Source organism: Notolepis coatsorum (assembly GCF_963971535.1).
Source record: "Notolepis coatsorum genome assembly, contig: SUPER_14_unloc_1, whole genome shotgun sequence".
Taxonomy (NCBI): Eukaryota; Metazoa; Chordata; class Actinopteri; order Aulopiformes; family Paralepididae; genus Notolepis; species Notolepis coatsorum.
Window position 1 is genome coordinate 155,645 of NW_028174868.1, and position 144,179 is coordinate 299,823.

Genomic DNA, 144,179 nt, shown 5'->3' on the forward strand with positions numbered 1-144,179 from the left:
CCTGCTCCTGGACCCGCTGGTCTCCCTTGGCGTCAGCGAGGCCCTCCAGAGTGTGGAGGCCATGAGGAAGGCCTGCTCCTGGACCCGCTGGTCTCCCTTGGCGTCAGCGAGGCCCTCCAGAGTGTGGAGGCCATGAGGAAGGCCTGCTCCTGGACCCGCTGGTCTCCCTTGGCGTCAGCGAGGCCCTCCAGAGTGTGGAGGCCATGAGGAAGGCCTGCTCCTGGACCCGCTGGTCTCCCTTGGCGTCAGCGAGGCCCTCCAGAGTGTGGAGGCCATGAGGAAGGCCTGCTCCTGGACCCGCTGGTCTCCCTTGGCGTCAGCGAGGCCCTCCAGAGTGTGGAGGCCATGAGGAAGGCCTGCTCCTGGACCCGCTGGTCTCCCTTGGCGTCAGCGAGGCCCTCCAGAGTGTGGAGGCCATGAGGAAGGCCTGCTCCTGGACCCGCTGGTCTCCCTTGGCGTCAGCGAGGCCCTCCAGAGTGTGGAGGCCATGAGGAAGGCCTGCTCCTGGACCCGCTGGTCTCCCTTGGCGTCAGCGAGGAGGCCCTCCAGAGTGTGGAGGCCATGAGGAAGGCCTGCTCCTGGACCCGCTGGTCTCCCTTGGCGTCAGCGAGGTCCTCCAGAGTGTGGAGGCCATGAGGAAGGCCTGCTCCTGGACCCGCTGGTCTCCCTTGGTGTCAGCGAGGCCCTCCAGAGTGTGGAGGCCATGAGGAAGGCCTGCTCCTGGACCCGCTGGTCTCCCTTGGCGTCAGCGAGGCCCTCCAGAGTGTGGAGGCCATGAGGAAGGCCTGCTCCTGGACCCGCTGGTCTCCCTTGGCGTCAGCGAGGCCCTCCAGAGTGTGGAGGCCATGAGGAAGGCCTGCTCCTGGACCCGCTGGTCTCCCTTGGCGTCAGCGAGGCCCTCCAGAGTGTGGAGGCCATGAGGAAGGCCTGCTCCTGGACCCGCTGGTCTCCCTTGGCGTCAGCGAGGCCCTCCAGAGTGTGGAGGCCATGAGGAAGGCCTGCTCCTGGACCCGCTGGTCTCCCTTGGCGTCAGCGAGGCCCTCCAGAGTGTGGAGGCCATGAGGAAGGCCTGCTCCTGGACCCGCTGGTCTCCCTTGGCGTCAGCGAGGCCCTCCAGAGTGTGGAGGCCATGAGGAAGGCCTGCTCCTGGACCCGCTGGTCTCCCTTGGCGTCAGCGAGGCCCTCCAGAGTGTGGAGGCCATGAGGAAGGCCTGCTCCTGGACCCGCTGGTCTCCCTTGGCGTCAGCAAGGCCCTCCAGAGTGTGGAGGCCATGAGGAAGGCCTGCTCCTGGACCCGCTGGTCTCCCTTGGCGTCAGCGAGGCCCTCCAGAGTGTGGAGGCCATGAGGAAGGCCTGCTCCTGGACCCGCTGGTCTCCCTTGGCGTCAGCGAGGAGGCCCTCCAGAGTGTGGAGGCCATGAGGAAGGCCTGCTCCTGGACCCGCTGGTCTCCCTTGGCGTCAGCGAGGAGGCCCTCCAGAGTGTGGAGGCCATGAGGAAGGCCTGCTCCTGGACCCGCTGGTCTCCCTTGGCGTCAGCGAGGCCCTCCAGAGTGTGGAGGCCATGAGGAAGGCCTGCTCCTGGACCCGCTGGTCTCCCTTGGCGTCAGCGAGGCCCTCCAGAGTGTGGAGGCCATGAGGAAGGCCTGCTCCTGGACCCGCTGGTCTCCCTTGGCGTCAGCGAGGCCCTCCAGAGTGTGGAGGCCATGAGGAAGGCCTGCTCCTGGACCCGCTGGTCTCCCTTGGCGTCAGCAAGGCCCTCCAGAGTGTGGAGGCCATGAGGAAGGCCTGCTCCTGGACCCGCTGGTCTCCCTTGGCGTCAGCGAGGCCCTCCAGAGTGTGGAGGCCATGAGGAAGGCCTGCTCCTGGACCCGCTGGTCTCCCTTGGCGTCAGCGAGGCCCTCCAGAGTGTGGAGGCCATGAGGAAGGCCTGCTCCTGGACCCGCTGGTCTCCCTTGGCGTCAGCGAGGCCCTCCAGAGTGTGGAGGCCATGAGGAAGGCCTGCTCCTGGACCCGCTGGTCTCCCTTGGCGTCAGCGAGGCCCTCCAGAGTGTGGAGGCCATGAGGAAGGCCTGCTCCTGGACCCGCTGGTCTCCCTTGGCGTCAGCGAGGCCCTCCAGAGTGTGGAGGCCATGAGGAAGGCCTGCTCCTGGACCCGCTGGTCTCCCTTGGCGTCAGCGAGGCCCTCCAGAGTGTGGAGGCCATGAGGAAGGCCTGCTCCTGGACCCGCTGGTCTCCCTTGGCGTCAGCGAGGCCCTCCAGAGTGTGGAGGCCATGAGGAAGGCCTGCTCCTGGACCCGCTGGTCTCCCTTGGCGTCAGCGAGGCCCTCCAGAGTGTGGAGGCCATGAGGAAGGCCTGCTCCTGGACCCGCTGGTCTCCCTTGGCGTCAGCGAGGAGGCCCTCCAGAGTGTGGAGGCCATGAGGAAGGCCTGCTCCTGGACCCGCTGGTCTCCCTTGGCGTCAGCAAGGCCCTCCAGAGTGTGGAGGCCATGAGGAAGGCCTGCTCCTGGACCCGCTGGTCTCCCTTGGCGTCAGCGAGGCCCTCCAGAGTGTGGAGGCCATGAGGAAGGCCTGCTCCTGGACCCGCTGGTCTCCCTTGGCGTCAGCGAGGCCCTCCAGAGTGTGGAGGCCATGAGGAAGGCCTGCTCCTGGACCCGCTGGTCTCCCTTGGCGTCAGCGAGGCCCTCCAGAGTGTGGAGGCCATAAGGAAGGCCTGCTCCTGGACCCGCTGGTCTCCCTTGGCGTCAGCGAGGCCCTCCAGAGTGTGGAGGCCATGAGGAAGGCCTGCTCCTGGACCCGCTGGTCTCCCTTGGCGTCAGCGAGGCCCTCCAGAGTGTGGAGGCCATGCTGGATGGAGTTGAGGGAGTCCCGGAGCTGGCAGAGCTGGTCCTCCAGACCTCCCACGGCCTTGGCTTCCTCCTGGGTCACACACTGTAGAGTCCTCTGCTCCTCCTGCTCCAGGGCCTCCCGCACTCCTGCCTGCGCCTCCCCCAGCTTGTGGGCCTCCCTTCCTCCCCTCTCCTGTGTGCCGCGCAGCAGGTGGCCTCTCTTACCTGGATAGCCTGTTTCCTTTGGGTGAGGTCTGCCACTCTGTGAATCAGTGCTTGTTCAGTTCCTTGCAGCTGTTGTATCTCTTTTTTCAGGCTCGCCTGGAGACAACGTGCAGAGAACTGAATTAAAAACAAACCCAATCACACGTTTGCTTTATCTTTCTTCTCTGCTCCACTTATAGGGCTATATTCACACCTATGTCAACTTTGACCCACAGTAGGGATACACAATTAAAAATGTGCAAATCGCAGGAGGCTATATTTGATAAAGGTGAAATGTGTCAAAAATACCATTCTAAATGACGACTGCACTGCAGTATGTCTAGTATTGTGGTGCTGCAAACATGATCTGGCCACAGAACAAATCATGATCTACAGATGTAAAGATTTTTTTTGTTTGGTACAGAAAAATCACATAATTAAAAAAAAAAAATTTAACTAAAAAAGGAAAGGATTAATTTCACAATGTTAATTGTGAAAATTAACATTCCCACTAATATCTTGAATCATATTGCAGTTTCATTATCTGTAAAAAAAATACATATCATGCAGCCCTGCTTCTGAAGTTAGTTTACTAACGACAGACGAGAACTGTGTAATTACAACTCCGCTAAAGGCAGGTGCGGTCAGTGGTATTCTTTGTTTAAAAGAAATGTTAAATAGCTCTACATTCCAACAGCCATCACTGAAATATTAAAGGTGCTGTAAGTGGTATTTTCGTATTTAAAATAAGTGCTCTACATGTTTAAATAATAGCACTACCGGTACATTCTGACAGCCATCACTGATATAGAGTGTCTGGTCAGTAACATGGGTCTCTCAGTCCCTCCACTCTGCAGTACACAGACATCACTGATATAGAGTGTCTGGTCAGTAACATGGGTCTCTCAGTCCCTCCTGCTCTGCAGTAAACAGCCATCACTGATATATAGTGTCTGGTCAGTAACATGGGTCTCCCAGTCCCTCCTGCTCTGCAGTAAACAGTCATCACTGATACAGAGTGTCTGGTCAGTAACATGGGTCTCCCAGTCCCTCCACTCTGCAGTAAACAGCCATCACTGATATAGAGTGTCTGGTCAGTAACATGGGTCTCCCAGTCCCTCCACTCTGCAGTAAACAGCCATCACTGATATAGAGTGTCTGGTCAGTAACATGGGTCTCCCAGTCCCTCCACTCTGCAGTAAACAGCCATCACTGATACAGAGTGTCTGGTCAGTAACATGGGTCTCCCAGTCCCTCCACTCTGCAGTAAACAGTCATCACTGATACAGAGTGTCTGGTCAGTAACATGGGTCTCCCAGTCCCTCTGCTCTGCAGTAAACAGTCATCACTGATATAGAGTGTCTGGTCAGTAACATGGGTCTCCCAGTCCCTCCTGCTCTGCAGTAAACAGCCATCACTGATATATAGTGTCTGGTCAGTAACATGGGTCTCCCAGTCCCTCCTGCTCTGCAGTAAACAGTCATCACTGATATAGAGTGACTGGTCAGTAACATGGGTCTCCCAGTCCCTCCACTCTGCAGTAAACAGACATCACTGATATAGAGTGTCTGGTCAGTAACATGGGTCTCCCAGTCCCTCCACTCTGCAGTAAACAGACATCACTGATACAGAGTGTCTGGTCAGTAACATGGGTCTCCCAGTCCCTCCACTCTGCAGTAAACAGACATCACTGATATAGAGTGTCTGGTCAGTAACATGGGTCTCCCAGTCCCTCCACTCTGCAGTAAACAGCCATCACTGATATATAGTGTCTGGTCAGTAACATGGGTCTCCCAGTCCCTCCACTCTGCAGTAAACAGACATCACTGATATAGAGTGTCTGGTCAGTAACATGGGTCTCCCAGTCCCTCCACTCTGCAGTAAACAGCCATCACTGATATATAGTGTCTGGTCAGTAACATGGGTCTCCCAGTCCCTCCACTCTGCAGTAAACAGTCATCACTGATACAGAGTGTCTGGTCAGTAACATGGGTCTCCCAGTCCCTCCACTCTGCAGTAAACAGTCATCACTGATATAGAGTGTCTGGTCAGTAACATGGGTCTCCCAGTCCCTCCACTCTGCAGTAAACAGTCATCACTGGTATAGAGTGTCTGGTCAGTAACATGGGTCTCCCAGTCCCTCCACTCTGCAGTAAACAGTCATCACTGATATAGAGTGTCTGGTCAGTAACATGGGTCTCCCAGTCCCTCCACTCTGCAGTAAACAGCCATCACTGATATAGAGTGTCTGGTCAGTAACATGGGTCTCCCAGTCCCTCCACTCTGCAGTAAACAGCCATCACTGATATAGAGTGTCTGGTCAGTAACATGGGTCTCCCAGTCCCTCCACTCTGCAGTAAACAGTCATCACTGATACAGAGTGTCTGGTCAGTAACATGGGTCTCCCAGTCCCTCCACTCTGCAGTAAACAGTCATCACTGATATAGAGTGTCTGGTCAGTAACATGGGTCTCCCAGTCCCTCCACTCTGCAGTAAACAGCCATCACTGATATAGAGTGTCTGGTCAGTAACATGGGTCTCCCAGTCCCTTCACTCTGCAGTAAACAGCCATCACTGATATAGAGTGTCTGGTCAGTAACATGGGTCTCCCAGTCCCTCCACTCTGCAGTAAACAGTCATCACTGATATAGAGTGTCTGGTCAGTAACATGGGTCTCTCAGTCCCTCCACTCTGCAGTAAACAGTCATCACTGATATAGAGTGTCTGGTCAGTAACATGGGTCTCTCAGTCCCTCCACTCTGCAGTAAACAGTCATCACTGATATAGAGTGTCTGGTCAGTAACATGGGTCTCCCAGTCCCTCCACTCTGCAGTAAACAGCCATCACTGATATAGAGTGTCTGGTCAGTAACATGGGTCTCCCAGTCCCTCCACTCTGCAGTAAACAGCCATCACTGATACAGAGTGTCTGGTCAGTAACATGGGTCTCCCAGTCCCTCCGCTCTGCAGTAAACAGTCATCACTGATATAGAGTGTCTGGTCAGTAACATGGGTCTCCCAGTCCCTCCACTCTGCAGTAAACAGTCATCACTGATACAGAGTGTCTGGTCAGTAACATGGGTCTCCCAGTCCCTCCACTCTGCAGTAAACAGCCATCACTGATATAGAGTGTCTGGTCAGTAACATGGGTCTCCCAGTCCCTCCACTCTGCAGTAAACAGCCATCACTGATATAGAGTGTCTGGTCAGTAACATGGGTCTCCCAGTCCCTCCACTCTGCAGTAAACAGCCATCACTGATATAGAGTGTCTGGTCAGTAACATGGGTCTCCCAGTCCCTCCACTCTGCAGTAAACAGTCATCACTGATATAGAGTGTCTGGTCAGTAACATGGGTCTCCCAGTCACTCCACTCTGCAGTAAACAGCCATCACTGATATAGAGTGTCTGGTCAGTAACATGGGTCTCCCAGTCCCTCCACTCTGCAGTAAACAGTCATCACTGATATAGAGTGTCTGGTCAGTAACATGGGTCTCCCAGTCCCTCCACTCTGCAGTAAACAGCCATCACTGATACAGAGTGTCTGGTCAGTAACATGGGTCTCCCAGTCCCTCCACTCTGCAGTAAACAGTCATCACTGGTATAGAGTGTCTGGTCAGTAACATGGGTCTCTCAGTCCCTCCACTTTGCAGTAAACAGAACATACATTTTCTAGTATCCCGTTCCCACTTTATCGAGTCAGGAGAGAACCGTAGATATTTCTACTTAATTCAAGAAAGCTTTCCAAGCCAAATTTGCTGGCAGATTATTTTACTTGTTTCAAGCACACATTTGTTTTTATTTCTTATTTTTGTCAGCCCATTTTTGCAGTGTGGAGTAAAGTTCTCTCTCCTGATTGGATGAAGTGGGAACGGGAAAATACCACTTACAGCACCTTTAATATTGCTGTAATTTTCCACTATCAAACTCTCCCCCCCTCAGTTCTCTCTCCGCCTGCCTGATGCTGATGCAGGTGTGGCCCCAGTGGAGCCAACCACAGTGCACACGGTGCTCACACACAGCCAGGGGGGAGCCAACCACAGTGCACACGGTGCTCACAGCCAGGGGGGAGCCAACCACAGTGCACACGGTGCTCACACACAGCCAGGGGGGAGCCAACCACAGTGCACACGGTGCTCACAGCCAGGGGGGAGCCAACCACGGTGCTCACACACAGCCAGGGGGGAGCCAACCACGGTGCTCACACACAGCCAGGGGGGAGCCAACCACAGTGCACACGGTGCTCACAGCCAGGGGGGAGCCAACCACAGTGCACACAGCCAGGGGGGAGCCAACCACAGTGCACACAGCCAGGGGGGAGCCAACCACAGTGCACACGGTGCTCACAGCCAGGGGGGAGCCAACCACAGTGCACACAGCCAGGGGGGAGCCAACCACAGTGCACACGGTGCTCACAGCCAGGGGGGAGCCAACCACAGTGCACACAGCCAGGGGGGAGCCAACCACAGTGCACACAGCCAGGGGGGAGCCAACCACAGTGCACACGGTGCTCACAGCCAGGGGGGAGCCAACCACAGTGCACACAGCCAGGGGGGAGCCAACCACAGTGCACACAGCCAGGGGGGAGCCAACCACAGTGCACACAGCCAGGGGGGAGCCAACCACAGTGCACACGGTGCTCACAGCCAGGGGGGAGCCAACCACAGTGCACACAGCCAGGGGGGAGCCAACCACAGTGCACACAGCCAGGGGGGAGCCAACCACAGTGCACACGGTGCTCACAGCCAGGGGGGAGCCAACCACAGTGCACACGGTGCTCACAGCCAGGGGGGAGCCAACCACAGTGCACACGGTGCTCACAGCCAGGGGGGAGCCAACCACAGTGCACACGGTGCTCACACACAGCCAGGGGGGAGCCAACCACAGTGCACATGGTGCTCACAGCCAGGGGGGAGCCAACCACAGTGCACACGGTGCTCACACACAGCCAGGGGGGAGCCAACCACAGTGCACACGGTGCTCACAGCCAGGGGGGAGCCAACCACAGTGCACACGGTGCTCACAGCCAGGGGGGAGCCAACCACAGTGCACACGGTGCTCACACACAGCCAGGGGGGAGCCAACCACAGTGCACACGGTGCTCACAGCCAGGGGGGAGCCAACCACAGTGCACACGGTGCTCACAGCCAGGGGGGAGCCAACCACAGTGCACACGGTGCTCACACACAGCCAGGGGGGAGCCAACCACACGGTGCTCACACACAGCCAGGGCGCACTGGCGGCAGTAGATGCGGTTCTTCTCCTGGTGCTCCTGGCACCGCCACAGGGACATGTCCTCCACAGGAGGCACCAGGGCGTGGTTCTGGAACACCGGGGAGTCCAGGTGGGGACGCAGGTGCTGCGGGCACATGGAGGCTCCACACACCAGGCAGGTCTTTACGGCGGCAAGCTGCCGCCCGGCGCTCGGGCAGTAATGGCAGGGCACGGGGCTGTGCTGGCCACGCTCTCGGGCCTGGGTGAACTGGGTGCAAGTATGATTCGTTTAGGAGGGATGGTGGGGGCGGCGGTGGCTACAGGACTTGCGTGGGAGACTTCTTCTGATGGAGATTCTGGTCTCTCCTCCCCCTCCGTCTCTGTTGGCTCCGCAGCAGATGAGCCACTAGGTTGGATGATGGACAAGGAAGCGGTGGGGATCTCACTGGAGAGCTCCTGGGAGCCAGAGGGGGCTGCTCTCTTGCTGTCAGGCTGCAGTTCTGGTGCAGTGTACTGGACTTCCTCTTCCCGAGGAGGCGACTGGTGAAGGAACTCATCAACTCACCCTCACTGGATTGGCCTTCAAGCGACAACGGAATGTGAAAATCATGTCTTTAAAATCACAATTGATTGATTGATTGATTGACATTTTTTGTAACATATTGGGACTAAACAAGGGACTAAACACGTTTCGCAATTATGCCACATCAATGTGGAACGCCCTACCCACAGCCGTAAAGGAATGTGAATCACTACCCACTTTCAAAACCACTCTCAAAGAACACCTACGGGAGACTGCAATTAGAAACTGGCCCCCAAATGTCCTAACCCAGTTGTACAGTAAATGACCAAGTATGGCTTTGTCAGTATTCCAATGTACAGTGTCCCCCCCCCCCCCCCCGCCTCCTCCAATGTACAGTTTCTACGTCAAATGTATATACAGTCTTTTTCTGGACACTTTTTGTAGCACAAACAGTACTGTATTTGCAAATCTGGTATGTCATAAATGTATAGATGTAGCAGTACTGTCTATCTGTATGTCATGTTATGATGAATTGAAAATGGGGGACCCTGATGTAAACAAGACGAAAGTCTTTCTTTGGTTTTGAATTGATTGATTGAAAAGTTTATTAACAGATTGCAGAATGGGTACAATACAGTACAGCTCAATACACACAATTGTTAAGGGGATGCAGACCAGAGAAAGACTTTCGTCTTGTTTCCATCAGGGTCCCCCATTTTCAATTCATCATAACATATATGACATACATGACATACAGACATACAAGAGTGTATATACATTTGACATAGAAACTGTGCATTGGAGGAGGTTGGGTAGGTGGGGTGGGGCTGTACATTGGAGGTGGGGGGGGGGGGGGTTGGGTAGGGGGGGGACACTGTACATTGGAATACTGACATACATTTGACATAGAAACTGTACATGGGAGGAGGTTGGGTAGGTGGGGTGGGGTTGGGTGGGGCTGTACATTGGAGGTGGTGGGGGGGGGGTTGGGTAGGGGGGCACTGTACATTGGAATACTGACAAAGCCATGCTTGGTCTTTATTGTACAACTGGGTTAGGACATTTGTAGGGGCCTGCATCCCCTTAACAATTGTATGTATTGTTGAGCTGTACTGTACTGTACTGTGGAATAATATAATGATTCCCCAACTCTCTCATGTAAAGACATTCCCCTCCCCCTTCTCCCAAATCCTGTGACCCCTCCCCCTCTCCCCAATCCTGTACCCCCCCCCCCCCCCCCCCCCTGTGAACTGGAATGTTGTTGGGAGGAGTATTATATAGTTCACAGGGGGGGGGGGGGGGGTACAGGATTGGGGAGAGGGGGGGGGGGGCACAGGATTGGGGAGAAGGGGGAGGGGAATGTCTTTACATGAGATAGTTGGGGAATCATTATATTATTCCACTGTACCCATTCTGCAATCTGTTAATAAACTTTTCAATCAATCAATCAATCAATGGGTACAGTACAGTACAGCTCAATACACAATTGTTAAGGGGATGCAGACCAGAGAAAGACTTTCGTCTTGTTTACATCAGGGTCCCCCATTTTCAATTCATCATATGACACACATGACATACAGATAGACAGTACTGCTACATCTATACATTTATGACATACCAGATCTACAAATACAGTACTGTTTGTGATACAAAAAGGGTCTAAAAAAGAGAGTATACATTTGAGGGGGAAGAAACTGTACATTGGAGGATGTTGGGGGGGGCATGTGGTAAACATGTTTATCTTTTAATTTAGTTTTGAATGACCAATTGAAGCTCTGACATACCTGCGGTGCAGCGAGGGGCGAGGGCGAGGGATCCAGATGCGGACGGCCGTGTTACTATTGGCTCAAAGGGAAGCGTCTTGTACTCTGTGTTGCACCGCCACTCGGGACAATAATACGGCCCGGTCGTGGAGTCACTCCACAAGTCTCCAATACAGCGCTTGCAGAACCGATGGTCGCACTTCAATGTGATCGGGTCCCGATATGTAGACTTACACAAAGGACACGCCGCCGCAGGGGTGTTCAAAGATGCGCCCATTTTGTTTACAAACTTTACATCTGTTAGTGTTCTTCTTCACTTTCACGTTAGTGTTTTGGTTGCACAAATCACGTGACCCAAATCAGCCAATGGAAGCGAGCGGCCGGAGGACCTCAGCCATTGGGTCCCCAAATCACGTGACCCAAATCAGCCAATGGAAGCGAGGGGTCTCTAAGCGCGGGGGACCTCAGCCATTGGGTGGGACCCAAATCACGTGACCCAAATCAGCCAATGGAAGCGAGGGGTCTCTAAGCGCGGGGCCTCTAAGCGCGGGGCCTCTAAGCGCTGCTACTGTGGTGGTTCTGGGGTTCTGCAGCTGCATGCATCTCAAACAAAGAGGCCTATTAACACTTTGAGCGCCACGTCACGGCTTTTCTCGGGTTTACGATAGTGACGTTGAAAGCCACGTCACGGCTTTTCTCTGAATTTTTAATTTTTAATTTTTTTAGCGATCTGAAATCATATTGAATCACCCGAGCCTACCGTTGGAAATTCAGGGGCCGCCGGCGATCAGATGTGAAAAAAAGGCCCGCTATCGTCTCCCAGATGGTAAATCACCCTTTTGGAATGGACTCAATGAAAATGGATGGGGAAAAAAAATATTCCAGTCCACATTTTCCAGTCCACTGATGCAGCCGGAGTTACCAGAGTTCATTCTGGAGCATCTGAGCCGCGGCGAGCATGGGTTATACTGTACACACGTTGGATCAATATACTTATCGATTTTTTCTAATGGTGATCAGGAATTGGAATATACCATTTGGATACCATCTGATGTCAGGTAAGGAATCTATGTTATCAGTGTTAGGATAATCAGACTAGTTTTCGAGGAGATATAAGCTTTTTTGTGATATGTGCTCTAGCTGTTTCACTGTAAAATCCATGAGGAAATGAAAGCAGCTATTATCAGCGCGCGGCTCGAACGTGCGTGCGTGCACATATACTATTGATCATCTAGCGTTTATTTGAAAACGATAAATAGGCCGACAAATATCAATGTTCTGGAATATTCCAGTAAAAGGCGATTATCATAGAATAGGTTGTTTTTCACCTGAAAACGGGTCCTTTTCAAAATGCTCTCAAACGGAAATGAAGCGATAAAAAACCAATCTGCCTTGACAACACTGACTGGAAAATGATTCTTTGATAAGCAACGGGCAGATTAGACACATAGCCATAATTTAAAACATAGATTAGGCGATATTAACGTTAACATTGGGAGTGGACCGTGGCATTCAAGGGGGTAAAAAGGAAAACACGGCGTGGCACTCAAAGTGTTAAGATGTTAGATCCTAATATGAAAAACAATGTGATTCAATGCTTTAATATATATATATATATACATTCATTATTCCCATATATGTCTACATCTGTCTGTACAAACCTGCATATAATCCTTTTTACATAATGTAGATACTATATTTATATATACTGTATATATCACTTACCTACTCTTGCTAGTTACACTGCTGGCCAGTATGACTTACTGATTAGCACCATTACTCAGTAGTACTAATTAATTTATATATTTTATATCCAGTTTAATCACCTGTACATTGTATATTACTACTGCACTTTACTGTTACATTTGCACTCTGGTTGGATACCAAACCTCTTTATATCGTACTGTACTTGTGCTGTATGATGACAATACATTAGAATCTAATCTAATCTAATGTAATGTTGTGTTGTTTGTCTCCTGCAGGAAGGAGCTTCTTAAGAACGTGTCGTTCACAGCAGCAGGACAAACCGTTGTTCTGGTAAATCCCTGCAACAGCAGATCTGTGCATTAAAACTGTAAAGCAGCCGTTACCTGGTTTGTTTTTCCAGCCCGACACATAGGTTTGTGAGTGGGTGAGTGAGTGTACTGCCCTCTGCTGGATAAAAAAAAGTATATAATGTAAATTCAGGTTATACATGGTGACATTCTGCCCTCTAGCGGTAAATGTGCAGAACACATCTGGAGGGCCAGGGTGTCAACATTAAACAGAAGAGCTGTGTTCAGCCATATAGTTATGATGAGGACGGATAGAGAGTGGGACCTTTCAGCTCGCTATAGGTTCTCATTTGGATTTAAGAATTCCCACCACGGCCTAAAGGTCTACTCACATGGAGCAACATTAAACGTTATGCTTTAATCTCTCTTGCAGCAGGGAGCACCCCTAAGAGTAGAACGATAGGTTATGTATATAACCTAGTTATATGAGTACTGGCTGAGCGTCCCGCTCTTAAGCCTATCGAGATATACCTCATCTCATGTACCTATTGTATTCCATCACGAATAAAAAGAAGTACACCCACACCTGCCGGGCCCCGCCTCTATGGAGGCGTAGCCTATAAGACAGTAGGCATGGTCACCAATACACTCTTCCTCGCCAAAATCCCGTTTCCAGTAAAAGATCCCTCAAGGGGACTCAGGGCCGCTTAAGAGCGGGACGCTCTGCCAGTACACATATAACTAGGTTATATACATAACCTATCGTTATATATCGTACTTGGCTTATCGCGTCCCGCTCTTAAGCCTATCGAGATATGGGTTAGAGCGGACGCGAGGCCAGAGAAATGTACCCCCTTAGGACCAGTAAGCCCACATCAAGGGGTTTGGGGAGTCCCGTCACCCCATCCTTCCTAATGAAGGGGGGGCGCAGTCAACTCCACCGGAGTGCGAGCAAGGAGGAACTAGAACCCCTTGAACACACAGCACAGGCGGAACCACGTGTGACCTAACACACTGTGGCCCATACCCACACACTCCTGCTACCCTACCAAAGGATGGGAAGAAGGAAAGGCCACAGACCCCAGAACCACCTGGGAGACAGAACCCCCGGTCATGTCCATGAGGTAAAACCTTACAAAGGAGCCCGGGGAGGATCATGAAGCTGCAGCACAGATGTCCTCCACCGAGGCCCCACCCAGCAGAGCGGCAGAGGCAGCCACCCCACGAGTGGGGTGCGCCCTGACGCCCCCAGGGGGATCCAGCCCGGCCAACGTGTAGCAGAGGGCAATGCCCTCACACAACCAATGGGACAGGCGTTGTTCGATAGTGCCTTACCGGCCTGAGAACCACCGTGACAGACAAAAAGCTGATCGGTGACCCCGAGGTCCTGAGTACGGCTGAGGTAATTCCCAAAGCACGGACCGGACATGACAGGTGAAGGCCCGCATCTAACTCACTAGCGTGAGGAGGCGGATGAAACGCCTGAACCACAATATCCCTGGAGCGGAGAACTCCGGATATTTACAGGCACGAAGGCAGGATTAGGCCGCAGAGTGGCACCGCAATCGGAACGAAAGACAGGCACTCTGGTCGTACCGAGAGAGCACAAAGCACACCCACGCGTTCAGCGGAGGTGACGGCCAGCAAGAACGCGGTCTTGAACGACAGCAGTTCCAACGGCACTTGCTCAAGAGGCTCAAACGGGGCCAAGGACAACCGACCGAGGACCAATTGAAGATCCCAACTCGGAGCCAAAGAGTGTTGCACCGGCTTAACGCGTCGAGCGCCAAGCAGGAAACGCTTCACTGTGGCTGAACAAGACATCCCCTCAGATCCCTCATGATAGGAGGATATAGCTGCTGCATATACCCTCACCGTCGAAGCCGACAGTCTATCAAGGAGAGACTGGAGGTAACTAAGGACAGCATCCAGGGGGCAGGAGACTGGGTCCCGGCCCCCCGCCTTACACCACACTTGGAACATACGCCATCTGCCCGTGTAAGCGCGACAGTGGAGGGAGCATGCGCATTCCGGATGGTATCACCATCAGGATAAAGAACCTGCGCCCCTCAACGTACCCGTCCCAACAACTGACCTAACAGATGTATGGGGAAGAATCCCAGGCGGCACGGCATCGGTCCCAGACCTGCCTGGCTATGTCCGGACGTAATCCCCACCCGTCAGGATGAGGACCGCCCCGCGACAGTACACCTGTACCCACATTCACCCTGCCGGGGATGTGGGGAGCCCTCAGGCCGCGCAGATGGAGGACGCCCATAGCCAGCCGCCCGCCGCCTGGTGCAGACGGGGGGAGCGTACTCCTCCCCGTCTGTCGATATACGACACTGACGTCGTATTGTCCGTCCTGATCAACACCGTTTGAGGACCAGAAGGAACCGCTTTCAATACCAACACATTGAACATAGCGCAGACCGGGCAGCATGGTTTGCCAGCTGCCCCCTACTGCGTTGGCCCGACGCGTCACCAGCGAGGGAGGCGTCGGTGAAAAACGTGACGTGAGACAGCGCCGTAACCGTCCTAGGACGGAACCTCCCGAGCGTGTCGACAACACGCTCTGAGAGGGATGCCCATAGCACTCCAACCGTTGACTGGGAAGAGGAGTACTCTACTTCCAGTCTACAGCAAACCCCAGGCTGGTAGGGACCTGCCTGGTACGAGACCCGACGATCCACCTTGACCGCGAAGGACCAGAACGTCGTCAGGGGAGAATACACTTCGTAACCCCTGACGACACAGAGGCCCCAGTGCGGCCTCCACGCACTTGGTGAAGATGCGGGGAGCCAGAGAAAACCGAACGGCAGCCTCTGGTACTCATACGCCAACCCTGCAAAGGAAGCGTAGGTAAGCCCTAGGATGGAATATCGGAGATGCGAAAACGCATCCTACAGGTCTATGGAGGAGAACCAGACCACCTGACAGTGTTCAACAGGTAGGAGACGATCCAAAAAATGCTGAACCTTCCCATGGGACAGGTCCAGCATGGGTCTGACACCCCCCCCCCTCCCGATTTCTCAGATACCAGAGAACACCGGGAGGAGAACGCCACAACAATGCCTTGCTTCGTCCACAGAGATTGGATCTTGTTGACCAGAGCTGTCACTGCTGGTGACCCTGACAATAGGGTCTGTACCAAACCCGAAAACGGGTGGGGTTGTGTAAACACAAGTCCCCGCCTCAGCGTTCTCTCCATCCACCTCGACATATGGTACTGCCGTAGTCATATGTGATGACACTCCCAACGCACCCGCCGCCATGATATTACTACCACCCAAATCACACGTGCCTGCGAGACCACTGCCAATCTTTCAGGAGTGGGAGGCACCAACATGATACCTGGCCTGGCGAAGGCGAGGCCGGGGAAGCCCGCACTGTGTGCCTCAAAAGGTTTTGAGCCCCCCTGCTGACAACACTTATAGTTGACAGACGTAACACCAGGCTCAACCAACACAGCTATGGTGTGGGAGCCGCTTGACAGCACAACATTCTCACGGACAGACCCAGGCTCAGCCATCAACTGGGTGTCAGCCCCTGTCCCCATGAGAAGCAAAAAGTGGGGCCGCCCGCGCTTCAACGAAGGCATGCGGCCCGCAGCCAAAGGAAACAATCAGAGCCCCCTTTTTCCGCTGGTGTTGGGGGAGGGAGTGATCGGAGAGCGGGCTGCTCGCGGCAGGACGGCGACGGTTTGTTTGTTCAAGCCGAGACCATCCAACATGGCTGTCGGCCTTGTGGACACCTGTCGGTTCAACGCCCAGGATACCTCTGGCGGGGGAAACATGGCCGCCTGTCGAGGGCCTCGTCATCGCCGCTGACGAGGCTGTGCTCTCTCTTCTTCTGGCTGCGCGGTGTGAGGCGGTGTGGGGCCTAGGACAATACCGCCCGCGCTCCAGCAGAAGACCAAAATCCCCTGCGGAGAGGGGAACCCTGAGCGGTTATAGCTTGCGGCTAGGTCAAAGCTAATAACATCAACAACCTCGCGTGATGTGTCGACGTCGGCTGGCCCTCAAGGCCCCGCCACCAGACACCATTTCTTTGATAGAAAAAACAGCTATTCGAACACAGTTCTAATCGCTGCCAATTCCATACCGTGGCGGTACAGGCTTTAGCAGCCCACCAGCCACTCGCCAGGCCGACCCACCCATGGCGTCGGCCGGGCGGGGCACTGTTTCAATATGTCAAAAACAAAGGACTGATGTTAACACGGAGCACCATTGGTGGTTGCAAACAGCAACCTCCACTGAGGTGTGCACCATGAAGGGGTTAAATGTATAAAAGAACTAACACCACAAAATACTGTAGAATGAGCAAGCCCATATACACAACGTTAAGGGAAAGTGGACCAGAGAGAACTAGTCCCGCATTCATTCAAAATATTCACAACAGCACACCAGCCCCAGCTTAGCCCATTTACCAAAAAAGGTAAACAAAGCCCCCCCCCGCACTACTCCCCCAATAGACACCGATTGACCGTCAGCATGAATGGTTGAGAGGAGAGAAAGCTGCAGCATAGACAGACCGTCTCATAGCAGGGAGACAGAACAAAACAGTAGCCCACTACACTACTATAGCATAGCGTTCAACGCTACTATGGACAGAAAACAGTCAGCTGAGCCACAACACGGGCCGCCGCTAAGCGTCCTGCAGTAGTATAGATCTACTGCCACCCGCCGAGCCTCAAGCATCGGCTTCCGGGTGGAAAACCCGTTCAAAGCCCCGCCGGGGCACAGGTTTAACGCTACCTGGCTAGGCCTACCTAGTCATGGCACACCCTGTTGACAACCCATTTACCCGTAAAAAGGGTAAAATAGGACTCAGCAAAACCCCCACATCAGCTACCGACTGACCTTCATTGATGAACCGGGCAAGAGGGGGGAAAAGCGACAACATCCCACAGCGGAGACATTAGAACAGCGTAGCAGTAGTGTTAGCATGTAGCATTAGCATGTAGCGTTAGCATTAGTTGTTTAACAGCACGCTTCCAGGACAGCTTGGCACCCGTTCACTGCAGTGAAACGTCCACCAAACCATCCCGCCCCTGGCGGCGACACACAACATGGTCGTGTAACAAAACAACCCAGCATTACTAACACTAATACCCATGCCTGATGACACAGGGCCTACCTGTGTACAAGCTGGCCCGATAGCCAACCTTGCACAGCTGATCCTTGGTCTGCTGCCATCAGACGAGGAACATCAACACAGGCCCGACGTGTCGCTGAAAACATGCCTCGAAGATGCCAGGGGTAAGCAAACCTCCGGTAACTTTCAACATTACGCAATTCCTCATAATCTTTTCATAACAACTAGTTAACATAAGGTGCACTGCATCCGTTATGATGGAAACGAAAATAGAGGAAGAGTGTATTGGTGACCATGCCTACTGTCTTATAAGCTACGCCTCCATAGAGGCGGGACCCGGCAGGTGTGGGTGTACTTCTTTTTATTCGTGATGGAGTACAATAGGTACATGAGATGAGGTATATCTCGATAGGCTTAAGAGCGGGACGCGATAAGCCAAGTACGATATATAACCACCTCACCAAGAATAACTATTACCATTGACATTTATTCTGCATTATAATAAATGAATAAACTAATGACGTGTGTGATTCGGTCTGGCACTACTTTGGTACGGTCTGGTTCCCACCTCCCTAAAACAAGCCAGAGTCACACCGCTCATAAAAACAACCCTGAACCCCACCGTCATAGACAACTATCATCCTGTCTCTCTTCTCTCCTTCCTTTCTAAATCACTTGAACGTGCTGTATCCAACCAACCTTCTGATTATCTCTTACAGAATGACCTCCTAGACCCTAATCAGTCAGGCTTCAGGACTGGTCACTCCACAGAGTTTCTGTCTCACCATGCTATTTTATTAGCTCTTATCTAATTCATTACTTCATTACCACTATTGTTATTTATTGTTTTATTCTTATTTCAATTACTGTGTTGCATTTATTTTATATGACTTCTTCATTAAGCACTTATATCTTACTTGTATTTTAATCTTGCACAAAAGGCGCTATATAAATAAAGTTTGATAAAATTTTTAAAACAACCTGCAGGCATTTTATTAACACAATCCCGCCCAAGCACGGATATCTCCGTGATTCGATTCCACCCGTTGTGGACAGAAGCACGGACATGTCCGTGGGAAGGTTGTTTTGGCTTTATTCCATTTTAATAACCTATTCAAGGTCGCCGAGCGGCACTGCAAATTTACCCTACTCTTTGAATTCGCCAACGTGCATTACCGGCCAGATCCTCTTAGGGGCGCTGTCGCGATAATGGAGTGTGCCCTGTGGCTGAACGGTGGACTATTTTTTTTTACTTTCAATGGAGTTTTCAGTTAGCTCGATTCTGGATGTGCAGCCTGTAGCTTGGATTACGTTTTGGAATGCAGATTTCACTATGCAATAAGGGGATTTATCATCAGCCAATGGACATATCGATCTACGAGATGGCGATCGATAACGAAATATCCCAGCCGAAATCCTGTTTAACGCTTGTATTCACCTATTGAGGAGTTTGATGTTAAACTATTGATTATCGTTACTCAAGTCTCAGACCTGATGACCTGGCTGAAATCCTTCCAGAATGGCTTTTACTTCACTTCCTAATGACACATTCAGTAAAGACCTATCCATGTTTATCGAGTAGTGAATAATATTTGTTCTATCTACTTTGTTAACATTTAGTTCCTCATTAGGTCCAAGGTACTTTATTATTTATAAAAGTAAGGCGTTACATGCTCTGCTCAATAGGAGTTCACGCCACGTGGAATATGACCTCTCCTGTACGCATGCACGCTGGTGCCGCGCGCTGAAAATCGATTCTCTTAGTTCCTGACCGCTCGCACAGTCAAACAGCCTGGGGGACACATAGGGAAAAAGCTTATATCTCCGTGAAAACGGGTCTGATCATCCCAAGACTGGTAAAATAGATTCCTTACCTGAGATCAGATGGTATCCAAATGGATTATTCCAATTCCTGATCGCCATTCCAAAAATCTATCCTTTTATTGATCCCACGCGTTTACTGTAAAACACATACACACACGCTGTGCTGAGGGTCCAGAATGAAGCTGATCGGCTCCGGTTACATGCGTGAGAAGTAAAATGTGGATTCCGGGTTTTTTTTTCTCATGCATTTTCATTGAGTCCAATCCAAAAGGGTGAATTACCATCTGGGAGACGATAGGGGGCGCTTTTTTCACATCTGAGCGCCTGGGGTGGCTGATTTACCAACGGTAGACTCGGTTGATGAAATATGAATTCAGATCGCTAATAAAAAAAAGAAAAGAGAAAAAACAAATATTCTCGTGATGGGCATTCAACCCCGCGGGCTGATAACCCGAAATATCTCGTGATGGGCATTCAAAGTGTTACCAGAATGTGAAAAATTAAGAGATATATCTTGAATGCATGAACATGTTACTTCAGAGTTACTTTGAGAGGATTATGTGCTCCAATATATTCCACTCAGCACTATTAATCTATATATGCAGACATCATTGTAGAAAACATCACATATAAACATAACACTGCCTTCATGGCACAATCTTGATGTAACTAAGAGATTCTCTGAAAATAAAAGATCATTTTCATGCATGGATTACTAGATTTCAACCACAATACAATACGTTCTCTTTCCTGTTTGTTAACCAAGGTGAAGATAGTGGAGCTAAAGCCTGGTCTGGTTCAACAAAGGAAATAAATGATGAAATATCAACAGACTGGCTGCTGGTGGTGCAGGGTTGAGGCTAGGGATGCACCCAATGGGAAATTCTTGGCCGAAACCGATACCGAAAATAGGAAACAGTTGGCCGAAAATGATTAATATAAATATATATATATAATGTATTTATTTTCTTTTTTCAGCTACCTCATTATGGCAAAAGACATGATTATGGCTAAACTTAACTTAAATAATATTAATAATCACTATTATGGGCCCATAAAACATTTATTCAGCACTGTTGAATGCATACATTAATTCCAGACTGACTGCTGAAATATTGTACAATTTAAACATTTCCTCTTTGCATACAACAAAATGTGCATTAAAGTCAAGTGCATTTTCTTTTCTCTGTAGGATAACTACAACAAAGTGCATTCAGAACAAAGCCAAGGTGCTTTAAAACTGCATAAAGATCTGCATAAAGACACACACACGAGAGGGATAATGGCTTATAGCGACTTAATGATGTTACTGTAGTGGCTGGAATTATGGAAGGACTGTTGTATTTACTACATCTCCCGTGACTCTTAGCGGGGGATGACGTAGCTTACGAGAGATGAGTGAAAGAGGACCGGAAGCGTTGTTAGCTAGCTTAATGCTAACGTTAGTTTAAAAGGTTTTAACCAGGGGCGGTCAGGTGGTGTAGCGGAGATTGCGCTCGTCACCAACGCAGGAGATGCTGGGTTCGAGCCCAGCTCTCGGCGTCATACTAATACAATTGGCAGTATTAGGGGGTGGGAATCTGGCGTTGTGGACAGCGACGCCTACAGGTCAGGTCTCGGCGCTTGCTCAGCGGGGGCAGGACTTGGTGGAGATAGCGTGCCCTCCCACGCGTTACACTTCACCAATGAGAGTCTTCGCTGCCAAGTGAAAAGACGTCACTGGCAGTCGCCACACGCATCGGAGGAAGCGTGCGGTCGGCTTCGGGACGCCCTTGTACCGATTCGATATAAAAATGTTAAAGACGCATTTATTGGATGCGTTGCTCGCAGAGTTTACATAGAAACAGCGCGACTCCCAAGAGGAGTTAGTTATCACCAGTGTTGGGACTAACGCGTTACAGTAACGAAGTTACTTTTGGCGATAACTAGTACTCTAACGCATTACTTTTGAAATTCAGTAACGCTACTTACGTTACTGAATGGTTTGTTAGTTCGTTACTGCGGTCTTTTTATGTAGATTCATAGCGAGCGTCCTTATTTCGCCTGCTTTTGTTTTGTTTACTGTAGAGAGCGTCTATTTCTTTCCGTAGCCTCATTTCTGGTTTTCGCATTTCTGATTGGCCACTGACTGACGTTCTCTGACGTTCTCTGACCAGAGAGCGTCAGTCAGTGGCCACTGGCCAATCAGAAATGCGAAAACCAGAAATGCGGCTACGGAAAGAAATAGACGCTCTCTATAGTAAACAAAAGTCAGGAGGACGCTCGCTATGAATCTACATAAAAATAACGCAATAACGAACCATTTAGCAACTACTTGGAGAGATAATTAATATACAACATGGAAACGAGATAAAGAACATGTTTGAGGCGGGGCTGCTGGAGTCAGCTGGACTAACGTAACGTTACATCTCGACCGGACCACCGCAGACTTTGGTGAGTGCATGCCAATGTGTTTGTTCACTGAAACTCAAGTTGATCAACGGATTTTGACTGTACGAAATCTGCCAGGGAATCTCATAATACTAATCAAACAATATAAATATAGTCCTTTCATGCACAATTGATATCCTAACTATTCTAACGTTGCAATGCTTTGATTGATATCTTAAACACCGTTGCAAGATGGTTATAATGAAACGCTCCGGCGACATCAAGGCTGTTCCTTCAACCGGCGCACTTCTTATTATATCGACTCGGGACAACATTTGTTTGTGTCAGATTTGTGAGTACAGTATGTCTGTGATGCAGCTTGGTGAGAGCAGTATGTAGTGAGTACAGTATGTCTGTGATGCAGCTTGGTGAGAGCAGTATGTAGTGAGTACAGTATGTCTGTGATGCAGCTTGGTGAGAGCAGTATGTAGTGAGTACAGTATGTCTGTGATGCAGCTTGGTGAGAGCAGTATGTAGTGAGTACAGTATGTCTGTGATGCAGCTTGGTGAGAGCAGTATGTAGTGAGTACAGTATGTCTGTGATGCAGCTTGGTGAGAGCAGTATGTAGTGAGTACAGTATGTCTGTGATGCAGCTTGGTGAGAGCAGTATGTAGTGAGTACAGTATGTCTGTGATGCAGCTTGGTGAGAGCAGTATGTAGTGAGTACAGTATGTCTGTGATGCAGCTTGGTGAGAGCAGTATGTAGTGAGTACAGTATGTCTGTGATGCAGCTTGGTGAGAGCAGTATGTAGTGAGTACAGTATGTCTGTGATGCAGCTTGGTGAGAGCAGTATGTAGTGAGTACAGTATGTCTGTGATGCAGCTTGGTGAGAGCAGTATGTAGTGAGTACAGTATGTCTGTGATGCAGCTTGGTGAGAGCAGTATGTAGTGAGTACAGTATGTCTGTGATGCAGCTTGGTGAGAGCAGTATGTAGTGAGTACAGTATGTCTGTGATGCAGCTTGGTGAGAGCAGTATGTAGCGAGTACAGTATGTCTCTTATGCAGCTTGGTGAGAGCAGTATGTAGTGAGTACAGTATGTCTGTGATGCAGCTTGGTGAGAGCAGTATGTAGTGAGTACAGTATGTCTGTGATGCAGCTTGGTGAGAGCAGTATGTAGTGAGTACAGTATGTCTGTGATGCAGCTTGGTGAGAGCAGTATGTAGTGAGTACAGTATGTCTGTGATGCAGCTTGGTGAGAGCAGTATGTAGTGAGTACAGTATGTCTGTGATGCAGCTTGGTGAGAGCAGTATGTAGTGAGTACAGTATGTCTGTGATGCAGCTTGGTGAGAGCAGTATGTAGCGAGTACAGTATGTCTGTGATGCAGCTTGGTGAGAGCAGTATGTAGTGAGTACAGTATGTCTCTTATGCAGCTTGGTGAGAGCAGTATGTAGTGAGTACAGTATGTCTGTGATGCAGCTTGGTGAGAGCAGTATGTAGTGAGTACAGTATGTCTGTGATGCAGCTTGGTGAGAGCAGTATGTAGTGAGTACAGTATGTCTGTGATGCAGCTTGGTGAGAGCAGTATGTAGTGAGTACAGTATGTCTGTGATGCAGCTTGGTGAGAGCAGTATGTAGTGAGTACAGTATGTCTGTGATGCAGCTTGGTGAGAGCAGTATGTAGTGAGTACAGTATTTGTGTTTGTATAGACCACATTGCTTAGCAGAGTTCAGTGATGTGAATGGAAACTGTCAAGTTGATCAACCGATTTTGAGTATCTGGGGCATGGGAGCAATCTTCTTTTTTATTTTTTTTTATAAATAACTAAATAGTTACTTTTCACAGTAACTCATTACTTTTGGGTGTAAGTAACTAGTAAAGTAACGAAGTTACTTTGAAATGAAGTAACTAGTAAAGTAACTGAGTTACTATTTTTCAGTAACTAGCACAACACTGGTTATCACAGGCTGTAGAACGCAGGAAAAGCTGCTCACGTTACACGTTGTGCAAAGTATGTAGCCGCGTTTTGATGATTGATTACATCATCACAACAACACTTTAGGTTACGAACGTTACGTAATCCTGTTCTTTGACATTCTGTGATATATTTTCGGTGCTAAAACCCTTTCGGCCGAAAATGCCTTTTTAACCATTTTCGGCCGATAATCTTCGGTGGCCGAATATTCGGTGCATCCCTAGTTGAGGCCTTCTGATAGCAGGTGGTCATAAGACGATTTGAAAATGTGTTTAAATAGAGGCCTTGTACTGAATGTTTGTGTAGTTATTTGTCTTCCAACATGGCTGCCTGTAACATAGTGGCCATTGCTTAAAACAATCAATAACGCACAACACCAACACTTCACAAACACTGGTCTTATAATGTATGAGGGTGCAAGCTATGACAAAATACAGTATGCAATGTAAACACACTAAAGACCCTTTCACACATGCTGCATGGACATTTTTGTTTTTTGCTTATTTCACACTGTATTGAATACCATTGATTAACCCTAATTCATTTAATTTCAAACCTTTATTTTAACTAGAAAAAGGTTCAGATTGCCCTCATTCGCAGCGATGTCGGGTATAACAAGAAATATTTTAAATAGATATTTAAATGATAATCTTCATACACAGGAGGAGATATTGTCTCTTTCTGCGTCCTGCCCTGCTCTACCTAGGAGCCACCCCTCCTAAACCACAGGCAGTATTTCCTACTGAGTCCTGTTGCAAAGCTTACAGATGTCAAAGAATAGTTGGGAGGGACGCAATCTTTCAAAACTTTAAAATGCATTGTTGCATCTATATTTAGCATACTTGATAGAATTTCAATATAAAATAAACAAAAAATAAACAACCATTACCACCAGACAGAAAAGGGCATTGTTTGACTTTGAGGGAAAAAGGGCAGATGCTCAAGCACCCCTTGGGCCCTGTGTGTCTGGTTACAGGCAGCCATGTTGGAAGAGAGGACTAGAGAGAGAGGCTCTATTTAAACCATGAAACTGGTGTTTGAAGAGGAGTGTCAGAAGTCCTTCTGATGCAGATCACATTAGTTGGATTGCTGTCCAGGATGAATGTGTTGTTAAGTATGTTGAGTTTTTAAGCAGATTTCTAAAAAGAATTTAGGGTTATAATAATAATGCAGGACCTCTTTAGGGGGTCTTTATTCGGCATGCAACGAACTGGACATGGAATTGGAACGGCACACACACACACGGGATACACACACACGCGCATTGTCTTTTTCTCAGTCGCCGATGCGGGCATTAAATTGAATGATCGAATTAAATGTTTCCTCCACCGTCTTTAACACTTTGCCGCCCAACCACGAGTTAACTCGGGTTTCAGTGCCATGCGCTGAGGACCAGAGCCACGAGTTAACTTGTGGCAAGTTGTTATTGTTTTATTCCATATTAACCCATTCTTCGCCAGGCATTGTACCCTTCTTATACCATTATCTGCCAGCTCTATTTGTCTATGGAGATGTTCACCTACTTTGCAGGGCTATAACTTTTTAAATTGTATTGCTAAATTGACATTACTATGGCCCATTCAACATCAATTATCTATCGTTCAGGATGTGGGAACGTTATACTTTTTTATTCACACATTCATACAAAAATACGGTCTAGAGTATGAATATGTTTTTATCGTTTTCTGCAGTATTTCATAGAACGTGAGTTATAGCCATATATTAGATCATCAAATGCAGTTTGATAGCGATTGACGTCAGATTAAAAATTTCAATTGTACAAGGTCCTAAACGTCATGACTCATCATCTGCTGGTGACTGGAGGGGGGGGGGGGGTGGTCGTTTATAATGCAATGACCGACATTAAATGATTCATGATTCATGTCGTATGGGTGATATATAGATCATAGCAGTTTGTATGGATAATAATAATCAAAAACGCTGAAACTCACCGCAGCTTCCTCGTAGCGATGGGGGATGATACTGGAGCAAAAAGATCGCTATTATGGGATGTTGATCTAGGCGCTCCATTTCCAGGTTGTATAATACTATATACGTCCAAATAATGTTGTTTATCGAGTTATGGCAACGGATCGATTATCCAGTGTGTCCAGATGGAGTCCCGCGAGCGATAGCGAGTGGCGGACGGAATAGGGGTGACACCAAGCACTTCCGGCCCACTTCCGGTTTGGCAACTGGCCGATCGGCCACCAGGTGGCGGTATTGAAGCGCTGGAGAGTTGAGTGGAGATCTACAGCACCAGTCATGACTCCGTGGGTGAAATGTGAATACCACGATGAAAATTTTAAATATTGATCTCGATGACGGCGTAATCCGTCATTGGCAGATTAAGCATGGCGAGGAATGACGTCTTAATCCGTCAATGGCGGAGAATGGGTTAATAAACGGATCAAGATCCCCGATCGACTCTGCAGATTTACCCGCCTCCTTGAAATCGGCGACATGCAATACCGGCCAGATCCTCTTAGGGGCGCCATCGCTCCACTGCAGTATCATTGAGGGCGAATGGGAAAAACATTTATTTTACTATGGGCGTTTCATATGAGCCTGGATCCCAAGCGAACATCCTCCATCTTTGATCACGGTTCGAAGCGCAGATTTCAGCCTGGAATAATGGGATTTATGATCAGCCAATGGACATATCGATCTACCAGATGCCGATGAATAATGGGGAAATGCTGCCGGCGATCACATGGGCTGACGGTAGGACACACTTCCCCCAAATTACAGCCGGATTGGACATTGTTGTAAAACGCAAGCGATCGATCTGTGAATGTGGCTACTTGAACGCACACTGTATTGCTAATCAATAATACTAATCAGCGTCCTCCGCCGCCCTCATTTCATCCATAGATGCTGTGTAATAGTCCGGATGCTAAGCAGTTTGTTTTATTTCATTCGTATATATACAACAGAAATGCTGTTCGATATAACGTGACTAGCCTTTAGCCCTATAAATAGCTTTCCAGAAAAAATACGAGACGAAAACTGCGATAAAGCTTATATTCACAACGCTATAAAATGACAACCAACAGATGGATTTTTATTTTCTTTAAGCCATTATGAAGGCACGGTTTATGCACTCAAGTGACAATGAGAATGGACAGATAGCAATACTATAAAGTATATATATAGCTGTCCAAAAGTACATCGGTTTGTTTACAAAGCGTGGTCCTCCAGCCACATATGAGATGGCTAGGGCCGGTCGTCAATGTGTTAAGGCTTCTCTCCTGTATGAATGCGCTGGTGTTTCTTTAAGTTTCCAGAGTTACTGAAGCGCCTCTCACACTGGTCACAGTTATAGGGCTTCTCTCCTGTATGAATGCGCTGGTGTCTCTCTAAGTTTACAAATTGACTGAAGCTCTTCTCACACTGGTCACAGTTATAGGGCTTCTCTCCTGTATGAATGCGCTGGTGTATCTTTAAGTTGGTAGAGATACTGAAGCTCTTCTCACACTGGTCACAGTTATAGGGCTTCTCTCCTGTATGAATGCGCTGGTGTTTCTTTAAGTCTCCATATGTACTGAAGCTCTTCTCACACTGGTCACAGTTATAAGGCTTCTCTCCTGTATGAATGCGCTGGTGTTTCTTTAATTCTCCAGAGTGACTGAAGCTCTTCTCACACTGGTCACAGTTATAAGGCTTCTCTCCTGTATGAATACGCTGGTGTTCCTTTAAGGGTCCAGAGGTACTGAACCTCTTCTCACACTGGTCACAGTTATAGGGCTTCTCTCCTGTATGAATACGCTGGTGTTCCTTTAAGCCTCCAGAGGTACTGAAGCTCTTCTCACACTGGTCACAGCGGTAGGGCTTCTCTCCTGTATGAATGCGCTGGTGTGTCTTTAATTCTGCAGGGGTCTTGAAGCTCTTCTCACACTGGTCACAATGGTAGGGCTTCTCTCCTGTATGAATGCGGAGGTGTATCTTTAAGTTGGTAGAGGTACTGAAGCTCTTCTCACACTGGTCACAGTAGTAGGGCTTCTCTCCTGTATGAATGCGGAGGTGTATCTTTAAGTTGGTAGAGGTACTGAAGCTCTTCTCACACTGGTCACAATGGTAGGGCTTCTCTCCTGTATGAATGCGGAGGTGTGTCTGTAAGTTGGTAGAGGTACTGAAGCTCTTCTCACACTGGTCACAGTTATAAGGCTTCTCTCCTGTATGAATAAGCTGGTGTTTTAGAAAAGTGGACTTATAGATGAAGCTCTTTCCACACTGGTCACAGCAGTGAGGCCTTGACTTGTTCATATCTCTGCTTATTGTTGGGGAGCAAGGCAGCAATTGTACCTGGAGAAGAGAGAAGTACACCAATGAAGAGTTCAGATTGTGTGTGTTTTGCATTCGTTCAGTTTGTATTTCTCAAGTTCTAAAAAAATATGTATCCTCCAAATTTTGTTGTTGATGTGATTTAAACGTGAATCTGCTCCAAGGGCAGTTATTGAAAACTGGCCAACATTAATAAAATACTCAGATAAAACCCAACAGGCTGGCTGGTTGGGCCTGCAATATGACATTGTGGTTTTATCTGTCGTTGTAACAATATCCTTGTTGTTCCTAGTTTGTGTTGTTCTGGGGAGCAATTAAGAGTACACAGACCACTAGTACAGATAATTCAGTCTGAAATTATATTTTCAATGGAATGATTATATTAGCAATATCAATTACATGTCAATTAATCCATGTATTGTTTAGCCAAAGAGTAGCCGATTGATCATTTGTTTGTAATATATTTATCATATCAGATCAAGATCATGAATTAAGATATCTTTTTGCCTGTCTTATGTCTTATAGTATCCAGCATATTGCCACCCTATAACCTTTCAGTCTCCCCAGCACCAAGACAACTGTTGCAGCCTTGATGCTGCTTGTTAATCCTGTTGTGGCCTATGGCTGAAAGGCAAAGGAGGAAAGACTTGTTACCTTTATCTGTTTATTTGGTCATATATGTCTGTCATAGTAGTTATATCTGTGCCCATAGATGTGAAATAAGGTGTGAACTAACTAAGTTCTTTAGATCTATTATGCTTATGTTGATCTGATCAACATATTAAAAACAAATCATCAATAGGCTACTCTTGGGCTAAACAATACATCCGTATTGTAAATGGTCATTCACTTATCAAAAAAGGACAAGAAAAAGAAAACACTATCAAACAGCAGATTTCTTTCACTGATGGTTTACTACGTATGTGTATCCCAGCAGCTCTCTTTTATTTTTGACCAATCCTTTGACAATGAATGTCTTTACAGCTACATATAGAGCTATCAGAGGTAGAAGAGAATTACATAGTTGCAGATGCTAGCAGTTAGTCGACTATGGAGATGGTAAAATACTACAAATGTAAAACATTTTAGCTGAGAGAGAATATGTTTTGCAATTTGGTTAAAAGTTTAGCAAAAGTTAGGTATGGTGTTAGGTATGGGCATACGGTTTAAAAAAATCACCGCATATTTGGGGTAACCGCCTGGTGGCCTGTATGCATAAAATCCAATATGGCCGACCGTCGGAAAGACGTATATCTCAGCTCCTATTAGAACTAGATCATTGTATAATATCACTTTTTCTATGTTTGTTGGTGCAAGGGTTCTGAAGTAATTATTATGTCTCAAGGTCAAATGTAATTTTCAAGGTAATGTTTAGCAAACACTGACCATAACTATGGAACTAAGCCACATAGGAAGATTAACTACTAAGGCATGGTGAATAATTATTGAATTCATTAATAAGTACATTTTGTGTTTCAAGAACATGTTCCTGGTCAAGGCACATGGTCAAGGTAATTTCCTAAATCTACATGCAAAACCCCAGACATTTTAAACTTGGACAACTTGCCCAAACAAATACCAAATTGCAAAAGCCATCACCGTCTTAACTTAGGGAGACTGGGCCAGTGGGTACGTTGACCCGCCCCCTGTAGGCAACTGTACACATTTTTGTCATGCATCCATAAATTCAGGAAGCACCCATTATTTCTATCTGGATGAGAAAAGTTGTAAGTATGTTTTACACTAAAAAGTGTTTTTGCTTGTCAAAGGAAATGGTCTACCTGTCAGAAGAAGCTGTTTTGTCTTTTTATTTCATTTTTTAAACGTTAGCTAACTAACATTTATAGATTTCACATCTGCTTTTAACACCATGCAGATACACACTCTCATACAGAGACTTGTTGACACAGGGGTAAATGGAGATATCATCCATCTGATCAGACTTCCTCTCTGACCGCCCTCAACAGGTCCGTGTTAACCTCTTCCACCCGACGGGACCGGTACCTGTCCCGAAATGACATCTGGGCATAAATCAATATTTTTTAGACTGTTCTATAAAAGTTGCGATTTTAATTTCAAACGTATTCAAGTATTAACATCATAAACATGTTAATACCCATGACACATACAGGGACCATGAGAGGGTACATACAGGGACCATGAGAGGGTACATACAGGGACCATGAGAGGGTCCATACAGGGACCATGAGAGGGTACATACAGGGACCATGAGAGGGTACATACAGGGACCATGAGAGGATACATACAGGGACCATGAGAGGATACATACAGGGACCATGAGAGGGTACATACAGGGACCATGAGAGGATACATACAGGGACCATGAGAGGGTACATACAGGGACCATGAGAGGGTACATACAGGGACCATGAGAGGGTACATACAGGGACCATGAGAGGGTACATACAGGGACCATGAGAGGGTCCATACAGGGACCATGAGAGGGTCCATACAGGGACCATGAGAGGGTACATACAGGGACCATGAGAGGGTCCATACAGGGACCATGAGAGGGACATACAGGGACCATGAGAGGGTACATACAGGGACCATGAGAGGGTACATACAGGGACCATGAGAGGATACATACAGGGACCATGAGAGGGTACATACAGGGACCATGAGAGGGTACATACAGGGACCATGAGAGGGTCCATACAGGGACCATGAGAGGGTCCATACAGGGACCATGAGAGGGTACATACAGGGACCATGAGAGGGTACATACAGGGACCATGAGAGGGTACATACAGGGACCATGAGAGGGTCCATACAGGGACCATGAGAGGGTACATACAGGGACCATGTGTCATCTCTCCTGAACTGGTGAATAGAAAGTTCCTTAGAGATGAACGTAAGTATCCTGTATTATTTGCGTTAGCGATCGAGCCCCTAGCTATCACCTTTCACACTGACCACTCAGCAGCTCCGTAAAGGTGAATGCAATGTCTCTCTCATCTACACCTGGGAGAAAATGCACCCGGTGTGGAAGGACCAACCATATGGAGAGTGACTACTTCTACAAGGACCAGACCTGTCACCGCTGCGGTGGTCACATTGCACGTACATGCAGAGAGAGCAAGCAGGAAAATAAAGCAGCAAGTAACACAAGGTGGGAACAAAAAGACAGAGGGGGAAGTATCACAAGGTGGGAGCAAAGAGACAGAGGGGGAGAAAGGTCAAAAAGGCGGATAAATAAGATGAACACCAGGGAGAAGCAGAGCGATACGGAGTCTGATTCAGATGTGGAATTAACCCTGCACAGGGTGGATGCAGCAGATGATATGTCTCAGCAGGGCAGTTCAGCCTCATCAGTGATTTGGGTCAGGCCAAAAGTGGAGGGGCAAATGATTGACATGGAGCTAGACACGGGGGCGCGTGTAGTCTTTTACCAACACACTTGCAGTTCCGCGTTCGGGTTCTGCGATCTGATTGGCCACTGACGTTTCTCTCTGCACCAATCCGCTTCCATTAATTTGTACTAAGCCACCAGGCTATCTTGCAGTGGATAAGCGTTCTACTGAACGCAGAAGAGATGACATTTGTATCTATCTTATTGTCTGACTCTGGAGAAGACTGTTCCCTTTAAATGCTGTACTCACTTTTATTACATCGGCCTTGGATAATCTCGTTTCCTGAACAAATGGGTTTATTTAATGAGAAACATTGCTTTATACTGAAACCTAGGGTAAGCCATTTTAAGTTTATTAGTGAATCTTAAAAGTGAGGAACCAGCTGACTTGATTAAAGGGGCGTGTTTAAAACGGCAATTTCTTTTTAGTTAAGTGCCCCCATTAAGGGACTGTTTCCTGTTTACTAGCAGCAACTGATTTGCTAAGTGAGCCATTAAGAGCCTGTCCTGTTTAACAGCAGAAGTCCAGTCTGTGTTGAAATCACTCTGTACTGAGCTCTGTTAAGGAAGGACAGGACACACTCACTGAGAAACATTGCTTTATACTGAAACCTAGGGTAAGCCATTTTAAGTTTATTAGTGAATCTTAAAAGTGAGGAACCAGCTGACTTGATTAAAGGGGCGTGTTTAAAACGGCCATTTTGTTTTGTTAAGTGCCCCCATTAAGGGCCAGGTGTTAAGACAGCACTAATTAGTGATAGAGATTTAAAGGCTTGCTGGCTTAGCGTCAGCGAAGCGTCGAGAAACGGAGAGGGACAAAGAGGAGGAGTTTTCCTGGAGTTTTCTGCCGAGGGATCCACCGATCCACCTAGTGCTAAGTACACCCTAGTCCTATCTTACACTCCACTCTGAAAAATCTCCCTTTCCCTCCCACTCTGCTATTTCTCTACTTCCTCCCTGCCACTCTTGACACCACAATGTGTCTCATACCTATATGCTCCTCCAGAACAGATTCAACCCACCCACGGCAGTTTGCTAGCAACCCGGCTAATCTCTCCTACCCTCCTACAGCCACTAATACACCTGTCACAGTACGGGGAGGCTTATGGAATTGTCAATCAGCAGTCAAGAAAGCTGACTTCATTACTGCCTACGCCCATAGTCTAAATCTGCAGCTCCTGGCTCTAACTGAGACCTGGATAACCCCCAATAACTCATCAACACCTGCAGCATTATCTACAAACTATAACTTCACTCACACACCTCGACCTTCCAGACGGGGTGGAGGCACTGGCCTCATGACATCTCCTTCATGGGCTACAAACTTAACACCACTCCCAGCACTGTCACTCTCCTCTTTCAAATATCATGCAGTATCTGTCTCTAATCCTTTCAATCTCACCATTGTTACACTCTACCGCCCTCCAGGTCCGCTCGATCACTTCACAGATGAGCTGGACATGCTTCTAAGCTCCTTACCGGAAGATGGTACCCCTCTCCTTCTATTGGGCGACTTCAACCTGCCTGACTCATCTCAGTCAGTCATAGTAGTCTCCCTCTTACAATCGTTTGACCTGACTCCCACTGCCATGCCTCCCACCCACAAAGCAGGCAACTCCTTGGATCTCATATTTTCCCATAACTCCAGCATCATTAACACCACGGTAACTCCCCTACATGTATCTGACCATTCCTTCATATCCTTCTCACTAACTCTCATGCTTAACCGAAAGGTCTTCACCCCAACTCAAACCGTCTCACTCAGACGTAACCTGCCCTCCATATCCCCCTCCACCCTCTCCTCTGACATACTATCCGCTCTACCTTTGAGTGACACCTTCTCTGCTCTCTCCACAGAGATGGCAACCTCCACCCTCCTCTCAGCCCTTGCAACCTCCTTCGACAAGCTCTGTCCCCTCGTTGAGAAACCTGCCCGCCGTTCCCCACCCAGTCCATGGCTGACAGATCCAGTGAGAGAACAAAGACAGGTCCTGAGAGCAGCTGAAAGGAAGTATAAGATCGAGGCCTCTGCCAAGAATCTTCGCAAACTGCATGCTACCATGTCCTCCCTCCTCACTCCCCCCCCCCTCCCTCATCTTTCTCTGCCGAAGACTTTGCGATCTTCTTTGAGGAAAAAGTGGAGAAATTCCGCAGCTCCTTCTCCCCCACCCATTCCAAATGCTGAATCGAGAACCTCATCCTTCACTCTGTCATCTTTCTCTCCCATTACAGAAGCCGAGACCCTGACACTGGCAACGTCGAACCGTCCGACTACATGCCAGCTGGACCGGCTACCCTCCCCACTCCTCCAGACCATAGCACCAGACATCCTCCCATTCCTAACTGCAACCATCAACTCCTCACTCAACTCGGGGGTGGTCCCCACCTCCCTAAAACAAGCCAGAGTCACGCCCCTCATAAAAAAAAAAAACCCTGAACCCTACCGTCATAGGCAACTACCGTCCTGTCTCTCTTCTCTCCTTCCTTTCTAAAACACTTGAACGTGCTGTATCCAACCAATTTACTGCTTATCTCTTACAGTACAGTATGTCTGTGATGCAGCTTGGTGAGAGCAGTATGTAGTGAGTACAGTATGTCTGTGATGCAGCTTGGTGAGAGCAGTATGTAGTGAGTACAGTATGTCTGTGATGCAGCTTGGTGAGAGCAGTATGTAGTGAGTACAGTATGTCTGTGATGCAGCTTGGTGAGAGCAGTATGTAGTGAGTACAGTATGTCTGTGATGCAGCTTGGTGAGAGCAGTATGTAGCGAGTACAGTATGTCTGTGATGCAGCTTGGTGAGAGCAGTATGTAGCGAGTACAGTATGTCTGTGATGCAGCTTGGTGAGAGCAGTATGTAGTGAGTACAGTATGTCTGTGATGCAGCTTGGTGAGAGCAGTATGTAGTGAGTACAGTATGTCTGTGATGCAGCTTGGTGAGAGCAGTATGTAGTGAGTACAGTATGTCTGTGATGCAGCTTGGTGAGAGCAGTATGTAGTGAGTACAGTATGTCTGTGATGCAGCTTGGTGAGAGCAGTATGTAGTGAGTACAGTATGTCTGTGATGCAGCTTGGTGAGAGCAGTATGTAGTGAGTACAGTATGTCTGTGATGCAGCTTGGTGAGAGCAGTATGTAGTGAGTACAGTATGTCTCTTATGCAGCTTGGTGAGAGCAGTATGTAGTGAGTACAGTATGTCTGTGATGCAGCTTGGTGAGAGCAGTATGTAGTGAGTACAGTATGTCTCTTATGCAGCTTGGTGAGAGCAGTATGTAGTGAGTACAGTATGTCTGTGATGCAGCTTGGTGAGAGCAGTATGTAGTGAGTACAGTATGTCTGTGATGCAGCTTGGTGAGAGCAGTATGTAGTGAGTACAGTATGTCTGTGATGCAGCTTGGTGAGAGCAGTATGTAGTGAGTACAGTATGTCTGTGATGCAGCTTGGTGAGAGCAGTATGTAGTGAGTACAGTATGTCTGTGATGCAGCTTGGTGAGAGCAGTATGTAGTGAGTACAGTATGTCTGTGATGCAGCTTGGTGAGAGCAGTATGCAGTGAGTACAGTATGTCTGTGATGCAGCTTGGTGAGAGCAGTATGTAGTGAGTACAGTATGTCTCTTATGCAGCTTGGTGAGAGCAGTATGTAGTGAGTACAGTATGTCTCTTATGCAGCTTGGTGAGAGCAGTATGTAGTGAGTACAGTATGTCTCTTATGCAGCTTGGTGAGAGCAGTATGTAGTGAGTACAGTATGTCTGTGATGCAGCTTGGTGAGAGCAGTATGTAGTGAGTACAGTATGTCTGTGATGCAGCTTGGTGAGAGCAGTATGTAGTGAGTACAGTATGTCTCTTATGCAGCTTGGTGAGAGCAGTATGTAGTGAGTACAGTATGTCTCTTATGTAGCTTGGTGAGAGCAGTATGTAGTGAGTACAGTATGTCTCTTATGCAGCTTGGTGAGAGCAGTATGTAGTGAGTACAGTATGTCTGTGATGCAGCTTGGTGAGAGCAGTATGTAGCGAGTACAGTATGTCTCTTATGCAGCTTGGTGAGAGCAGTATGTAGTGAGTACAGTATGTCTCTTATGCAGCTTGGTGAGAGCAGTATGTAGTGAGTACAGTATGTCTCTTATGCAGCTTGGTGAGAGCAGTATGTAGTGAGTACAGTATGTCTCTTATGTAGCTTGGTGAGAGCAGTATGTAGTGAGTACAGTATGTCTGTGATGCAGCTTGGTGAGAGCAGTATGTAGTGAGTACAGTATGTCTCTTATGCAGCTTGGTGAGAGCAGTATGTAGTGAGTACAGTATGTCTGTGATGCAGCTTGGTGAGAGCAGTATGTAGTGAGTACAGTATGTCTGTGATGCAGCTTGGTGAGAGCAGTATGTAGCGAGTACAGTATGTCTCTTATGCAGCTTGGTGAGAGCAGTATGTAGTGAGTACAGTATGTCTGTGATGCAGCTTGGTGAGAGCAGTATGTAGTGAGTACAGTATGTCTGTGATGCAGCTTGGTGAGAGCAGTATGTAGTGAGTACAGTATGTCTGTGATGCAGCTTGGTGAGAGCAGTATGTAGTGAGTACAGTATGTCTGTGATGCAGCTTGGTGAGAGCAGTATGTAGTGAGTACAGTATGTCTGTGATGCAGCTTGGTGAGAGCAGTATGTAGTGAGTACAGTATGTCTGTGATGCAGCTTGGTGAGAGCAGTATGTAGTGAGTACAGTATGTCTGTGATGCAGCTTGGTGAGAGCAGTATGTAGCGAGTACAGTATGTCTGTGATGCAGCTTGGTGAGAGCAGTATGTAGTGAGTACAGTATGTCTGTGATGCAGCTTGGTGAGAGCAGTATGTAGTGAGTACAGTATGTCTGTGATGCAGCTTGGTGAGAGCAGTATGTAGTGAGTACAGTATGTCTGTGATGCAGCTTGGTGAGAGCAGTATGTAGTGAGTACAGTATGTCTGTGATGCAGCTTGGTGAGAGCAGTATGTAGTGAGTACAGTATGTCTGTGATGCAGCTTGGTGAGAGCAGTATGTAGTGAGTACAGTATGTCTGTGATGCAGCTTGGTGAGAGCAGTATGTAGTGAGTACAGTATGTCTCTTATGCAGCTTGGTGAGAGCAGTATGTAGTGAGTACAGTATGTCTCTTATGCAGCTTGGTGAGAGCAGTATGTAGTGAGTACAGTATGTCTGTGATGCAGCTTGGTGAGAGCAGTATGTAGTGAGTACAGTATGTCTGTGATGCAGCTTGGTGAGAGCAGTATGTAGTGAGTACAGTATGTCTGTGATGCAGCTTGGTGAGAGCAGTATGTAGTGAGTACAGTATGTCTGTGATGCAGCTTGGTGAGAGCAGTATGTAGTGAGTACAGTATGTCTGTGATGCAGCTTGGTGAGAGCAGTATGTAGTGAGTACAGTATGTCTGTGATGCAGCTTGGTGAGAGCAGTATGTAGTGAGTACAGTATGTCTGTGATGCAGCTTGGTGAGAGCAGTATGTAGTGAGTACAGTATGTCTGTGATGCAGCTTGGTGAGAGCAGTATGTAGTGAGTACAGTATGTCTGTGATGCAGCTTGGTGAGAGCAGTATGTAGTGAGTACAGTATGTCTGTGATGCAGCTTGGTGAGAGCAGTATGTAGTGAGTACAGTATGTCTCTTATGCAGCTTGGTGAGAGCAGTATGTAGTGAGTACAGTATGTCTCTTATGCAGCTTGGTGAGAGCAGTATGTAGTGAGTACAGTATTTGTGTTTGTATAGACCACATTGCTTAGCAGAGTTCAGTGATGTGAATGGAAACTGTCAAGTTGATCAACCGATTTTGAGTATCTGGGGCATGGGAGCAATCTTCTTTTTTATTTTTTTTATAAATAACTAAATAGTTACTTTTCACAGTAACTCATTACTTTTGGGTGTAAGTAACTAGTAAAGTAACGAAGTTACTTTGAAATGAAGTAACTAGTAAAGTAACTGAGTTACTATTTTTCAGTAACTAGCACAACACTGGTTATCACAGGCTGTAGAACGCAGGAAAAGCTGCTCACGTTACACGTTGTGCAAAGTATGTAGCCGCGTTTTGATGATTGATTACATCATCACAACAACACTTTAGGTTACGAACGTTACGTAATCCTGTTCTTTGACATTCTGTGATATATTTTCGGTGCTAAAACCCTTTCGGCCGAAAATGCCTTTTTAACCATTTTCGGCCGATAATCTTCGGTGGCCGAATATTCGGTGCATCCCTAGTTGAGGCCTTCTGATAGCAGGTGGTCATAAGACGATTTGAAAATGTGTTTAAATAGAGGCCTTGTACTGAATGTTTGTGTAGTTATTTGTCTTCCAACATGGCTGCCTGTAACATAGTGGCCATTGCTTAAAACAATCAATAACGCACAACACCAACACTTCACAAACACTGGTCTTATAATGTATGAGGGTGCAAGCTATGACAAAATACAGTATGCAATGTAAACACACTAAAGACCCTTTCACACATGCTGCATGGACATTTTTGTTTTTTGCTTATTTCACACTGTATTGAATACCATTGATTAACCCTAATTCATTTAATTTCAAACCTTTATTTTAACTAGAAAAAGGTTCAGATTGCCCTCATTCGCAGCGATGTCGGGTATAACAAGAAATATTTTAAATAGATATTTAAATGATAATCTTCATACACAGGAGGAGATATTGTCTCTTTCTGCGTCCTGCCCTGCTCTACCTAGGAGCCACCCCTCCTAAACCACAGGCAGTATTTCCTACTGAGTCCTGTTGCAAAGCTTACAGATGTCAAAGAATAGTTGGGAGGGACGCAATCTTTCAAAACTTTAAAATGCATTGTTGCATCTATATTTAGCATACTTGATAGAATTTCAATATAAAATAAACAAAAAATAAACAACCATTACCACCAGACAGAAAAGGGCATTGTTTGACTTTGAGGGAAAAAGGGCAGATGCTCAAGCACCCCTTGGGCCCTGTGTGTCTGGTTACAGGCAGCCATGTTGGAAGAGAGGACTAGAGAGAGAGGCTCTATTTAAACCATGAAACTGGTGTTTGAAGAGGAGTGTCAGAAGTCCTTCTGATGCAGATCACATTAGTTGGATTGCTGTCCAGGATGAATGTGTTGTTAAGTATGTTGAGTTTTTAAGCAGATTTCTAAAAAAAAATTAGGGTTATAATAATAATGCAGGACCTCTTTAGGGGGTCTTTATTCGGCATGCAACGAACTGGACATGGAATTGGAACGGCACACACACACACGGGATACACACACACGCGCATTGTCTTTTTCTCAGTCGCCGATGCGGGCATTAAATTGAATGATCGAATTAAATGTTTCCTCCACCGTCTTTAACACTTTGCCGCCCAACCACGAGTTAACTCGGGTTTCAGTGCCATGCGCTGAGGACCAGAGCCACGAGTTAACTTGTGGCAAGTTGTTATTGTTTTATTCCATATTAACCCATTCTTCGCCAGGCATTGTACCCTTCTTATACCATTATCTGCCAGCTCTATTTGTCTATGGAGATGTTCACCTACTTTGCAGGGCTATAACTTTTTAAATTGTATTGCTAAATTGACATTACTATGGCCCATTCAACATCAATTATCTATCGTTCAGGATGTGGGAACGTTATACTTTTTTATTCACACATTCATACAAAAATACGGTCTAGAGTATGAATATGTTTTTATCGTTTTCTGCAGTATTTCATAGAACGTGAGTTATAGCCATATATTAGATCATCAAATGCAGTTTGATAGCGATTGACGTCAGATTAAAAATTTCAATTGTACAAGGTCCTAAACGTCATGACTCATCATCTGCTGGTGACTGGAGGGGGGGGGGGGGTGGTCGTTTATAATGCAATGACCGACATTAAATGATTCATGATTCATGTCGTATGGGTGATATATAGATCATAGCAGTTTGTATGGATAATAATAATCAAAAACGCTGAAACTCACCGCAGCTTCCTCGTAGCGATGGGGGATGATACTGGAGCAAAAAGATCGCTATTATGGGATGTTGATCTAGGCGCTCCATTTCCAGGTTGTATAATACTATATACGTCCAAATAATGTTGTTTATCGAGTTATGGCAACGGATCGATTATCCAGTGTGTCCAGATGGAGTCCCGCGAGCGATAGCGAGTGGCGGACGGAATAGGGGTGACACCAAGCACTTCCGGCCCACTTCCGGTTTGGCAACTGGCCGATCAGCCACCAGGTGGCGGTATTGAAGCGCTGGAGAGTTGAGTGGAGATCTACAGCACCAGTCATGACTCCGTGGGTGAAATGTGAATACCACGATGAAAATTTTAAATATTGATCTCGATGACGGCGTAATCCGTCATTGGCAGATTAAGCATGGCGAGGAATGACGTCTTAATCCGTCAATGGCGGAGAATGGGTTAATAAACGGATCAAGATCCCCGATCGACTCTGCAGATTTACCCGCCTCCTTGAAATCGGCGACATGCAATACCAGCCAGATCCTCTTAGGGGCGCCATCGCTCCACTGCAGTATCATTGAGGGCGAATGGGAAAAACATTTATTTTACTATGGGCGTTTCATATGAGCCTGGATCCCAAGCGAACATCCTCCATCTTTGATCACGGTTCGAAGCGCAGATTTCAGCCTGGAATAATGGGATTTATGATCAGCCAATGGACATATCGATCTACCAGATGCCGATGAATAATGGGGAAATGCTGCCGGCGATCACATGGGCTGACGGTAGGACACACTTCCCCCAAATTACAGCCGGATTGGACATTGTTGTAAAACGCAAGCGATCGATCTGTGAATGTGGCTACTTGAACGCACACTGTATTGCTAATCAATAATACTAATCAGCGTCCTCCGCCGCCCTCATTTCATCCATAGATGCTGTGTAATAGTCCGGATGCTAAGCAGTTTGTTTTATTTCATTCGTATATATACAACAGAAATGCTGTTCGATATAACGTGACTAGCCTTTAGCCCTATAAATAGCTTTCCAGAAAAAATACGAGACGAAAACTGCGATAAAGCTTATATTCACAACGCTATAAAATGACAACCAACAGATGGATTTTTATTTTCTTTAAGCCATTATGAAGGCACGGTTTATGCACTCAAGTGACAATGAGAATGGACAGATAGCAATACTATAAAGTATATATATAGCTGTCCAAAAGTACATCGGTTTGTTTACAAAGCGTGGTCCTCCAGCCACATATGAGATGGCTAGGGCCGGTCGTCAATGTGTTAAGGCTTCTCTCCTGTATGAATGCGCTGGTGTTTCTTTAAGTTTCCAGAGTTACTGAAGCGCCTCTCACACTGGTCACAGTTATAGGGCTTCTCTCCTGTATGAATGCGCTGGTGTCTCTCTAAGTTTACAAATTGACTGAAGCTCTTCTCACACTGGTCACAGTTATAGGGCTTCTCTCCTGTATGAATGCGCTGGTGTATCTTTAAGTTGGTAGAGATACTGAAGCTCTTCTCACACTGGTCACAGTTATAGGGCTTCTCTCCTGTATGAATGCGCTGGTGTTTCTTTAAGTCTCCATATGTACTGAAGCTCTTCTCACACTGGTCACAGTTATAAGGCTTCTCTCCTGTATGAATGCGCTGGTGTTTCTTTAATTCTCCAGAGTGACTGAAGCTCTTCTCACACTGGTCACAGTTATAAGGCTTCTCTCCTGTATGAATACGCTGGTGTTCCTTTAAGGGTCCAGAGGTACTGAACCTCTTCTCACACTGGTCACAGTTATAGGGCTTCTCTCCTGTATGAATACGCTGGTGTTCCTTTAAGCCTCCAGAGGTACTGAAGCTCTTCTCACACTGGTCACAGCGGTAGGGCTTCTCTCCTGTATGAATGCGCTGGTGTGTCTTTAATTCTGCAGGGGTCTTGAAGCTCTTCTCACACTGGTCACAATGGTAGGGCTTCTCTCCTGTATGAATGCGGAGGTGTATCTTTAAGTTGGTAGAGGTACTGAAGCTCTTCTCACACTGGTCACAGTAGTAGGGCTTCTCTCCTGTATGAATGCGGAGGTGTATCTTTAAGTTGGTAGAGGTACTGAAGCTCTTCTCACACTGGTCACAATGGTAGGGCTTCTCTCCTGTATGAATGCGGAGGTGTGTCTGTAAGTTGGTAGAGGTACTGAAGCTCTTCTCACACTGGTCACAGTTATAAGGCTTCTCTCCTGTATGAATAAGCTGGTGTTTTAGAAAAGTGGACTTATAGATGAAGCTCTTTCCACACTGGTCACAGCAGTGAGGCCTTGACTTGTTCATATCTCTGCTTATTGTTGGGGAGCAAGGCAGCAATTGTACCTGGAGAAGAGAGAAGTACACCAATGAAGAGTTCAGATTGTGTGTGTTTTGCATTCGTTCAGTTTGTATTTCTCAAGTTCTAAAAAAATATGTATCCTCCAAATTTTGTTGTTGATGTGATTTAAACGTGAATCTGCTCCAAGGGCAGTTATTGAAAACTGGCCAACATTAATAAAATACTCAGATAAAACCCAACAGGCTGGCTGGTTGGGCCTGCAATATGACATTGTGGTTTTATCTGTCGTTGTAACAATATCCTTGTTGTTCCTAGTTTGTGTTGTTCTGGGGAGCAATTAAGAGTACACAGACCACTAGTACAGATAATTCAGTCTGAAATTATATTTTCAATGGAATGATTATATTAGCAATATCAATTACATGTCAATTAATCCATGTATTGTTTAGCCAAAGAGTAGCCGATTGATCATTTGTTTGTAATATATTTATCATATCAGATCAAGATCATGAATTAAGATATCTTTTTGCCTGTCTTATGTCTTATAGTATCCAGCATATTGCCACCCTATAACCTTTCAGTCTCCCCAGCACCAAGACAACTGTTGCAGCCTTGATGCTGCTTGTTAATCCTGTTGTGGCCTATGGCTGAAAGGCAAAGGAGGAAAGACTTGTTACCTTTATCTGTTTATTTGGTCATATATGTCTGTCATAGTAGTTATATCTGTGCCCATAGATGTGAAATAAGGTGTGAACTAACTAAGTTCTTTAGATCTATTATGCTTATGTTGATCTGATCAACATATTAAAAACAAATCATCAATAGGCTACTCTTGGGCTAAACAATACATCCGTATTGTAAATGGTCATTCACTTATCAAAAAAGGACAAGAAAAAGAAAACACTATCAAACAGCAGATTTCTTTCACTGATGGTTTACTACGTATGTGTATCCCAGCAGCTCTCTTTTATTTTTGACCAATCCTTTGACAATGAATGTCTTTACAGCTACATATAGAGCTATCAGAGGTAGAAGAGAATTACATAGTTGCAGATGCTAGCAGTTAGTCGACTATGGAGATGGTAAAATACTACAAATGTAAAACATTTTAGCTGAGAGAGAATATGTTTTGCAATTTGGTTAAAAGTTTAGCAAAAGTTAGGTATGGTGTTAGGTATGGGCATACGGTTTAAAAAAATCACCGCATATTTGGGGTAACCGCCTGGTGGCCTGTATGCATAAAATCCAATATGGCCGACCGTCGGAAAGACGTATATCTCAGCTCCTATTAGAACTAGATCATTGTATAATATCACTTTTTCTATGTTTGTTGGTGCAAGGGTTCTGAAGTAATTATTATGTCTCAAGGTCAAATGTAATTTTCAAGGTAATGTTTAGCAAACACTGACCATAACTATGGAACTAAGCCACATAGGAAGATTAACTACTAAGGCATGGTGAATAATTATTGAATTCATTAATAAGTACATTTTGTGTTTCAAGAACATGTTCCTGGTCAAGGCACATGGTCAAGGTAATTTCCTAAATCTACATGCAAAACCCCAGACATTTTAAACTTGGACAACTTGCCCAAACAAATACCAAATTGCAAAAGCCATCACCGTCTTAACTTAGGGAGACTGGGCCAGTGGGTACGTTGACCCGCCCCCTGTAGGCAACTGTACACATTTTTGTCATGCAGCCATAAATTCAGGAAGCACCCATTATTTCTATCTGGATGAGAAAAGTTGTAAGTATGTTTTACACTAAAAAGTGTTTTTGCTTGTCAAAGGAAATGGTCTACCTGTCAGAAGAAGCTGTTTTGTCTTTTTATTTCATTTTTTAAACGTTAGCTAACTAACATTTATAGATTTCACATCTGCTTTTAACACCATGCAGATACACACTCTCATACAGAGACTTGTTGACACAGGGGTAAATGGAGATATCATCCATCTGATCAGACTTCCTCTCTGACCGCCCTCAACAGGTCCGTGTTAACCTCTTCCACCCGACGGGACCGGTACCTGTCCCGAAATGACATCTGGGCATAAATCAATATTTTTTAGACTGTTCTATAAAAGTTGCGATTTTAATTTCAAACGTATTCAAGTATTAACATCATAAACATGTTAATACCCATGACACATACAGGGACCATGAGAGGGTACATACAGGGACCATGAGAGGGTACATACAGGGACCATGAGAGGGTCCATACAGGGACCATGAGAGGGTACATACAGGGACCATGAGAGGGTACATACAGGGACCATGAGAGGATACATACAGGGACCATGAGAGGATACATACAGGGACCATGAGAGGGTACATACAGGGACCATGAGAGGATACATACAGGGACCATGAGAGGGTACATACAGGGACCATGAGAGGGTACATACAGGGACCATGAGAGGGTACATACAGGGACCATGAGAGGGTACATACAGGGACCATGAGAGGGTCCATACAGGGACCATGAGAGGGTCCATACAGGGACCATGAGAGGGTACATACAGGGACCATGAGAGGGTCCATACAGGGACCATGAGAGGGACATACAGGGACCATGAGAGGGTACATACAGGGACCATGAGAGGGTACATACAGGGACCATGAGAGGATACATACAGGGACCATGAGAGGGTACATACAGGGACCATGAGAGGGTACATACAGGGACCATGAGAGGGTCCATACAGGGACCATGAGAGGGTCCATACAGGGACCATGAGAGGGTACATACAGGGACCATGAGAGGGTACATACAGGGACCATGAGAGGGTACATACAGGGACCATGAGAGGGTCCATACAGGGACCATGAGAGGGTACATACAGGGACCATGTGTCATCTCTCCTGAACTGGTGAATAGAAAGTTCCTTAGAGATGAACGTAAGTATCCTGTATTATTTGCGTTAGCGATCGAGCCCCTAGCTATCACCTTTCACACTGACCACTCAGCAGCTCCGTAAAGGTGAATGCAATGTCTCTCTCATCTACACCTGGGAGAAAATGCACCCGGTGTGGAAGGACCAACCATATGGAGAGTGACTACTTCTACAAGGACCAGACCTGTCACCGCTGCGGTGGTCACATTGCACGTACATGCAGAGAGAGCAAGCAGGAAAATAAAGCAGCAAGTAACACAAGGTGGGAACAAAAAGACAGAGGGGGAAGTATCACAAGGTGGGAGCAAAGAGACAGAGGGGGAGAAAGGTCAAAAAGGCGGATAAATAAGATGAACACCAGGGAGAAGCAGAGCGATACGGAGTCTGATTCAGATGTGGAATTAACCCTGCACAGGGTGGATGCAGCAGATGATATGTCTCAGCAGGGCAGTTCAGCCTCATCAGTGATTTGGGTCAGGCCAAAAGTGGAGGGGCAAATGATTGACATGGAGCTAGACACGGGGGCGCGTGTAGTCTTTTACCAACACACTTGCAGTTCCGCGTTCGGGTTCTGCGATCTGATTGGCCACTGACGTTTCTCTCTGCACCAATCCGCTTCCATTAATTTGTACTAAGCCACCAGGCTATCTTGCAGTGGATAAGCGTTCTACTGAACGCAGAAGAGATGACATTTGTATCTATCTTATTGTCTGACTCTGGAGAAGACTGTTCCCTTTAAATGCTGTACTCACTTTTATTACATCGGCCTTGGATAATCTCGTTTCCTGAACAAATGGGTTTATTTAATGAGAAACATTGCTTTATACTGAAACCTAGGGTAAGCCATTTTAAGTTTATTAGTGAATCTTAAAAGTGAGGAACCAGCTGACTTGATTAAAGGGGCGTGTTTAAAACGGCAATTTCTTTTTAGTTAAGTGCCCCCATTAAGGGACTGTTTCCTGTTTACTAGCAGCAACTGATTTGCTAAGTGAGCCATTAAGAGCCTGTCCTGTTTAACAGCAGAAGTCCAGTCTGTGTTGAAATCACTCTGTACTGAGCTCTGTTAAGGAAGGACAGGACACACTCACTGAGAAACATTGCTTTATACTGAAACCTAGGGTAAGCCATTTTAAGTTTATTAGTGAATCTTAAAAGTGAGGAACCAGCTGACTTGATTAAAGGGGCGTGTTTAAAACGGCCATTTTGTTTTGTTAAGTGCCCCCATTAAGGGCCAGGTGTTAAGACAGCACTAATTAGTGATAGAGATTTAAAGGCTTGCTGGCTTAGCATCAGCGAAGCGTCGAGAAACGGAGAGGGACAAAGAGGAGGAGTTTTCCTGGAGTTTTCTGCCGAGGGATCCACCGATCCACCTAGTGCTAAGTACACCCTAGTCCTATCTTACACTCCACTCTGAAAAATCTCCCTTTCCCTCCCACTCTGCTATTTCTCTACTTCCTCCCTGCCACTCTTGACACCACAATGTGTCTCATACCTATATGCTCCTCCAGAACAGATTCAACCCACCCACGGCAGTTTGCTAGCAACCCGGCTAATCTCTCCTACCCTCCTACAGCCACTAATACACCTGTCACAGTACGGGGAGGCTTATGGAATTGTCAATCAGCAGTCAAGAAAGCTGACTTCATTACTGCCTACGCCCATAGTCTAAATCTGCAGCTCCTGGCTCTAACTGAGACCTGGATAACCCCCAATAACTCATCAACACCTGCAGCATTATCTACAAACTATAACTTCACTCACACACCTCGACCTTCCAGACGGGGTGGAGGCACTGGCCTCATGACATCTCCTTCATGGGCTACAAACTTAACACCACTCCCAGCACTGTCACTCTCCTCTTTCAAATATCATGCAGTATCTGTCTCTAATCCTTTCAATCTCACCATTGTTACACTCTACCGCCCTCCAGGTCCGCTCGATCACTTCACAGATGAGCTGGACATGCTTCTAAGCTCCTTACCGGAAGATGGTACCCCTCTCCTTCTATTGGGCGACTTCAACCTGCCTGACTCATCTCAGTCAGTCATAGTAGTCTCCCTCTTACAATCGTTTGACCTGACTCCCACTGCCATGCCTCCCACCCACAAAGCAGGCAACTCCTTGGATCTCATATTTTCCCATAACTCCAGCATCATTAACACCACGGTAACTCCCCTACATGTATCTGACCATTCCTTCATATCCTTCTCACTAACTCTCATGCTTAACCGAAAGGTCTTCACCCCAACTCAAACCGTCTCACTCAGACGTAACCTGCCCTCCATATCCCCCTCCACCCTCTCCTCTGACATACTATCCGCTCTACCTTTGAGTGACACCTTCTCTGCTCTCTCCACAGAGATGGCAACCTCCACCCTCCTCTCAGCCCTTGCAACCTCCTTCGACAAGCTCTGTCCCCTCGTTGAGAAACCTGCCCGCCGTTCCCCACCCAGTCCATGGCTGACAGATCCAGTGAGAGAACAAAGACAGGTCCTGAGAGCAGCTGAAAGGAAGTATAAGATCGAGGCCTCTGCCAAGAATCTTCGCAAACTGCATGCTACCATGTCCTCCCTCCTCACTCCCCCCCCCCCTCCCTCATCTTTCTCTGCCGAAGACTTTGCGATCTTCTTTGAGGAAAAAGTGGAGAAATTCCGCAGCTCCTTCTCCCCCACCCATTCCAAATGCTGAATCGAGAACCTCATCCTTCACTCTGTCATCTTTCTCTCCCATTACAGAAGCCGAGACCCTGACACTGGCAACGTCGAACCGTCCGACTACATGCCAGCTGGACCGGCTACCCTCCCCACTCCTCCAGACCATAGCACCAGACATCCTCCCATTCCTAACTGCAACCATCAACTCCTCACTCAACTCGGGGGTGGTCCCCACCTCCCTAAAACAAGCCAGAGTCACGCCCCTCATAAAAAAAAAAAACCCTGAACCCTACCGTCATAGGCAACTACCGTCCTGTCTCTCTTCTCTCCTTCCTTTCTAAAACACTTGAACGTGCTGTATCCAACCAATTTACTGCTTATCTCTTACAGTACAGTATGTCTGTGATGCAGCTTGGTGAGAGCAGTATGTAGTGAGTACAGTATGTCTGTGATGCAGCTTGGTGAGAGCAGTATGTAGTGAGTACAGTATGTCTGTGATGCAGCTTGGTGAGAGCAGTATGTAGTGAGTACAGTATGTCTGTGATGCAGCTTGGTGAGAGCAGTATGTAGTGAGTACAGTATGTCTGTGATGCAGCTTGGTGAGAGCAGTATGTAGCGAGTACAGTATGTCTGTGATGCAGCTTGGTGAGAGCAGTATGTAGCGAGTACAGTATGTCTGTGATGCAGCTTGGTGAGAGCAGTATGTAGTGAGTACAGTATGTCTGTGATGCAGCTTGGTGAGAGCAGTATGTAGTGAGTACAGTATGTCTGTGATGCAGCTTGGTGAGAGCAGTATGTAGTGAGTACAGTATGTCTGTGATGCAGCTTGGTGAGAGCAGTATGTAGTGAGTACAGTATGTCTGTGATGCAGCTTGGTGAGAGCAGTATGTAGTGAGTACAGTATGTCTGTGATGCAGCTTGGTGAGAGCAGTATGTAGTGAGTACAGTATGTCTGTGATGCAGCTTGGTGAGAGCAGTATGTAGTGAGTACAGTATGTCTCTTATGCAGCTTGGTGAGAGCAGTATGTAGTGAGTACAGTATGTCTGTGATGCAGCTTGGTGAGAGCAGTATGTAGTGAGTACAGTATGTCTCTTATGCAGCTTGGTGAGAGCAGTATGTAGTGAGTACAGTATGTCTGTGATGCAGCTTGGTGAGAGCAGTATGTAGTGAGTACAGTATGTCTGTGATGCAGCTTGGTGAGAGCAGTATGTAGTGAGTACAGTATGTCTGTGATGCAGCTTGGTGAGAGCAGTATGTAGTGAGTACAGTATGTCTGTGATGCAGCTTGGTGAGAGCAGTATGTAGTGAGTACAGTATGTCTGTGATGCAGCTTGGTGAGAGCAGTATGTAGTGAGTACAGTATGTCTGTGATGCAGCTTGGTGAGAGCAGTATGCAGTGAGTACAGTATGTCTGTGATGCAGCTTGGTGAGAGCAGTATGTAGTGAGTACAGTATGTCTCTTATGCAGCTTGGTGAGAGCAGTATGTAGTGAGTACAGTATGTCTCTTATGCAGCTTGGTGAGAGCAGTATGTAGTGAGTACAGTATGTCTCTTATGCAGCTTGGTGAGAGCAGTATGTAGTGAGTACAGTATGTCTGTGATGCAGCTTGGTGAGAGCAGTATGTAGTGAGTACAGTATGTCTGTGATGCAGCTTGGTGAGAGCAGTATGTAGTGAGTACAGTATGTCTCTTATGCAGCTTGGTGAGAGCAGTATGTAGTGAGTACAGTATGTCTCTTATGTAGCTTGGTGAGAGCAGTATGTAGTGAGTACAGTATGTCTCTTATGCAGCTTGGTGAGAGCAGTATGTAGTGAGTACAGTATGTCTGTGATGCAGCTTGGTGAGAGCAGTATGTAGCGAGTACAGTATGTCTCTTATGCAGCTTGGTGAGAGCAGTATGTAGTGAGTACAGTATGTCTCTTATGCAGCTTGGTGAGAGCAGTATGTAGTGAGTACAGTATGTCTCTTATGCAGCTTGGTGAGAGCAGTATGTAGTGAGTACAGTATGTCTCTTATGTAGCTTGGTGAGAGCAGTATGTAGTGAGTACAGTATGTCTGTGATGCAGCTTGGTGAGAGCAGTATGTAGTGAGTACAGTATGTCTCTTATGCAGCTTGGTGAGAGCAGTATGTAGTGAGTACAGTATGTCTGTGATGCAGCTTGGTGAGAGCAGTATGTAGTGAGTACAGTATGTCTGTGATGCAGCTTGGTGAGAGCAGTATGTAGCGAGTACAGTATGTCTCTTATGCAGCTTGGTGAGAGCAGTATGTAGTGAGTACAGTATGTCTGTGATGCAGCTTGGTGAGAGCAGTATGTAGTGAGTACAGTATGTCTGTGATGCAGCTTGGTGAGAGCAGTATGTAGTGAGTACAGTATGTCTGTGATGCAGCTTGGTGAGAGCAGTATGTAGTGAGTACAGTATGTCTGTGATGCAGCTTGGTGAGAGCAGTATGTAGTGAGTACAGTATGTCTGTGATGCAGCTTGGTGAGAGCAGTATGTAGTGAGTACAGTATGTCTGTGATGCAGCTTGGTGAGAGCAGTATGTAGTGAGTACAGTATGTCTGTGATGCAGCTTGGTGAGAGCAGTATGTAGCGAGTACAGTATGTCTGTGATGCAGCTTGGTGAGAGCAGTATGTAGTGAGTACAGTATGTCTGTGATGCAGCTTGGTGAGAGCAGTATGTAGTGAGTACAGTATGTCTGTGATGCAGCTTGGTGAGAGCAGTATGTAGTGAGTACAGTATGTCTGTGATGCAGCTTGGTGAGAGCAGTATGTAGTGAGTACAGTATGTCTGTGATGCAGCTTGGTGAGAGCAGTATGTAGTGAGTACAGTATGTCTGTGATGCAGCTTGGTGAGAGCAGTATGTAGTGAGTACAGTATGTCTGTGATGCAGCTTGGTGAGAGCAGTATGTAGTGAGTACAGTATGTCTCTTATGCAGCTTGGTGAGAGCAGTATGTAGTGAGTACAGTATGTCTCTTATGCAGCTTGGTGAGAGCAGTATGTAGTGAGTACAGTATGTCTGTGATGCAGCTTGGTGAGAGCAGTATGTAGTGAGTACAGTATGTCTGTGATGCAGCTTGGTGAGAGCAGTATGTAGTGAGTACAGTATGTCTGTGATGCAGCTTGGTGAGAGCAGTATGTAGTGAGTACAGTATGTCTGTGATGCAGCTTGGTGAGAGCAGTATGTAGTGAGTACAGTATGTCTGTGATGCAGCTTGGTGAGAGCAGTATGTAGTGAGTACAGTATGTCTGTGATGCAGCTTGGTGAGAGCAGTATGTAGTGAGTACAGTATGTCTGTGATGCAGCTTGGTGAGAGCAGTATGTAGTGAGTACAGTATGTCTGTGATGCAGCTTGGTGAGAGCAGTATGTAGTGAGTACAGTATGTCTGTGATGCAGCTTGGTGAGAGCAGTATGTAGTGAGTACAGTATGTCTGTGATGCAGCTTGGTGAGAGCAGTATGTAGTGAGTACAGTATGTCTCTTATGCAGCTTGGTGAGAGCAGTATGTAGTGAGTACAGTATGTCTCTTATGCAGCTTGGTGAGAGCAGTATGTAGTGAGTACAGTATTTGTGTTTGTATAGACCACATTGCTTAGCAGAGTTCAGTGATGTGAATGGAAACTGTCAAGTTGATCAACCGATTTTGAGTATCTGGGGCATGGGAGCAATCTTCTTTTTTATTTTTTTTATAAATAACTAAATAGTTACTTTTCACAGTAACTCATTACTTTTGGGTGTAAGTAACTAGTAAAGTAACGAAGTTACTTTGAAATGAAGTAACTAGTAAAGTAACTGAGTTACTATTTTTCAGTAACTAGCACAACACTGGTTATCACAGGCTGTAGAACGCAGGAAAAGCTGCTCACGTTACACGTTGTGCAAAGTATGTAGCCGCGTTTTGATGATTGATTACATCATCACAACAACACTTTAGGTTACGAACGTTACGTAATCCTGTTCTTTGACATTCTGTGATATATTTTCGGTGCTAAAACCCTTTCGGCCGAAAATGCCTTTTTAACCATTTTCGGCCGATAATCTTCGGTGGCCGAATATTCGGTGCATCCCTAGTTGAGGCCTTCTGATAGCAGGTGGTCATAAGACGATTTGAAAATGTGTTTAAATAGAGGCCTTGTACTGAATGTTTGTGTAGTTATTTGTCTTCCAACATGGCTGCCTGTAACATAGTGGCCATTGCTTAAAACAATCAATAACGCACAACACCAACACTTCACAAACACTGGTCTTATAATGTATGAGGGTGCAAGCTATGACAAAATACAGTATGCAATGTAAACACACTAAAGACCCTTTCACACATGCTGCATGGACATTTTTGTTTTTTGCTTATTTCACACTGTATTGAATACCATTGATTAACCCTAATTCATTTAATTTCAAACCTTTATTTTAACTAGAAAAAGGTTCAGATTGCCCTCATTCGCAGCGATGTCGGGTATAACAAGAAATATTTTAAATAGATATTTAAATGATAATCTTCATACACAGGAGGAGATATTGTCTCTTTCTGCGTCCTGCCCTGCTCTACCTAGGAGCCACCCCTCCTAAACCACAGGCAGTATTTCCTACTGAGTCCTGTTGCAAAGCTTACAGATGTCAAAGAATAGTTGGGAGGGACGCAATCTTTCAAAACTTTAAAATGCATTGTTGCATCTATATTTAGCATACTTGATAGAATTTCAATATAAAATAAACAAAAAATAAACAACCATTACCACCAGACAGAAAAGGGCATTGTTTGACTTTGAGGGAAAAAGGGCAGATGCTCAAGCACCCCTTGGGCCCTGTGTGTCTGGTTACAGGCAGCCATGTTGGAAGAGAGGACTAGAGAGAGAGGCTCTATTTAAACCATGAAACTGGTGTTTGAAGAGGAGTGTCAGAAGTCCTTCTGATGCAGATCACATTAGTTGGATTGCTGTCCAGGATGAATGTGTTGTTAAGTATGTTGAGTTTTTAAGCAGATTTCTAAAAAGAATTTAGGGTTATAATAATAATGCAGGACCTCTTTAGGGGGTCTTTATTCGGCATGCAACGAACTGGACATGGAATTGGAACGGCACACACACACACGGGATACACACACACGCGCATTGTCTTTTTCTCAGTCGCCGATGCGGGCATTAAATTGAATGATCGAATTAAATGTTTCCTCCACCGTCTTTAACACTTTGCCGCCCAACCACGAGTTAACTCGGGTTTCAGTGCCATGCGCTGAGGACCAGAGCCACGAGTTAACTTGTGGCAAGTTGTTATTGTTTTATTCCATATTAACCCATTCTTCGCCAGGCATTGTACCCTTCTTATACCATTATCTGCCAGCTCTATTTGTCTATGGAGATGTTCACCTACTTTGCAGGGCTATAACTTTTTAAATTGTATTGCTAAATTGACATTACTATGGCCCATTCAACATCAATTATCTATCGTTCAGGATGTGGGAACGTTATACTTTTTTATTCACACATTCATACAAAAATACGGTCTAGAGTATGAATATGTTTTTATCGTTTTCTGCAGTATTTCATAGAACGTGAGTTATAGCCATATATTAGATCATCAAATGCAGTTTGATAGCGATTGACGTCAGATTAAAAATTTCAATTGTACAAGGTCCTAAACGTCATGACTCATCATCTGCTGGTGACTGGAGGGGGGGGGGGGTGGTCGTTTATAATGCAATGACCGACATTAAATGATTCATGATTCATGTCGTATGGGTGATATATAGATCATAGCAGTTTGTATGGATAATAATAATCAAAAACGCTGAAACTCACCGCAGCTTCCTCGTAGCGATGGGGGATGATACTGGAGCAAAAAGATCGCTATTATGGGATGTTGATCTAGGCGCTCCATTTCCAGGTTGTATAATACTATATACGTCCAAATAATGTTGTTTATCGAGTTATGGCAACGGATCGATTATCCAGTGTGTCCAGATGGAGTCCCGCGAGCGATAGCGAGTGGCGGACGGAATAGGGGTGACACCAAGCACTTCCGGCCCACTTCCGGTTTGGCAACTGGCCGATCAGCCACCAGGTGGCGGTATTGAAGCGCTGGAGAGTTGAGTGGAGATCTACAGCACCAGTCATGACTCCGTGGGTGAAATGTGAATACCACGATGAAAATTTTAAATATTGATCTCGATGACGGCGTAATCCGTCATTGGCAGATTAAGCATGGCGAGGAATGACGTCTTAATCCGTCAATGGCGGAGAATGGGTTAATAAACGGATCAAGATCCCCGATCGACTCTGCAGATTTACCCGCCTCCTTGAAATCGGCGACATGCAATACCAGCCAGATCCTCTTAGGGGCGCCATCGCTCCACTGCAGTATCATTGAGGGCGAATGGGAAAAACATTTATTTTACTATGGGCGTTTCATATGAGCCTGGATCCCAAGCGAACATCCTCCATCTTTGATCACGGTTCGAAGCGCAGATTTCAGCCTGGAATAATGGGATTTATGATCAGCCAATGGACATATCGATCTACCAGATGCCGATGAATAATGGGGAAATGCTGCCGGCGATCACATGGGCTGACGGTAGGACACACTTCCCCCAAATTACAGCCGGATTGGACATTGTTGTAAAACGCAAGCGATCGATCTGTGAATGTGGCTACTTGAACGCACACTGTATTGCTAATCAATAATACTAATCAGCGTCCTCCGCCGCCCTCATTTCATCCATAGATGCTGTGTAATAGTCCGGATGCTAAGCAGTTTGTTTTATTTCATTCGTATATATACAACAGAAATGCTGTTCGATATAACGTGACTAGCCTTTAGCCCTATAAATAGCTTTCCAGAAAAAATACGAGACGAAAACTGCGATAAAGCTTATATTCACAACGCTATAAAATGACAACCAACAGATGGATTTTTATTTTCTTTAAGCCATTATGAAGGCACGGTTTATGCACTCAAGTGACAATGAGAATGGACAGATAGCAATACTATAAAGTATATATATAGCTGTCCAAAAGTACATCGGTTTGTTTACAAAGCGTGGTCCTCCAGCCACATATGAGATGGCTAGGGCCGGTCGTCAATGTGTTAAGGCTTCTCTCCTGTATGAATGCGCTGGTGTTTCTTTAAGTTTCCAGAGTTACTGAAGCGCCTCTCACACTGGTCACAGTTATAGGGCTTCTCTCCTGTATGAATGCGCTGGTGTCTCTCTAAGTTTACAAATTGACTGAAGCTCTTCTCACACTGGTCACAGTTATAGGGCTTCTCTCCTGTATGAATGCGCTGGTGTATCTTTAAGTTGGTAGAGATACTGAAGCTCTTCTCACACTGGTCACAGTTATAGGGCTTCTCTCCTGTATGAATGCGCTGGTGTTTCTTTAAGTCTCCATATGTACTGAAGCTCTTCTCACACTGGTCACAGTTATAAGGCTTCTCTCCTGTATGAATGCGCTGGTGTTTCTTTAATTCTCCAGAGTGACTGAAGCTCTTCTCACACTGGTCACAGTTATAAGGCTTCTCTCCTGTATGAATACGCTGGTGTTCCTTTAAGGGTCCAGAGGTACTGAACCTCTTCTCACACTGGTCACAGTTATAGGGCTTCTCTCCTGTATGAATACGCTGGTGTTCCTTTAAGCCTCCAGAGGTACTGAAGCTCTTCTCACACTGGTCACAGCGGTAGGGCTTCTCTCCTGTATGAATGCGCTGGTGTGTCTTTAATTCTGCAGGGGTCTTGAAGCTCTTCTCACACTGGTCACAATGGTAGGGCTTCTCTCCTGTATGAATGCGGAGGTGTATCTTTAAGTTGGTAGAGGTACTGAAGCTCTTCTCACACTGGTCACAGTAGTAGGGCTTCTCTCCTGTATGAATGCGGAGGTGTATCTTTAAGTTGGTAGAGGTACTGAAGCTCTTCTCACACTGGTCACAATGGTAGGGCTTCTCTCCTGTATGAATGCGGAGGTGTGTCTGTAAGTTGGTAGAGGTCTTGAAGCTCTTCTCACACTGGTCACAGTTATAAGGCTTCTCTCCTGTATGAATAAGCTGGTGTTTTAGAAAAGTGGACTTATAGATGAAGCTCTTTCCACACTGGTCACAGCAGTGAGGCCTTGACTTGTTCATATCTCTGCTTATTGTTGGGGAGCAAGGCAGCAATTGTACCTGGAGAAGAGAGAAGTACACCAATGAAGAGTTCAGATTGTGTGTGTTTTGCATTCGTTCAGTTTGTATTTCTCAAGTTCTAAAAAAATATGTATCCTCCAAATTTTGTTGTTGATGTGATTTAAACGTGAATCTGCTCCAAGGGCAGTTATTGAAAACTGGCCAACATTAATAAAATACTCAGATAAAACCCAACAGGCTGGCTGGTTGGGCCTGCAATATGACATTGTGGTTTTATCTGTCGTTGTAACAATATCCTTGTTGTTCCTAGTTTGTGTTGTTCTGGGGAGCAATTAAGAGTACACAGACCACTAGTACAGATAATTCAGTCTGAAATTATATTTTCAATGGAATGATTATATTAGCAATATCAATTACATGTCAATTAATCCATGTATTGTTTAGCCAAAGAGTAGCCGATTGATCATTTGTTTGTAATATATTTATCATATCAGATCAAGATCATGAATTAAGATATCTTTTTGCCTGTCTTATGTCTTATAGTATCCAGCATATTGCCACCCTATAACCTTTCAGTCTCCCCAGCACCAAGACAACTGTTGCAGCCTTGATGCTGCTTGTTAATCCTGTTGTGGCCTATGGCTGAAAGGCAAAGGAGGAAAGACTTGTTACCTTTATCTGTTTATTTGGTCATATATGTCTGTCATAGTAGTTATATCTGTGCCCATAGATGTGAAATAAGGTGTGAACTAACTAAGTTCTTTAGATCTATTATGCTTATGTTGATCTGATCAACATATTAAAAACAAATCATCAATAGGCTACTCTTGGGCTAAACAATACATCCGTATTGTAAATGGTCATTCACTTATCAAAAAAGGACAAGAAAAAGAAAACACTATCAAACAGCAGATTTCTTTCACTGATGGTTTACTACGTATGTGTATCCCAGCAGCTCTCTTTTATTTTTGACCAATCCTTTGACAATGAATGTCTTTACAGCTACATATAGAGCTATCAGAGGTAGAAGAGAATTACATAGTTGCAGATGCTAGCAGTTAGTCGACTATGGAGATGGTAAAATACTACAAATGTAAAACATTTTAGCTGAGAGAGAATATGTTTTGCAATTTGGTTAAAAGTTTAGCAAAAGTTAGGTATGGTGTTAGGTATGGGCATACGGTTTAAAAAAATCACCGCATATTTGGGGTAACCGCCTGGTGGCCTGTATGCATAAAATCCAATATGGCCGACCGTCGGAAAGACGTATATCTCAGCTCCTATTAGAACTAGATCATTGTATAATATCACTTTTTCTATGTTTGTTGGTGCAAGGGTTCTGAAGTAATTATTATGTCTCAAGGTCAAATGTAATTTTCAAGGTAATGTTTAGCAAACACTGACCATAACTATGGAACTAAGCCACATAGGAAGATTAACTACTAAGGCATGGTGAATAATTATTGAATTCATTAATAAGTACATTTTGTGTTTCAAGAACATGTTCCTGGTCAAGGCACATGGTCAAGGTAATTTCCTAAATCTACATGCAAAACCCCAGACATTTTAAACTTGGACAACTTGCCCAAACAAATACCAAATTGCAAAAGCCATCACCGTCTTAACTTAGGGAGACTGGGCCAGTGGGTACGTTGACCCGCCCCCTGTAGGCAACTGTACACATTTTTGTCATGCAGCCATAAATTCAGGAAGCACCCATTATTTCTATCTGGATGAGAAAAGTTGTAAGTATGTTTTACACTAAAACGTGTTTTTGCTTGTCAAAGGAAATGGTCTACCTGTCAGAAGAAGCTGTTTTGTCTTTTTATTTCATTTTTTAAACGTTAGCTAACTAACATTTATAGATTTCACATCTGCTTTTAACACCATGCAGATACACACTCTCATACAGAGACTTGTTGACACAGGGGTAAATGGAGATATCATCCATCTGATCAGACTTCCTCTCTGACCGCCCTCAACAGGTCCGTGTTAACCTCTTCCACCCGACGGGACCGGTACCTGTCCCGAAATGACATCTGGGCATAAATCAATATTTTTTAGACTGTTCTATAAAAGTTGCGATTTTAATTTCAAACGTATTCAAGTATTAACATCATAAACATGTTAATACCCATGACACATACAGGGACCATGAGAGGGTACATACAGGGACCATGAGAGGGTACATACAGGGACCATGAGAGGGTCCATACAGGGACCATGAGAGGGTACATACAGGGACCATGAGAGGGTACATACAGGGACCATGAGAGGATACATACAGGGACCATGAGAGGGTACATACAGGGACCATGAGAGGGTACATACAGGGACCATGAGAGGGTCCATACAGGGACCATGAGAGGGTCCATACAGGGACCATGAGCGGGTACATACAGGGACCATGAGAGGGTACATACAGGGACCATGAGAGGGTACATACAGGGACCATGAGAGGGTCCATACAGGGACCATGAGAGGGTCCATACAGGGACCATGAGAGGATACATACAGGGACCATGAGAGGGTACATACAGGGACCATGAGAGGGTACATACAGGGACCATGAGAGGGACATACAGGGACCATGAGAGGATACATACAGGGACCATGAGAGGGTCCATACAGGGACCATGAGAGGGTCCATACAGGGACCATGAGAGGATACATACAGGGACCATGAGAGGATACATACAGGGACCATGAGAGGGTCCATACAGGGACCATGAGAGGATACATACAGGGACCATGAGAGGGTACATACAGGGACCATGAGAGGATACATACAGGGACCATGAGAGGGTCCATACAGGGACCATGAGAGGGTACATACAGGGACCATGAGAGGGTACATACAGGGACCATGAGAGGGTACATACAGGGACCATGAGAGGGTACATACAGGGACCATGAGAGGGTCCATACAGGGACCATGAGAGGGTCCATACAGGGACCATGAGAGGGTACATACAGGGACCATGAGAGGGTCCATACAGGGACCATGAGAGGGACATACAGGGACCATGAGAGGGTACATACAGGGACCATGAGAGGGACATACAGGGACCATGAGAGGGTACATACAGGGACCATGAGAGGGTCCATACAGGGACCATGAGAGGGTACATACAGGGACCATGAGAGGGTCCATACAGGGACCATGAGAGGGTCCATACAGGGACCATGAGAGGGTACATACAGGGACCATGAGAGGGTACATACAGGGACCATGAGAGGGTACATACAGGGACCATGAGAGGGTACATACAGGGACCATGAGAGGGTACATACAGGGACCATGAGAGGGTACATACAGGGACCATGAGAGGGTCCATACAGGGACCATGAGAGGGTCCATACAGGGACCATGAGAGGATACATACAGGGACCATGAGAGGGTACATACAGGGACCATGAGAGGGTACATACAGGGACCATGAGAGGGTACATACAGGGACCATGAGAGGGTCCATACAGGGACCATGAGAGGGTACATACAGGGACCATGAGAGGGTACATACAGGGACCATGAGAGGGTCCATACAGGGACCATGAGAGGGTACATACAGGGACCATGAGAGGATACATACAGGGACCATGAGAGGGTACATACAGGGACCATGAGAGGGTACATACAGGGACCATGAGAGGGTACATACAGGGACCATGAGAGGGTACATACAGGGACCATGAGAGGGTACATACAGGGACCATGAGAGGATACATACAGGGACCATGAGAGGGTACATACAGGGACCATGAGAGGGTCCATACAGGGACCATGAGAGGGTACATACAGGGACCATGAGAGGGTACATACAGGGACCATGAGAGGGTACATACAGGGACCATGAGAGGGTCCATACAGGGACCATGAGAGGGTCCATACAGGGACCATGAGAGGGTACATACAGGGACCATGAGAGGGTACATACAGGGACCATGAGAGGGTACATACAGGGACCATGAGAGGGTACATACAGGGACCATGAGAGGGTCCATACAGGGACCATGAGAGGGTCCATACAGGGACCATGAGAGGGTACATACAGGGACCATGAGAGGGTACATACAGGGACCATGAGAGGGTACATACAGGGACCATGAGAGGGTACATACAGGGACCATGTGTCATCTCTCCTGAACTGGTGAATAGAAAGTTCCTTAGAGATGAACGTAAGTATCCTGTATTATTTGCGTTAGCGATCGAGCCCCTAGCTATCACCTTTCACACTGACCACTCAGCAGCTCCGTAAAGGTGAATGCAATGTCTCTCTCATCTACACCTGGGAGAAAATGCACCCGGTGTGGAAGGACCAACCATATGGAGAGTGACTACTTCTACAAGGACCAGACCTGTCACCGCTGCGGTGGTCACATTGCACGTACATGCAGAGAGAGCAAGCAGGAAAATAAAGCAGCAAGTAACACAAGGTGGGAACAAAAAGACAGAGGGGGAAGTATCACAAGGTGGGAGCAAAGAGACAGAGGGGGAGAAAGGTCAAAAAGGCGGATAAATAAGATGAACACCAGGGAGAAGCAGAGCGATACGGAGTCTGATTCAGATGTGGAATTAACCCTGCACAGGGTGGATGCAGCAGATGATATGTCTCAGCAGGGCAGTTCAGCCTCATCAGTGATTTGGGTCAGGCCAAAAGTGGAGGGGCAAATGATTGACATGGAGCTAGACACGGGGGCGCGTGTAGTCTTTTACCAACACACTTGCAGTTCCGCGTTCGGGTTCTGCGATCTGATTGGCCACTGACGTTTCTCTCTGCACCAATCCGCTTCCATTAATTTGTACTAAGCCACCAGGCTATCTTGCAGTGGATAAGCGTTCTACTGAACGCAGAAGAGATGACATTTGTATCTATCTTATTGTCTGACTCTGGAGAAGACTGTTCCCTTTAAATGCTGTACTCACTTTTATTACATCGGCCTTGGATAATCTCGTTTCCTGAACAAATGGGTTTATTTAATGAGAAACATTGCTTTATACTGAAACCTAGGGTAAGCCATTTTAAGTTTATTAGTGAATCTTAAAAGTGAGGAACCAGCTGACTTGATTAAAGGGGCGTGTTTAAAACGGCAATTTCTTTTTAGTTAAGTGCCCCCATTAAGGGACTGTTTCCTGTTTACTAGCAGCAACTGATTTGCTAAGTGAGCCATTAAGAGCCTGTCCTGTTTAACAGCAGAAGTCCAGTCTGTGTTGAAATCACTCTGTACTGAGCTCTGTTAAGGAAGGACAGGACACACTCACTGAGAAACATTGCTTTATACTGAAACCTAGGGTAAGCCATTTTAAGTTTATTAGTGAATCTTAAAAGTGAGGAACCAGCTGACTTGATTAAAGGGGCGTGTTTAAAACGGCCATTTTGTTTTGTTAAGTGCCCCCATTAAGGGCCAGGTGTTAAGACAGCACTAATTAGTGATAGAGATTTAAAGGCTTGCTGGCTTAGCGTCAGCGAAGCGTCGAGAAACGGAGAGGGACAAAGAGGAGGAGTTTTCCTGGAGTTTTCTGCCGAGGGATCCACCGATCCACCTAGTGCTAAGTACACCCTAGTCCTATCTTACACTCCACTCTGAAAAATCTCCCTTTCCCTCCCACTCTGCTATTTCTCTACTTCCTCCCTGCCACTCTTGACACCACAATGTGTCTCATACCTATATGCTCCTCCAGAACAGATTCAACCCACCCACGGCAGTTTGCTAGCAACCCGGCTAATCTCTCCTACCCTCCTACAGCCACTAATACACCTGTCACAGTACGGGGAGGCTTATGGAATTGTCAATCAGCAGTCAAGAAAGCTGACTTCATTACTGCCTACGCCCATAGTCTAAATCTGCAGCTCCTGGCTCTAACTGAGACCTGGATAACCCCCAATAACTCATCAACACCTGCAGCATTATCTACAAACTATAACTTCACTCACACACCTCGACCTTCCAGACGGGGTGGAGGCACTGGCCTCATGACATCTCCTTCATGGGCTACAAACTTAACACCACTCCCAGCACTGTCACTCTCCTCTTTCAAATATCATGCAGTATCTGTCTCTAATCCTTTCAATCTCACCATTGTTACACTCTACCGCCCTCCAGGTCCGCTCGATCACTTCACAGATGAGCTGGACATGCTTCTAAGCTCCTTACCGGAAGATGGTACCCCTCTCCTTCTATTGGGCGACTTCAACCTGCCTGACTCATCTCAGTCAGTCATAGTAGTCTCCCTCTTACAATCGTTTGACCTGACTCCCACTGCCATGCCTCCCACCCACAAAGCAGGCAACTCCTTGGATCTCATATTTTCCCATAACTCCAGCATCATTAACACCACGGTAACTCCCCTACATGTATCTGACCATTCCTTCATATCCTTCTCACTAACTCTCATGCTTAACCGAAAGGTCTTCACCCCAACTCAAACCGTCTCACTCAGACGTAACCTGCCCTCCATATCCCCCTCCACCCTCTCCTCTGACATACTATCCGCTCTACCTTTGAGTGACACCTTCTCTGCTCTCTCCACAGAGATGGCAACCTCCACCCTCCTCTCAGCCCTTGCAACCTCCTTCGACAAGCTCTGTCCCCTCGTTGAGAAACCTGCCCGCCGTTCCCCACCCAGTCCATGGCTGACAGATCCAGTGAGAGAACAAAGACAGGTCCTGAGAGCAGCTGAAAGGAAGTATAAGATCGAGGCCTCTGCCAAGAATCTTCGCAAACTGCATGCTACCATGTCCTCCCTCCTCACTCCCCCCCCCTCCCTCATCTTTCTCTGCCGAAGACTTTGCGATCTTCTTTGAGGAAAAAGTGGAGAAATTCCGCAGCTCCTTCTCCCCCACCCATTCCAAATGCTGAATCGAGAACCTCATCCTTCACTCTGTCATCTTTCTCTCCCATTACAGAAGCCGAGACCCTGACACTGGCAACGTCGAACCGTCCGACTACATGCCAGCTGGACCGGCTACCCTCCCCACTCCTCCAGACCATAGCACCAGACATCCTCCCATTCCTAACTGCAACCATCAACTCCTCACTCAACTCGGGGGTGGTCCCCACCTCCCTAAAACAAGCCAGAGTCACGCCCCTCATAAAAAAAAAAAACCCTGAACCCTACCGTCATAGGCAACTACCGTCCTGTCTCTCTTCTCTCCTTCCTTTCTAAAACACTTGAACGTGCTGTATCCAACCAATTTACTGCTTATCTCTTACAGAATGACCTCCTAGACCCTAATCAGTCAGGCTTCAGGACTGGTCACTCCACAGAGACAGCCCTCATTGCGGTCACAGAGGCACTTCACTTAGCAAAAGCGAAAGGCCTCTCCTCTGTCCTGATTGGTTTAGTCGTTATGACGCTATCAACATATCCATTCTTAAAGATTATTGTCCGCCATCTTGCTTTCATTTCTAAAACCACGAACGGAGGAGTGATTGTAATTCGGTTGTGGGCGGGTTCTGGGACCACGAGCGGGGGTTATAAGAAATAACCACGTGTAACTTGACTGTTTCAGCCAATCAGAATCGAGAAATTTGCATGCCATTGTATAATGAAAAGTATACTCTTTGTTTGGATTGTAATAAGGGGGGGGGGGGGGGGGGGGGGGCGGTGTGTGTGGACAGATAACTGGTTTGCCAGCGAACCACTTATTTGAAATCAACCAGATATTCATAACGGTTCATTTGGAAATTATTTTGATACTGATATCAAATAGATGTCATATCACATTGTAACTGGTATTGGAAAACTCAATACCATAATAATGTCAAAACTAGCAAAGAGTCTACCAAAAAAGAGTAGCTTCCTGAACTCCTACAGTCTAAGGTCGCTTTCACACCTGAGCTCTTTGGTCTGCCTTAATCGAACCCTGGTTAGTTTCCTCGGATAGTCCGGTTGGTTTTGGGTGGTGTGAAAGCTCATTCGAACTCTGGTGTGGACCAAACAAGTGAACTCCGATGTAGCTCTGTAGCCAAAATGGCCAATATGTGCCCACTTCTATCAATGGAGTGGATGCGTCAACTCTGCTTGACTCCAATGGTAGGTGTCTCCAGAAGCCCTGAAGTCCTGCATCCACTAGTCAAACCTAAGAATTATGTGCTGTATTTTGTTCATCCACTAGTCAAACCTAAGAAATATATGTGCTGTAATTTGTTCATCCACTAGTCAAACCTAAGAAATATATGTGATGTATTTTGTTCATCCACTAGTCAAACCTAACACCGATATGGTGATATATTCTGTTCATCCACTGGTCAAACCTAAGACAACTTTGGTGATATATTTAGTTCATCCACTTGACTAGTCAAACCTAAGAAAGATATGTGATGTATTTTGTTCATCCACTAGTCAAACCTAAGAAAGATCTGGTGACATGATATTTTGTTCATCCACTAGTCAAAACTAACAAAGATCTGGTGATATGATATTTTGTTCATCCACTAGTCAAAGCCAAGAAAGATCTGGTGATATATTTTGTTCATCCACTAGTCAAACCTAAAGAAGATCTGGTGATATGATATTTTGATCATCCACTAGTCAAACCCAAGAAAGAATTGTGGAATCAGTCTTCTTATCAGGTTTGGACTATGGTGATGTAATTTATAGGCATGCTACGGCATCAACTCTTAAACCTCTGGATTCTGCATATCACTCAGCTCTCAGATTTATAACTGGTGACAGATATGATACTCACCATTGTGTCCTGTATGATAGGGTGGGTTGGCCTTCTCTTGCAGAAAGGCGCAACAAACACTGGTATTTATTTATTTTTAAAGCCCTTATTGGTAAACAACCTGTTTATATCTCCTCACTGTTAGACTGGAATATTGGAACCTATTCAACTCGATCGAATGACTGGATGGTTCTTAGGGTTCCTCAGATTTGTTCTGAGCTAGGGAAGTCAGCCTTTTCCTTTGATGCCTCTAACTCATGGAATGTCCTTCAACTCACTCTGAAATTGGAGGTTCTCCCTTCCCTTGGAATGTTTAAACGTATGATTTCAGACCATTGTGTGACTACCTGTAACTGTTTTAGTTGATATTTTTAAATTATTTTGAAACGTTTTGAATTTTTTACTCTGGTGTTTAAATTTCTGTGAATATTGTTTTTATTATGTACTGTACAATCGTCGTTTCTGTAAATGAGGGAAACCTCAGATGCTTACGATTTTAAATAAAGGTTGAAATGAAATATGGTGTTGGCTAGGACCGGCTGTGTGGTCATCTTTCTTGTCTGCAGCCGGTGAAACAGCTCTCACACGTTTGTTGGGGCCGTCACTGAGGTCATTCTTTCCCTGGGACATCTTCACTGGACACAGCTCTGTAAAGTCCATACAGACAAAATCATAATTTAAAGCAGATGAATCATTTCAGTTATGCTGTATGGTTATAGCAATTGTACACTAGAAATGTAGTAATGTCATATTACCAATGCGATGGCATCACTGCAGTGTTTTGAGTAAGCACAATCTTTTCACGTTTGACAATTTTGTAATTTTCTGTAATATTATATTATTATTGCACAATCATGTATCATCATTATTTTCTGGACTGGTGGTTAGACGTTGGAGCTCTAGCAGAGCTCCAATAATGGTTCCAATAATGATGACTGTACTGTTCCCATGTGCAAGAGTTCGTTTGGACCAGGGGTGGCAAACCAGTCAGAGACTAAGAGCCACAAAAATTACTGTGGTACCACAAAGAGCCACACCATATACCAGCGTTTCTCAACCTTTTTTTTCAGTCACGGCACCCTTCATGTGTTCATAGGTCTCACCCTCTGGCCTCTGAAGTTGCTAATGTCTTTTTTATTTGGGCCTCACAGGGTTAAAAGTACCCTGTGAGACCCACGGTTGCAAAATTACAAAATCACTTTTAGCTATTTAAATGTACAGTTAAATGTACAGCTATTTAAATGTTTATTTAAAAAAATGTAAGCACATGTATAGTCAATTGGTCCTGTTGTTCAGCCTCACAATGCTATTTGATAGCAAATGTGTTTATATGTCCCACCCTCTGGCCTCTGAAGTTGCTAATGTCTTTTTTATTTGGGCCTCACAGGGTTAACCTCTTATGCCCGAGATATACAGTAAAAGTGTATATTTTCAGCATTACGTTTGTTTACCAATGATTTTAACTGTTATTAGTGAAATATAACAAATAGAAATATAGAAATCTCAGGGCATTGAGTCGGAAACCGGCGCATATTGACAGGAGGAAGTGGAGCAGCCAAAAGTGAGTGTAGTCTTTTGAAGGAAGAGACTCAGGGCTTTCGGATTTCGAAAAACGAACCCCATATCAATCATCTGACTTTACTTCTCTTATTTTTTGGGATTATCTCCCACAAACCTGAACGTTATTGCCTTAAAACAGAACGCAGTTCGTTTCTCTACCTTTCTGTGAACGTCTAGCAAAAAACAGTGTTGCAATATGATGAAAAATGGTGGAGAAATGTACATTATAAAAAAGATGGCAGAATTCAGTACTGTATCTACAAAACCTTCTGTTTAATCATCTTCCCTTTATTCATTTTCTTAGATTTTGGCGTTAGCTTGCTGCTCCCCTGGCTACAACACATTTATCTTGACTAGCCATCTAATATTACAACTAAGGTTAGCTAAATACCTAATTCTACCAAGCATTATCCCAACGTGCGCTGCATTACACTGAAGGGTAGTGTAAGATGTCTGGTAGTGTAAGACAGTAGGGAGTACATTTATTATTATAGTCATGTGGGTGCTGTGGTATGTAGATTGCTCCACTTCTACAAGGCCCATTTGCATGTTCTTGGTATCTAGGGACATCTATGGATCTCAGGGAATGTATTCCCAGTGTCAGAAATATTGTGTCTGTTACTAGGCTGGAGTAAATTGTGATGAAACAAGGAGAATATAAATTATGATTTTTCACAATAACACCATGCTAAAAATGACCAGATATGAAAGACTGTCACTGAGCTCGTTCAGAACTTTCTTGAGATCACGTGACAAAAGATCTAAGCAAATGAATAAAGGGAAGATGATTAAACAGAAGGTTTTGTAGATACAGTACTGAATTCTGCCATCCGGAGACATGCCATTTGAAAATTATTATTATAGAATTTAGAATATTTAGAATATCAGGCCTATAAATTACCTTATTATAGCCATGTTGCACATCTATGGATCAGGCCAAATCTACTCTTTCCAATGGCAGAGTTCAATCTGGATTTAGTATCACAAGAACCGTGAATGAAATCTACTGTAAATACAGTTTTAATATTGGACACTGGTCCGCCATTTTGAATCTAATTGCAACAAAGGTTATCCTATAACCCTAGTTATATGAGTAACTGGCAAGCATCTTGCTCGCTCTATTGGATAGTACTCGTTATACCATTGTATACATTGAAAGTATTTACCATGCACCTTACATCTACCCGGCCATGCCCACTCCTGGTCACGCATATAACCGTGACGCGTGGCCGTGCTCAACCCTTCCGAGCCTGAGTTTGGGCCGCAAAGCAAGACGCTTGCCAGTTACTCATATAACTAGGGTTATAGGATAACCTTCATTATATTTCGTATACTGGCTACGCGTCTTGCTCGCTCTATTGGACTAATGGGTGGAGCAAGGCGCGTAGGTAGATGTACCCGCTGAGGCCCCCTTTACGACCACCAGAAAAACGGGGAGGGTACTGGCCCTCACACTCGTCCTAACGAGGAGCGGAGGGATAGAACACAGACAATGTGAAAAAAGGGTGCAGTACCCAAAAAACTCATGAAGAGAGTAGACCGCGTGAAAAACCCTGCGACTACCTCACCACGCATCCCGCCTGCTTCACAGAGGTCCGGGCCCAGGGACTCTCCACCCGTCACCAGCTTCGACTGAAAGGCAGAGAGCTGGGCGATGTTAGTCGCAGTGGCCAGGTTCTGGGTGGAATCGACGTAGGCCATGTCCGCCCAGACCGCCAGCTGTCAGGCCGACTTCCCCCGGCATCGGCTTTCGGTTCGGGTGCCACATCATGTCGGGGCAGAGGACCGCAGCCAGCTGTTTGTCGAGCCGTGGCACGCCAGTCCTCATGCCCTGAACCTGACCCTCCACCTGCGTGAACGGCAAGTGAGAGCGCGTCAGGCCTTGGATGCGGGACACCACCTGTCCCCGGGCCACGTACGGAGCCATGGGGGGAAACCTCGGGCCTCTGAGCCGGGTTAGCTTATCTTAGTTACCGTTAGCAGCTAATGTTACTTTTGGCGAAGATGCAAAGCATGTTAGGTGCATTGGATGCGTTGCAGGGGCGTGATTTTTTTCCGTAGTCTTTGTTTGCGAAGACGCTCTCTGATTGGCTAGCCCGCGTACAGCGAACACCCTCTCTGATTGGTTTAGCTCCGAAGGGCTCTGGGATAGAAATGTCCGCCTTGTACATATATAATCTGCTTCGAAGTGGTTATGCTTTGGCCCTCTTTCGAAGTGGGTTATGCTTAGAGTTAGGGTTAGGGCTAATCCTAACCCTAACTCTAAGCATAACCCACTTCGAAAAAGGGCCAAAGCATAACCACTTCGAAGCATAGAATATATATGTACAAGGCGGAAGAGACCCTTCAGAGCTAAACCAATCAGAGAGGGTCTTCGCTGTACGCGGGCTAGCCAATCAGAGAGCGTATTAGCAAACAAAGGCTACAGGAAAAAATCACGCGTTGCAGGGGGAAAAAAGGCAGGGACTTATTTCCTGGTCGCAAAATGCGCACTCTACATCTACACACGCTGTTGTTGTTGGGCTGCCGGAGCTGCGCTTGGGCGGAAATGAGACTTGCCACATGATTTTCAAAATAAGAGTATCTTATTTTTTGCGGAGCCCGACACCATGGAAAGATTAGGACCGGGCTGGGGCCGATTTATTTATGCATAGATGGGGTTCGGGTAGGGCTCGGTCTCCTTTTATTTGTCTCCGTTCATTTTACACACGCAAGTCGTGCGCGCACACACAATTGCGCCGTCACGTGGTGTTTCCATCAAAGCAACAAGCTAGACCGCTGAGAGCGTGCATGTCGGAGACGGAGAAGCTGCCTTTGCTAGCTAGACTCGTGTGGTATGTGTTGAGTATACCCGCAAGCAGCAGCTCGAGCGAGCGATATTTCAGCACCGCAGGGAGAACGCTGGAGGAGAGGAGAACAGCGCTGAAGCCATCAACAGTGGATGCCATTATTTTCCTTCAGAGGGCCCACGAATGTACAGCAGAGTGGAATAAACTGTAAAAGGTTTTGCATGATTGTTCTTGGATTTAGCCGGTTGGCGAAGATTTGTTGACGTTTTTGTTGCCGATGTGAAGTGGTGAGTCCATCCTGATTTACTCAAATTAATTGGCCTTTTGGTTAGAGTGTTTTCGGTACGCTTTAGTGTCATGTCTGTGGGCATGTAATTGTTGCTGTTGTTAGCCGCAGAGCTATGTCGTTATTGCATTGTGCATTTTTTGTCATAATGTAGCATTTGTGTGTGTAACGTAGCCTTAATCAATAGGTGACAGAATACAAATTATCATATTAATTTTTAAGAATTCGCATAGGTAATTCTTAACCTCACATCTAGAGACTTAAAAAATATGTCTAAGAAAAAGAAAGACAGATGACAATAAAAAGAAAAGTAACATACTGGTCTCCTGCTGGTCTGTGGGCTCCTCCTTCAGCCCAGTGGACATATCCATGGACATATCCGTGGGTGGGTCTAGCGTGTCCTGAGCCTCTTCTTTCTTAATCATCAGTAGGTCGCTGGGTGGATCTGGAACAGAGGGAGACAGCAACTAAGTATTTACAGTAGCATGGAAAAGTGTTTGCCCACTTTCTGATTTCTTCTGTAATTACAGATGTCACACTATGTTTTTTTTTATTATTAATCTTTATACAAAATCTAATACAGGATGTAATTGAGTCCTGAGCCTCTTCTTTCATGATTGATAGGAATTTACATTATTATTTTACAAATTATTATATTTATATATTGAACTTTATTTAAAATCAAATCTTCCTTTTCCTCCATTACATTTATTTAAGTTAAACAAGACCACTGACTCCTTTAGCTAAGGCTTAATACATCACAGTTGGGATCCCTTCTATCAGCTTAGTTATCCTGGTTGCTATTCAATCCAGCAGGGAAACCAGGACAAAGGTGTTCCATTTATAAAAGAGATACCAGAATAAAGTGCTCCAAATAGTTAGGCTGAATGTGAACAAGAGTTTGATCAAATTAAAGAATGAGAGGAGAGAAAGCAATGGTGACAAAGACTGAGACATACAAACATGCTGGAGCAGAGGAAGGAGAAGAGTAAATCAAGATAAGAGAAAGAAACAACATACTGATCTCCTGGTGGTCTGTGGGCTCCTCCTTCATCTCAAAGGAAGTCTCCTTGGGTGGCTCTAGCGCGTCCTGATCTTCTTCTTTAATAATCAGTAGGTCTCTGGGTGGATCTGGGACAGAGGGAAACACAACTCAACATACTAGTCTTTATTTACTTCTGGGTCTGGAGAGTAAACTAAAGTCTCTTCAGTAGGAAGTCTTGTTCTGACTTACAGAGGTCCTGCTGGTCTGATTCCTCTATCATTCTAGCAGGTGTGATCTTGGACGTCTTCTACTGTTGGGTAGGGGTGGGAATCGCCAGAGACCTCACGATACGATACTATCGCGATACTTTCGTCACGGTACGATAGTATTGAGATACTAAATATATCGCGATATTTTGCAATGTTTATTTTTTTCTTTTTCCCACCCAAATTTAATTTATTATCTTTTTCAACTGCAAAGTAAAACTTTGTCAACATGTTTTATCTAATGAAATAAAGTTCAGTTTGTTCATCTCACTTCAATAATTTTTATTGCAGAACATGGTATTTTCTCAAGCAGACAGATGTAAACACTGTAATCTGTGTTGCATGTACCTGACAAACTGAACTGTTTGTATTACAGTCATATTCCAACTTAACTGAATGCACATGTGTGTGTGGACTACTGTACTATTACAGGTATTGAAATGAACAATGCAACTTATATGTTGCATGTCCTATATGCTCTGTAAATACTATGTACAGATACCGAGATGTCACACCATGTTACCTGTTTATTGCACTGTTGTTTTTATTGGATTCTATTATATGTCTATTATATGTTGTACCACTGTATTGCACATCGTCGCGGGCAAGACCAGCCGCATTTCATTGTATACCTGTATGCCGTGACAATTAAAACTCTTGACTTGACTTGACTTCCTTATACAAAAAAAAGTAATTATTTTTATTTTTTTATGAATAATTAAATATCGATACTTGGCGTCCCTGTATCGATACAGTATCGCCACGCAAAGTATCGCGATACTACTACGTATCGATTTTTTCCCCCACCCCTAGTGTTGGGTGTCGACAGCGTTGTGCTGTCGAGACACTGCCTGGCACAAGCTATCATTTGTATCCACCCAAGTGCTGTCTACTATTAACCAACCTAAAACATGTCAGCCATTGTAGCTTGCATGTCAAAAATACTAGGCTAATGGGCGAGCTCAACAACTTAGCTCAAAATAACCCGCTAGCCTAAAATACGAACTTGGGGCGAACAAAGTCCAACTAGCTTATTGCAATACAGTTTTCCAGCCACATGCACATGGTGCACCTAGCTCAACCGAACAGACCGATGGTCACAAATGGAGGAACTCACCCGACCTAGTTGGCTTCAATATAGTGTCTGTTATACAATGGCATGCACATTTCTTGATTCTGATTGGCTCAAACACTTCTTTCTGCCGTTGTTATTTCTCATAACACACTCCACGTGATCCCAGAACCCGCCCACAACCGAATTACTTTGTTTCCGAATCACTCCACCGTTTGTGTTTTTAGGAATGAAACCAAGATGGCGGACAATAATCTTTATGAATGGATATATTGATATCATCATAACGACTCATTCAAAAAACGATTCTGTCACGTGGAATGTGTTAGTCGCTTACACAATGTTGGATTATGTAATTGGTTGGTCGTGACTCATTGTGAAACAAAATATAAATCGCGGGAAGTGTGGTGTTAGATGGCATTCGTTGTAGAACCTCCCTCTCCTTCAAAAGGACTGTCATTTCACTGTTAATAAAATGTTCAATCAATCAATCAATCAAATAACAACCGCTAACTTCACTGTTAGATGGCATGCTTTGAAGCAACATATGTATAGATGTAGCACTGTCTATCTGTATGTCATATGTTATGATGCATTGAAAATGGGGGACCCTGATGTAAACAAGACGAAAGTCTTTCTCTGGTCTGCAACCCCTTAACACATCCACCGCCATAAACGTTGTACGACGGGTTTGCTGGTCATGCGAATTCCGCCAAATCACGGCGTACGACGTTATTGACATCATATTTCATTTTTTCGCCATGGCATTCATATTTCCGCCACCCAGCTTCTGGTGATACAGTGGGAGCCTGCACAACAGTGCAGCGCTTCAATACCGCCGCCTGGTGGATGATCGGGCGAGTTACAACCGGAAATGGATCTTGTGATCTCTGTGCATCTGGAAAATCTGTCCGGCAGTCACATAATGTTGCGGGACTACAGACACACACTGGCGTGCATGGATCGCTGCCATAACTCAATAATCGATATGATTTGGGCATTTATTGCGCCATACAAACCGGAAATGGATCTAGTCGATCGCCATCAAATAAGTGGGATCTTTTTCCTCCAGTCTCATCGGCGAACGGTAAGGACAGTAACGTTATTTTCAAGGCGATTGTACATTTCTTTATTTACAAACCATCTGATCAATAAATCAACCCATACTACATAAAGCATTTGTCGAAAATCGAAAATGTCTACATCAGAGGAACGGCCCATGTTGAGCAGTTCGGGCAGAAAGTGAGAGAAGCAAGACTGAGATGGTTTGGACATGTGCGGAGGAGGGAGGTGGGGTACATCGGGAGGAGGATGCTGGAGATGGAGCTGCCAGGAGAGAGGAGGAGGGGAAGGCCCAAGAGGAGGTTTATGGACACAGTGAAGGAGGACATGCAGTCAGTGGGAGTGACGGAGGACGACACAGATGACAGAAACAGATGGAAACGGATGATCCGCTGTGGCGACCCCTGACGGGAAAAGCCGAAAGAAAAAGAAGAAGATACTAACTACATAAAGCATTTACTGACGATCACGGAATTATAAACGACCCCCCCCCGTTCATCCGCGCATGATGAGTCATAACGTTTAGGATTGTGTACAGTTGAAATTTTTAATATAGCGTGTATCGGCAACAAACGGCAGTTGATAATCTATATATGCGTTTATGCCTATAACTCACGTTCTACGAATTACTGCCGAAAACGATAAAAACATTTATATTCTAGGCGGTATTTTTGGAAGAATCTATGAATGAAAAAGTATAACGTTCCCACATCCTGAACGATAGATAATCGATGTTGAATGGGCCATAGTAATGTCAATTTAGCAATACAATTTAAAAGGTTATAGCCCTGCAAAGAAGGTGAACATCTCCATAGGCTTAGAGTGGTGGCAGTGAGCCTACATTGATGGATATATGGATAGCGTGGCAGTCAATGTGTTAACAATTGTGTGTATTGAGCTGTAGATGCATTCGTTGTAGAACCTCCTCTCCTTCAAAAGGACACTGTCATTTCACTGTTAATAACATTTTCAATCAATCAATCAATCAATCCAATAACAACCGCTAACTTCACTGTTAGATGGCATGCTTTGAAGCAACCTATGTATAGATGTAGCACTGTCTATCTGTATGTCATATATGTTATGATGCATTGAAAATGGGGGACCCTGATGTAAACAAGATGAAAATCTTTCTCTGGTCTGCATCCCCTTAACAATTGTGTGTATTGAGCTGTACTGTACCCATTCTGCAATCTGGTAATACGATTTTCAATCAATCAATCAATCAATCATTCCAATACCAACCGCTAACTTCACTGTTATATATTCGTATCTGGCTTATCGCGTCCCGCTCTTAAGCCCTATTGAGATAAGTCTAATGGACGTCATCCAGCTGACACCACAGATCTGGCTATGATAACGTTAGCTAATGCTAACGTGAGGGAAACGTTAACACAGAGACTAGAATAACTGACAATAGGTTCTGGTTCACGCCTCATTAAAAAAACACACAAATAGCAATTAATCGCGCCCGTCAAAATCATTGCATTAATTTTCATTATCGCGCGATAAATTGATTTATTGCTTATCGCGACAGGCCTAGCTGCCTTTGCTAGCTAGACTTGCGTTGCTATGTGTTGAGTATACCCGCAAGCAGCAGCTCGAGCAAGCAATATTTCAGCACCGCAGGGAGAACGCTGGAGGAGAGGAGAACAGCGCTGAAGCCATCAACAGTGGATGCCATTATTTTCCTTCAGAGCGCCCACGAATGTACAGCAGAGTGGAATAAACTGTAAAAGGTTTTGCATGATTGTTCTTGGATTTAGCCGGTTGGCGAAGATTTGTGAGTTTTGTTAAAGTTATTCAACGCCAGAGGTTTTTGTTGCCGAAGTTCATCTAACAGTGAAGTGGTGAGTCCATCCTGATTTACTCAAATTAATTGGCCTTTTGGTTAGAGTGTTTTCGGTACGCTTTAGTGTCATGTCTGTGGGCATGTAATTGTTGCCGTTGTTAGCCGCAGAGCTATGTCGTTATTGCATTGTGCATTTTTTGTCGTAATGTAGCATTTGTGTGTGTAGCGTAGGTAGTGTGTGTGTGTGTGTGTGTGATGTCCGTCATCACATCGTAATATTGGCCTCGGGCTTAAGTCGGGCTAGGGCCGAATAATTGCTTAACTTTTGGGGCTAGGGTAGGGCCGGGCCTGAATGCTACAGGCTTGGGCCGGGCTGGGGCAGACATGGCAGGCCCCTGCAGACGTCTACCCTACAGCCTTAATCAATAGGTGACAGAATAGAAATGATGATATTCATTTGTAAGAATTCGCATAGGTAAATTCTTAACCTCACATCTAGAGACTTAAAAAGATGTCTAAGAAAAAGAAAGAAATAAAGAAAGAAATAAAGAAAGAAAGAAAGAAAGAAAGAAATAAAGAAATAAAGAAAGAAAGAAAGAAAGAAAGAAAGAAAGAAAGAAAGAAAGAAAGAAAGAAAGAAAGAAAGAAAGAAAGAAAGAAAGAAAGAAAGAAAGAAAGAAAGAAAGAAAGAAAGAAAGAAAGAAAGAAAGAAAGAAAGAAAGAAAGAAAGAAAGAAAGAAAGAAAGAAAGAAAGATGACAATAAAAAGAAAAGTAACATACTGGTCTCCTGCTGGTCTGTGGGCTCCTCCTTCAGCCCAGTGGACATATCCATGGTTGGGTCTAGTGTGTCCTGAACCTCTTCTATTTTAATCATCAGTAGGTCGCTGGGTGGATCTGGAACAGAGGGAGACAGAAACTACGTATTTACAGTGCCATGAAAAAGTATTTGCCCACTTTCTGATTTCTTCTGTAATTACAGATCTTCTTTTTTAATAATCAGTAGGTCTCTTCAATCTCTGGACCTAAAGATTTCCCTAAGGATTAATTCCGAACTGTATTTGACCAGGGACCAGCCATATACAGGAGGGGCTACCAGCTAGTGCAAGACAGTCATAGAGAGTAATGAAACACATGGCCATTTAGTTTACTTTCCATCCATCAGACTATTCAACAATGTATGTGAAAATACCACACTTTGTTATGGTAAAACAAATAGATTGAGACTTCATGGAAAGAAAGAGCGAAAGCTGTGGACACAGATACATACAACTATGCTGCAACAGAGGATGGACAACAAGAGAAAATAAAGACAATAAAAAGAAAAGTAACATACTGGTCTCCTGATGGTCTGTGGGCTCCTCCTTCAGCCCAGTGGAAATATCCATGGTTGGGTCTAGTGTGTCCTGAGCCTCTTCTTTCTTAATCATCAGTAGGTCGCTGGGTGGATCTGGAGCAGAGGGAGACAGCAACTAAGTATTTACAGTGGCATGGAAAAGTATTTGCCCACTTTCTGATTTATTCTATAATTACAGATTTGTCACACTATGTTTTTTTTTATTAATCTTTATACAAAATGTAGTCCTGAGCCTCTTCTTTCATGATTGATAGGAAGTTGGAGGTAGATCTGGGGCAGAGGGAGACAGCAACAAAGGAAATACTCTAGTATTTACACTATTATTTGACAAATTATTATATTTATATACTGAACTGTGTTTAAAATCAAACATACTTCCTTTTCCTCCATTACATTTATTTAAGTTAAACAAGACCACTGACCCCTTTAGCTAAGGCTTAATACATCACAGTTGGGATCCCTTCTATCAGCTTAGTTCTCCTGGTTGCTATTCAATCCAGCAGGGGAACCAGGACAAAGGTGTTACATTTATAAAAGAGATACCAGAATAAAGTGCTCCAAAGAGTTAGGCTGAATGTGAACAAGAGTTTGATCAAATTAAATAATGAGAGGAGAGAAAGCAGTGGCGACAAAGACTTAGGCCCCATCCACACGAGCGCTGGTTTTAATATAACCATGATTGTATGTGCGCAGTTGCACTGTTCGGCCACACACAACCGGGGATTTGCTACACTGCAACCGCGGTCTTTGAAACCGGTGCCCAGGGTGAAGTTTTGCAGTTTTGCAGTTGCGTGTGGGCATAGCAACCGAGGTTATTCCCAGTGTTTACAGCAGAGCTGTCGCAATTATTTCACATGTTCACGGCAGACCGCGGGGTAGAGAGATTATAGCAGAGCCAGCTACACCAGTGTTTACAGCAGAGCTGTCCCAAGTAGCGTTATATGAAAATGATTGTAACAAACTTTTGTTCAAAACGTATCGTCTGTGTTGAAGAGTGTTGTGATCGACTGATGTCTTGTCGCATTCCTGACCTGACGCTGAGAGTAAACATGTAGCTGCAGCTCAACTAAACTCATGTGTTGTCAAGTTATTGTTATAAGGAACCCAGTCCAGACTGCATCCCCTTAACAATTGTTTGTATTGAGCCGTATTGTATTGTACCCATTCTGCAATCTGTTAAATAACGTTTACATCCATTTCATATCGGTAACGTTACCACATTACGTTAGCATTTAAGCTATATACTATACATGGATATAGCCATTCACATTAGCATGTAGCTAACAACACCGGCGGTCTTTTGTGAGACTAAACTATCCGCTCTTGGTGGTAAATTGTGTTGCTGATGGTTTTGTTTCATCAACAAAATGAGAGGCAGAACACACAGTGAATGTATCCGTTTGTTTATTGCAGTTTCTTTCTTTGCTGAAAATATATGTTCCGTTGGCAAAATGATCAATAGGGTCCAGCTGTGTTTCTAAACAGGAAGTTTACTTCTTCTTCTTCAGTGAATTAATGGCAGATCGCGACCCAACAGGAAGTTTAGTGAGCGTTCAGCCTTTTCTGATTGGTTGAAATGGCCTTCATGTCTGAACAACATCGCCGCCTACTGTTTTGGCATTGTACTACATCTAACGGTTGCTGGTGCCGTGGGTACGCAGTTATACACGGTTGTTCACCTGTGTTCACCTGTGTGGACGGAGTTTTATTTTTTTCTACTTCGGTTATATTAAATCCAAACGCTCGTGTGGACAGGGCCTAGGGATGGGAATCGAAAACCGGTTCCCGTTGGGAACCGGTTCCTAATTGGCCGATGCCTGGAACCGTGTGGCTCCCGTGACTTTCGATTCCCTTATCGCTGCCTACAGTTGCGCAATAATGTTAGCCGTTAGCATGTAGCCATGGCAGACTCTATTTGATTCCTTAATGGCTCGAAATTGCCTGGGTTTTGGTAATATGCTCCCGAAATGCTCCTGCTGTTTGGCTACTTCTATGTGCAGTGAAAACTACTTGAATGCTTTAGAACCTAGTCATTGATTTAGATCAGGCTGAGCTAAAATTAGCCGCGGAGCTAACGTGAGCTAACGCTATTTAATCAAGCTCACAAAGAGAGATAAACAGCTGACAGCGGATAGTACAGGTACAAATACAATAAAACAGCAGGTGGGGGCTGTTGTGTAAACCTTGTACTCTTTAGTTCACATATAATGAGAGACGGAATGTTTGTTTACAAGACTGTAAGCCAGGAAGTACAGTGGTGCAACATACAAATGTGTCCGTGTAGCAACACAAGCCAATACCTTATAGGACAGGGGCCCGGGGAGCTCTCTCTCTGTGTGTGTGTGTGTGTGTGTGTGTGTGTGTGTGTGTGTGAGAGAGAGAGTGTGTGAGTGAGAGACAGAAGTCAGAGGAATAACAACCTGTTATTCAATAGATTAAATTAGTTTAAGAATAAAAAAATAAATACATTTTAAGAGAATCTCAAATACATTATTTTATTTAAGTGTAGGCTATAGTTAATGTTTTATTTTTTACAGTTTTTGTATTTTTCTGACATGGGGGCTCAACAATAAATGACAATCAGAAATGTCAAGTTGCATGTTATTCTAACCAGCTTAGACCCCTACGCTCTGCATCTTCTGGCCGCCTCAGACCTACTCCTATCCGAGCTCCGGGAGGGTCATCAAAGAGAAGTCGCCTATTCTCAGTCCTTGCCCCACAATGGTGGAATGAACTACCCACCCCAGTTAGGACAGCCGAAACCCATCCAATCTTTCGCCGTCGACTAAAGACGCACTTCTTCAACCATTATCTGAATAAAAAAAAATATATCTAACCCTAACTAACCGTACTGTCATGCACTTGTCCTAATAAACTAACCTACACTTTAGCACTCAACACTTTGATGAACATTGTTGCTCAGCTGATAGAGTTGTGCCCTTCCTGATGGCTTGTCGTACAGAACTTGTAAGTCGCTTTGGATAAAAGCGTCAGCTAAATGACTAAATGTAGTTCTGTTGCATTTTCAATTTATTTATTTAAATTATAAATTGATCAGGTATCGATAAGGGAATCGATAAAGAATCGAATCGATAAGCAGAATCGATAATGGAATCGTATCGATAAAATCCTATCAATTCCCATCCCTAACAGGGCCTGAGACATACAAACATGCTGGAGCAGAGGAAGGAGAAGACAAAATCCAGATAAGAGAAAGAAACAACATACTGATCTCCTGGTGGTCTGTGGGCTCCTCCTTCATCTCAAAGGAAGTGTCCTTGGGTGGCTCTAGCGTGACCTGGTCTTCTTCTTTAATAATCAGTAGGTCTCTGGGTGGATCTGGGACAGAGGGAAACACAACTCAACATACTAGTCTTTATTTACTTCTGGGTCTGGAGAGTAAACTAAAGTATCTTCAGTAGGAAGTCTTGTTCTGACTTACAGAGGTCCTGCTGGTCTGATTCCTCCTTCATTCTAGTAGGTGGTAGTATGGGTGTTTGTGTGGTGTGTGCTTGTGTGTGTGTGTGTGTGTGTGTGTGTGTGTGTGCTGAAAGGAAGGGACATGATTTTGCATGTATAACTGCCAAGGGAACTAGGATTTTGCATGTTCTGCTACATGATTTTGCATGTGTGTGCACGGGGCCCTGTGTCCACATGCCGGGGGAGAGAGACACAGAGAGCAGTGTGGCACAGACATCAAATATTACCAGGAATCAATGAACAAATCTATCAGACCCCCCTAGAGGGGCGGAGGTTCACCCCCCATAGTCTCTGAAAATCCTGTGGGAAACACTGAAAAGTATTCTTTATCCAGTCAACATAGGAGGGAAAGACATCGAGATGGTGGAGTCCTACAAACTCCTGGGTGTGCACCTGGATAACAAACTGGACTGGTCTCTGAATACCGATGTCCTCTACACAGCAGTGTTTCGCATCGCGGCGGCCATTTTGAGTGGGTCGCGGATGTGTGTGAAATATATATATTTTTTTTAAGTTAATTTTTTATTTTTTTTTGCACTACCTATCTTTGTGAAAGTGGCTTCTCAGCTCTGGTCCAGCTGAAGACAAAGCAGAGGAACAGATTGGACATGGAGCATGACCTCAGAGTTGCTTTGTCTACTAAACTAAACTATCTGACATATACAGTGAATACGGTCTCAGATCCTTTCAAGAGCTCAAACAAATCTATAATGTCCCTAGTACATCCTTCTTTTTTTATTTACAGTTGCGCACTGCAATGCGCACTTATGGTGTCCCATGGAATCAGCCTTTACCAGTTCATCCTTTAATGATTATAGTGAGTGGCATAAATGTTAAAATGGTTTTGTTTCTGGGTTATATAATAAAATACAAGGAAAACGAAACAGAACTACAGGTAATACCACTGTCTGGAACATAGATTTAAAGGATTACAACGCCTGCATAAATTGGCAGAATGTATGGGATAATATTCCGTTAACCTCTCGTAATTATAATAATCAATTAACTCATTACAAACTGATAAAGATTTTATCTGTCACCCAGGAAACTCTGTCAAATAAACATTTTACAAAGTCCCCTATGTTCTTTATGTCTGCAAAAAGTACATACATATGATGTGGGAATGTCCAGGAGTACTAGCTTTTTGGGCCAAGGTTGCATTATTTCTCACTAATATAACGGAGATAAACATACCTTGTTTGCCACACATTTTATTATTAAACGATGATTCATCTCTCAAATTAACACCTCAGAAAAAGAGAGTGTTTCTGGCCGGTTTAACGGCAGCAAAGAAAATGATCGTAATGAGATGGAAACCACCTCATAGTCATATTTATTGTTGGAAGCTGTCCTTCTACGAAGTATTGAGATTAGAGGCATCCAGTGCTAGAGCACAGGGCGCAGGACAGAATCGATCCAAATAGTACTTACTGCGGCCCAGAAGGTAAAATCAGTACTTCACTAGGTTGAACACTTGTACCTTGACACCAGAGAATGAACAAAAGGCATGTTGTTGTTTCTTTTCTGTTTACTGTTGTATTTTTTGTTGCTTTTTTATTTTATTTGTCCCTATTACTTTGTAACAGGATCAGAGGTTATCTAACAAACACAATTATGATTTACTTTGGTTTTTCATTTCATTGCATTAAAAAAAAGAAGGAAAAAAAAGAAAAGAAAAGGAAAGGAAAAAAATGGAAATTGTATTCTATACATGTATGCATCATGGTTTCCTCCTTCCCCTAAAATGTCTATGTGAACCCGGGGGGCTGGGAGGGGGGTTAAGAAGCGACCTGGGCTGTCTTGCAGCCACAGGACCGCCAGACAGAGGAAAAGACTGTCACAACTGCAAGCATGCAGGCTACACAGTATATGACTATACTGACGGACTATCTATATACTGAAAAGACACTTTTTATGCCACTGTGGGAATTAATATGAAATGCTGATGTGAATGTCTTTCCTCTGAACTTGTTTTAAAAAAAAGATAAAATAAAAAGTTGGTCACAAACCCCAGACTTTGAGACTCTTGTCAGGAGCAAACAACATCCCCAGTTATCCCATTAGTTCCCTGGGATGTTAAGCTAAGAAGTCTGCTAAGAAGGATATATTATTTATTATTATTATTATTATTATTATTATTATTATTATTATTATTATTATTATTATTATTATTATTATTATTATTATTATTATTATTATTATTATTATTATTATTTCATTGTGTTTACTTTTTAGCCCTACTGCACTTTTGTTGCAACCCCAGTTATCCCATTAGTTCCCCCACATTTACTGTCTGTTATGTTAAGCTAAGAAGTCTGCTAAGAAGCATAATTATTTATTATTATTATTTAATTTTATTGGGTTTTTAGCCCTAGTTGCACTTTTGTTGCAACCCCAGTTATCCCATTAGTTCCCCCAAATGTACTGTAGGTCTGTTATGTTAAGCTAAGAAGTTTGCTAAGAAGCATATTATTTATTATTATATTATTTCATTGGGTTTTAAGCCCTAGTTGCACTTTTGTTGCAACCCCAGTTATAGAATAGAATAGAATAGAATAGAAATACTTTTATTATCCCGTGGGACATTTTACACTGCAAATCAACATGAGAACAGGTCACGAATAAGAATAATAAAACAAATCAAATCAAGTTGCCTAAGTTAAGAGTAGAGTAAAATAGAATACAAATGGAATAAAATATACAGTAAAAATATACTGAGGTCTACAGTAGGTGTAATATTGCACAGTGCTGTTTCAAACTAAGTCTAGGAAGATGGTAACTGCCACTCTGTGCTCAGTGATGCAGTGAGGCACAGTGATGCATTGTATAGTCTAGGGATGCACCGAATGGGAAATTCTTGGCCGAAACCGATACCGAAAATAGGAAACAGTTGGCCGAAAACCGAAAGCCGAAAGGCCGAAAATGATTCATAGAATAGATTTTTTTTTACCAATGTTGTTCAGCTACCTGATTATGGAAAAATATATGATTATGGCAAAACTTAACTTAAATAATAAATAATCACTATTATGGGTCTTTTTGTATCACAAACAGTACTGTATTTGCAAATCTGGTATGTCATAAATGTATAGATGTAGCAGTACTGTCTATCTGTATGTCATGTATGTCATATATGTCCTGATGAATTGTAAATGGGGGACCCTGATGTAAACAAGACGAAAGTCTTTCTCTGGTCTGCATCCCCTTAACAATTGTGTGTATTGAGCTGTACTGTATTGTACCCATTCTGCAATCTGTTAATAAAGTTTTCAATCAATCAGAGAGAGAGAGAGAGAGAGAGAGAGAGAGAGAGAGAGAGAGAGAGAGAGAGAAAGAGAGAGAGAAAGAGAGAGAGAAAGAGAGAGAGAAAGAGAGAAAGAGAGAGAGAGAGAGAGAGAGAGAGAGAGAGAGAGAGAGAGAGAGAGAGAGAGAGAGAGAGAGAGAGAGAGAGGCGGACATCTGTGCTCTACTGAGCGCACCTTTCTAGTCCCCAGATGACTTTGGCACAGTAGACGCGCGACAGACAGCGTCAATGTGAGAAACACAATCCCTCCCCCTCTCGCTCTGAATAATATGCATATTAGATCACTCAGTGATTAACCGCAACGGGCATATAGTAAATAAGGATAAAGTATGTTAAAGACGCATTTATTGGACTCGTTGCGCGCAGAGTTTACATAGAAACAGCGCAACTCCCGAGGAGATGCATTGCTCCCGAGTCCCAAGAGGAGTATCACGCAGGACTGAAGAGCTCACAGCGCGCATGTAATGAATCCGCGTTTTGATGACATCATCACAACAACACGCGTTATGTTACAGGTTGCTTCTGTTTCGGTGATATTTTTTCGGTGAAAAAACTCTTTCGGCCAAAAGCCGAAAGGCCATTTTTGGCCATTTTCGGTGCATCCCTAGTATAGTCTGATGGCTGTTGGAATGAAGGACTTCCTGTGCCGTTCAGTGCTGCATTTAGGTAGTGTGAGCCTGGCACTGAACCTGCTACTCCTGTCCACCAAGTCTGTGTATAGTGGGTGGGAGGGGTTTTCCCTGATGGCCTGGAGCTTAGCAAGGCTCCTCCTCTCCGCCACCCTTGCTAGAGAGTCCAGCTCCACCCCAACCACGCTACTGGCCTTCCTGACCAGCTTATCCAGCCTGGTTGTGTCCCCTGCTCTCAGTCCGCTGCCCCAGCAGGTCACAGCGTACAAGAAGGCGCCCGCCACCACCGACTCATAGAACATCCTCAACATCCTTGTACAGACATTGAAGGATCTCAGCCTTCTGAGGAAGTAGAGTCGGCTCTGGCCCGTTCAGTTTGTTGTCGATGTGCACACAAGGTATTTGTACACCTCAACCATGTCCACATCAACTCCCCTGATGGAAACGGGGGTCACAGGTGCACTCCTCCTCCTCCCCAGCTCCACAACCAGTTCCTTGGTCTTCGTCACATTTAGCTGCAGGTGGTTTTTATCGCACCATGTGACGAAGTTCACTACCAGTTCCCGGTATTCCCTCTCGTCACCGTCCTTTATACATCCCACTATCGCAGAGTCATCAGAAAACTTCTGAAGGTGGCAGGACTCTGACCGATAGTGGAAGTCGTTGGTGTAGACAGTGAAGAGGAAGGGAGAGAGGACTGTCCCCTGCGGGGCCCCGGTGTTGCTGACCAGTCTGTCTGACACACAGCTCCGTAGGCGCACGTACTGTGGTTTGCCCGTCAGATAGTCAACAACCAAGGACACCAGGGGGGCCTCTACCTGCATCCAGGGGGCGAAATTTAAGCCCGCCGCCCGCCATTGGCGCTCAGTTTTTACGTTTGGCGCTTGCCACTGAGAGGTCTGCCCGCCGTGTGGCGTGTAGTTCATAACGATACTCAGTCATAATATCGATGGCTCCGGCAGTTAGCAACATTCGGTTCGTATGATACTCTTATTTTGAAACAAACCGTGGCAACGAGTCATATCCGCCCAGCCCTGCAGCGGGATACTATTGGCTTCTGCTCGTATCAACACAGAGGCAGTCTGCTCTAGTCTAGAGCGGACCTCCATGAGCTACCGTTACTGTTTAAACAATGACCCAGTCAACTATTCACTTTTAGTTTAATACATGACGAGGCATTTTCTAACGGTATCTAGCTGGCTATATCTAGCTGGCTAGCTACTGATAGCTGCTGATATCAACAAATGCTCCAGCAATAGTCGAGTACATAATACCTCCGTTCGCTCATTAGCTCACGTTAGCTCTATATGTCCCAGTAAACGAAATAGTTCACTGAGGCGTTGTCTTAACGTTATCTAGCCGGCTAGCAGTAGCTACAGATAGCTCCTGATATCAATGTCTTATAACATTGATTCAATGCGTATTCGAGCTGAGGGCATGCTGAATGTGATCTGACCAACGCACAGTATACTGTACCAATAGGGTCCAGCTGCAGCGCCGGAGTATCCTGGCTGCATCTGGAGGCTACTAAGTATACACACAGACAGTGGAGCTGTTTGCAGATAGCGAGAAGTCACTTCAGAGAGAGAGAGAGAGAGAGTACAAATTTAACTCTGGCCTCTTTAAGTGTCTATTCTTCAACGTAATAGCTTATCTACTTGAAATGTACTGAAAAAAATGTATAATGTGACACAAAAATGCGAGTCATAATATCGATGGCTCCGGCAGTTAGCAACATTCGGTTCGTATGATACTCTTATTTTGAAACAAACCGTGGCAACGAGTCATATCCGCCCAGCCCTGCAGCGGGATACTATTGGCTTCTGCTCGTATCAACACAGAGGCAGTCCACAGAGGCAGTCCACCTCCATGAGCTACCGTTACTGTTTAAACAATGACCCAGTCAACTATTCACTTTTAGTTTAATACATGACGAGGCATTTTCTAACGGTATCTAGCTGGCTAGCTACTGATAGCTGCTGATATCAACAAATGCTCCAGCAATAGTCGACTCGAGTGCATAATACCTCCATTCCCTCGTTAGCTAGCTCACGTTAGCTAGCTCACGTTAGCTAGCTCACGTTAGCTCTATATGTCCCAGTAAACTAAATTGTCTTAACGTTATCTAGCGGGCTAGCAGTAGCTACAGATAGCTCCTGATATCAATGTCTTATAACATTGATTCAATGCGTATTCTAGCTGAGGGCTTGATGAATGTGATTTGACCAAAGAACCGTAACATTATACCAATAGGGTCCAGCTGCAGCGCTGGAGAATCCTTGCATGCTGAATGTAGAGTATTAGTATAGGGCAGGGGTAGGCAACCCTAGGCACGCATGCCTGCATAGGCACACAGGGGTATTTGCATAGGCACAGGGGGCAGCATTAAAAAAAAAAAAAAAAAAATTATTTTTTTGGCTTTGAAATATTATAGTGAAATATTTTGCACTATTGTCGCATTTATCTTGTTGAAATCCTCCCACAGGTTCTTTTTACTACCACATATTTAATTGTGACCCTTTATTTGTTTATTATTACAATTTAGCTGGAAATGCATAATAATAATGCAGGACCTGTTCAGAGGTCTTTAATTGGCATGCAATTATCCTCAACACACACACACACCGGAACACACACGCATGCATTTGCTACATCATTCAGTAACATTTGCAGAGCCTTATAACAAAAACATTATTACGGGTACGGGTACGGTATTTATTTTTCTATTTCATTGAACATTGCACATGTTAAAAGCCATTTTTTTTACTCAAAATGTGAGTATTACCAAGTCAACTTGTGTTCTTAAAACAATGACAATAAACATAGTTTTATTAGGTTGAAATAATGTGGTTGTGTACTTATTTTTCTGTTAACTTATTATGGATTGAAAACTGAAAACCTTAATGCACAGTAACTGAACTCGATATTTTTAAGTTCTGGTAACTTATTATTATTTATTTTTTTACAGTGTAGTCTTGCGATCAATCAAAACGTATTTACACGATATACCTCACATTCACCCTCCATTCACATCCTGGTGTTCTCCTGGTGTTCTCCATTAGGCCTGTAGGTGGAGCTATGACAGCACACGTACAGTACACACACCAATGGTGTGTGATGTGTCCAAAAATGAATGGGCAAATGTGAGTGAAATGGTCGCACTGTATGCAGCTGTTTGTCTGCATTGCATTCCCCCCCCCCCCCCCCACTCAGATTTAGGGTTGATACAACCATCATAATAATATTGTTAATAATAACAATAACAAAAATGATGTAATAATGTAAAAATTATCATTAAAAATACCTGATTATGAGAAAAGAAAATACGATGCAAGGAATATTGTTGAGGCACACTAGTTTTCAAACAGGCACTCCATGTCAAAAAGGTTGCTGACCCCTGGGTCCAGCTGCATCGCCGGAGAATCCTTGCTGGAGCTGGAGGCTACTCAAGTATACACACAGACAGTGGAGCTGTTTGCAGATAGCGAGCATTTTGACTTATTGTGTGGTGGCGATGTCTCGCAGATAATACAACTACAAGTATGATTATAATATATATTTTATTTAAAAAAAAATCTTTTATATAAAATATATATTTTTTTTTTAATCAAAAAAAAATTTGGCAGGTAAGAAATATGCTTGGCGGGTAGATTCTTCCCATCTACCCGCCACTGGCCGGTGAGTCAAAAAGTTAATTTCGCTCCCTGCCTGCATCGCCTCCAACTTCTCACCCAGCAGCCCAGGCCTTATGGTATCAAAAGCAATGGAGAAGTCAAAGAACATGACTCTCACAGTGCTACTGCTAACACAGTAATGTTATCCCATTAGTTCCCCCAACTTAGGTCTGTTATGTTAAGCTAAGAAATCTGCATATATTATTAAGAAGCATATATTATTTATTATTATTTTATTTCATTGCGTTTTTAGCCCTAGTTGCACTTTTGTTGCACTTGTTTGTGTTTATTTCATGTTTTTAACAGTGCATGAAAGATTGTGTATTACTGCACAAAATAAATTTGAAATAAATCAGTGGTTCAAAAATGTGGGTCGCGACTTAATGACTAAGGAAAATGTTGGGTCCCGAGGCTAGACCAGTTGAGAACCACTGCTCTACAGGAAGGCACAGGGCCGGCTGTTTTTTCTGAGAAGGCTCAGGTCGTTTGATGTGTGCAGTGACATGCTGTACATGTTCTACCAGTCAGTGGTGGCAAGCATCGTTTTTTATGCTGCAGTCTGCTGGGGAGGCAACATGTCAGCCAAGAACACCGGGCGGCTGGACAGGCTGGTAAAGAAGGCTGGTTCAGTCCTTGGCAGGAGGGTGGACCCACTGGGGGTTGTGGTGGAGAGGTGCACACGGAGCAAGCTGCAGGCCATCATGAGCAATGACAGCCACCCTCTCCACCACACCCTGACAGAGGAGCAGCCACCCTCTCCACCACACCCTGACAGAGGAGCAGCCACCCTCTCCACCACACCCTGACAGAGGAGCAGCCACCCTCTCCATCACACCCTGACAGAGGAGCAGCCACCCTCTCCACCACACCCTGACAGAGGAGCAGCCACCCTCTCCACCACACCCTGACAGAGGAGCAGCCACCCTCTCCACCACACCCTGACAGAGGAGCAGCCACCCTCTCCATCACACCCTGACAGAGGAGCAGCCACCCTCTCCATCACACCCTGACAGAGGAGCAGCCACCCTCTCCATCACACCCTGACAGAGGAGCAGCCACCCTCTCCACCACACCCTGACAGAGGAGCAGCCACCCTCTCCACCACACCCTGACAGAGGAGCAGCCACCCTCTCCACCACACCCTGACAGAGGAGCAGCCACCCTCTCCACCACACCCTGACAGAGGAGCAGCCACCCTCTCCACCACACCCTGACAGAGGAGCAGCCACCCTCTCCACCACACCCTGACAGAGGAGCAGCCACCCTCTCCATCACACCCTGACAGAGGAGCAGCCACCCTCTCCATCACACCCTGACAGAGGAGCAGCCACCCTCTCCATCACACCCTGACAGAGGAGCAGCCACCCTCTCCATCACACCCTGACAGAGGAGCAGCCACCCTCTCCACCACACCCTGACAGAGGAGCAGCCACCCTCTCCATCACACCCTGACAGAGGAGCAGCCACCCTCTCCACCACACCCTGACAGAGGAGCAGCCACACTCTCCATCACACCCTGACAGAGGAGCAGCCACACTCTCCACCACACCCTGACAGAGGAGCAGCCACTCTCTCCATCACACCCTGACAGAGGAGCAGCCACCCTCTCCATCACACCCTGACAGGACAGAGGAGCAGCCACCCTCTCCACCACACCCTGACAGAGGAGCAGCCACTCTCTCCACCACACCCTGACAGAGGAGCAGCCACCCTCTCCATCACACCCTGACAGAGGAGCAGCCACCCTCTCCACCACACCCTGACAGAGGAGCAGCCACACTCTCCACCACACCCTGACAGAGGAGCAGCCACCCTCTCCACCACACCCTGACAGAGGAGCAGTCACCCTCTCCACCACACCCTGACAGAGGAGCAGCCACCCTCTCCACCACACCCTGACAGAGGAGCAGCCACCCTCTCCACCACACCCTGACAGAGGAGCAGCCACCCTCTCCACCACACCCTGACAGAGTAACTTTGTACCTCAGCGCTGACCTTCATTGTTTGTTTGTTTGTTGTCCTTTTTTATCGCTCTCTATTGTCTGTTAACTGCCTGAGCTGTTACTGGATACCTGAATTTCCCCAAGGGGATTAATAAAGTATCTATCTATCTATCTATCTATCTATCTATCTATCTATCTATCTATCTATCTATCTATCTATCTATCTATCTATCTATCCATCCATCTATCTATCTATCTATCCATCTATCCATCTATCGGCAGACTATTCCTCGGTTACAGTAGTTGCCTCTGTGCCCATAGATGTGAAATAAGATGTGAACTAACTAAGTTCTTTACATCTATTATGCGTATGTTGATCTGATAAACACATTAAAAACGAATTGACAATGAGTGTCTTTACAGCTACACAGAGCTATCAGATTATCTGGAGAAATGTAATATTACTGTGAAGAGAATCACGTCGCTGCAGATGCTCGCAGTTAGTTGACCATGGAGATGGTAAAGTACTACGGATGTAAAACATTTGGAATTTTTTACAATAAAGCTGTGATTGTACAACTTCAAGGCTCCACAAGGAAGCATACTAGGACCGCTACTGTTCCTAATTTATGCAAATGACATGTCGTCAGCTTGTGACTGCAACTTGTTCCTGTTTGCGGACGACTCAGCCCTGCTGGTCTCTGACAAGAACAAGTTACAGGTTGAAAAAACCCTCAGCTCGGAACTAGGCAGAATCTGCATATGGCTCGCTGATAACAAACTATCATTACACATGGGCAAAACAGAGTCCATTCTCTTCGGTTCAAATAACAAACTCAGCAAGACCGACGGCTTCTCAGTTACAGTGGGTGACAATATTGTCACAAGGAAAGATGAAATTACCTACCTGGGTTCCATCCTAGAGGCTAATCTCTCCTGTGACAAAATGGCATCCAATGTAATAAAAAAAGTCAACCAACGAACTCGATTCTTGTACCGGATCTCCTCTCTGGTAAACAAGAATACCCCGAAGACTCTGGCAGGAGCACTCATTCAGGGGTACTACGACTATGCTTGCACCTCATGGTACCAAAGCACCTCAAAGGCGCTAAAAACAAAATTACAAACATCTCAAAACAAACTGGTCAGACTACTGCTTGACCTTACTCCTAGAACCCACCTCACCCCTGCCCACTTTGACAACCTAGGATGGCTTAGAGTAGATGACAGAGTACAGCAACTTGCAATGGGCCTGGTCTACAAGATACACTACACGACCAAGGTACCCATGTACATGGCAAAATACTTCCCAAAGGTCAGTGAATACCACGATCACAACACCAGAGGGAGCTCCACAAATCATGTTAAACCCAGATTCGGCTCAAATAAGGGACTAAACACGTTTCGCAATTATGCCACATCAATGTGGAACGCCCTACCCAAAGCTGTAAAGGAATGTGGATCACTACCCACTTTCAAAACCTCTCTCAAGAGACACCTACGGGAGACTGCAATTCAACACTGGCCCCTGTAAATATCCTAACCCAACCCCCTCCAATGTACAGTCATTTACCTAGTATGGTTTTGTCAATAGTCCAATGTACAATTTTGTTTGTTTGTACAGAGTCTCCCCCCCCTCAATGTACAGTTTTGCTTGTCTATACAGTGTGCCCCCCCCCCCCCAACCACCTCCAATGTAAATTACCCAGTATGGTTGTCAATATCCCAGTGTACCCAACCCCCCCCACCCAACCTCCTCCAATGTACAGTTTCTACGTCAAATGTATATACTCCCTTTTCTTGACTCCTTCTGTATCACAAACAGTACTGTATTTGCAAATCTGGTATGTCATAAATGTATAGATGTAGCAGTACTGACTATCTGTATGTCATGTATGTCATATATGTCTATATGAATTGAAAATGGGGGACCCTGATGGAAACAAGACAAACGTCTTTCTCAGGTCTGCATCCCCTTAACAATTGTATGTATTGAGCCGTACTGTATTGTACCCATTCTGCAATCTGTTAAATAAAGTTTTCATTCATTCATTCATTCCTTTCGATCGCCGTGCTGCTGCTAGGAAGGAGCAATAAGAGGAAAACAATGTAAATATAATGTACTTACAGCTGTTGTGGTGTCCACAGTCTGATCTGTTTCCACAAGAAGAAGGTTTTGATCCAGATGTGAAGTCTTGATCCAGTACAGTTCTGACACAGAGACGTTAGAAGAAGGTTTTGATCCAGATGTGAAGTCTTGATCCAGTACAGTTCTGCCACAGAGACGTTAGAAGGAGACTCGTTTCATTGTCTCCAACATGTCTCTCTGGTCCGACTCAAAACAAAGGTCTGGATCCTTGATCTTGTTCACAATCGGGTTAAAAGTCAGTAATGTTTGCTCGGAGGAGTTGACGGTGACCGATAACACATGTGTTGTGTTTAACTTGTCCTTTGATAACGGGTTTGTAGCAGAGAAGCGAGTTAAAAGCTCCTCATTGTAAACAGTCTGGCTGGAGAAACGTTTGCTGCTAACAAACAGTGATGCACAGCCATCTTGGATGACGTCACGCCCCTGGTAATTCGCTCCGGCAATAGGGGATATCTGCAGAGCGGCAAGCCCAACGTCGGGGCTTGTACCTTGTTTTGCACTACTGCGCATGCAGAATACAGTACCGCAGCCTAGAGTCCCCCTCCAGGTGAAGGCATGACATTACACTCTATACCATTGATTGATTGATTGAAAATTGTATTAACAGATTGCAGAATGGGTACAATACAGTACAGCTCAATACACACAATTGTTAAGGGGATGCAGACCAGAGAAAGACTTTCGTCTTGTTTACATCAGGGTCCCCCATTTTCAACGCATCATATAACATATATGACATAGATGACATACAGATAGACAGTACTGTTACATCTAGACATTATGACATACATACCAGATCTACAAATATACAGCACTGTTTGTGATACAAAAAGAGTCTAAAAAGAGAGTATATGCATTTGAGGGGGAAGAATCTGTACATTGGAAGAGGTTGGGTAGGTGGGGGAAACTGTACATTGGAGGTGGTTGGGTGGGGGGAACTGTGAATTGGAGGGGGTTGGGTTTGGACATTTAAGTTTGTGACATACAAGATATGCAAATATGGTTAGAGTTACATAGATGTTAACTGGTTAGATGTTAACTGATCAGAATCAGTAAATAAGAGGTTGAATAAAATTATATGGGATATAAACTAAATTAAATATAGCACATATAAAATTTAAATAGGAATAGGCCAGGGCTGTACAACTGGGCAGATGTGGTCAATCATATACACTAATTATAATGAGTAACAATGCAGTGGGCAAGTATATAGTCCAGTAGGGTGTGTTAGTGTAACACAGTGGGGGGTGTCAGTGAGGGTCCCGAGCCTTGTTGATGAGGCTCACTGCAGAGGGGAAGAAACTGTTCTTGTGGCGTGAGGTTTTGGCCCTGGTGGACCACAGCCTCCTTCCAGAGGGGAGTGACTCAAACAGGTTGTGACCGGGGTGGTAGGGGTCGGCCACAATCTTACCTGCACACTTCAGAGTTCTGGAGAGGCGTACAGGTCCTGGAGAGATGGCAGATTGCAGCCGATCACCTTCTCAGCAGAGTGGATGACACGCTGCAGCCTGCCTTTGACCCCACACAATTTGTATTACAGCATTGTCTGATTCATTGAGTAAATGAGGAGAAATACATATTACATACATAGTGAAAAGTAAAAATATCATGCAAATTCACCTCAGGCAGCAAGACTTCAAGGATATAGGCTACATTATCCAGGATGGGTACAGATGAGACTGTGCTGGCCAGGATGTTTGACAAGAAGTCAAACACTGTGTTTTGATGCCCGTCGTCCTGAAAATAGACTGGGGCACACGTTGACCATGACTGCTTCTTGCTTGGTGACCTCTGGATGTACTTCTGCAACCACTTTGACGGTTCTCGGCCACTTACGACGGCCTGCGAGTACAGAAAAGCAATGTGAGAGAATCGTCCAGGATCAAATCAATGTAGACAGTCAGATAGGCTTGGTAAACACAGATTTGGCAACAGGTGCCAACATGCTGTACCTTTAGGTGTTCTTTAGTCCGATGTGCTGTGATGATGTCCACCAGCTTTTTTTGTTCAGCACTGCGGTCCATGGCAACCTGGAGGTGTTGTGGGATACTGGTAGTAATCCTTGAAGTCCGAGGCACCCTGTAAACAGGTTGTAGCCGTCCTTGGAGCAGACACCTCGACTCCCTGGTCCTGTGGGCAAACCTCTTGACGTGCCTTTCAAATTAAGAAAAACAATTATCAGTGGAATTACCGACGCAAAGCAAAATTCTGACTGAAAACAAATGACAGCCGATATGTAACGAAGGTTTCATATCATTGATTCAACACAAACCTGCATTTCAAAAGTGACTACAATTCATTTCCTCTCAGCTGTCTACAGCCAAGTGTAACGGAGGTACCGCAGTCTATCCACAGTCACGAGGTACAAGTAGTGAAGTGGCTGTGGACGTTAAGCGGTACTGCAAGTAAACTCACTCCCCAGAGGCATCCAGACCCAGTAGCAAGAAGTGAATTCACCTCTTGGTACAGTGGTCTGTGATGTCGCCCCCGGTGCAGAGAGACCGGGGTTCAACTCCCACTCAGGGCCATCCCTTAACAGGGGTCGAATCGAAACAAACACAACGCAGTAAGATCACACCGGTCACACAAGGAATACTGGCAATGAATGTTGACTAATTATACTCCAAGAAATAAAAAAGCAACAAAGTAAAGTCACTGTATTAATCCCATTGCTGGCAAATTCGGCAACCACTTTACCAACTCCAGCCGCCCTGGATCAGGAAATGAACTGTAGTTGTACATGTTTTCTAGCAACACACCAAAGACTAAACTGTAACGTTTAACGTACCCCTCAGTTTGGAAGCGCTCCATTAGTAGAGTACACCACCACTCACGAATGAGAGAGAGAGAGAGAGAGAGAGAGAGAGAGAGAGAGAGAGAGAGAGAGAGAGAGAGACCCCCCCTCATCCGCATGCGCAGTAGTGCAAAACAAGGTACAAGCCCCGACGCCCCGCCCACGCACAGCCGTGGATGCACGCTGAAATACTGACCGCTATGAAAACCAGAGACAAAAAATGCTCTGAGTTTCGTAAAAGTCAGTCAAAGCTTACCATAAGCACGAGCAGTGAACTCCAAGCCCACGTGACTGAACTCAAACTGGAAAGAAACAGACTAAGAAATGATGTAAACTCCATGATCAAAACAGCAAAAAAATAATTCATCAATGACAAAACCGAGGAAAACAAAAACAAACCACGTGAACTTTGGAAATTACTCAATAACCAACTAGGCTGCAGTAAAAAACTTAAAACCAGATTCTCAAACATAAACATAAAGACGGACAACACACTCATCACAGAAAAGCTGGATGTAGCCAATTACTTAAATAGTTTCTTCACAAACATAGCCACAACACTGGTAAACAAACTACCCTCCCACTCAGGGCATTATGGGGTAGAACACATAGTAGCATACTACAAGAACCTAGGGGTCCACAAAGACGACTTCAAACTGGAAATGGTAACAACAGATGAGGTACTTAAAAAACTGAGCGCCCTCCAACCTAACAAGGCCACTGGCCATGACAACATCCCCTCCAAATTCCTCAGAGACTCAGCAGCCGCCATCACCCCAGTCATCACACACATAATAAACCTCTCCATAAAACAGGGACACGTCCCCAAGGACTTCAAAATTGCGAGAGTGACCCCTCTGCAGTAAATTAGACCCAGGCAACTACCGCCCTGTTTCTATCCTTACCTCCATCTCGAAAGTCATGGAAAAAATTGTATACGAACAGGTCGAAAATTACCTTGCGGAAAAAAATCTAATCTACGAATTCCAATCTGGCTTCAGAACATCCCACTCCACTGACACATGCCTTCTTTATTTAAACTACCACATCAAACAAGAGGTGGACGCGGGCCAATACTGCGGCATGGTCATGCTGGACCTACAAAAGGCCTTCGACACTGTCAATCACACCATTCTGATTGACAAGCTAAAAGCAATTGGTTTTGATAGTCTATCAGTGAGCTGGATGCAATCCTACCTGGAGGGGAGAGAGCAGATGGTGGAGGTAAACGGTACCCTATCCCCCCCCCTCACAGTAAGCTGTGGTGTTCCACAAGGAAGCATACTAGGTCCGCTACTGTTCCTAATTTATGCAAATGACATGTCGTCAGCTTGTGACTGCAAGTTGTTCCTGTTTGCGGACGACTCAGCCCTGCTGGTCTCTGACAAGAACAAGTTACAGGTTGAAAAAACCCTCAGCTCAGAACTAGGCAAAATCTGCATATGGCTCGCTGATAACAAACTATCATTACACATGGGCAAAACAGAGTCCATTCTCTTCGGTTCAAATAACAAACTCAGCAAGACCGACGACTTCTCAGTTACAGTGGGTGACAATATTGTCACAAGGAAAGAAGATATTACCTACCTGGGTTCCATCCTAGAGGCAAATCTTTCCTGTGACAAAATGTCATCCAATGTAATAAAAAAAAGTCAACCAACGAACTCGATTCTTGTACCGGATCTCCTCACTGGTAAACAAGAATACCCTGAAGACTCTAGCAGGAGCACTCATTCAAGGGTACTACGACTATGCTTGCACCTCATGGTACCAAAGCACCTCAAAGGCGCTAAAAACAAAATTACAAACATCTCAAAACAAACTGGTCAGACTACTGCTTGACCTTACTCCTAGAACCCACCTCACCCCTGCCCACTTTGACAACCTAGGATGGCTTAGAGTAGACGACAGAGTACAGCAACTTGCAATGGGCCTGGTCTACAAGATACACTACACGACCAAGGTACCCATGTACATGTCAAAATACTTCCCAAAGGTCAGTGAATACCACGATCACAACACCAGAGGGAGCTCCACAAATCATGTTAAACCCAGATTCGGCTCAAACAAGGGACTAAACACGTTTCGCAATTATGCCACATCAATGTGGAACGCCCTACCCAAAGCTGTAAAGGAATGTGAATCACTACCCACTTTCAAAAACACTCTCAAAAAACACCTAAGGGAGACTGCAACTCGAAACTGGCCCCTGTAAATGTCCGAACACAACCCCCTCCAATGTACAGTAAATTACCAAGTATGGTCTTGTCAATAATCCAATGTACAGTTTTGTTTGTACAGTTGTACAGTGTCCCCCACCCACCCCTCCTACCCAACCCCCCCCCCCCACTCCTACCCAACCCCCACCCCCACCCACCCAACCACCTCCAATGTACAGTCCCCCCCCACCCCCACCCCACCCTACCTACCCAATCCAATGTACAGTTTCTACGTCAAATGTATATACTCTTTTTTTCTGGACTCTTTTTGTATCACAAACAGTACTGTAATTGCAAATCTGGTATGTCATAAATGTATAGATGTAGCAGTACTGTCTATCGGTATGTCATGTATGTCATATGTTACGATGAATTGAAAATGGGGGACCCTGATTTAAACAAGACGAAAGTCTTTCTCTGGTCTGCATCCCCTTAACAATTGTATGTATTGAGCTGTACTGTACTGTACCCATTCTGCAATCTGTTAATAAAGTTTTCAATCAATCAATCAATCAATCAAACAGAGTACAAGCCCCGAAGCCCCGCCCAGACGTTGGGCTTGCGGCTCTGCAGATATACCCCACTCTTCTGGGGACGGCAGTAGCTGCAGCTCCTCCTCCTCTCTGACTAAAACACACGTAGTTTCTGGAGTCTCGTCGTTCAGGTAAACAAAGGTACACTCGGTTCATGTCGACCTCTCCGTTTTGTTACAGTACAATATGCTTTTATCCATCTACTGACCGCACATCTGATCTGTCGGGCGTTTCTGCCACTTTTCCATCCAGACTGGGCCTTGACCAGAGGTAAGTTAGCTGGAGCAGCTAACAAGCTAAGCTGCAATGCTAATGCTAATGCTACTACTGAGTCTGTGAGAATGTGTGACGTTAGGTCAGAAACTGGTGCGACTCTATGTATAGAGAGAAATGTGCGTTTATTCAGCTTGTTATTAATAATGACCGAACATCTCAACTGTTGAGCATTTCAGCCACTGTGACAGGGCCCCACATTTGGACCACGGTACCATCTTGGGGGACTAGCTTTCATAGTGATTTTTGGGAAGGTATTCACCCTACTGCTAGAAAAGATGTGATAGAAGGTATTCACCCCTACTGCTAGAAAAGATGTGATAGAAGGTATTCACCCCTACTGCTAGAAAATATGTGATAGAAGGTATTCACCCCTACTGCTAGAAAAGATGTGATAGCAGGTATTCACCCCTACTGCTAGAAAAGATGTGATAGAAGGTATTCACCCCTACTGCTAGAAAAGATGTGATAGCAGGTATTCACCCCTACTGCTAGAAAAGATGTGATAGCAATGCAGCAGTTGCCTCCAAATGTGTGCTATCACATCTTGTATAACACTACCAAGCATATTTTTCAGGCCTCCTGTCTGAAATTACATGCCCCAAAGGAATCATGATAGCTCCTGAACCATAAGGCCTATAAGCTATATGCATGTTTCTGGTCTCCTTTGATGGGTAACAACTTAAGGTAGGACATATGAATCAAGTGTAAGTAAGCCCACATCTATTACCATTCCAGAGTAAATGGAGATACAATGAAGGAAAACATGATATTTTTACCCTCGCCTGGTACATAATCTTAATTGAAAAGGCAATATGACCATTAAGTTGTTCAAGTGGCTTTAATAGTTGTCATAGTAAAATACTGAATACTTTTCCATGAAATGCTTTTTTCTGTATGAGCTCCTGAGAGTGTGCTAGATAAAATAGATAAAAAGTATAAAATAGAAAAAGTCAAGAGTACGTAAACAAAAAGTGTTCAGTCAATCAATATACATATTATATACAATATACAATACAGAGTAAAAAAAAGAGTAACAGTGAGGCACAATGCAGCAATGGGATCAGGTACAACTTAGGGTAAGGTGCAATGAGGTATGAATTGTAGTGCAAATCTCTTTGCTAATAAATATAAAGTGTGTTAAAGTGTAGAATGTTTTAGCTTGTATTTTCTTCCAGGTTAACTGTTGTTTACCTTGTGGCTCTCTGCGGCACAAAGACACTGGAAAGGGTCCTCGTTTCCGTCTCAGCAAATCAAAATAGTACAAGGTGACAGTATGATATTGTAGATTTTATGATGACTGGATCTTTTTTTATTTAATACATTTTGGCTTTGTGGCTTGTGTGTCGCACAAACAACCTGTTAAAGAAAAAGTTTATGAGTGGGAGCCGATCGCTATCCATGACCCACTATTGTGTGAATATTGTATCTCAGTATAGCTGCCTTGCCAGGGTAGTCAGACATGTCAACATATTTGTGTAAAGCCAGATTCTTGTGTGCCTGCTTGTGCATAAAGCTGTCATTACCATGCAGTGTTTCCCCTAGGATTTTTTTTTCAGGGGGGGGGTGGTAGGGCTGGGCGATATAACGATAATGATAATTATCGCGATATATTTTAATAATCGTTATACAAAAAAAAAAAAAAATGTCTGACCTTCAACAGGGCAGTTTTAAAACCAGAGACAGTGGACAGACTTGTCTTTCTTGCCTGCAACTTAAAGTAATGGCTTTGCTTGTCCAAATGACAATACTGACCAAATTGAGATTTATTTTTCTCTTTTATTTTGTTTGCTTTCTAATTTAAAATACAGTTTGAAACCGTCTGTACACAGTAGGCTATGTGTGCTAGCAGAGCTAGTCTCCAGTCATGAGTCACGGTGCACATGTCCACCAAAAAAACTCCAAAAGATAGAAAAGAAACTAGCAGAGCCAGAACTGTTCAACTCCCCTGGAGCCACAGCCAGCAGAGAAGCCGGTTTACTTTCGCTTTCAAATCAGCTGTCAGCTCCCACTGACCCATCGTTGCCATTATTAGACCTGCTTGGTGAAGCAACGATGAAACAAATGTAATGATTGTTTCGTTCATCGCATAGGCTATTTAATTTTAGCCTATTTTAATACAATTCAAATAATCAAATTGTGCTTAGAGGGAATTATTTTCACCGGACATTATGACCAGCACCAAGTCGTTGGGAGGTGGAGATATACATCACGCAAACCCACGATAATGTTGCCGTCTCTCTCTGCCAAATTTCTCAGTTCTTTGCTTGATATAATTAATACAAATGTCCAATATAACGGAATTCGTTAGCTCATAAAAATTTGATTATAACAGACTGCTGTTTATTAATGTCGGGCAGACTGCCCACCGACACCTCAAGTCGGCAGCAGCACGAAGTCTTGAGGGACTTATTTTATTTGGAATATATTAATGACTGTATATACGCAAAAGTAGCCTAGTTTTAAATTAAAATATTATAAATGCCTTGAGGATGTCATTCTTTATATAGGCCTATCAATTGTTTTTAAGCTCAATAAACTCTGACCGGAATTGATCCCATTTGTCCGGTAGATTGAAATCTACCGGACACTCAGACCGACAAAAAGAAATTTCTAACGGAAACCCTGGCATGTACACTGCGCGTACTATTCATCACACCCCCTCAGGCCTGTACAGTGCGAGATATATCTCGCACGTGCTACAGCAACAGCGGTCTGTGCGATGAATGGATTTACTTCACTAGCACTGGTGCGATAGGGATTCGGTTCATATAGATACTCTTATTTTGAAAATCCTGTAGCGGGTCTCATTTCTGCCCACGCGCAGCTCCAGCTATAATAACTAGGCTCGACAGCTAGCAACATTCAGGTGCATATGATACTCTTATTTTGAAAAAACTCCGTGACAACTCGACGAGTCATATCCGCCCTATCCGTGCTTGCAAGCAGAGCAGCGTGTTGGTGCGCACTGCTGCTGCGACACAGCAGTGCGCCTACACGTCCCGAAATAAGTCCGTGGTGTTTTTTTTTTCTCGCAACGGGTCAAATGCATCTACATGCTTTGCACCGTCGCCATTCCTTTATGCGCACATCGCCCGAAATTAACGTTTATGTACCATTACAATCACTACAACGTTAGCAAGCTAACAAGCTAATCCTGATCACAGGCAGAGCCAGCAGACACAGTGTGGAAAGGGAAATGGGGGGGCACTCTCTCCCCTTCCCTGTGTGTGTGTGTGTGTGCGTGCGTTTGGAAAGACGATGAAGTCACTAGTCAGGACTCAGGACAGGAGTATATTATAGTAAACTGAGGATGGACAGATAATGTTGATATTCAAATATAAAAATTTTCGAGAGGAGTGGAAGTTTGAAGACAGACTAGACTACAATATGATGCAGGGGTGGTGAGTTGAAACAGTGTGTGTGAATGAATGAATGTAAACTTTATTTAACAGATTGCAGAATGGGTACAGTACAGTACGGCTCAATACACACAATTGTTAAGGGGATGCAGACCAGAGAAAGACGTTTGTCTTGTTTACATCAGGGTCCCCCATTGTGTGTGTGTGTCCCAACCGACCCCACTTCTATGTTTCAATAAATTATTTGCATTTAAAACTATTAACGCTGACTCATTCCTTCAGTCCACTCAAAATTATGCTAATATTCCTTATGTTGTTTATGATATTAATTGAAAATAGCATATGAGAGTATTACTATTATAGTAATAATAACACATGGCGATATACTAAATGACAGCCAAACATGGCACTGCAACTAAATAACACAAATACAATAGGCACATTTGTGACTGTTACAAATATAACATGTTTTATACTTGTGCTACAAGATTTTGGCCTGTGCTACAAAACTATCAACCTCTGTAGCACCAGTGCTATGTGCAAAAAAAGTTAACGTACAGCCCTGCACCCCCTGCACTTTTGTTCAGTGTCACACTCTCTAGCATAGTGTCCTTGCTGGCTACATTTGTGGCATTTAAAGTCCGGGCAATCTCTCAGGACGTGACCAGGCTGAAGACACAGCCTACAAACTCTCACCTGCCTATTATGGATCACTCTAAAATGTTCCATCCTCTGTTGAGTCTTAAACCGGGTCGAATACGGCAGGGATTTGACATACTCAGTGAACTTCACTTTTACGAACCTTGTGCCGTCTATAATGTCCGTTCCAGGCCACGTCCTTCTCTTGATCTGCGTTACCGCCGCCACTCCCCATTGCTTCAGTTTCTCGAGAATGTCATCATCTGTTATGTATAAAGGCAGACCCAAAAAAGAGACGACAACCTCATCATTCGACAGTTCTCTTGCCATTATCCTACTGTCCTTGATTTTAAAACCGTCCATCAGTTTCTCCTTCACCTTCTCATCCATCAACATGATTTCATACTTCTTGGGCGTCTTGTATCGACATCCAATGACGGTCCCACACTCCGACTTTATCGCCCTCAAAAGCTCCATCATTGTGACTCTTATCAGGCCCCTCAATGTCCACCTCAACTGTTAATCTTAACTCATATTTTCGTTCATTAATTTCATCCGTCTGTCTCGGAATCTGCCCGCCGTTCGAAATGTTTGTTGCCATGATTTCCCGTCCGAGCCTCGAGACAAACGTCAATTTCCCCCAAACAGCTAAAAGCCGTTGGGGGAAACTACACTATGCAAAAAACAATATAACACTCTACTACTTACTCTATACTCACTTTAACCAACTATCTCACTATCAAACTCAAAGCTTCCGCGCGCTGTCAAATTCAAACCGACCTGTCAAAAAGAGGGTGTGTTCTAGGGTGTTAACCACTACACCACCGTGCCGCTTAGATCGTAAAAAGGGTAGGACCCAAAACGGAACCTTGCGGCATTTATATGGACAAAAGTTCAGATTGGGCATGACCCAACTTCACACACTGACGCCTAGAAGATGGATAATCCCAAAACCAGACACAGGCATTACCATCCAAGCCAATGTTGGATTTTAGAAGCAGGTAGTGATCAACTGTATCAAAGGCTTTTGACAAATCTACAAAGAGGGCAGCACAGTGTTTCTTCTAATCTAATGCTGAGATCATATAATTTGTAACCAGAGTGATGGCTGATGTAGTACTGTGTTTGGCTCTAAAACCAGATATAAAAACATTACATTTACAATAAAATAAAGAACAAATTACAGAATAAAAAAATATTCATCAATATTCATCACAAGTCATCGACTTCAAGGTCCATACAGGGGCAATATAAATCGGTCAAAACATCTGCAGCCAGATGTCCCTCCCTCAAAGTCATAAAGAATAACTTTAAGGTGGCTGGGTGGCGCAGCGGACAAGGCGCTCGTCACCAACGCAAGAGACACTGGTATCGAATCCAGCTGTCGGCGTTGCTTCCGGCTTGGCCGGCCGTCATACTGGCTCGATTGGCAGAGTCAGTGGGAGGGAAGCCGGTGGGTGGGTCTGGGTCGTTGTGGACAGCGACTCCTACAGTTCAGTCGGGGCGCCTGCACAGCGAGGGAAGGATCTAAGAGAGGTAGTGTGACCTTCCACACGTTACACTCTCTCAGTGAGAGTCCGCGCTGCCAGGTGAAAATAAGTGGTGGGCTGGCTACTAGGGATGGGTACCGAATTCGGTACTTTTAAAGGTACTTACCGAAACACGTCAGTACTACCGAGTATTGATTCACGTGAGATACAAAAAAAAAAAAATGTATACCTTTTTTCTTTTCATGTCAACGTTCACACGCACTATATATGCTTACCTAGGATTTGACTTGATTCAACAACAAAGCAGTCGGGGCAATGGCAAGCCGAAAACGGTCGAAAGTGTAGTTATTTGAACTTTGGATTTTTTTTGGGTGGACAAGGCAGACCATCCGACCCTAACATGCAAAGAGCCATGGTGAGTAAGGCGGAGCTACAATATGATAGATTCTTGCACATTTGTAAAATGCCCATCCCATGTTTGAGCTCACTAACCTGGCGTATTCCCTTTAACACTTTCAGAGCCCAAGCTTAACCTTGATTTACCGGTTGAATGCCCACCATCCACTTCAATGTTAGCGTTAAAAACGCCTAATCTATGTTTTAAATTATGGCTATGTGTCTAATCTGGCCTATTTATGAATCGTTTTCAAATAAACGCTAGATTATCGATAGTATATGTGTACGTATGCACGCTGGGGCCGCGAGCTGAAAAATCAATTCTCTGATTTCCTCAAAGCGATCGCGCACACACACACACACACACACACACACACATAGGGCACACGCTGAGATCTCAGCGAATACAACTCTGATTATCCCAAGACTGGTAAAATAGATTCCTTACCTCAGATCAGATGTTCTCCAAAAAGATCATTCCAATTCCTGATCGCCATTCCAAAAATATATCACGCTTATTGATTGAGTATTGGCTACTGTGAATATATATTCCAGGCTGATTCCCGTCCCGCGATGACTTCCATGTCGAGCAGACAGCTTGCCAGCTCAAGGAGCCAGCTGGCTCCGCCTCTACATATCGACTAAGCGACTGACCTGCAGTTACACAGGGATAGACGATAGGGGGCGCTTTTTTCCACTCTGAGCTGCTGGAGGAGCTGCTGTACCAACGGGAGACTCTGTTGATGAAATATTAAAATGTGATATCGGAAAATATCGGTATCGGTTTTCATTTTTTATTTTTATTTTTTTTTACATTTCTATAACCTTTATTTACCCAGGCAAGCAAGTAAGAACAAATTCTGATTTTATTTATTGTCAAAATTATGCATAATGTTGTGTTAATTCCACAACAAGAGATATGTAATGTTAATTACCTGAAATTATTCCAGTTTTTGGGGGGGGGAACCCTGCATATATCGGTATCGGTTGATATCGGTATCGGAAATTAAGAGTTGGACAATATCGGTATATCGGTATCGGTAAAAAAAGCCAATATCGAGCATCCCTATTCCCTAGTTAAGAGTCATCAAAGGAAAAAGCTGATTTCCCTAGATCAGAACAAACTTGAGGGACCCTAAGAACCATCCTGTCATTAGCTTGAATAGGTTCCAATATTCCATTCTAGCCGTGAAGATATATAAACAGGGTGCTTACCAATAAGGGCTTTCAAAATAAATAAATAAATACCAGTGTTTTGTGTGCCTTTCTACAAGAGAAGGCCAACCCACCCTATCATACAGGACACAATGGTGAGTATCATCTGTCACCATTAATAAACCTAAGACCTGAGTGATATGCAGAATCCAGAGGTTTAAGAGCTGATGCCGCAGAATGCCTATAAATGACATCACCATATTCCAAAACTGATAAGAACAACAATTATTTTATCAAGATTATCCACATGGAACTTAAATGTACATTTCTCGCCGAGCCACAGGCCAAGATATTTATACTCTGTGACTCTCTCTATACAAGAGTCACTGACTGTAGATACCTGCACATTATCAAAGTCAATATGTCTGTCGTTCTGGGACATTATAGTAGTACCTAGCTGGTGCGGGCTAACTGGCTATCGTTCTGGGACTGGGAGCTAACGTTATAGTAGTACCTGGCTGGTGCGGGCTAACTGGCTATCGTTCTGGGACTGGGAGCTAACGTTATAGTAGTACCTGGCTGGTGCGGGCTAACTGGCTATCGTTCTGGGACTGGGAGCTAACGTTATAGTAGTACCTGGCTGGTGCGGGCTAACTGGCTATCGTTCTGGGACTGGGAGCTAACGTTATAGTAGTACCTGGCTGGTGCGGGCTAACTGGCTATCGTTCTGGGACTGGGAGCTAACGTTATAGTAGTACCTGGCTGGTGCGGGCTAACTGGCTATCGTTCTGGGACGCCTGTATCAGTTCCGCAATCGTTTCCATTTCCGGGGTAGGCCTGATTGGCCGCGACAGGCACGTGACGCGCGTGGCACGCCCCGCGGCAGCCCCAGCGGCAAGCGCGCTACTGCTGGAGTTCACTTCGCCTTTCACATCGCTGCCGTTGGCGAAAGCAGGATGAGGACACTGTTAGAGACTGTGCTAGACAAATGAGTGACTAATTCGGTCAGAAATAACGTAACTAATAACGTTAGTAAGCACTGCTTATATGCTTATTATGTCTGCGGGGTACAGTAAACCTTTCTCCCGGTACATTCTGAAGAGCACACCGCTGTATGTTGGAGAACCAGCGGTCTTCCGCTCCTCCTCACTCGAGTGAGAGCAAAGCCGTGCACAGCTCAGCCCTGTGTGAGACGCGAGGAGGAGATGGGAGTCCTTCCAATCGGAATATGTTGTTTCTTTACACATATGTTGGATTATGAATATGTCTTTATAGCTATGCTGCCAGGCTGGTCCGCGACCCTCCGTGCTGCGATCACCAGCGGGGAGAATATGCTCACGCGAGCGGCATCGCTGAGCTCTGGTGACGGTCTTATTGGGGCTGAGCTGTGCACGGCTTTGCTCTCACTCGAGTGAGGAGGAGCGGAAGATCGCTGGTTCTCCAACATACAGCGGTGTGCTCTTCAGAATGTACCGGGAGAAACGTTTACTGTACCCCGCAGACATAATAAGCATATAAGCAGTGCTGCTTACTAACGTTATTAGTTAGGTTATTTCTGACCGAATTAGTCATTCATTTGTCTAGCACAGTCTCTAACAGTGTAACAGTAAGAAGCATTTTGGATAAAAGTATTCTGTACTTCTGTATGACAACAATGTATGCCTTTCAAATGTTAAATGATAAATGATTAAATGATACACAGCGAAATCTACGCTCTCTCATCCTGCTTTCGCCAACGGCAGCGATGTGAAAGGCGAAGTGAACTCCAGCAGTAGCGCGCTTGCCGCTGGGGCTGCCGCGGGGCGTGCCACGCGCGTCACGTGCCTGTCGCGGCCAATCAGGCCTACCCCGGAAATGGAAACGGTTGCGGAACTGATACAGGCTTCTGGGACTGGGAGCTAACGTTATAGTAGTACCTGGCCGGTGCGGGCTAACTGGCTATCGTTCTGGGACTGGGAGCTAACATTATAGTAGTACCTGGCTGGTGCGGGCTAACTGGCTATCGTTCTGGGACTGGGAGCTAACGTTATAGTAGTACCTGGCTGGTGCGGGCTAACTGGCTATCGTTCTGGGACTGGGAGCTAACGTTATAGTAGTACCTGGCTGGTGCGGGCTAACTGGCTATCGTTCTGGGACTGGGAGCTAACATTATAGTAGTACCTGGCTGGTGCGGGCTAACTGGCTATCGTTCTGGGACTGGGAGCTAACATTATAGTAGTACCTGGCTGGTGCGGGCTAACTGGCTATCGTTCTGGGACTGGGAGCTAACGTTATAGTAGTACCTGGCTGGTGCGGGCTAACTGGCTATCGTTTCGTTCTGGGACTGGGAGCTAACGTTATTATAGTAGTACCTGGCTGGTGCGGGCTAAATGGCTATCGTTCCGTGATTTGTTTACTTGGTAACACGGGTTGTTAAGGAATTTAGGTTTGAGGTTGAAGAAAGTGCACTTTTAGGTTGAAAGAATGGCCCTAATGTTAACGTGTTTCAATATAAGCGTTATGTATGGTGATAACGAGTATATTGTACTCGTTATTATAGTAGTACCTAGCTGGTGCGGGCTATCTGGCTATCGTTCTGGGACTGGGAGCTAACGTTATAGTAGTACCTGGCTGGTGCGGGCTAACTGGCTATCATTCTGGGACTGGGAGCTAACGTTATAGTAGTACCTGGCTGGTGCGGGCTATCTGGCTATCGTTCTGGGACTGGGAGCTAACGTTATAGTAGTACCTAGCTGGTGCGGGCTATCGTTCTGGGACTGGGAGCTAACGTTATAGTAGTACCTAGCTGGTGCGGGCTATCTGGCTATCGTTCTGGGACTGGGAGCTAACGTTATAGTAGTACCTGGCTGGTGCGGGCTATCTGGCTATCGTTCTGGGACTGGGAGCTAACGTTATAGTAGTACCTAGCTGGTGCGGGCTATCTGGCTATCGTTCTGGGACTGGGAGCTAACGTTATAGTAGTACCTGGCTGGTGCGGGCTATCTGGCTATCGTTCTGGGACTGGGAGCTAACGTTATAGTAGTACCTAGCTGGTGCGGGCTAACTGGCTATCGTTCTGGGACTGGGAGCTAACGTTATAGTAGTACCTGGCTGGTGCGGGCTAACTGGCTATCGTTCTGGGACTGGGAGCTAACGTTATAGTAGTACCTGGCTGGTGCGGGCTAACTGGCTATCGTTCTGGGACTGGGAGCTAACGTTATAGTAGTACCTGGTAGGGGTGTAACGGTACACAAGATCCACGGTTCGGTACGTACCTCGGTTTTGAAGTCGCGGTTCGGTATTATTTTCGGTACAGTGGGGGGGGGGGGGGGGGGATACAAAGAAAATTGCTTAATTTATTTAAATTATTATTAAACAATATAAAACGAATTGGCCATAATTTACTGAGCAAACTAATGCTTACTGCTGTAACCTACTAATAACACTATTATTATATAGCAGATGCCTTGGAGGATAAGTCGTGGACAACTGTAGCGTGTGCTTGTTTATGCTTGAATGCAGGGCTTGCATCAGTCACGAAAGGGGCTTGTTTATAATACAGAGCTGGTATGACTTGCTGGCTGAAATACGGACGAGAGGGAACTAGGTAGCGGGGCTATATTACTTTTAACATGTGCTTAAACCCAGTGTGCTCGACAACGGAGTACGGTCGCAGATCTGCTGCTATAAAAACACCTATGACGTTTGTTATTGCTTTGGCCCGGTCTGAATGAATAGCGAGATGCTGCTTGAATGCCACGGGGAGCTGGGTTTGCACTAGGATCTGTTTCTTCCGTGTACCAGAGATATATTCACATTCGGGTGATGCCGTTTCAAATGCGTGATGAAGTTCTTTTTACGTCAAAAAGAGACAAAAAACGCTTGTGATTGTCTCTCTTTCAATAGACAATAAACTGGATGACATCCGAGCAAGGATTCAATATCAAAGAGACGTTAGGGACTGCAATGTCCTTTGCTTCACCGAAACATGGCTAACACCGGAGGTTCCAGATCACGCGATTCAACCAGCGGATCACTTCTTTATCCATAGGAAGGATCGGACACAATCAGAGTCCGGTAAACAACGTGGTGGAGGTATTGCCTTCATGTTTAACAAAAATTGGAGTGATCCAACGAATGTGAAGGAATTATCCAACCACTGCTCCCCAGAACTGGAATATATAACCATCAAGTGTCGTCCTTTCTTCCTCCCGAGGGAGTTAACGGCGATCGTCCTGGTCGGAGTGTATATTCCACCGCAAGCCAACAACAACGCTGCGCTCTCCAGACTCCACGACGAGGTAAATAGTATACAAGCGACGAACGTTAACGCCGCCATTTTAGTACTGGGAGATTTCAATAGCGCCAATCTGAGAAAGGTATTGCCTGATTTCTACCAGCATGTGACTTGCAACACCAGAGGCGGTAACATCCTAGATCACTGTTACACGCAATTTAAAGGTGGCTACAAGGCTCATTCTGATAGTGGCTTTGGCAAGTCAGATCACGCATCCATTTTCCTTACACCAAAGTACAGACAAAGAATTAAAAGTACTCCCGTAGTCTCGCGAGAGGTGCAGAAATGGGATGTGACGTCAGAGGATACGATCCGGTCAGTGTTTCACAACACAGACTGGATTGTGTTCCGCGACACAGATAACATTAATGCCTACACGGAGACAGTGCTGGACTATGTCTGTACTAGGGTGAAAGAAACAATCCCCACTACCAAAATGAAAGTTTACCCAAATCAAAAACCCTGGGTAGACAAATCCGTCCGTGAAGCTCTGAGAGAGCGCACCAAAGCATACAATGACGGCCTAGTGGCAGGCAACATGAATGACCACAAGGTGGCGCGACACAACGTAAGGAGGACAGTGTCAGAGGCCAAACGGCGCTACAGGGATAAAATTGAACTCCAGTTTGAACAAGCTGACTCTAGAGCTATGTGGCAGGGGCTCAAAACGATGACAGACTACAAAGGCGCCTCCCCCAAACTGAACAGTGACATCTCCTTAGCAAACGACCTCAATACCTTCTATGCAAGGTTTGATGCTGGTAATAACAACACCAGCTCACAAGCCTCGGCAATGGGGGGGGGGGGGGTCGGCTGCTGATGGAGGCGCAGTGTTCAGGGTAACAGAGCATGAGGTGAGGCGGACCTTTAAAAAAGTGAATATCAGGAAGGCAGCAGGTCCGGACGGCATCCCCGGCCGCGTCCTAAAAGTCTGTGCCGACCAACTGGCCCCAGTATTCACTGACATATTTAACCTGTCCTTAGAACAGGCTGTCATCCCCACCTGCCTGAAGAAGTCCACTATTATCCCTGTACCCAAAAAATCCAAGCCTGCTTGCCTCAACGACTACCGCCCTGTAGCTCTCACCTCCATAGCCATGAAGTGCTTTGAGAAGCTAGTAAAGGGCTACATCTGCTCCTCCCTCCCCATCAACATGGACCCCCTGCAATTTGCATACCGCCCCAACAGGTCCACGGAGGACGCCATATCCCATGTGCTGCACACAGCAGCATCACACCTGGACAAGAGGCAGGGGAACTATGTGAGAATGCTATTCATCGACTACAGCTCGGCATTCAATACCATAGTCCCCTCCATACTCATAGCCAAGCTCAGGGACCTGGGCTTGGGCTATGACCTCTGCCAGTGGGTCTTGGACTTCCTGACTGGCAGACCCCAGGTGGTGAGAGCAGGCAACTGCACCTCCTCATCCATCACCCTCAACATAGGGGCCCCCCAGGGCTGTGTTCTGAGTCCCCTCCTCTACTCCCTGTACACACACGACTGTGTGGCTCAGCGGAGTAGCAATACAATCGTCAAATTTGCTGACGACACAGTGGTGGTGGGCCTGATCTCTGCCAACGACGAGAGGGCCTACCTGGAAGAGGTCAAGGTCCTGGCGGGATGGTGCCAGGAAAACAGCCTCTCCCTGAACGTCAGCAAAACAAAGGAGATGATTGTGGACTTCAGGAGGTCGGGGGTCAAGGACTACAGCCCCCTCAGCATCGACGGGGCACCGGTTGAGAGAGTCAACAGCAGGGGAGGAAATTAGGCCACTTTACTGGCCAAATGCTAGTATTTTTTACGTTTGGCTGGTAAAAAAAATCAGATACCCGCCAGTTGGCTGGTAAGCCAAAAAGTTAGTTTCCTCCCCTGCTGGCGAGTATACAAAAAAATAAAACATTCTGCAATCACTGCACTGGCAAACGGTGCGCGTCTTCTGAGTGTTCGCTTTAGTTGACAGTGCCACGAGAGCACTGCACAAGACCACCCGCGGACATATAATGTTTAATAAACGTTTGCGCAGTACTGGCCAACCCGCGGACATATAATAATAAAAGTCCCGCGGTACTACTAGGCTAGCCATCAGGAGCACTCGCAAACAGATACCGTTAAACACAGCAGAAGATGGAAAACAGACAGACTGACCAACGGGAAACTGCATCCAACCCTAGTACAACCCTCGAGTATAAGTTACTAAGGACACATTTAAATCACAGAGGTGTAATGTTAGTCTACTGGAACTGTATACAGTGGTTAGCTTCTAGTTAGCGTTTTAGCTATAGCCGCTTGCTAGCTAACGTTAGCCCCGTGTGCTCAAAGCAGCCAGCTAGGTGTATCTGTTATGACTATAATGTTTCCAAAAAAGCACCGGACTACGACGTAAGGTTAGAAATTTTATTTCATGCTCAAAAGCCCCTGGCTTGCACATCGCAGTCACGAAAGGGGCTAGCTCAACCAGTGCACTGTGCACAACAGCACACCAACCCAACTGACGTTACCACAACACTTGACGGTACTTCACAGCACTGTCGTAAGACCACCGTGCTGTCTTAAAGGCACAGTGTGCCTACCCAGATGCATACACAACATTGACGCGGCTTGACATACAAAGAAGTAATTATCACAATTAGCGATTTTTTTTGTCTGGTAAAAAATCGGTTTGGCTGGTAAAAAAAATCAGATACTCGCCAGTTGGCTGGTAAGCCAAAAAGTTAGTTTCCTCCCCTGGTCAACAGCTTCAAGTACCTCGGAGCCTACATATCCGAGGACTTGACATGGACCATACACATTAACAGTGTGGTGAAGAAGGCACGACAACGCCTCTACTTCCTCAGGCGCCTAAGGAAGTTCCAAGTCAGCCAGAAGATCCTTAAGAACTTCTACTCATGTACAATAGAGAGCATCTTGACCGGCAACATCACCTCCTGGTTTGGGAATAGCACTGCAAAAGACCAAAGCAGACTACAAAGAGTGACACGTTCAGCCGAACGCACAATTGGAGGGGGGCTCCCCACCCTCCAGAACATTTACTACAAGCGTTGCAAGGGGAAGGCTAAGAGAATTATTAAGGACTCGAGCCACCCGAACAACTGCCTCTTTGAACTGCTGCCGTCAGGCAAGCGATACAGGAGTCTCAAGGCGAGCACAGAAAGACTCAGAAGTAGCTTCTATCCCCAGGCCATCAGGCTGCTAAACGAACAATGAATGAACACTACACAACAACAACCACCAAACACACATAGCACACACATCCACACGCACACACTCACTTTAAACAAACACACTGTAGCACCCACTACACACACTTTATAGCACACACCCACTTTAAACAAACACACTGTAGCACCCACTCCCCACACTTTATATTTATGGATGAAGGATTGCACTACAACTCGTACACCTTACTGTAAATTGTACCTAAAATTGTACCTCATCCCATTTCTGCTTTGCACTAGATAGTACTGTACATTAGTACACTGCATAGTATTGTGTATTGTATATTATATGGTAACTCAGAACATTGTACATATGTCTATACCGAACAACTGTGACCTCATTTTCTTCTAAATTCATGCTATATTATGTTATTATGTTGATACTATCTTGTCTAGCACAGTCTCTGGAGCGTAACAGTAAGAAGCATTTTGTATGAAAGTATTCTGTACTTCTGTATGACAACTATTAAAGAACTTGAACTTGAACTTGCTGTTTCTTCCTCTCCCGCGGTGTGAGGCCATCTGTCTTGTAGTGTTTGAAAAGGCTTTTGAGAAGCGCATCACTGATCCTAAACAAAAATGTTAACAATAGGGAAGAGAATTAATGAATGAAATACACACATTGTACACACTGTATCTGTATGTCATATATTATGTTATGATGAATTGAAAATGGGGGACCCTGATGGAAGATGGAAGTCTTTCTCTGGTCTGCATCCCCTTAACAATTGTATGTATTGAGCTGTACTGTACTGTACCCATTCTGCAATCTGTTAATAAACTTTTCAATCAATCAATCAATCACTCTTGTTTACATTCAGGTGTAGTTTTTAAGAATCCCTATCCTAGCGATGTGCATTACAAAATGGCCGCACAAAAACTACACTACCCAGAATATCCAAAATGGACGCCCTCGCAGGGTAGAATAGGATTCGACGACTATATCTAGACTTTAACACCTATTTAAACCGATTTATTGCTATTGCTAAACATACATATACGTCCAATACAATACATCTACGTCCAATACAATATACAAGCATAAAGACACTTACCCATAAATGAAACAGAACGTTGGACGACAGACAACAACGTCGTGAAATCTGTATGTTGTCCTCGAAGCCACACCGACAGCGTTCACTCTCTTGGTACTTTGCGTTTTCTCTGAAACATTTTGGCATGTTCCAATAATGGACAACAGACACATGTCCCTTTCTCTTGGTGTCAACGACGCGGTGTCCAATCGGTTTTGGTAAATTAGCTCAACCGACAGTTTTTTTGAACAAGACAGGGCAGATCGTTCTGAATTTTCCTTTCGGCGTGCCTGGCACTTGCAGTGGAAAGCGTTTATCTTTCTGAGTTCCTCTTCTATTTCGCCCTCCACCGTTAAACCAGACATCTTTTCAACTGATCGCATGGTCGATTCAGCTGAAAAGCCCAATGCTACAGTTTCAACGCAAATGTCCCCGTCTTCCTCTTCTGTTTCGTCGGTAGGTTCGATTGGATCTGGGACAATTTCATCTGCGTCTTCGGTCTCTTCATCGTCGGATGAAAGAGCTGGTGGCCGCTCACCTTCCGTGATGATCATGTAGTCCGTGATATGGTCACTCATTAACGCCGAGGAGTCTATACTCATTCCATCTCTTCCTCTATTAAGAGCAGCTGATAATCTTTGTGCGGCCATGTCGATGTTATCTAAGCAGCAAAAAAGTGTTCTCTGGGCTACAGGTGCTGTGAATATAAACACCACACCGTGTGGGGGCGTACCTCACATTAACAGCAGCCTTTCACATGCAAAAATAGGACAGCCCGAGGGAACTGCCCCTAGAGCTTCGTGAGAGACGATTCAGAGTGTCTCAAGGAGCCATTTTTAAACACAATTTAAACACAATTAGAGTTATTATATATGTTCGCTGTTATACTAAATATGTTCTTCAACCCTCGAACTGTAAGTATATATATAAAAAAAAAAAAAAACGGAAATGAAAAAAAAATAAAAAAAAAATCTTTCTCTTCTCGTGAGGAACCTGGGTCGCCGAGTTGTAGGCGCGCACGCTGGGCGGAGTCACATATAACCAAGAAAATGTGAACGTCTAACTAAACGAGAAACCATATTTATATAATAAAAGTTTAAATGCCTAATCTAAACAAGAAACCTAGCCATATAATAAATTTTAAATGTCTAACTAAACAAGAACGCTTACTTCATTCACTGGACCCCTAACGGACCAACAAAGGCTGACTACCGTTCTCACAATAAACACAAAACCGCTCAAAACAAGAGTAATAATAAAACATCAAAAAAATACCCCAATTTATAATCCTAACCTGACAGACAAATCCCCCCAACCTCCACCGCTTACCAAATGAGCCACAGTTCCGGCCGGAAACCGCGACTCTCATCAGGGAAAGGAGAAGTTGACCGTCAGAACTAAACATAGAACATCCCTCCCCCAAAAAAAATGACATTGTCTCTTCCATAACATTGAGTCCTAGTGTCCATCGCTCAGCCCCCCTTCCATGCCCACGCCATAGTCTCTTCACCGTATTGCCAAAAGTCACATTTTGCCAATACAGCAACCACCACGCCACACCTCCAGTCCCCGTAGAAACATGTCCCCATGCCGGGACAGGAGGCGCTGGTCCCGACCTCACAACGTGTCCCCCCCATCTTCACACCTCCAGTCCTATACAAACATGTCACGACATGCCAGGACGGGAGGTGCCCATCTTGCCCACTGCGTCAGCCCCCCCCTTTGTCCCTTCAGTCCCCAGAACCGATCCCCAGAACACTTCTTCTCAATGCTTCCTCAGGCTCAGAACCGACACTCCGTACCATTCCATACCGATGCCCCTTCCCATTCCGGTTTGACCAGGACCATGAGCAAAATAAACCAAAATAATAAAAAATAAACCATCCACTCAGACCATCCCCCGTCACTCTTAAAGGAAAGAACCAATACAAAATGTCTTAAAAAAAAACCTTACATGTTGTTTTCTCTTTCCCTTTTTTTGTTTTTTTTTTTTTTTTTTTTTTTTGAAGTAAAAAGGAATAAAACAAACAAAACTGAACCAAACAAAAAGAAAATGTCCCTTCCTCACCATACGCCTAGTCAAAGGAATAAAACAAACAAAACTGAACCAAACAAAAAGAAAATGTCCCTTCCTCACCATACCCCTAATCCTCTATCCCCTCGTCTCCCTTTAAGGCAGCATAGAGCTGAGGGCATGGCCCGATTGGTGGCTCAATCTCTTTCTGCCCCACCATCAGCATTCGGCTCGTTACGTGTGAAGTTACCAGCCTACCCAAGAGAGGCATACCACAACAGAAAAGGAGAACCAATATCAACCCTGCCACCCCAATGGATATCCCCGTCTGCATCATTATGCTTCACCACTGTCCCAATCTTTCAAACACCCCACTCCCCCACCATTCTTCATTCCGGCCAGAATTCCCCCTCAACTCCTCCCTCAAATCCTTCAGCTTAGCCATGGCCTCGGAGAACTTTCCCCCTGGCCCCACATTCGTCGGAATGAATGTGCAGCAGTACTGTCCAAACATGGAACAGACTCCACCCTTCTCCGCCATTAACCAGTTCAGAGCCTGTCTATTCTGCCACGCCACCGTACTGGTCGCGTGCATCTGGTCCCCCATTGCATCCAACGCCTCCTCGGTGTAGTTGAGATACCGCTGCTGATTGTAAAACAAATAGTTGATCCACCCTGTGTTCTTATTGACCGATATCCATGGCAGAATAGACTCAAACCCTGCCGCAATCTCATTCTTAGCCATGAACTCGGCTGGAATGCCCCTTGGCTGTCCTATGCTGTCCAGATACACCCTTGGGTCTGCCTTGTAGCTACGCTTCGTTCGAGAGATAGGAGACTCAGAAGGTCCTTCCGTCACTGATAATGGTAGGACCACCATTGGCATGATCGCCTGAACCCGGGCACATCTACCTGACCTAGGCCTGCCGCGATAAGCAATAAATCGATTAATTGCTGCGATAATTAAAATGAATGCAATGATTTTGACGGGCGCGATTAATTGCTATTTGCGCATTTGTTTTAATGAGGCGGAACCAGTGCCCCTCAGTCACTGTCCGTGTTGGGAGGCGGGCCGCTGACGTTACTAGAGTACAGCACGGGAGCTCCGTGGGGCAACGCCACATAGACATTTCTCAATAGTGTTGCTCCTTTTAACCAAGTAGCATTATTTGTAGTGTAACGTTAGCTATTTTTAGACCCAAGTAGTTACTCGCTACTGCCCGGAGAAACTGGACTGCTAAATAAAGATTAAAGATCTAGCGTTCGTTGATGCTCATTCAATGCTAACAACATTAGCTACAAACGAAATACAACGTATAGCATAGCTACAAGTACAACACAGAATAACGTTAATACAATTACATGCATCATTGTTTACAATTAACGGGTGGGGCTAGTCAAAGGACTGGACACGGGGACAAGTTAAACATGAATTAATTTATTATAACACTCCGGTAGTTTCGAGTCGTGCTGCAGTGCTTACGCACCACAGCTATTATATTATATACTGCTTTGACGCTTCCTCCTCATCGTTGATTGCCTGTAGTAGCTGCATCTAACGTTAGTAGCTAACGTTAAAACTAACCTAAAGTTAGTTGTTCACCAACAATTTGTTTTATCATTAGCTCAAAAACATCATATCATTAGCCCAAGTTGTCGGCTCATAGTTTCTGCTTAGGATAATCACAAAATACTTCCGGTCCGGTCGGTGGGCTTCAAAATAAAAGTCTAAACACCGGAAAAGACGGAGCGGTGGGCTTCAAAATAAAAGTTTGGGGAAATAAATTTCAAAAAAAAAATTCTCTAACCGGTCGCAATAATATCGCTTATCGCGATATTTTCGGGGGCAATTAATCGCCCAGCAAAATGTGTTATCGTGGCAGGCCTAACCTGACCAATCTAAAGGAAGTGTATTCCTCAACCTCCTACCGCCGCAGAGCCAGTATTGGTCCGCCAGTGCTATATCCTGGATATGAAAAGGGCAAGCTACAGGCCGTGGGTTGGTATCCACTCCCTTCAACATGATCGCGTGTCCCCACTTCCCTTTCGTGCAGTTAGTCGTGACGCTCCAGATAGTAGTGCACCGCCCCTCTGCCACCTCCCCTACGTCCCGGGTCCCCTCCTTCTGCAAGCACTCAAAATCCTTGGTCAGCCATAGTTTGACACCTCTGGGTATTTGGAACCCCGTCTCTGCCCCCTGCGCACGTACATCCAATTTCCTACAACGTTCCCGCATAGTGACGCCCTTGAGACCCGTGAGGTTTCCTGCCGTATTAAAACGACTAGAGCCGAGAAACCCCAAACACTCTGCCTCGCACCAAGGGCGACTATTATGGGGCCCCTCCCATGCCTCTGCATCCCTGTCACACTGAGCCCAACTGAACTTCGTGCCCTTCACCAGCAGCCTATCCGGACGTGCCTTGGAGCAGACATAACAATCCTCTATCTGATTCTGCGCGCTCGTGTACTGGACCCACTTAAACCACTCATTCCCTAAAGCCGCCCTATAAATCGGGTCAGCCTCCGGGTCTTCCTCGTCATAGTCATAGTCGCCCCCATCTTGTTCCCCGGGAGGAAGCAAACCCCTCAACCTGGCCCAGAGTGAGCCCACTGAGTCCCTCAACGTTCCGGCTGTCCTCTGGAACATATCCTGTCCCCCCACCTCTTCCGACTCAGTGTCCTTGACCTCCCTTTTTCCCCTCACCCCTGTCCCCTGTGCTTGGTTCGGGACAGGCTCAACCCTCCTTTCTACCCCCACCGCAGTTGCGCAAATGGAGACGTCAGCTCTCCCGTCCACGTCTACTACCTCCGTCAATGTAGCGTTGGCATATGCACGCACTATATGCCTCTCAGGACGGTCTATGCGCACCGTGCATTCAGCGGCCCAACATGAAACGGATCTTAAGTAGTATTTAGAGGGCAGATGGTAGCGAGCAGAACTTCGTTGCCTCTTTTAGCGTCACCGTCCACCGTCCCACCTCTAAACTCAATCTCATTCTGTTACGCTCTGCACTCCAATGGATGATGATTACACACATATTGTGATACTGCTGAGGGCGTATTGCTGACACCAACATTGACACTGCACATTTCACAACCCGATCCTCGTTAGTATAGTGGTAAGTATCCCCGCCTGTAACGGGGGAATGGTCAAAATCAAAAACATGCCCTTGCGGTCCTCCGGGAAACACCCCTTTTGGTTGTAGTCTTATCTTCTCCCCCCCCTTCCTCGATGGAGGGCAGAGGGGGCGCCTGATTCTGAGCCTGGTCATGAAAGCCTGCCGGTACTTGAGCCTGAGCGGGACCCCGTGGGACTCCTACCCACTCAAACCCGTCATCCTCAAGGACGGGTCGACCGTGACGGTTCTCAATGACGTCGTTGCCCCCGGCCGACCGTCCGCACACTGCTGCCAACATCTGCGGGAGCATCAGCAGGCACTGCACCTTCCAGTTGCCGTCTCGGGCCCTCCATGTCGGGTTCTGCATAACTGCGATCGATTGTATCCCCCAAGAGATCGCCGCTGGCCTTTATGCAGTGATTGAAGTGGAACCAGGTCGCTGATCCTTTGACTTGGACTGCCGTACCAGTTGATCGGATCACCTCGTACGGGCCCTCTCTCCGGGGTGATGACCACTTTCTCTTGTGGACCTTTACGAAGACCAGGTCCCCAGGGATCAGCCTCGGTTTGGTGGCTTCCTTCTCCGCCTCCTTCACCCCCCTTTTCTCCTTTCTCTGCTCCTGTCGAAACACAGCTTCATGTATTTTAGTCACTTGCTGAAGATATTTTTTCAGATCTTGCTAAAAAATATCTAATGCCGGGCCCCTAGCCAGGTGTCTAAATGGCGGTGCTGCCATGCTGCGGCCTGTAAGCATTTCATGCGGTGTTAGCTGTGTTTGGCGGTTTACGCTGCTTCTAATAGCCATCAGAGCAAGCGGCAAAGCATCAATCCAGTTAAGCTTAGTTTGCATACAGATTTTCAACAGTTTGTTTTTAATGACCAGATTGGCCCTTTCCACCTTTCCCTGCGACCCGGGACTATAGACACAGGAAAGGCGCTGTCTTATACCTAATTTCTGCATCAGCCCTTTAACCACCTTGTCGATGAACTCGCGGCCATTATCGCTTTGTAATATCGTGGGAATTCCAAATCTCGGAACGACCTCGCGACACAGGAACTTGATCACTGTGTCCGAGTTCTTGTGTTTAGATGGAATGGCCTCAATCCAGCGACTAAAGCAGTCCTCTACTACCAGGAGGTATCGTTTGCCCTGCACTGGCGTTATCATATCTGTGTAGTCCATAATCAGGTGTCTGAATGGTCCCTCAGGGAGGGGTGTGTAAGCCGCCACTGTCGGTACTCCTTTGCGCACATTGCCCTGTAAGCATGTTAAACACCTGGCTAGTGTAACGTCAATTTGTGCCTGAAGCTTTGGGGACCAAAATCCCATTTTCGTGATTCGTCTCAGGGTTTCTGCTCTTGCACAGTGATCAACACCATGAGCCTCAGGTATCACCAAGGACAGAAGATCGATGGAGGCGACTATCAAACCGTTATGACTCCTCCACAGACCATCTGCCCCCCTTACAGCCCCCCTCTCCGTCCACGACTGTTTCTCGGCCTGCGTGGCTGAGTCCTGAAGATCACTCAAATTATCCTCAGTTACCTCAGTTGTCAGTTCGGCCGCAAACATCAGAACAGCCGTGGACGGCACCGCAGCCGCCGCCTTCGCGGCTTCGTCCGCCGCGTTGTTTCCCGTCGTCACAAAGGACAGGTCTTTTCGGTGTGCCTGGCACTTTACGATAGCAATGCTTTTGGGCAACTTTACAGCCTGAATAAGCGCCACAACCTGCTTGTGGTGAAGGATCGGTGAGCCGTCCGATTTCTTAAAGCCTCTTGCCTTCCAAATGGCCGCGAATAGGTGGCATACGCCATGCGCATAAGCAGAGTCTGTAAAGATGTTAACCGTGCGATCTTTAGCTATTATGCATGCTTCTGTTAGTGCTATTAGTTCTGCAAGCTGGGCCGAACATGGTTGCATGCATTGTCCGGCCTTTCTTGTTAGTGTTTCTCGGTTAGGTTTGCACTGTACGACGGCGTATCCTGACCTTAAATTTTCCCCCTCCCGATAGCAGGACCCATCCACAAAAAGTGAGAGTTCTGCTATCGCGAGCGGGTCGACTCCCAAATCAGGACGGAGTTTCACGAAAGCCTGTACCTCCACCTCGCACTCATGCAGTTGACCCTCGCTCGGGAGTGGTACCAGATCCGCCGGGTTACTGCCTTGGCATGTTTTTATCGTAACGTCCGAGTACTGCAGGAGCCTCATGTAAGCCTGTTGCCGTTGGCTGGTCAGAACAACTTTGCCTCTTTCAATCAAGTTTGCCAATTTGTGATGTGTCCAAATGCAAATGTCATATCCCATTGTCACGGCCGTTGCTTTCTCATACATCAAATGTGCTGCGGCCAGGGCCTGATAACAAGGTGGCAGACCCTGCTCTACCGGCGAAAGAGCTCTAGAGTAATATGCTATCGGTTGTTTTTTCCCACTCCCCCCCCTGTGTTTGAGTCAGGACAGCTGTCGCATGCTGCGCTCTATGTGAGACGAATAGGTGGAAACACTTCTCATAATCCGGCAGCGCCAGGGCAGGGGCCTGTAACAACAGACGCTTAATGTTTATGAACGCGTCCTCCCCCTCCTCGGTCCATGTCAAGGGAGCGCGAAGCTTGTCTGTACCCGCCTCTTTTATCATCATCCTCAACGGCGCTGTCGCTATCGTATAGTCCTCCACCCACTCAGAGCTGTACCCAGTCATCCCTAAAAACGTCATCATCTGTCGGACCGTCAACGGCCTAGGTGCCTTGGATACAGCTTCGAGCTGCGTGGGTGAGATGTTTTTTATGCCCTTTTGAATGACGCGAGACAAGTACTCAACTTTTGGCTGGCAATACTGCAGTTTTGAACGGGATGCCTTGTGGCCTCCCATGGCCAATCCACTCAAAACTTTGATGGAGTCCTCATGGCACTGCTGACGTGTATCCGAGCAGATTAGAATGTCATCTGCATACAGTAAGACCGTGCTGAGTAGTGTGTCGCACACTCCTTGCAGGTCTTCCTTGAGCGCCTTCGAGAAGTAATGTGGCGAGTGCGCGAACCCTTGTGGCAACCGGGTGTAAGAGCATTGTTTCCCCCTGTGGGTAAAAGCAAACAGATACTGAGACTCTTTTTCCAATGGAACACTGAAGAATGCCTGCGTGAGATCAATGACCGTATAGTACTGCGAGCTACTCGGGATGTTTGTCAGGAGGGTGTGTGGATTAGCGACTTCCGCCTCTGGTCCAGACACCACGTCGTTCACCGCCCTCAAATCGTGTACCAGTCTGTACCTAGCCCTGTCCGCCTTTAGCACTGGGTGGATAGGTGTATTACATCTGGATTCGAAAGGGACGAGCACTCCTGCCTTTAACAGTCCCTCAATCTGATGTGATATAGCTTCCTCCGACTCTGGCTTCATTGTATATTGTCTGATAAAGGGTGGTCTACAACCCTTCTTTAACCTGACCTTCACTGGCTGTGCCGACAATATTAGACCCACATCTGTGTCGTGTTTTGACCACAACTGTTCTGGGGTGCGCGCCAACATGTCCTGTTCCAGCAAAGCGTCCGCCTCTGGAATAACGCAAGGGTCTCCTGGTAATCTGATTACTTGCGGTTTTGCCAAAACCGAAAAGGAAATCATTATTTTTATGAAACTCCCATCTGCGCTGTTCCAAATTAGCGGAGATTCCGTGGAGACCCACCTTTGAGTCTCGGATTCCTGTATCATTGAACCTAGATGTTCGGATTCGTAACCAGGATTTATTCTCAGAGTGATGTGTGGGGCGGCGTCTCGTAGTCTATGTTGTTCCCGTAGATACTTACTTGTGTTAACCCTCAACGCCGCGCCCTGTCTCCCTACAATTACCGTAGATGAGTTAATCTGCACCTGCTCGGGCTGTCCCTGCAACCATGCCTTGTTCCTAACTAGGTCACTATTCGTCAAATACTGTAGTGTGCAATGTGCCTCCATGTTTGTTTGTCTAGACCAGGGGTGGCCAACCCGCGGCTCGCGAGCCGCATGCGGCTCTTTGCCCGTCAATGTGCGGCTCTTCCATCCATAAAGAAAAAAAAAAAAAAAAAAAAAATTACTTTTTTTTTTTTTTTACTTTTTTTTTTTATGTCACTCATTCCATAAGGACGTAGAATAAACATTTACAATTTTTTTTTTAAATGGTCCATTTGCATGTTCTTGGTATCTGAATCTAGGGACATATATGGATCAGTGTCAGAAATAGTGTGTCTGTTACTAGGCTTGAGTAAATTGTAATGAACCAAAGGAGAATATCAATTCTATTTAAAAAAAATATATATCTTTGACTGTAAATAACACCATGCTAAAATTGACCAGACCTGAAAAATCTAAGCAAATGAATAAAGGGAAGATGATTAAACAGAAGGTTTTGTAGATACAGTACTGAATTCTGCCATCTTTTTTATAATGTAAATTTCTCCACCATTCTTCATCATATTGCAACACCGTTTTTTGCAAGACGTTCACAGAAAGGTAGAGAAACTAACTGCGTTCTGTTTTATGGCAATAACGTTCAGGTTTGTGGGAGATAATCCCAAAAAATAAGAGAAATTAAAAAGTAAATCCAGAAGTCAGATGATTGACAGGGGCTGGTGTGAGCTGGGTAGGGTAGTTTTTCGAAATTTGAAAGCCCTGAGTCTCTTCCTTCAAAAGACTACACTCACTTTTGGCTGTGCCACTTCCTCCTGTCAATATGCGCCGGTTTCCGACTCAATGCCCTGAGATTTCTATAATCTTATATTTCACTAATAACAGTTAAAATAATTGGTAAACAAACATAATGCTGAAAATATACACTTTTACTGTATATCTCAGGCTTAAGAGGTTAACCCTGTGAGGCCCAAATTAAAAAGAAATTAGCAACTTCAGAGGCCAGAGGGTGGGACATATAAACACATTTACTATCAAATAGCATTGTGAGGCTGAACAACAGGACCAATTGACTATACATGTGCTTAAAGGGGAACTATCTTATAAATGGCTTTTTTCAGTGTTTACCATTGTTTCTTAGCTATGTGGACTTATATTAATAGGATATATGTCTCTAATTCTCATATTGGCGAATTCTTCCAATTCTCCTCTCACAATATTCACCCTCACTGAACTGAGTCATCTGAAAATGTGCATATCTGTGATGTCAGAGATTTCTCAGCTGCATAATAATGTGGCAGTTGATGTGGCAGTTGGCACCAGGCCACACAGTGGTTGGAGCCCAGCCTCAAAACGGCTTAAGATCTTGAGGTAGAAAAATGCGGTTTTTAGTACTTGATTAGAAATACAAAACAATGCATTTTTTTTGAAAAAAACCTAGGTGTTCCATAGACTCACAGGAATTGTGTAAAAGTGCCCAAATAGTGAAAGAAATAGTAAAATAGTTCCCCTTTAATATTTTTTAAATAAACATTATTTTTTTAAATGGCTAAAAGTGATTTTGTAATTTTGCAACCGTGGGTCTCACAGGGTACTTTTAACCCTGTGAGGCCCAAATAAAAAAGACATTAGCAACTTCAGAGGCCAGAGGGTGAGACCTATAAACACATGAAGGGTGCCGTGACTGAAAAAAAAGGTTGAGAAACGCTGGTATATGGTGTGGCTCTTTGTGGTACCACAGTAATTTTTTTGTGGCTCTTAGTCTCTGACTGGTTGGCCACCCCTGGTCTAGACTGAGGCAGTTGGGCCTTCAGAAATGGCTCCCAGGGGTCACAGACCCTTTGCAGCTCTGCATCTATGTTGCCCAGCCAGAACACAGTGGCCTCTTTCTCCCCTGTCCCTTGTAACATCATTTGGTACACGTCTTGTTCAATTTGAATCCCCTCAGGCGTACATAGGATTTTACAGCCTAGTTTACACATTGCATCTCGTCCCAAGAGATTGCGCGGGGTGCTGTCCGAAATTAATACAGGTATTGTTATGGTCTTGTTGTTAAACGTCATAGAGATTGATTTGATTTGATTTGATTTGATTTGAAGTCTTTATTTCGAACATGCAATGAATACAACAAACAATAACAAAAAAGAAAAACAACTCAATCTGCATGTTCGAAAAGGAGTAGGAAGAAGTATACACTTATTTAATCCTACCCCTTTTCCACTACTCAAATGAGTGTACTATTTTAAACATAAAAAAGAAAAGAAAAGAAAAGAAAAAAAAAATATATATATAAATGCAAAACAAAAAACAAAAACTATATATGTATAAAATAAAATAAAATAGAAACAAAATAAAAATGTAAACACCCGTGAATATCAAGTCCCTTCTTCATCCCTGTACCTTGTGAACATAATTTCCTTATACATCAGTTTGAATTGTCTCATGTTTGAACATTGCTTTAGCACCACATTAAGACTGTTCCACAGTTTCACTCCACATATTGAGATGCAGTGTTTTCTCATGGTAGTGCGTACGTTTAGCACCTTTAAATTGTGTTCTCCCCTCAAATTATAACCCCCCTCCCTATCAAAGAACAATTCTTGAATGTTTCTTGGAAGTGCATGACTTTTTGCTTTATACATTAATTGTGCCGTTTTAAATTCCACAAGATCATTTAACTTCAATGTCTTTGACTCCAGAAACAATATGTTAGTGTGATCACGATAACCTGCAATGTGAACTATCCTTATGGCCCTTTTTTGGAGTATAAAAAGTGGTTGTAGTGTAGACTTATAATTGTTTCCCCAGACTTCAGCACAGTAATTTAAATATGGTAAAACTAGTGAACAGTAGAGAATGTAGAGTGATTTTCTATCCAGGATGTGCTTTACTTTACTCATGACTGAAATGCTTCGTGAGAGTTTAGATTGGACATGTTTTATGTGAGGTATCCAACAGATTTTATGGTCTATTATTACACCTAGGAATTTATTTTCATAAACTCTTTCAATAATCACATCATTTATTTTAACTTGTACCTGAGTATCCAATCTACAGTTTCCAAACAACATAATTTTAGTTTTGCTCAAGTTCAATGATAATTTGTTTCTATCAAACCATTCCTTCAATTGTGTTTTTCCCGAGAATCCGACCGTCCGAACATACTGTCCAGACTGGGGTAAGTGAGCGGCGTATTTTTGCTTTATGCAGGAAAAACCTGCTCCAGTGTCTGCCATCATCTCTGTTAATTTGCCCTCCACTAGGACCTGCAGAATAGGTTCTTGCTCAGCTCCCTTGGAAACCACAATCATTTGATTTCCCCCCGTCGCATTCTCTGGGCACCCCTAGTGATTACCCCCCTGATTTCGGGGCCCTCCTGTCTCCCCCTGGTTGTAGGGCCCTTGTGACTCCCCCTGGCGCACGGGTCTTCCATACTCCGAGCCGGGATGGTATGGTTGCCCACATCTCATTTCCCTGTGTCCCTGCATGCCGCAGTTCCAACAGTGGAAACGGGAAAACTGTTGTTCGTTCCCCGGTCCCTGTGTAATCCGTGGGCCTGATTGCCCATTCCCTGCCTGCCGCCTGGGCGCCTGGTTCTGTGAACTATAGCCATAGCTTCTCACTACCTGAGGTGCAGGCGGGGGTCCCTGGTCCTGCATGGGTGGAGAGGTAGCAGATGACACCATTACTGCCTGCAGCCTCCTTTGGGGCTGCAGTTGTTGCTGAGTTAACTTCCTTGCGTCATTTCTATCCTGATCCCTGACTTTCTGCTCCTGAGCCCTTTGCTTCTCCACACTATGTGTCACATGTGCACAGAACAAAGGATAAGTCATGTCCATTAACCCCACCACGTCTTCCAGTCTATTCTTAACCACCTCTGGAAGCCCTCTCATCACACTTTCTCTAAACATCGCTCTCTGCAACGGGTCCATTTCTGGGTTGTGTCCTAGCTCACCTCTCCACTCCTTCAGTACTTTGTTCACATAGGCGCCAGGCCCTTCCGTCTCCATTATGGGGTTGCCTGCCAGTTTTGCCGGATCAATACGTGATGGATATTGATTCCTGAGTTTGTACCACAACGCCGCTCTATGCGCGTTGAATATGTCTCCATCATGGGCCTGCGTGACGCATGCCACTCGCATCGATGTATCACCCATGATGTCCCGGCAGGCACCAACTCCTAGCAAACGCGTCAACAGGGCTTTGACGTCACCCACTGCTAGCAGAGAAGGTGACGTATTTTCCTCAAACTGCGTGATCCACCTGGAGGCTCCTTCTGAAAGGTCCGGTAGTCTTGCTATTAAGCCATCGATGTCTAGAGGTGACCATGGCATGTGAAAGATATCGTTCCCCTTTATTAGCAGGGGAAACTGGCCTGTGCTTGTCACACTTCCCAGGAATGTAGGGGCGAAAGTCAGGGTTCCTGTAATGTTTCCTTTCTCCTGTCCTGGTTTCGTGTCGTTCTCATCTTCCTCCTCATTCAACAGTTTACCGTGGCCACACGCTCCGTGTTTCTCTGATGTCTGCTGGGCCACATTTAGACGGGCCTCTTCCTCTCTCTTCCTCCCGACTCCCTCCCTCTGCCTGCCCAGGTTCTCTACCTCCTCTTCCTCTGCATCATACAACTTCTGACGTGCTGTCTCGTTATATGCCGCCAGGACTTTCGGATAGAGATCTTGCGGGGTCAGTTTGGGGGGGGTATATCGCCTAAGGGAGGTCTCTGATCTAGCGGGGGTCTCTGACCTAGCGGAGGTCTCTAATTCCGCCTCCTCATATTCTCCTCTTATTGTCACAGTGCCCACCGGCAATTGCATGACATAAGGTGGGGATGTTGGTTTCCCTATATCCGTCTCTCTCTGATTTAGCGCTAAAGCCTCCTGCCTGTATGCTCTCCCCTTCTGGGTGTAGAGCTTCATTACCCCCAACTCTTCTGTCCTCTTTCTCAACCTCTTTTTGCTGTTGTCGCCTGCCTTGTGGTTACGAATCATTACATTCATCTCTTCGCATAGGCAGAGATCAAAAGTACCTCCGGAAGGCCATTTTGTGTCCCCTGTCTTTGTACGCCTCTGCCAACGGACACCTACCTTGAGAATTAGGTTTTTTAGGAGCGGGTTCCGGTCTATCAGTATGTCTTCTGCTGTATGCATCTTGATTGAATTTAGGACAGGTGAGGCACTAGTGAAAACAAACCGTTATGCCAAGTGTGTAGTTGTTCGTGTTTACTAACTTTGTATATGTCTTGTGTGTTTATTGCGTTGTTTAGTGTGTGTGTGTGCTTATTGTGTCTGTGTGTGACTGTGTGTGTGTGCGTCTGTTTGTGTCTGTGTGTGACTGTGTGTGTGTGTGTGTGTGACTCAGTGTGTGTGTGTGTGTGTGTGTGTGTATATGTGTGTGACTGTGTGTGTGTGCGTCTGTTTGTCTGTGTGTGACTGTGTGTGTGTGTGTGTGTGTGACTGTGTGTGACTGTGTGTGTGTGTGTGTGTATGTGTGTCGGTGTGTGTGTCGGTGTGTGTGTCGGTGTGTGTGTCTGTGTGTGTGTGTCGGTGTGTGTGTCTGTGTGTGACTGTGTGTGTCTGTGCTGACTGTGTGTGTGTGTGACTGTGTGTGTCTGTGTGTGTGTGTCTGTGTGTGGTGAGTGTGTGTGTATGTCTGTGTGTGTGTGTCTGTGTGTCTTTGCACAGACGTGTGTGTATTGTATGTGTGTATTGTATGTGTGTATGTATGTAATCAGCAGGTTTCTTATAAACAGGTGTTAACTCCACCTGCCTACCTCACAACCCGCTGACTACCGGGACACAGGAATGTGTGTGTGTGTGTGTGTGTGTGTGTGTGTGTGTGTGTGTGTGTGTGTGTGTGTGTGTGTGTGTGTGTGTGTGTGTGTGTGTGTGTGTGTGTGTGTGTGTGTGTGTGTGTGTGTGTGTGTGTGTGTGTGTGTGTGTGTGTGTGTGTGTGTGTGTGGTTACAACCGGCCGGTCGAGTAAAAGGAAAGGAGAAAACAGTCCAGTCCTTTCTGGGTCCTTCAAAGTATTTATACAAGGTAAATATAGCTACTCTCTCAAACAAACAAACGCTGCCCTCCTTTTTCAAAGCCTAACAACAAAACAAACTAGAGTCTCGTCGGCCAAACAGGTCATTACTAACATGCAAGTACTGAACAGGTCAAAAATAGATTAAATGCCAAGATGAGGGTAGGTCTGAAAAACGTATGTAGATTCTCCCGACTCACAGTCCCTTCTTCCCGCCTCTTGCGAGGAAAACAACCCTTATATTACAGACCAATAAAAAATGGAATTAACCCCTTAGAACACTGCCTTCCTTCACCGGCCCTTTTGTTTTTCAATCTCTGCTCATATTATCACAGCTGGCTTCTCTGTCGCTACTTATTTACGGATGCACTATCTCCTATCTTCGTTCGTTTTTATTTGGACAAAAGATCAAAACAACCATGTGTGCACAGTGAACTCACATCTTTCTCCGGAGCGCTGTTTCTCCTAGATGAGAATGAGTGTGTATGTGTCTCTGAGAGAGTTATGTGTGTGTGTGTGTGTCGGTGTATGTGTGTGTGTGTGAGAGAGTATGTGTGTGTGTGGCGTGTACTAGTATATGCTTGTATGAGAGGGCCGGAACCTACAAAACAACCAGGACACAGTTAACCTGGTTGTACTACAGCCAGGACACAGTTAACCTGGTTCTAGAATGCTACAGCCAGGACACAGTTAACCTGGTTGTACAACAGCCAGGACACAGTTAACCTGGTTTCTACAATGCTACTACAGCTACTAGAATGCTACAGCCAGGACACAGTTAACCTGGTTGCACAACAGCCAGGACACAGTTAACCTGGTTTCTACAATGCTACTACAGCCAGGACACAGTTAACCTGGTTTAATGCTACAGCCAGGACACAGTTAACCTGGTTGTACAATGCACAGTTATAACAAGGGAAGTGGGGAATGGGCGAGAGTGTTTGTAAAGGGTCAGAGAAAGTTTGACCAAAAGGTCGAAAACATGCAATTAAAATTGATTAGCAAAATGCGCATTTATAGTCTGTTAAAAGAGGATTCGCCCTATGTCAACACCTCACCACTCGTGTTTGTTTCTAGTCGTCCGTCCAAACCTGTCACAAAGCCAGCTCAACTTTTTCCTCCCGCAGAATCTCTCACGGACATTATAATAAAAAGCACAACGCTCACCTTGTTATCTTGTCGACACCGCCAGAATGTCTACGGGAGAGGTCAGGAGCTGGCCGTGTGAGGGGCCCGGCACGGCGATCTACAGGTCAAGGGTCACCAAATGTTGTGGCTGATGGTTGTTAACACAGCAGGAGACGATATTTCCAATTTCAACAGGCAATTTATTTAATGAAAGAAAGTTTAACAGCAGAGCTATGGATCTAGCAGACGGTCACCACAGCTGAACAAAAACACTCTAACCCCTCAAACCCCCGTGCCCCCCAGATAAATACCTTCCCAGCCCTGCCCCCACATGACAGATATGATGACGTGACATATTATATCAGATATGACATGACGTACATTAAGATGACACATAGATTTAACATCGAAGAGAGATAAAGACATTAAGATGACACATAGATTTAACATCGAAGAGAGATAAAAACATTAAGATGACACATAGATTTAACATCGAAGAGAGATAAAGCTGGAGTCTGGAGTCAAGATTAATGAAAGAGAAAATGAGTGTGTGTGTATGTGAGTGAGTGAGATGTGTGTGTGTGAAAGAGAGAACAAGATGTTACAAGATTAAAAGAACAAGATGTGATGTACTCGAAATGTCTATCTGTCCCTATCTGTCATGTACTTAAAGTTGTTTTAAGAACATCAGCCGGACTGTCGCCCTAGTGTCTTTCAGCACTTCTAGTTGACCTATATTAAACTAGTCCCCCCTATATACACATTTTCCACAACAAGTACCTGGCTGGTGCGGGCTAACTGGCTATCGTTCCGTGATTTGTTTACTTGGTAACACAGGTTGCTAAAGAATTTCGGTTCGAGGTTGAAGAAAGTGCACTTTTAGGTTGAAAGAACGGCCCTAATGTCAACATGTTTCAATATAAGCGTTATGTATGGTGATAACGAGTATATTGTTAGCCCCCCCCCCGCTGATAAATGAAAGGCATACCGTCATATACCGTATACCGGGGTATTATGTCAGCAAGGTATGACGGTATGAAAAAATGTATACTGCCCAAGCCTAGTCAGATAATATACCATTTACAACTAGAGTAGTGGCTGTTGCTCTAAACTCCCATTGATGTGGGCTTAATATTAGGGATGCACCGAAAATTCGGCTACCGAAAATTATCGGCCGAAAATGGTTAAAACGGCTCTTTCGGCTTTCGGCCGAAAGGGTTTTAGCACCGAAAATATATGACCGAAAGTCAAATAACGTGTTGTTGTGATGACGTCATCAAAATGCGACTACAGACATACCGGTAGCATGCGCAACATGTAACGTGAGCAGCTTGGCAGCTCTTCCTGCATTCTACAGCCTGTGATAACTAACTCCTCTTGGGAGTAGGGATGCCCCCCGAAACCCGGTTCTAAACTAAATTAGAAAAAACCAGAGTATTGATCAGCTCCGACGTTAACGGTACTGCTATCAGTAGTCTAGGAGCGGATTATCTACGGAGCTAACAGTGTACCATCCATCTGCGACGCAACGGTGGCAGCAACAGTGGACACTGAGTAATGTTAACGTTATGACGAGTTCATACTACACTACACGTATGAACTCGACATAACGTTAACGTTACTCCGTTTAAATGAAGTGTTTAATTAGCAGCAATCTGTTGTTGAAAATGTATCGTTAAACCGGAAATGGAAATGCGAGGACAGGAAGTCGTCATCAATCGTTGTAGTCTTTTAGTCTTAACAGTCTGGAATTAATGTATGCATTCAAAAGTGCTGAATAAATGTTTTATGGGCCCATAATAGTGATTATTAATATTATTTAAGTTAAGTTTAGCCATAATCATGTCTTTTGCCATCAGGTAGCTAAAAAAAAAAAAAAAAAACATATATATATATATATATTTATATTAATCATTTTCGGCATTCGGTTTTCGGCCAACTGTTTCCTATTTTCGGTATCGGTTTCGGCCAAGAATTTCCCATTCGGTGCATCCCTACTTAATATAGAGTGATCTGAGAGAAACGGATCGGTCGATATTGGTCGATAGCTATTCAGATTACTTCTATCTCCACCTTTATGTAATGGAACAACATGAGCTATTTTCCAGATACTAGGAACTATACATGATGGCAATGAGAATTTTAATATTATGTTAGTTCTGTAATTACTATAATATAATAACAGTCAATCATGTGACTGGACAGCGTGCTGTAAGTTAGCCACTAGCATACGGCTGCTGTTGCGTTTATCTGATATTCTTCAATAATAAAAGGTAGAATTCTTTCAGAGGTTTATTCAAAAGTGAACAACAAACAGGAAAATAGTATGTTGCAATGGGAAAATTATACATTGCAACGGGCAGATAACGTTCAGTCCAAGATAACGATAATTATCGCGATATATTTTAATAATTGATATCGATCGATAAAAAAGAATAAATCAATAATCTTAAAACTTTTTTTTTTATTATTTGTATTGTGACCTGCAACAGGGCAGCTTTAAAACCAGAGACAGTGGACAGACTTGTGTTTCTTGCCTGCAACTTAAAGTAATGGCTTTGCTTGTCCAAATGACAATACTGACCAAATTGAGATTTATTTTTCTCTTGTCCATTTATTTTGTTTGCTTTCTAATTTAAAATACAGTTTGAAACCGTCTGTACACAGTAGGCTATGTGTGCTAGCAGAGCTAGTCTCCAGTCACAAGTTACGGTGCACATGTGCGGTGGTTTGTCCGCCAAAAGAAACTAGCAGAGCCAAAACTGTTCAACTCCCCTGGAGCCACAGCCAGCAGAGAAGCCGGTTTACTTTCGCTTTCAAACCAGCTGTAGCCTGAGAACTGGAGTGTGAGGGGCTGTAACACTAAAGATGGCGGCAACGACAAAGAATTGCTGCAAAATAAACATACATTTGTTGTTTAAATAAAATTTTAAAGTTTTTATTTTTTTATACTGATAACAATATCGATAAACATTTTGGCCATATCTCCCAGAATATACAGTAGTGGTGAGACGCCAAGACATTCTGACCAGAACAGAGAAAACAAGCGTCTTATCGTCACTAAGCCAATGAAATGGTTTTTCAGAAAATAGTATCAGACCAAACAAGGACAGGCTTTTTTTTCTTTTTTTTTTTTTTTTTAAGAATATCAGACTTAAAAGAGGGTCTAGAATTTCAACAGTTCTTCGTTTTAGAAGACGGACTCATCTCCTGCCACAACATGTGGCTGTGTTGAGTCCATATGAATTTGATGACATTCCCTGTGTGAGCACAAATAGAATTGCCTTGTTAGCAAAAAAAGAGCCAAAGTCTCACACTAGCCAGTCTGTTTGGATGGACTCTGTCAGTTCTAAAAAGCGAGGAACATTCCCAGAACAGATTCAACTTGTCAATGAAAGCCATGTTCTGAGCACTGGAGCCAGGTGTGAAGACTGAGGATTCTACTCAACAGGCCAGTGTGGGAATGGGACCAGAGATAAAAACAGACTTTCCACGTTAACTTAAAAAGTTAAGAAGAAGAAGAATCTTTGGTCAGCTCAGACTGCTGGCGAGCTAGCATAGACTAGGGATGCCCCGATCGATCGGCCAGCGATCGGTATCGGCCGATATTCAGTATAAATATGAGATCGGTGATCGGTGATAATGCTTTATTTTCGCCGATCTTCAAAACCGATCGAAAAACATGATCCAATTCTTAGCGGAGATCTCACTGCTGACTTCTCTCTCAGACACACAGCTGCCTGCAGCGTACGGCCCCTCCTCCTCCCCAGCCCCTCCCGCACTCGTGTAAACAAGAGGCTCCTATGCCTCGCAGTCTGCTATAGTCTGGTGCATGCGACGTGAGCTAACGTTGGCTACCTACCGAGCTAACGTTACTGTTTATAATAAATGACCCAGTGACTACATGGGGCGTTGTCTAACGTTATCTAGCTGGCTAGCTACTGATAGCTGCTGATATCAACAAATGCTCCAGCAATAGTCGAGTGCATGATAAGTTACCTCCGTTGACTCGGTAGCTCACGTTAGCTCACGTTAGCTCTAAACTAAATAGTTCACTGAGGCGTTGTCTTAACGTTATCTAGCCGGCTAGCAGTAGCTACAGATAGCTCCTGATATCAATGTCTTATAACATTGATTCGATGCGTATTCGAGCTGAGGGCATGCTGAATGTGATTTATACCAATAGGGTCCAGCTGCAGCGCCGGAGAATCCTGGCCGTAGCTGGAGGCTACTCGAGTACACACAGACAGTGGAGCTGTTTGCAGATAGCGAGCATTTTGACTTGTTGCGTGGTGGCGATGTCTCGCAGATAATACAACTACAAGTATGATTATATAATATATATTTTTTATTAAAAAAAAAATAAAAAAAATTAAAATATATGTATTAGGGCTGTCCCCGACTAAGGATTTGGATGGTCGACTAGGATTGGCCAACATTTTCCGTTAGTCGACTATTGGTCGACTTATATTTAAAAAAAAGTATAATATTTTTTCTTTTTTAACTTTTTTATCATTCCATTTGGGCTGTGGGGGGTGCTTAATGTCTGAAGGAGTCGACTGAAGGCTTCTTGTCCTCTGCAAAAGCATGCAATTGGTCCACTGATGGATACATCTTGATATTTGTCTAGTCTAGTGTGTTTATTAGATGGGTGAAATCCTCTTTCAGTGCCTCTGTGCCTGTTTTCGTAGGCAGTTAGCCTCTGGTATGCGTGCCATTAGCGTTAGCCACGCTTCTAGGCCTCTTTTCTTTTGGAAAGAATGATAAAAAAATATATAAATATATATAAATCTTTTATATATATTTTTTTTTATATTCGACTAAGAGGTTGGCCAGTCGACTACGGCTCCTTTCGACCGATTAGTCGACTAATCGATTAATAGGGGTCAGCCCTAATATATATATATATATTTTTTTATACCAAAAACGATCGGTATCGGCCGATATGGCTCATAGACGATCAGTGATCGGTATCGGTGGCACAAATCGGGGCATCCCTAGCATAGACTGTAAACATAACAAGCATAGACTGTAAAAGATGAGATACTCATGTACATGTCTTACTTTATAGCCTTATGTAATAGAAATATCAAACCTTTGGCCAATATCTCATCAAGTGGAATCAGATCCATTCTGGAGGAAAGCTGGGAACCTTTTCCTTCTCCTCTGATGTTACTGGAGGAGGAAGCTTCATGACAACTTGGTAATAGATCTGACCAACTGTAGTCGATACAGATTAATCAAATGTAGCTAGTATCACCCTGATAGCGATATTGGGTATATGATCTGTGCATCCCTATATAGGACTATTCGTTCAACATGTTACTTTCCTGGCAAGAGTGTAGTGTTTGTTACTTTAAAACGTAATGGTTACAACTAGGGCTGGGCGATATGGCCTAAATATGATATCACGATATTTTCTGACCTTTCGGCGATACACGATACGCATCACGATGTTTTTCTTTTTTTCCCCAAACAATTCATTATGAGGCTTACCAAGACAGTATTTGAGTTTGCAAGCTAACATTAAAGACAAAATAAAATACCCATGCATTTAGCATTTTTATATTATATATTAGATTTAGATTATTGGATTATTAGATTATATATTGCATATATTTAGCAATGAGATATTATATGATTTAGATATGAAATATGATGAATTGAAAATGGGGGACCCTGATGTAAACAAGACGAAAGTCTTTCTCTGGTCTGCATCCTCCAGTCCACTGTTGACTGTTGTTGTATTGAGCTGTACTGTATTGTACCCATGCTGCAATCTGTTAATAACGTTTTCATTCATTCAGTCGGCAAACAGAATCATTTTGATTGACAGTCGCGTCTGCCAATTACGTCACATCGCTTGCACCCGCCCTGGTGTTCTTAGCACCAATCGGCAAGCGCGTATTCATTTTTTACTTCCGCCATTGGAGAGCTCAATGACAACAACAATGGCAGCGGTAGCTCGCCGCGGCCGACGTTTAGCTTTTAGCTCCGCAGGATGACTAAACGACTGGAGGCATAATGATTTTACTGCAACGGATGTTATAATAAAAGCCTTTCCATACATCTGTCTGATTGAAAACGTTATTAACAGACCGCAGAATGGGCACAACTGAGTCAGCACGGGCTGAGATATGAACGGCTAATGCTTGCTATATCTAGGTCGACCTCGGTCGTTGCTATGTAAATACGCTGATGTTATTGAAAGTGTAACTATATAACGTTAATGCCACAAAACGAATGCCTTTGTTATCATAAGTAGTAACTTTTGATGCAGTAGTGTGTGTGTGGGGCGGCGCTGTTCAAAAGTGGCAACGTGTGGACCAGATTGACGCGACACAAGCCTCTTGGGCAAAACATCACGATATCCACGATACGTTTAAAAAGTGTATCGTTAATGAACTGTACCCGATATTTATATAATATCGTCATATCGCCCAGCCCTAGTTACAACTAATCACATTTAAATTCTTCTTCTTTCTAGACTCCCTTGCCTTACAACTGTTTATCTGTGAAGAGGAGGTTCCCCCTGAGCAGCAGGAGAGGAGCCCCAGTCTGGTCCAGGAGGAGCCAGAGCCCCTACAGATGAAAGAGGAACAGGAGGAACTCTGGAGCAGTCAGGAGGGAGAGGAGCTTCCTGTCTCTGTGAAGAGTGAACATGATGAAGAGAAACCTCAGTCCTCACAGCTCAGCCAAACCCAGGACACAGAGCCCCTCCAGATTAAAGAGGAACAGGAGGAACTGTGTCAAGATCTAGAGGAGGCTGATGGCTCCAAGATGATCTTACACCCTGTGAAATATGAAAACTATAGTGAGAATACTCTGTCCTCACAACTCAGCCAAACCCAGGACCCAGAGCTACAGATTAAAGATGAACTACATCAAGGGCTGGAAGAAGCTGATCGCTCCAAGATCACAGTAGACCCAGTGAAATGTGAAGATGGTGAAAAGAATGATCAGCCTCTTCAAACCCAAAGGGAGAGAAACGGAGAAGCATACTCTTTACCCAGCACTTCAACCGAACAGATGAAAACAGAACCTGATGCTGAGGACTGTGGAGTATCAGAACCAGCCAGTAACCTAGATCCAGCTGGTGATTTAGAACCAACTAGAGATGACCAGCTCCTCTCTTCAGACTGTTCGGGAAATGAGACTGATGACAGTGATGATGACAGTTCTGAATCTGAGACTAATGACGGTGATGAATGGAAGGAGACTGCAGGGCCAGGTTTGATGACTCTGAAACCAAAGAAGACACAGAAAATACAAAGTTTGTCTAACAGCAGTCCTGGGTTCAGAAAGAAGGGAGATCTGAAGATACACATAAATAAGCATACAGGAGAGAAACCATTTAATTGTTCAGTTTGTGGTAAAGGGTTCAGTCAGAAAGGAGATCTTAAGACACACATGAGAACTCATACAGGAGAGAAACCATTTTTATGTTCAGTTTGTGGTAAAGGATTCAGTACGAAGGGAGATCTGAAGAGACACATGAGAACTCATACTGGAGAGAAACCATTTAATTGTTCAGTTTGTGGGAAAGGGTTCATTCAGAAACAACATCTTATGACACACATGAGAACTCATACAGGAGAGACACCATTTAGTTGTTCAGTTTGTGGGAAAGGGTTCAGTTCAAAAGGAGATCTGAAGAAACACATGAGAACTCATACAGGAGAGAAACCATTTAGTTGTTCAGTTTGTGGGAAAGGGTTCAGTTCAAAAGGAGATCTGAAGAAACACATGAGAACTCATACAGGAGAGAAACCATTTAGTTGTTCAGTTTGTGGGAAAGGGTTCAGTTCAAAAGGAAATCTGAAGAAACACATGAGAACACATACTGGAGAGACACCATTTAGTTGTTCAGTTTGTGGGAAAGGGTTCAGTACGAAGGGAAATCTGAAGAAACACATGAGAACTCATACTGGAGAGACACCATTTAGTTGTTCAGTTTGTGGTAAAGGATTCTGTCAGAAAGGAAATCTGAAGAAACACATGAGAACTCATACTTGAGAGAAACCATTTAGTTGTTCAGTCCAAGCTCGGAGTAGACTGGAAAAGAAGAGAGAACAGCTCCCAAAACACAATTTGCAGTATAAACAATAGGAACCCTCATATACTTTGTTTTATGTCACTCCAACACAACGTGCTGTACAAGTCACATATTTACAGATATAAAAAAGATGTCACATAAAAAGACAGGTCTCTCAACCAAAGATAAAGGTGTTTTGATGATTTAAACACCTGCAGAGTGGGGGCCTGCCTAACATGCAGAGGCAGCTCGTTCCTGAATTTTGGGGCTGCCACTGCGAGAGCACGGCCCCCCTAAGGGGAACAGCCAGTAGGAGCTGATCTGAGGGACCTTGAAGGAACATAGGGTTCCAGCAGGTCCGAGAGGTAGACCGGTGCCAAGCCGTTCAGACACTTAGCCAACAGTAAAATCTTAATTTTGATCCTAAAACACACAGGAAGCCAGTGGAGGGAAGCCAGTACAGGGGAAATGTGCTCTCGCTTACGTGTTCCAGTTGGCAGACGAGCAGCAGCGTTCTGGACTGACTGCCAGCGAGAGAGGGAGGCCTGACTGACACCAACATACAAGGCATTACAATAATCAAGACCAGAGGTCATAAAAGCTTGTATAACATTTTCAAAAACATTGAGATAAAAAAGGTTCGACCTTGGACAGCCTCCTAAGCTGGGAAAAGCTCTTTCCCACGACAACACGTATCCGTTTGTCCATCTTAAGGTCACAGTCGATCTTCATATACTGATTATCCTGTGTACCGTAATTCCTCTAATAGTAACCGGGTCTCAAATACAAGCCGGGTCTCTATTAATGGCCGGGTGCGCTCTTGAGCTAAGCAATTATAAGCCGGCCTCCTAATACAAGCCGGGTTACTAATATACTGAGCTGCATACTGAGCTAGTTACTTGATTTCACTTTGAAAACGTTGAAATGACCAGTGACCACCTGTAATTGCACTGTTTACTATTTCATACAGTACTTGGTTTCAATAAATGAACCCAGTACATTTTACTGGGTTCAAACTGACACAAAATGTTGATTTATTCATTATGATCCGTTTGAAAATTTGAAATATAGGCCTCCCTCTTATACAGGCCTCCTCCTAATACAAGCCTGGTACCCGCTACAGTTGAAACAAATACAAGCCGGGGTTACTATTAGAGGAATTACGGTATGTTATACTGTAGGTTTCACTTTCTACTGTTGTCTCAGCTACGGAATTCTGCTTTTCAGGCTGACCTCTGACCCTGTGTTGCATATTAACCACCTCCCTATTGACCAGAGGGGTTCAGGCTGACCTCTGACCCTGTGTTTCATATTAACCACCTCCCTATTGACCAGAGGGGTTCAGGCTGACCTCTGACCCTGTGTTTCATATTAACCACCTCCCTATTGACCAGAGGGGTTCAGGCTGACCTCTGACCCTGTGTTTCATATTAACCACCTCCCTATTGACCAGAGGGGTTCAGGCTGACCTCTGACCCTGTTTCATATTAACCACCTCCCTATTGACCAGAGGGGTTCAGGCTGACCTCTGACCCTGTGTTTCATATTAACCACCTCCCTATTGACCAGAGGGGTTCAGGCTGACCTCTGACCCTGTTTCATATTAACCACCTTCCTATTGACCAGAGGGTTTCAGGCTGACCTCTGACCCTGTGTTTCATATTAACCACCTCCCTATTGACCAGAGGGGTTCAGGCTGACCTCTGACCCTGTGTTTCATATTAACCACCTCCCTATTGACCAGAGGGGTTCAGGCTGACCTCTGACCCTGTGTTGCAGTCGTTCTGTCTTGTAGAAAGGACCAACTCCTGTGTCATCTTGGATATAATTCTGGATCCTTGTTCATTAAAGTGGACGCTAGTTAGCCTACAGACCAGGCATGCTAAAAGTAAGCTAGCTAGCCCTCCCTGCTCCTAGTCCTCAGATGTATGTTATCCTCTGGGTCTGAAACACACGAGAATACTAAAGAAGCCCCCCGGACCAACATGGCTTATAAAGCCACACTGTGTGTCAGGGTCTCATCATCATGAAAGTATAGGAATAATAGTATTTCCTCTGTCTCTTCACTAGCCACTAGGCGTGTGTTAGCTCAGCACAAGCCTTGCACATCCACACCATGCCAGAGCCGGGGTGCTGTGAGGGGCGCTGTTGGCTAGTAAAGACACAATAATATTTCCCCTAATATTACTGTACTTGAATGACATTTCATGATGAGAGACGATACCAACACACTGAGTCAAAGTGACTTTATAAAATGTTTTACCAGGAGGCTTCTTTGTTTGCTACATATCAATGTGTTTGCTTCAGACACACATCCACGCAGGCTAGATGGTAGGTTAGCCAAAGGATGCTACATGCCGACTAAATTATGCTTGTTTCTTTTTTACCTCTGCTCTTTGATTGCTTTTAAATACAGCACTATGGTACTAGGTCACAGCATTATTTAGCTATAGATACACCGCATGTATAAAATGAGCTTGGCAAAACTGGTTTTAAATATTATACCCCAGACAAATGGAATGAACTTGAACACATGCAATGCACCTTGAAGTTAGAACATTTCATTCTGTTAGAAGATAAACATTTTTTGAACTCTTTTTTTTCTATCCACTTTTTCTCCTTTCTGTGATTTTTCTCCCATCCCAATTTCCCCTCGTGCCAATTCTCCCTCCCCTGTCTTGATCGTTGCTCGCATGTGCCCCCTACTGGCCGGTCGTAGGGAGGGTAGATAGATACTATTGCATGTCCCCTCTGATACATGCGGAGTCAGCCCGCCACTTCTTTTCACGTGCCAGTGCGGACTCTCATTGGTGAGGTGTAACGTGTGGGAGGCTCACACTACCCTCGCCATCTCCTGTCCTTGCTGTGCAGGCGCCCTGACCGACCTGTAGGAGTTGCTGTTTTACAACGATCAGATTACCACCCACCGGCTCCCCTCCCGCTGACTCTGCCAATCGAGCCAGTATGACGGCCGGCCAAGTCGGAGGCAACGCTGACAGCCGGATTCGATACCAGTGTCTCTCGCGTTGGTGACGAGTGCAATGTCCGCTGCGCCACCCAGCCGCCTCTAACATTTTTTGAACTCTTGATATTTTAGTTGTTTGTACTTGTTTCATTTGATAAACATGTTTGTTGATGTTCAACAGAATATTTGTCGTAACTGTACTTTTCTGTCCAATGTTTTTTTTTTATGTCTTGTAAACAGGCAGCTCATGAAAAAAATATAGAAAGTCTCATAGTGCTTTACCTGTACAAATAAAGGACAAATGCATAAATAAAATAAAGATATATGCCTCAACTTGTACTGATGAAACCCCCATTCACCTGTGAATGATCTTCTATTACAATTGTAGGAGTGAATGACTGTTCATGTGTATAGCACCACCTTGATTTATACAGTCCACATAATACAATTAAAAGATTTTAGGGAATAATGAGGTGTCCAATGTTGATCATTAAAAAATTATGAAATATATAAATCAATTAGAAATATGAGCAATAGGTTCAGTAATTGCTTTTAAAAGATGAGGATCCAGGTTGTTGGGTCCAGATTATTCATCAATATCTTTCAGAACTTTACTGATCTCCACTGGAAATAGGTCTAAAACAAAGGGCTCTCTAAGTTGGTCTCTACAGGACAGAGGTTCACACAACTAATTAGAGCTTAGAGACCCTGCTGCATATGTATTAAAAACAGACCCAGCTGATATAAAATGCTCATTAAAGCGCCCAACAATATCATCCTTGCTCTTCATTTAAGTTGAGTCACTAAAGTGCCTTCAGGTAGGACTGAAGTGGAACTGGAACAATGATTTGATCTGTTTCCAAAAGAGATTTGAAATAATATTCTGACTCTGATACCCTAGTCCGGATTGTGCATGTATAACAATAATGCAGTCCAGTCTGCAGGGGAGTTAGTGTATCTAGCTATGGTCCAGAAATGCAGAAATCCTTTAAATAATTTAAAAGAAAATGTTAAAGATGTATTTTTAGTGTTTTTCCAGCTTTATTGGTCAGACATGACCGAGGGAGAACGGGAGAAGATGTGGGGGAGGACATGACCGACAGAGGAGAGGGAGAACGGGAGAAGATGTGGGGGAGGACATGACCGACAGAGGAGAGAGAGAACGGGAGAAGATGTGGGGGAGGACATGACCGACAGAGGAGAGGGAGAATGGGAGAAGGTGTGGGGGAGGACATGACCGACAGAGGAGAGGGAGAACGGGAGAAGGTGTGGGGGAGGACATGACCGACAGAGGAGAGGGAGAATGGGAGAAGATGTGGGGGAGGACATGACCGACAGAGGAGAGGGAGAACGGGAGAAGGTGTGGGGGAGGACATGACCGACAGAGGAGAGGGAGAACGGGAGAAGATGTGGGGGAGGACATGACCGACAGAGGAGAGGGAGAACGGGAGAAGATGTGGGGGAGGACATGACCGACAGAGGAGAGGGAGAACGGGAGAAGATGTGGGGGAGGACATGACCGACAGAGGAGAAGGAGAACGGGAGAAGGTGTGGGGGAGGACATGACCGACAGAGGAGAGGGAGAACGGGAGAAGATGTGGGGGAGGACATGACCGACAGAGGAGAGGGAGAACGGGAGAAGGTGTGGGGGAGGACATGACCGACAGAGGAGAGGGAGAACGGGAGAAGGTGTGGGGGAGGACATGACCGACAGAGGAGAGGCGCGGCAGAGGCACTCTTCTTTGTGAATACGCTTGTTCGGCGTGAGCCTCCAACGAGTGACGCGTCTCTCGTCACATAGGTCGCATAGGTAATATTAATAGGTTGCAGCGGCATTATGCATTCGTAATCCCCCCTACATAATAACCACGCAGGTTAATCAAGCAACGCTCGCACAATACCTAGCTTAATAATAAGTAGGCAATTGGCACAAGTGTAAATTATACATTCGTCACTCAGTTTTAACATCAACGGTTAGCTCAACTCGTTCGTCAGCTTGCTGTGGAGCCTATGGTCAGTTGGTGACAAGTTCGAATCACTTAAATTTCTTTTTTTTACGTTTAATTAATTTATCATCTTTCTATATAAACGTAACTAGCTATTCATATCAATCGAAATAACGTTCATCTCCGATATTTAAACATGGTCCCCAAAATGAATGGAAGCAAATGAGGAGCCTGACACCTGGGAGGAATGGGGGTGTTGCAGCGTTGGGGATGTTTAATAAATATAATTTAATATATAATATAATAATTTGTGCTTCACCAAAAAAGTTGGTCAGCAGCCTCCACTGATCTACAGTGATTCAAACCCCCTCAATGTGCAGTTTCTGACAGCTGTGCTGTGTTGTCACGCGAAATAACGTTGTAATGTAGTTAATCAATCAATCATGTAACCTACTGTACCTCTGCTTTGGCCTACAGCAAAGCAGGTAATGTAGTTAATCAATCAATCATGTAACCTACTGTACCTCTGCGCTGGCTTGCATGTTGTAATGTAGTTAATCAATCAAACATGTAACCTACTGTACCTGTGCTTTTACTGTACCTCTGCTTTGGCCTACAGCACAGCAGGTAATGTAGTTCTATTTCATACTGGTTTCCGCTCAGCGTCAGTCTGCACTAACCTCACTTCGTGCACAGTACTGAATAAAAAACTCTACAATGTACCTTTACATACCGACATCTGTCTGGCCACACCCCTATCCGCTTACCTTCATAAGCAGGTGTGTGGTCACCTACTCGCCTCCTTCTTCACTTTCACCACAAGGAAGTGCCTTGGTATATACCCCACTTGACGAGGTTGTTAGCGAAGAAAGTTGATACGTGTTTACATTGTTTCTTGCTTTTTTATTCTCTCATATATTTAAAAAGAAAAAAGCTAAGTCATAATGTTTACCTCGGAGGGTCGCGCTCGCAACGTCACCCTTCACCAGCGGTTCTCCATTGCCTCCTCTGTCGTGCGTCTTGGAGCGGGGTTGAGGCCTCTTTCGTGGTCGGCAGCCGCGCCCGGTAGGCGTCCGATGGATAGTTTGCCTCTCCAAGGAGCTGGTGCACCAGCGCCGTCTCCTGTGCGATGGCCTGGTTCCGGCTCTGGTTCCTCTGCCTCCGGGGAGTCGTCCGCTGTTGGGCGGCCGGCGCCTTTGGTTGCATTTGAGATGCAAACTTTTTGTGTCAGCTCGCTCCCGTCGCAAGATGGTGGCTTGTAGATGCGAACGGCCTGGTTTTGGTGAGTTGCTGGAGCCGGATGAGGATGCGTCTGATTCTCCATGGCCGATGGAAACAGAGGACTACATGGTAGAAGCGGACGGGTTCTTGTTCGAAGCCCCGGTGGAGACATGTCCCCCGCCCATCCAGGTAACACTGGAGGGGGGTGAGATGTCTCCTTGGGATTCCTCGTATGCAGATGTTGGGTTAGAACCTCCGACTCGGCGGCGGGATGCCCTGCTATCAGCCACATCAGAATGTGGCTCTTTAACCAGTAGTCTGCTGCATGTGAGGGACGCGAGCTCAGTGGGGGAAAGTATGCAGGGGGAACTGCGTGCTTTGTTCCCCGAGCTCATGGCGGCGGCGGCAGTCGCAATCGGCGTGCCGCTGCCGCAGCCACTGCCTGTTCCTATTCCTGACGATCTCATAGGTCATCTATGGCAACGCCGTCCGGTGAGAGGGGTGGACGTTGTCTGTCCATTTTTCCCCTCAATGGAGGCCTACGTCCGTCAGGGACAGATGGTCTCCCACATCATGGGCCTTACTACCGCCTACGTGCAAGTCACAAGGGTGGTGGGTTTGGTAGAAGGCATGAAGGAGGGCGTGCCTCGGCTTGATAGGCCGATGGCGGCGCTCCTTTGTCCTGAGGTGGTGTGGGAGCCGTTACGGAAGCCGGTTCCCCAAGGGAAATCGGCGAGGCGGTTGGTTTTCTGGAGTGACCAGTCATTTATCTCCGCGACGCAATCTCTGGCTGCCACTTCTAACATCGCGCAGCTAGCGAGATTCATGTCCGGGATACTGACAGGTGGTACGGAGCTGACTGATTTGCAACATGATCAGCTCGCCCAGTCGGCAGGAGCCATCCTGCATCTGATCCAGCCGCAGGCCATAGCCGCTGGGAAAGTACGTGCCCTGGCTACTCTAGTCCAGCGCCACCTTTGGCTGGAGCAGGCGCGTGTGCCGGAGAAGAAGAGGACTCCAATTCTGACGGCACCCCTCTCCGATGCTGGACTTTTCGGGTCGGCACTGCAGCTGATGACCTCAACCTGCAGGGAGATGCAGGAGGAGCGTTCCGTGCTCCAGCCTCATTTCCCCCCGCCCGATGTCGCCGGTGGAGTCAGACGGCAGGCTCGTCGTCGGGGTTCCGCCGCCGTAGCCGCCGCTGCTACCACCGCCACTGCTGGACCTTCGGCAAAGAAGGCCAGGAGGAGAGGGGGCGCCTCCGCCACTGCAGCCGGCCCATCTACGCCCGGAGGTGACGGTAGGGATCGTCATGACCAGCCTCCGATCGTTTACCGTCCCTCCGGGGCTCCCCGGGGTGGCAAGTCCCGAGCGGCTCGTGGCAGGTGTCGCTAAAAAAAGTAGACTTTTTCCCTCTGTGGTCCCCCCTGTTCCCTTCCCGGCCCAAATATGGTTTGTTTAGAAAATAAAGAGTCCCTCCTAAAAGGTATACTAGTTGTGGGTGAGAATGGGATCTAATGTAGATTTAAGATTTGCTTAAATCTTTTGGGTTGGGTCTAGTAAGAGCATTAATAAATTGCATGAGATTTAAGGAATTGCCCAATTCCTTGATGCAATCCGAGGCAGAGGAAAGACAATCCCAATTTAGATCACCCATGAGAATGACTTCAGAGTCATTAAAACTGTAAGGCATCGAAAAGAGAGGAAATGTTTTCTTTCTGTAACAACAGTAAAGTGAGTATCCTTGGATTTACATTTACATTGTCATTTAGCTGAAACACTTTTATCCAAAGCGACTCACAAGTTGTGTAAGACAAGTGATCAGGAAGGCACAACTCAGATGAGCTGAATAACTGTTCATCAAAGTGTTGATTCACTTAAGAGTCATGCATCCTGTGTTACAGGTCGAGGACCTGGGCCCCGTTCCTTGTACCTGGATAACTGAGTTAGCCGGATAACTTTAACTGGATAACTGAGTTAGCCGGACTTTCCGGTTCCCTGTACGTGGATTTTCCAAATCACCATGACAACAGATCCAAAAGTTTGAGCCTGGTCGAAAGC

General features: G+C 45.3%; 1 protein-coding gene across 1 annotated transcript; it reads right to left on the reverse strand.

Annotated features, from left to right (window-relative positions):
• Window positions 1-41,686: 41,686 nt before the first annotated feature.
• Window positions 41,687-100,692, reverse strand: LOC311241262 (uncharacterized protein; the record flags this gene model as incomplete). The annotated part of the gene is made up of 7 exons (XM_084338437.1): window positions 41,687-41,754; window positions 55,257-55,413; window positions 64,539-64,693; window positions 69,001-69,126; window positions 69,702-69,812; window positions 78,442-78,552; window positions 100,551-100,692. 7 exons carry the CDS (start codon window positions 100,690-100,692, stop codon window positions 41,687-41,689), a joined length of 870 nt encoding a protein of 289 aa, XP_084194563.1.
• Between the last annotated feature and the right edge of the window lie 43,487 nt (window positions 100,693-144,179).